This window comes from Erinaceus europaeus, chromosome 11, assembly GCF_950295315.1.
Source record: "Erinaceus europaeus chromosome 11, mEriEur2.1, whole genome shotgun sequence".
NCBI classification, from domain to species: domain Eukaryota; kingdom Metazoa; phylum Chordata; class Mammalia; order Eulipotyphla; family Erinaceidae; genus Erinaceus; species Erinaceus europaeus.
Window position 1 is genome coordinate 61,493,669 of NC_080172.1, and position 123,720 is coordinate 61,617,388.

Sequence of the window (123,720 nt, forward strand, 5' to 3'; positions counted from 1 at the left end):
CATGTAGCAATCACTGTAAGCCAGGATCTTCCAACCAAATTCAGTTTAATTAATTTTATGTTAAAGTTTAAACAAACTCAAGTTACTTAAAGAGTTAATACACATTAGTGACAATGCTTCTCAGAACATTTATAGTGCCAGACAAATGTCAAATTTGCTGTGGACCAATTTCCACAAAAACAGTTTACAGGGCATTTTGGTGGGCCCCCATAATGTCCTGGAACTTTTTCAGCTAAATACATAGATAATTTGCATTTCAATTTGGAGATGAAGAATTGTCACGTTAAATACTTATAAGGCTTTTACTTTAAATACTCAGCTACCTTAGCAAGTTAATTTTACCTTTATATTACCACATAAGAACTGTGTTGGTAGGGTGGAGGGTAGATAGCATAATGTTTATGCAAACAGACTCTCATGCCTGAGGCTCCAAAGTCCCAGGTTCAATCCTCCACACCACCATAAGCCAGAGCTGAACAGTGCTCTGGTAAAAAAAAAAAAAAAAAAACTGTGTTGGAAAAAACCCCCCCTTTTTTAACTTTGTCTGATAAGAATGTAGCTTCAAAGTTACATTTTTAACCTTAAAATTAAAGTTTCTCAGGTCATAAAACCAAACTTAAAACATACATATAATCATGTAGTCTATACTCTAACACACAAGAGGAGAAAACTTTTGTTACCAAGGCATAGTATCTTTTTGATATCTGGGGCTGATTGCTTAGGGGGAAATAATGGCTTTAACCAGTTAAGGCACAACTCAGCAATATATCTGGTCGAACACAAACTCAGATCTGCACTGTTTTGGCTGAGCCATTCTCACTCACACAGTTTTCAAGACAAAACGTTTCACATTCATACCAGGGTTTTTTCTTCCTTTCTTTCTTTCTTTTTTATTTGTCTTTTCTCTTTTGCTCAAACACTGACCAATAAGATATCTAGCCTCCAAGACTATCTTAATCTATTTGACTCTCATTTCAGCAGCTTTTCTTGCCACTGTCAGACAACAGCTCCAATAGGCCCCAAGGCCCCCGACCCATATTCATCCTTCTGTTTCTGACTTATTTCACTCAACATGATTTTTTCAAGGTCCATCCAAGATCGGCTGAAAACGGTGAAGTCACCATTTTTTACAGCTGAGTAGTATTCCATTGTGTATATATACCACAACTTGCTCAGCCACTCATCTGTTTTTTTATTTATTTATTTATTTATTTTTTAAGAAAGGATTAATTAACAAAACCATAGGGTAGGAGGGGTACAACTCCACACAATTCCCACTGCCCAATCTCCATATCCCACCCCCTCCCTAGTAGCTTTCCCATTCTCTAGCCCTCTGGGAGCATGGACCCAGGGTCATTGAGGGTTGCAGAAGGTAGAAGGTCTGGCTTCTGTAATTGCTTCCCCGCTGAACATGGGCATTGACTGGTCGGTCCATACTCCCAGTCTGTCTCTCTCTTTCCCTAGTAGGGTGGGTCTCTGGGGAAGCTGAACTCCAGGACACATTGGTGGGGTTTTCAATCCAGGGAAGCCTGCCTAGCATCCTGATGGCATCTGGAACCTGGTGACTGAAAAGAGAGTTAACATACAAAGCCAAACAAATTGTTGAGCAATCATGGACCCAAAGCTTGGAATAGTGGAGAGGAAGTAATAGGGAGGGTACTCACTGCAAACTCTAGTATACTTCTGCTTTCTTACTTTGGTGCCATACTCCAAACTCAGTCAATTTCTGCTTTGCGTTTCTACTTCTTTTTTTTTTTTTTTACATGCATAACATTCCCCAGATTCCCATTTAACAATACAACCCCCACTATGTCATTTATCATCCTTCATGGACCTGTATTCTCCCCACCCACCCACCCACCCCAGAGTCTTTTACTTTGGTGTAATACTCCAATTCCATTTCAGGTTCGACTTGTGTTTTCTTTTCTAATCTTGTTTTTCAACTTCGGCCTGAGAGTGAGATCATCCCATATTCATCCTTCTGTTTCTGACTTATTTCACTCAACATGATTTTTTCAAGGTCCATCCAAGATCGGCTGAAAACGGTGAAGTCACCATTTTTTACAGCTGAGTAGTATTCCATTGTGTATATATACCACAACTTGCTCAGCCACTCATCTGTTGTTGGACACCTGGGTTGTTTCCAGGTTTTGGCTATTATAAATTGTGCTGCCAAGGATATATGTGTACACAGATCTTTTTGGATGGATGTGTTGGGTGAGATTTTTTACTACTTTTATAAAATTCCCACCCCTGTGATTCCTGGCAAGAGGCAGCACAACTTCCAATACGGAAACTAAAACTGTTTTCAGCTAGAATACAAAACTGTATCCTAGGTTCAGCTTATCAGGAATAACCCCCACTCCATACCAGCTCTGCCTCAAAGCAAAGCCAAAAGCACACAGAAGTCTTCTATGTGGTCCAGGAGGTGGTGCAGTTGATAGGGCATTGGACTCTCAAGTGCAAGGTCCTGAGTTCAATCCCCGGCAGCACATGTACCAGGGTGATGCCTGGTTCTTTCTCTCTCCTCCTATGTTTCTCATTAATAAATAAATGAAATGTTTTTTTTTTAAAAAAAGAAGTCTTCTATGTCAATGGCTGCAAATGTCAAAAGAGCTCCTAGAGCATTTTCTAGCAGATATGCAGACTTCCCTCACATAGCATTCCTATGAAATTGGTCTGGAGTGAAGATCAGTTGTGCCTAGGCAGACAGCATAATGGTTATGCAAAAATACTTTCATTCCCCAGCACCACCATAAATCAGAGCTAAGCAGTGCGCTGGTTTCTGTCCTTCTCTCTCTCTCTCTCTCCCTCCCTCCCTTTCTCTCTCTGTTTCCCTCTTTCTGTCTCTCAGTTTCTCTCTCAATTTCCCTCTCTGTGTCTTCTTGCTGTATCATGCTTAAGATAAACAAAATATTTTTAAAATAAACTAAAAATGGGAGTCGGGTGGTAGCTCGGGTGGTAGTGCAGCAGGTTAAGCACACGTGGCGCAAAGCGCAGGGACCAGTGTAAGAATCCCAGTTCAAGCCCCCAGCTCCCTACCTGCAGGGAAGTTGCTTCACAGGCAGTGAAGCAGGTCTGCAGGTGTCTATCTTTCTCTCCCCCCCTCTGTCGTCCCCTCCTCTCTCTCCATTTCTCTCTGTCCTGTCCAACAACGATGACAACAATAATAACTACGACAATAAAACAACAAAGGCCACAAAAGGGAATAATTAAATAAAAATAAATAAATAAATAAATAAACTAAAAATGATAAATTATCATTCATCTATATAGAAAACACTTCAGCATTCCTTAACTCAAAAAGTAATGTACCAGATAGCACACAAAAGCCAACACTACACATACCAAAAGCAGGAAGGAGGTAGCAAATACATAGTGGGTTCCAGGAACAGTCTTGGCAGTGCCACTATCACTGCTCAGAGTGCAGTGCCTGGGTAATGACTCTCTAATAGCAAATTCTGAGTGTTATTTTCACTTTTGAATTTTCTTTTTTTTTTAATTTTTTATTTAAGAAAGGATTAGTGAACAAAAGCATAAGGTAGAAGGGGTACAACTCCACACAATTCTCAACACCCAATCCCCATAACCCACCCCCTCCCATGGTAGCTTTCCCATTCTCTATCCCTCTGGGACCATGGACCCAGGGTCGTTGAGGGTTGCAGAAGGTAGAAGGTCTGGCTTCTGTAATTGCTTCCCCGCTGAACATGGGCGTTGACTGGTCGGTCCATACCCCCAGTCTGCCTCTCTCTTTCCCTAGTAGGGTGTGACTCTGGGGAAGCTGAGTTCCAGGACACATTGGTGGGGTCTTCAATCCAGGGAAGCCTAGCCAGCATCCTGGTGGCATCTGGAACCTGGTGATTGAAAAGAGAGTTAACATATGAAGCCAAACAATTTGTTGAGCAATCATGGATCCCAAGCTTGGAATAGTGGAGAGGAAGTGTTAGGGAGGTACTCACTGCAAACTCTAGTGTAGTCCTGCTTTCAGGTATATATTTTGCAGTAGTTTATGGATACGTGTGCACATAAGCTCTCTCTCACAGAAACTGGTGTATATCTAGGTTATGGGACTTTGTTGGAAAGTGAACTACCTGAGATGAAATTAGAGTGTACTATTAAAGGAAAGGTCTCACCCGAGTAATGAAGCTGAAGGGTTGTCATTCCACACGTGAAGTCTCTGGATACATTCTGAGGTGAAGCATGTTGAGGTAGCAATCGTTGCTTTGGTAAGGTTGTGATCAGCAGATGCAATGTTATTTGGTTTGGATTGGGAGATGCATACGGGAAAGTGGGCCCTATCCAAGGGTTCCTGGACTGGGGGAAGTAGGGGCTCTATAGTGAAGATGTGAGGTTCCTGCTGTCTTAGGGTTCAAAAAGACAATCAATAGTTAATATTATCATGACATTATTTGTTAATTGGGTTAACTTTGAAAAGTCCCTTTGTTATGGTTTGCTGGACAGTACCCAGTATCTTGTATATAGCTGTGCTATTGGAAGCTTCTAATCTACTTGGTCTAGGCTTTTGAGAGAGTCCGCATATCAAATACGGATGTGGGGACAGAGGAACCCTTTTACATTGCTGGTGGGAATGTAAATTGGTACAGCCTCTGTGGAGAGCAGTCTGGAAAACTCTCAGAAGGCTAGACATGGACCTTCCATATGACCCAATAATTCCTCTCCTGGGGTTATACCCCAAGGACTCCATAACACCCAACCAAAAAGAGGTGTGTACTCCTATGTTCATAGCAGCACAATTCATAATAGCTAAAACCTGGAAGCAACCCAGGTGCCCAACATCAGATGAGTGGCTGAGAAAGCTGTGGTATATATACACAATGGAATACTATGCAGCTATCAAGAACAATGAACCCACCTTCTCTGACCCATCTTGGACAGAGCTAGAAGGAATTATGTTAAGTGAACTAAGTCAGAAAGATAAAGATGAGTATGGGATGATCCCACTCATCAACAGAAGCTGACTAAGAAGATCTGAAAGGGAAACTAAAAGCAGGACCTGATCAAATTGTAAGTAGGGCACCAAAGTAAAAACCCAGTGGTGAGGGGTAGGCATGTAGCTTTCTGGGCCAGTGGGGGGTGGGAGTGGGTGGGAGGGATGGGTCACAGTCCTTTGGTGGTGGGAATGGTGTTTATGTACACTCCTAGCAAAATGTAGATATATAAATCAGTAGCTAATTAATATGAGAGGGGGAAATCAATTGTATGTCTCAAAGTTTCTCAAAAGACAAACTGAATCTTTTTAATATATAGGCTGTGTACTTTTGAATTTTCATCATAAAAGCAAAAATCCTTTTTTAATTTCTTCAGTTGGCAAAAAATAGACACTAAGGTATTTATAAATGGTGCAACCCAAACTGAAAAGCAGGGATACCAGTATTTAAAAACTGCTGAGCAAGCTGCAGTACCTAGTGGGGAGGGCAGTGGCTGTAATGTCCTCACCAGACAAGTTCTGCAACTTGATTTTGAGCATTGTTCCTGACTGCACAGCTGTGAACCTGATTCTCCAGTCTTCCTAATGATTCTGCAGACAAAGTAATTGGTCTCAGATTAGATACATCTCTTCTACTCTGATGAAAAACATTTTATTCTCTTTTTTTAAAAGTTCTCTCCTTTCCATTACTGGAAGTCCTGTAGGATGGAAAGTTTCTAAATATATGGTTGCAAATGGGAAAATAGGGAGCAAAAATAGGAAATTCGTAGTCTTTCCATTTTTTGTTCTTGTGTTATTATTATTATTATTATTATTATTATTATTATTATTTGCACCAGGGCACTATGAATCCATTGCTCCTGGTGGCCCTATTTCCTTCTTCTTCTTTTTTTTTTTTTTTCTATCTTATCCCAAACAACAGAAAGAAATTGAGAGGGAGGGAGAGAGAGAGAGAGAAAAGAGAAGTAGTCTGGGAGATGGTGAAGTGGATAAAGCACTGGACGTTCAAATATGAGGCCTCAAGTTCAATCCCCCGCAGCACATGTACCCGAGTAATGTCTGGTTCTTTCTCTCCTTCTGTCTTTCTCACTAGTAAATAAATCAAAGAGAGAAAGAGAAACCTGCAGACCTGCTGCACCACTCATGAAGCGTTGCCCCCTGCAGGTAGAGATCAGGGGCTAGAACCTGGGTCCTTGAGCATGATAATGTGTCCACTTAACAGAGTGTACCACACCACCCAGGCCCCATGTGTGAATTTTTTTAAAATAAATTTGAGGGAATAAGACAGTGGTGTGCCCAGTACAGCACACAGGTTACAGTGCACAAAGACCTGAGTTCAAGCTCATAATCTCCACCCGCAGAGAGGTAGACCTCACAGTGAAGCAATGCTGCATGTGTCTCTTTCCCTCTCTAATTCCTCTTTCCCTCTCTAACTTCCCTTTCCCTCTCATTTTTTTCTGTCTCTATCCTAAAATAAATAAATTAAATAGTTATAAGATAAATCTGAGAGCATAAAGTATTAATACAAGTCAAAATAGTTCCATGAACAAATTACAGACCAACTTTATAACAATTACAACTAAACCAAGCTTTTTTATGAAAATAAAAATATATGGTTACTATTCAAACCAGAATTTGTTTCTATAGCTAGCAATTAAGTGTCATCAATAAAGTGCTGATAGGTGCAAAATTTAATAAATGACAGCTTCTGTCATATTTTTAGCCACTGACCTAACCCAAGATAATAATAGGATCCTCTGCTGGCAATCTTTGTAGCCTCACACTTTTTTTTGTTTATATAATTAAAATAAAAACAATTTAAATTATATTATTTAAACTTTGAGACAGACAGGAAATAGAAAAACAAATAAAACATTTCTCTTTTTTTATTTTTAGTTACTGGATAGACAGCCAGAAATTGAGAGGGAAGGGGGTGACAAAGAGGGAGAGACAGAGAGACACCTGCAACACTGCTTCACCACTTGCAAAGCATTCCCCCTGCAGGTGGGGACTGGGGGCTCGAACCTGGGTCCTGTGCACTGTAACATGTTCACTCAAACAGGTGCACCACCACCCAGACCTTTTCTAAAGATTTTATTTATTTATGAGAAAGACGGAGAGATTTATCACTGTGCCACCTCCTGGACCACAAAACATTTCTAAGTGGGCAAAGGAAATAGTTCAGTTGGCAGTGTTTAAAACTTGAGTGTCTATGTGATCCAGGAGGTGGTGTAGTAGTAAAGCTTTGGACTCTCAAGTATAAGGTCCCAGGTTTGATCCCCGGCAGCACATGTGCCAGAGTGTTGTCTGGTTCTCTCTCTCTCCTCCTATTTTTCTTAAAAATAAATAAAAATTTTTTAAAAGAATTTATTTATTTATTTATGAGAAAGATAGGAGAGAGAGAGAGAAAGAACTGGTACATGTGCTGCCGGGGATTTAACTCAGGACCTCATGCTTGAGAGTCTAGTGCCTTAGCCACTGCGCCACCTCCCAGACCACAATAAAATCATTTAAAATAAATAAATAAATAAATAACTTGAATGTCTGACGCTCCTGGCTCAATCCCCAGCACTGTTATGTGTCAATGTGATACCTTGGCTTCTCCATCTATCGCTTTCTTATGTAAAAATTCTATCTCATAGGAAATAAAACCTAAGGTACTGGGGGTCGGACTGTAGGGCAGCGGGTTAAGCGTACATGGTGCAAAGCTCAAGGACCTCCATAAGGATGTCGGTTCAATTTCCTGGCTCTTCACCTGTAGGGGTGTCACTTCACAAGTGGTGAAGCAGGTCTGTAGGTGTCTCTCTTTCTCTCCCCCTCTCTATCTTCTCCTACTCTCTCCATTTCTCTTTGTTCTATCCAACAACGATGACATCAACAACAACAATAATAACTACAACAACAATAAAACAACAAGGGCAATAAAAAAGTGGGGAAAAAAACTTGTTTGGGGGAGTCAGGCAGTAGTGCAGCAGGCTAAGCACACGTGGCGCGAAGCACAAGGACTGGCATAAGAACCCAGGTTGGAGACCTGGGCTCATCACCTGCAGGAGAGTCCCTTCACAGGCAGTGAAGCAGGTCTGCATGTGTCTATCTTTCTCTCCCCCTCTCTCTGTCTTCCTCTCCTCTCTCCATTTCTCTCTGTCCTGTCCAACAATGACGACATCAATAACAACAACAATAATTACAATAACAATAAAAAACAAGGACAATAAAAGGGAAAATAAATATAAATAAATATTTCTCTCTGTCCTACCCAACAACAACAACATCAGTGGCAACGATGGCAATAACATTAAGGACAACAACAAGGACAACAAAATGGGGGGGCGACCTCCAGGAGCAGTGGCTTCATGGTGCAGGCACTGAGGCCCAGCAATAACCCTGGAGGCAAAAAAAAAAAAAAAAACCCTCATAGATCGAAAGCAAACCCCTCTCATTTTCAGACTACCCAGATAACCAGGTTGTGGGCAGAAGGAAACCAAAGGTGTGGCAAGCGCAGGCCTCAGGCTCTGTGTCAGGACCGTTAATCCAGGGAACTTGTTGATGAAGGACACAGCATGCCAGGCTGCCACTGTGTAGGCACAGGCCACTTTTAACCACTAATGGAATCACAGAATTGGTTGAAGGCTAAATTTTACTGCTTGCATTTGGCCTAGAAAAACGTAAAGGAATCAATGGTATTAGAGAGGGATTGGTTCAGATTGCTAACCATAAGAACCAAGTCTTATGGAGGTGGGGGGGTATGGATGTTAATTAAGCCATAATAAAAGATGCTGATATTACACCAAAGCAAAGGATTTGGGGGGAGGGGAGGAGAGGAGTATAAGGGTGTAAGGGGCCAGGTGTATGAAGACAGAGAAGTACCTAAGTAAACACCTGTCCTGGGGAGATGAGAAATTGTACCTGTGTTTTCAATCACTATACTAACTATACTGCAAACTTTTATCCCCCATCCTCTATAAAATGATAAGGAAGAAGAAGGAGGAGGAGGAGGAAGAGAAATGCTTATCGCTAAGAGTAATATAGTAATATTCAGAAGTCAAGAAGCTGAATGAGGTCAAAGAGAAGTAAAAGAAAATGTTAAAATTCATGGTCCAGGAGGTGGCACAGTGGATAAAGCATTGGCCTCTCAAGCATGAGGTCCTGAGTTTTGTCCCCAGCAGGACACATAACAGAGTAATGTCTGGTTCTTTCTCTCCTACCTTTCTCATTAATATATAAAATATTTTTTACAAAGTTTAAAAAAACCTGGAGAGATTGAAACAAAGTATCAATCAAAGAGATATTAAGCTTTAATTGTCTTCAAGTTATTAAGTGAGTTAAAACAGAAGATAATAGACAAGCAGAAAGTGACAGTGATTCTATCTCACATACCTTAAGACAACTCTCAAAAAAACAGAAAATAGGGAGTCGGGCTGTAGCACAGTGGGTTAAGCGCATGTGGCGCAAAGCACAAGGACAGGCATAAGGATCCCGGTTCGAACCCCGGCTCCCCACTTGCAGGGGAGTCGCTTCACAGGCGGTGAAGCAGGTCTGCAGGTGTCTATCTTTCTCTCCTCCTCTCTGTCTTCCCCTCCTCTCTCCATTTCTCTCTGTCCTATCCAACAACGACGACAACAACAATAATAACTACAACAATAAAACAACAAGGGCAACAAAAGGGAATAAATAAATAAAATATATTAAAAAAAAAAAAAGAAAATAGCAAGTATTGGCAAGGATGTACAGAAAACAGACCCTTTATGAACTGTTGATAAAATATAAAAAATAAAATTAAAGGGTAAAGGGATAACATAGTGGATATGCAAAAGTTGTTCATGCTTGAGGCTCAGGCTTTGAGTACAATCCCCAGATTATATCAACACAAACCAGAGTTGGACATTGCTCTGGTTTAAAAAAAAAAATACAACAAAAAAAAGTTCAACTGTGGAAAATGGTTGCTAGTTCCTCCAAAAATAATAAATAAATAAATAAATAAATAAATAGAATTACTGTCAAAATAGCTTACTGGGATCGTGTGCTGCTTGCTTTGCCATGTGCACAACCCAAGTTCAAGCCTGGTCTCTACAGCTGTCGTTTTCGACGGGTTAGGTTGTTTTCACCGGGCTGGCTTCACGGGCGGGCAACAGACGACCAGGGACTCATGGCTGGGTTGTATGCAGTATCTCTTTATTCATGCAGGACACAGCACAATCTAAGAGGAGCTAAGCTGAACTCAAGGTAAAGTACTCTAAAACTCACAATGCTGTCTTTATATATACTTCCCAAGTAGGGTGGAAACAGGAAGTGACATAGAGAGGGTGGAGAGAAAAGTGACTGGTGAAAATCAGAGTGTGACAAAGAAGGGATCAGGGTGTGACAAGGAGGGGGGTGGAGCAAAAACATATCATGAAACTGGGGATTGAACCAATGCCCTGGAGGGAGGTGCTTGTTAACAGCGGTTATGTAAATAGAATGAAGTGGTTATGTAAATAGAATAGTGTTAAGCAGGGGGGATTTAAACCAAATGAAACAGAAGGGGTCTCATGCATACCAACATACAGCTTTGTAGGAAGATTTAGTGCTGTGATAGTTTTATATCTCTGACTCTTTCACACTTTCTATCTAACTAATGATAATGAATATAATTAATAAACAAAATAGAATTAACCATATGAGAGGAGGACCTAGTGGGGGTTGTATTGTTATGTGGAAATGTTATGCATGTACAAACTATTGTATTTCACTGTAAACCATTAATCCCCCAATAAAAAAAAAGTTTAAAAAAAAAAGAATTAACCATATGATTGAGTAATTCCACCTTTGGCTATACACTCTCCCAGACTGAAGACAGGAACACAACTATTCGTATTCATGTGTTTATTTGTTATAGCCAAGAGGTTTCATTCCTCAGTGTTCACAGAGGAATGAAAGATGAAGAAAATACAGTGTAGAAGACCAGGCTTTCAAAAAAAAAAAGGGGGGGGAGTAAAAATAAATGTTGACAGCACTGCTCAGTTCTGGTTTGTCGTGATGTGTCAGAGATTGAACCTGGGACATCAGAGCCTCAGAAATTAAAGGTTATTTGCATAATTATTATAAAAATTAGGGGCATGGGGAAGAGGGGTGGGGGTCTTCTACTAAGTTTACTACTACTAACACAGGGCAATCCTTGCCAGGGCAAACCATCCCACTGCCCAAACCAGTGCACTGCTTACAATAAGGAGACCAACTAGTTAGGCAACCCAGTAGTAATACCCCTTCAGTACCTGACTCTGGTAGATTAGAGTGATTGTGCCTCTGAGCCCTACTCTGGAACACCAGAGAGACAGTTGACAGTGACAGCTGGGTCACACAGATGCTCACCAAACTCGGGAAAATAGATACAATGGTGCAAATTTCAAGAAAGTAAACATCCAGGACAGGGAATGATAACAAAATGGTTATGCAAAGAGACTTTCATGCTTGAGACACTGAAGTCCCAGGTTCAGTTCCATGCACTGCCATAAGTCAGAGCTAAGCAGTGCTCTGGTGTGTGTGTGTGTGGGGGGGGGGTGTCTCAAATAGAAGGCACCATTGAGGGATACAATAAATGATTTGTATTATTCTGCTCATATGAAGCCCCTAAAGTAGTGAATTTCATAGTCAGAACATAGAGTAACGGTTGCCGAGGCACTGGGGAGATAAGAATTAAAAAGTGACTGTTGAGAGCCATGCAGTGGCGCACCTGGTTGAGCATACATGTTACAATGGCAAGGATTCATGTTCAAGCCCCTGGTCCCCACCTGCAAGGGGAAAGCTTCAAGATTGGTGAAGCAGTGCTGCAGGTGTCTCACTCCCTATTACCCACTTCCCATTCCATTTCTAGGCTGTTTCTATCCAATAAATAAATAAAGATAATAAAAAATTTTAAGTTATTTAGGGAGCCCCCGCCTCCCCACCTGCAGGGGAGTCGCTTCACAGGCGCTTCACAGGCCCCCCCCCCGTCTTCTCCTCCTCTCTCCACTTCTCTCTGTCCTATCCAACAACGACGTCATCAATAACAATAATAACTACAACAATGAAAAAACAAGGGCATCAAAAGGGAATAAGTAAATAAAGTTATTTAGGGAACAGGTGGTGATACACCTGGTTGAGCACACATATTACAACGCTCAAGGACCCGAGTTTAAGCCCCTAATTCCTACCTGAGAAGTTTCACAAGCAAAGAGGCAGTACTACAGGTGTTTTTCTATTTCCCTATCTCCTTCTCCCTTCTTGATCATTGTCTCTGACCAATAATAAAATATTCTTTCAAAAAGAAAGTTACTGTTTAATATGAAGTGATTTAAATATTTCTGTAGATCTACAGAGATAGTGGTTGCAGGACAGTATGTACGGCTTCAACACTTCTGGACTATACAAATCAGATACATTTTATATGTGTTGGCAGTTTTCAAATTGTTAAATAAAAACAAACAAAAATGACTATTCATATCAGCCAAAACCAGTAGGGAAAGGAGACACTTAATCCGCCCAGATCACCACGTTGTAGGGAATAGGAAACCAAGGGCGTGGCAAGGGCAGACCTCAGGCTCTGTGCCAGGGGCGTGGCAGCACGGAAGCTGCTGGTGAATGCCTTCACCAGCACGCCAGGCTGCCACTACGCAGACGCTGAAGTCAGAACGTCTTTTTACGTACCCGGAAGTGACGTAATACCATTAAGCCCGGTTCAAGACAGATCTGAGACTGGCAGAGCTTTGGTTCCGTTGCCGCTATGAGCTGCACGATAGAGAAGATCCTGACAGACGCTAAAACGCTGCTAGAAAGGCTTCGGGAGCACGATGCGGCCGCGGAGTCACTGGTGGACCAGTCGGCGGCGCTGCACCGGCGGGTGGCAGCTATGCGGGAGGCGGGCACCGCGCTCCCAGATCAGGTCGGGCAAAGGGTGGGGGCGGTACCCTCAGGTTTGAGATGTTTGGCAGGTTGTTGGAAACTCGGCCTCGAACTTACTCCAGGCGTCAGAGGGTGTCGGTGAGACTTATCTAATGGGTCGGGACTGAGAATGCTGATCTACGGCTGTTCTCCTGTTTACTGCGCGCTTAGTCTGTCTCTATTTGCCCAGTATCAAGAGGATGCATCCGATTTAAAGGACATATCCAAATACAAACCTCACATTCTGCTGTCCCAAGAGAACACACAGATTAGAGACTTGCAGCAGGAAAACAGAGGTTAGTCAGGCGTTTTTGTGTAGTTATGTTTTTTTCATATCCAATAAGATTTGAAAAGTTCTTGCAAAACTAGCCAACTGTTCACTAAAGTGCACATACTATACATATTTCCAGGTTAGAAGGGGTATCCTGTGCTGCCCCAGTAGCAATAAAATGTGTAACCTTGGGGGCCGAGCAGTGGCACACTCTTTATCATGGTATTGACCCGAGTTCAAACCTCTCCCCACCCACACACACCTACAAGGGGTAAACCACTAGCGGTTGAGCGTTGTTGCTGGTGTCCAGTCTCCTTTGTCTCTCCTTATGTCTGTCGCTCACCCTCTTTTTTTTTAAAGGGGGGTTTTTACATTTATCCTTTCCAAGGTCATCTGACTGGATATGTGTTTATAAATAGCTTAAAAAGTGCTTAGAAGAAGCTTATTTCTCTATTTACTTAAGCAAAGCTTTGATAGCAAAATATTTCATACCCTAAAGGACTTAAAATGAAATGTTTAAATGTCAGTTTTCCAGAGTTAAGATTGAAGAGGTTTGCTTGTTTTTTTTTTCTTTTATCTTTGTGAAAACTGTATTTTATCGTCAGATTATATAATCTTGGGTTTTTCACTGTTTTTTTCCTCATTGGAAGGATTAATGGTTTACAGTCAACATTCAATACAGTAGTTTGTACATGTGTAACAATTTTCAGTTTTCCTCATAACTATCAAGGTCCACCTCTGCCATCATATTCCAGGACCTGAACACCCCACCCCACCCCACCCTAGAGCCTTTTACTTTGGTACAAAACACCAACTAAATTTGCTCACTATATTATTGATAGTATATAGTATGAAAATCAGCTTAAAGAACACTTTTACATTTATAGTTATATTGTATTCTCATATCTTCATTTTCAAGGTAGACAAGCCAGATATTTATTTTATGATTCAGGTAAGAAATAGAATGGCTAGATGATTTGCTTAAAGTGTTATTAAGCTAGTAACTCACAGAGTTGATCTTATCCGTGTTTCTTTCTTTTTTTTTCTTTTAAACCAGAACACTGCTCAGCTCTGACTTATATGGTGGTATGGGGGAATTGAACCTCCGTGCCATAAGCATGAAAGTCTTTTGCATAACTATTACACAATTTTCCCCACCCATTCCTGCATTATTTCTACCAAACAATCCTATCTTTGCCTACAAAGTATTTTTTCTTTTTTTAAGCAACTTAAAAAAAATTTTTTTTAATTGTTTTATTTATTGGATAGAGACAGCCAGAAATCCAGAGGGAAGGGGGTGGTAGAGAGGGAGAGAGATATAGAGACCCAGCAGCACTGCTTTACCACTTGGAAAGCTTTTCCCCTGCAAGTGGGGACTGGGGCCTTGAATCTGGGTCCTTGTGTATTGTAACACGTGCACTCAACCAGGTGCACCATCACCCAGCCCCCAAAGTAATTTTCTCAAGGGAAGAAATAGTTTAGCCTTACAACACAGGATTTTCATTCCTAAGGTACAAAAGAGCTGAGCAGTATTGTGTTCACTCTCTCCCTCAAAGTAATATAATAGGTCTTGTATATTTAAGTTATTTTTCACACAAACTTCTTTCATTTTATTTATTTTTACTAATGAGAACTCTAGGAGGAGAGAGAGAAAGAACCAGATATAATTCTGGTACATGTGCTGCCAGGGATTTAACTCAGGACCTCATGCCTAAGAGTCTAGTTCCTTAGCCACTGTGCTACCTTCTGGATCACAACTTTTTTCATTTTTTATTAGTGATTTAATACTGATTTACAGAATTATGAGTTAACAGGAGTATGATTCCACACCTTCCCAACACCAGAGTTCTATGTCCCCATTCCCTCTATTGGAAACTGCAGAGTTCTTGCAAGCTCACAGCTACGGGTTGACATATATATATATCCCTTTTTTCCCCCCCGCCTATGATCCTGCCTTCTCTTCCTTTATAAGTCATACTACTTCTGAGTGTCCTTCCTTCCTTCCTTTTTTTTTTTTTTTTCCCCTCCTCTTCTCTTTCTGAGTCCTGATGGAATTGGAGTTCAGAGTCCTCTGCTCATCTTCCCCTAATATTTACCCCTTTGGGAGTATGGACCAAAATCCTTTATGGAGTGCAAAAGGTGGAAGCTGGCTTCTCTTAACTGCTTCTCCACTGGACATGAGCGTTAGAAGGTTGATGCAAACCCCAGCCTTTTTCTATCTTTCCCTAGTGTCACATAAACCTTAACCACCGAGTTTTTGGACTTAAGACATAAAGCAATGATGAACTTAAACTTTGGATCTCATAGAATGATGTAAAATTCCAACTGTAAAGAGTGGTTTTGGGAGCTGTCCTTCAGATATCACTGCCAAGTCTTTTTGTTTGTTTTTCTTTTTCTCTTCTTTCTTTTCTTTTCTTTTCTTTTTTTTTTTAATATATATAGAGCTATGGATTTCCTTGGAAGAACATCAGGATGCTTTGGAACTCATCATGAGCAAGTACCGAAGACAGATGTTACAGTTAATGGTTGCTAAAAAAGCAGTGGATGCTGAACCAGTTCTGAAAGCTCACCAGTCTCACTCTGCAGTAAGAAACTTTGATGAATATATTATGAACTGAATTAAAATTATCTTAGATTGTGCTTATTTTTTAAGAAAAGTCAACTTTTTTAAAGATTATATTTATTTATGAGAAAGATAGGAGAAGATAAAAAACTAGACATCATTCTGACACAGATGCTGCTGGGGATTAAACTCAGGACCTCATGCTTGAGAGTCCAATGCTTTACCCACTGCCACCTCCCAGACTGTATGTTTCTTTTTTTGTTTGTTATATTTGATATTAATTTTGCTATGACTTTTTTTTAAAGGCTAACAGAGTTGTTTTTATTTTTAATATTTTATTTATTTATGAGAAAGACAGGAGAAGAGAGAAAGAACCAGACATCACTCTGACACATGTGCTGCTGGGGATCGAACTCGGGACCTCATACTTCAGAGTCCAAAGCTTTACCACTCTGCCACCTCTCAGACCACTTGCCATGACTTTTTAAAGAGAATAAAATAAAGGGGTAGTGGCCCTGAAGATGGTACAGTGAATAAAGCATGAAGACCCAGGTTTTATCTCTGTCATCCCATGTTCTAGAGTCATGCTCTAGGTCTATCTCACTCTCATCAATAAATTGAATCTTTAAAAAAAAAAAAGTGTATTAGGTGCTGCTCTTTGTCGGGGGAGGGATAGAAATAAAAATTTTCCATGGTCTGGAAGGTGGTGCAGTGGTCATTAGACTCTCAAGCATGAGGTCCCAAGTTCAATCCCCGGCAGCACATGTGTCAGAATGATGTCTGGTTCTCTCTTTCTCTCTCCCCCTCCCTCCCTTCCCCCCTCCTACCCTTCACATTAATAAATAGGTAAAATATTTAAAAAAAAAAAAAAAAGGAAATACAATTCTTCCTTCCCTCCCCAAGATCTCTTTGTAAGATCTTAATGAATGAATGAGTGAGGCCTGCAGACTAGAACCAAAAATCTCTTTTGCTTTTTTTTTTTAACAAAAGCACTGCTTAACTCTGGTTTGTAGTGGTGCTGGAGACTGAACTTGGGACTTTGAAATCTCAAGCATGAAAGTCTTTTTGCATAACCATTATGTTATCAATCCTCTCCTCCAAGATATTAATGAAAGCTTTTTTCTTCTATTAGACAATATGCCAACTGAAAGTGAGCAGTAAATATTTGGTAAATTATTATTGAACATTTCACTAAGCTATAAGCCCTTTGGTTTTAAGGAACATGAATTTTCCTTTTTTTAAATTTCTTTATTGGGGAATTAATGTTTTACATTCAACAGTAAATACAGTAGTTTATACATGCATGAATTCTCCTTTTACACCTATCATAGTACATGGCATATGAGAGACAGCCAGAAAATTTACATTTTTTAAAGACTTTTTTTTTTAACCAGAGCACTACTCAGCTCTGGCTTATGGTAGTGCCGGGGATTGAACCTGGAACTTGACAAAGCCTCAGGCATGAAAGTCTGTTTGCATAACCATTATGTTATCTACCCCTCCCTAGAAAATTTACATTTAACTGAACTACATAGCATCATAGTATATTAGGAGAGAGACATGACTAATATAAACCATGTAGATATGAGGTTCTGTGCTTTAGTTATGCTTTAATATGGAATATCTAATACTCATCTTTATAGAAATCTTCCTAGTTACTGTATATTCATGTATACTGTATCATTTAATGCTATATTAAAAGATTTATACCTCACAGTGAAATATGTGATAAATTTCATCTTGTATACAGCTTATGACTTAAAAGTCGTAGGAAACTGGAAGAAAAAATAAACTATCGCCTATTATCTAGAGGAGAAAACTTGAAGTTTGAAGGAGACATAATTTAGCTCATGAAAAATTTGCTAAGACATATATCCAAAAATAGAAAGACAACAATGAGATTCACTCTGTGAGAATGTCATACATCAGAAAAGGTAGCAGCAACAAATGCTGGAGAGGTTGTGGGGGTCAAAGGAATCCTCTTGCACTGCTGGTGGGAATGTAAATGAGCCCCAGCCCTGGGGAGAGCAGTCTGAAGAACTCTCAGGAGGCTAGAAGTAGACCTACCCTATGATCCTGCAGTTCCTCTCCTGAGGATTTATCCTAAAGAACCAAACACAACCATGCAAAAAGATGTGTGTATACCTATGTTTATAGCATCACAATTTGTAGTAGCAAAACCTGGAAGCAACCCAGGTGTCCAACAACAGATGAGTAGCTGAACAAGTTGTGGTCTATGTACACAGTGGAATACTACTCAGCTATTAATAACAATGGATTCACCTTCCTCACCTCATCCTGGATGGAGCTTGAAGGTATCATGAGATCAGCCAGAAAGAGAAGAATGATTATGGGATGCTGTCAATCATAGAAGTTAAAAAATAAGAACAGAAGGGACAACACAAAGCAGAACTTGGACTGGAATGGTGTATTGCACCAAAGTAAAAGACTCTGGGTTGGCAGGGAGGGTTCAGGTCTTGGAACATGATGGCAGAGGAGGACCTAGTGGGGACTGAATTATTATGTGGAAAACTGGGAAATGTACAAACTATTGTATTTTATTGTTGACTATAAACCATTAATCCCCCATAAAGAAATAATAAATAAATTTTTAAAAATAGGACCAGAGAGATAGCATAGTGGTTTGTACAACAGACTCTCTTGCCTGAAATTTGGGAGTTTGAAAGTTCAATCCCAGCATTAAACATTGACCAGAACTAGGCAGTGCTCTAGCAAATAAATAAATGAATACTATACCTTGGAATACTTGGAATGTGGCACACTTCCTGTAAAAATATATTCAGAGTTAAGTTAAACATATTCATCTATTAAGAGAGTGAGACATTGTCCAACATCTAATGCCTGGTTAAGACTAAAATTTATCTTTAAAAAACAAGTTATAGGGCAGGGATAGATAGCATAATGGTTATGCAAAGAGCCTTCATGCTCCAAAGTCCCAGGTTCAATCCCCTGCACTACCATAAACCAGAGCTGAGCAGTGCTCTAGTAAAAAAAAAAAAATTATAGAGCTGACAAAATGGCTCATGTAGATAGTATGCAACTTTGCCATGTGCACAACCCAGGTTAAAGTCTGGCCCCCACCAAATTGGAGTAACTTTGGTGCCATGGTGTACCTCTCTCTCTCTTTCCCCCTCTCCCTCTATCTTTAAAAAAATTATGTGCTCATCACAAAGTACTTTTTTTTAAACTTCTTTTATTTCTTTTAAGTTTTTATTATCTTTGTTTGTTTACTGGATAGAGACAGCCAGACATTGAGAGGAAAGAGGGAGATAGGGAGAGAGACCGAGAGAAACCTGCAGCCCTACTTCACTACTTGTAAAGCTTTCCCCCTGCAGGTGGGGACTGGGGGCCTGGAACCCAGGTTCTTGCACATTGTAACGTGTGCTCAACCAGGTGCACCACCACCCGGCCCCCACAAAGTATTATGGCTTTTATTATGACTTTACCTCCAAGGACAAAAACTATAGTGAAACTTCAGTATAACCTCTATAGCATAAATTAAATGAACTAACATTATAAACAGAGTCTCATGAACTTTGTATCTTATTATCTTCACAGGAAATTGAAAGTCAGATTGACAGAATCTGTGAAATGGGGGAAGTAATGAGGAAAGCAGTCCAGGTGGATGATGACCAATTTTGTAAAATTCGGGAAAAACTAGCCCAGTTAGAGGTAAGATTGTTGCTATTTTAGGTTCACAGTATTTGGGGGAGTTTTCAAAGAGATTGAAAAGAATGCTGCTGCTATCCTGTTATTTATTTATTTATTTATTTATTTATTTATTATTAGATAGAGACAGAGAAGGAAGAGTGAGACAGACACCTGCAGCCCTGCTTCACCATTTGTGAAACTTTCCCCCTGCAGGTGGGGGCAAGAGGCTTGAACCCCCTGAGTCCTTGAGCACTATAATGTGTGCACTTAACCAGGTGCACCACTGTCTGGGCCCATCACTACAATGTATTAATGTTTACTGTATACTTTGTATGACTTAAAATTGAAACTTCATGACCTTTTTTAAGTCAGGAAATGTCATATGCAGCAATGAAAATGCAACTTTATATTACCTGGAAATTGAAAGATTATCATATAGAGTGGAAGGAACAGATGACTTGTAAACTAAGATTACTTATCTGCTATGAAAGGAAGTCAGATGTCTTAAAATTGATAATCAAAAAATAACAGCCCAAGCATGTTACTTAGAATTGTGAATCTAAACATGAAAAAAAACCTAAAGGTTATAAGTGGTTGCCTTTAAGGAATAGTAATAGACTTCTGCCTATTTGATAAACCTTATACTCCTGATTTTGTTAAAGCTATTTTCTTATATTTTGATCAAAGTTGGAGTGCATTACAAAAAAATAAGTAAAGTCTGCAGTATTAGTGTGCCTTAACAGCAGATGGTCTGAATGCTATTCACTATAAAGTGCCCCTTGAAAAATACCATAGAGAAATCAGAAAGGTTTCGGGGTCAAGTGGTGGCACACCTGGGTAAGCACACATGTTATCATGTGCCATGACCAGGGTTTGAGCTCCCACTTCACACCTGCGGGGGGGAGGCTTTATGAGCAATGACGCAAGTATTACAGGTATCTATCCATCTCTTTCCTTTATATCCCAGTCCCCCAGTTAATTTCTCTCTGTCCTATAAAATAAAGAATTAAAAAATCTTGAACTCTTAAAGTGGCTGGGTGGTGGCACACCCAATTGATTACACATTTATCATACTTGTTACCATGCACAAGGACCTGGATTCAAGCCTCTGACCCCACCACCTGCAGAGCAGAAGCTTCAAAGCAGTGAAGTAGTACTACTGCATAGGTTTAAAAAAAAAAAAAAAAGTGTGGTTCCTGCTTGGCCTATTTCTTACAAGCCTCCCACCCTTATATTTTGATAGGACAAACAGAAATTGAGATGAAGATATAGAGAGTGAGAAAAGTGGTCTAAGAGATGGCACAGTGGATAAAGCAGTGGACTCTCAAGCATGAAGTTCCAAGTTAATCCCTGGTAGCACATGTACCAGAGTGATGTCTGTTCCTTTCTCTCTCTCTCTCATCTTTCTCATTAATAAATAAATAAAGTATTTAAATAGAAAGAGAGAGAACTGTAGCACTGATTCACCATTTGTGGAATTTAACCCCTGCAGGTGGGAGCAAGGGTTTGAACCTGGCTCCTTGTGCATGGTAATGTGTGTGTGCTCAACCAGATGTGCTGCCTCTCATTGCCCCCTGCTTGGCCTATTGAAAAGAATGAAATTAGTATTTAAATCATATGATGTGGTATGTAAATACTAGGAGAGAGATACAAAGTATTGAGGAAAGTTTTGTGGGGGGTTTTGTTTGTTTTGGGTTTTTTTTTATTTATTTACTTACTATTGGACAGAGACAGAGAGAAATTGAAGGGGGAGATAGTGAGACACCTGCAGCCCTGCTTCACCACTTGTAAAGTTTTCCCCCTGCAGGTGGGGACCAGGGGCTTGAACCTGGGTCCTTGTGCACTATGATATGAGCACTTAACCAGGTACGCCACCACCTGGCCCCTTGTTTTTGTTTTTAACCAATGCATTGCTTAGCTCTGGCTACTAGTAGCACCAGGGATTGAACCTGGAAGCTCTTACATCAAGTTTTGTGTGCTACTGCTATACATCACCCCTGCACCTGAGAAAGTACTTAACATGGTGTAGTCACCATGGGTGGTTGTGGTTGTTGTTGTTGTTATTGGATAGAGACAGAGAATAATTGAGAGGAGAAGGAAAGAGACAGAGAGACACTTGCAGTCCTCTTCACCACTCATGAGAAGCTTTTCCTCCTGCAGGTGGGGACCAGGGGCTTGCACATAGGACCTTGTACACTGGCTGGCCCCCAGGGTTCATATTCTTGATGAAGCTAGAAAATGCTATGGCTAGCCAGAATTTCTTGCAGATAGAATAAGGATGCAGAATACAATTCTCCCTATCTGAAAAGCAAAGGGAGAAACAGTCCCAAGTAGGAATTAAAAGTGGGCTAAGACAGCCAGGCAGTGGCACCTCCAGTAGCACACATTACTGTGTGCAAGCACCCAAAGCAGTGCTGCAGTAAAGTAGCGCTGCAGCTCTATTGCACACTCTTCCCCCCACCCCCTTCTCTCTCAATTCCTCTCTACCTCTATCTGTAATAAATACATTTTTTTTAAGAGTTGGTTAAAATTATAGCAATGACTGTATCTATACTACCCCAGGTTTATCTCAGTTATGGAAATTGCCCTTCAGAAATGTAAGACAGATTTTACTTAATACTTTAAGTGAAAAAACCATGGGCTTGATGGGTTGTGGAAACAGCATAATGGTTATACAAAAGACATTCATGCCTGAGACACCAAAGGTTCCAGATACACTTTCCAGCACCACCCTAAGCCAACACTGAACAGTGAATGCTCTGAGTATCTATCTATCTATCTATCTATCTATCTATCTATCATCTATTTGTATCTTACTAAATAAAATAAATAATATGGAATTAATACCTGTGGTATCCTCATCCAAGTTTTCTGAATTTGGACAATCTTTGGACTTTTGTGAAACATAGAATCCTAATCTTAAAGATACTATCAATAGAAGCAATTATCTCCACCCTACATATTGTTATAACAAAAACCAGATACCTAAATGGTACCTGGCTACATGTTCAATAAGTAGTTCCTTCTCCCCTAACTATAGTACCCCCTAGTGCAGAAGGCTGAGCTGTTACAAATACTTTTAGAAATCTTAAAGACCCCCTGGCTCCCCACCTGCAGGGGAGTCACTTCACAAGCGGTGAAGCAGGTCTGCAGGTGTCTGTCTTTCTCTCCCCCTCTCTGTCTTCCCCTCCTCTCTCCATTTCTCTCTGTCCTACCTTACAATGACGACATCGATAACAACAACAATAATAACTACAACAACAATAAAAAAAAAGGGCAACAAAGGGGGAAAATAAATAAAAAAATAAAAATATATTTTAAAAAGAAATCTTAAAGACAGAATATATAATGTAAATAAAACTTTGGCCAAGTCCAACAGGAGTCATGGTATTGTGCAGTCTTTATTAGTCTTAATTAGAGGCCCTAATTGGGGGGTTGGATGGGGAGGGAGTTTGTTAAGCAGTACAGGAGATTTTATAGTGGGAAGAGCACTTGACTTGTGTGCCTGATGTCTTGAGTTCAAGCCCCAGCGTTTCATATGGCAGGTAATGTGCTGATCATCTCTCTCTCATTACTAAATAATTTGCTTGTTCATTAAACAAATATTTGAGTAGTATTTTAGGAAATTCACAGTTCATTTGGTACCTTAGAAATTTTAAAAATTAAAATAGCATGTTATCTGTTCCTGGTTCAAAACAACATGTTCTGGTACTATTTGACCGTCTAAATGCTTAAAACAAACATATAGCTTTCTCTCTGTTTTTTTTGTTTGTTTGTTTGTTTTCAGCTTGAAAATAAGGAACTTAGAGAATTATTGTCTATCAGCAGTGAATCTCTTCAGGCAAGGGAGGAAAACTGAGTGGATACTTCATCCCAAGCCTACAAATAACTTCTGAATAATTGCTGGAGGTTGTCCAGCAGGAACAATCAAGAAAGCAAGTTACTATCTTTTGAGTATTATGCATTCAATATCTTATCTCAGACCTGATTGTTAATTAAAGGTTCCCAGTAGATGTCTAGAATGCCCAGTCAAAATTGGCTAGCCACAAAACAGTATTTAGGTTTGTTAGTGAAAATAGACACTGAATATCATCATTCCTTCCTCTAAGAAACTACTTTTAAAATGATTTCTGGGACCTCAAACTTTGTATAAACCATTTTCAGTTCATTTTTGTGACTTTTCACATCTTGAAAGAACATCTTATGTAAGTCAACAATTGTTTTCTATAATAGATTGAAATTCTAAAATGTTTTCTTAAAAGACTTAGTTTTTTAAAATCCACTTGACATAAACTTAGCTTTTGTTTTTGGGGAGTGTTTTCTGTTTGTTTTTCCATTTGAAGAATGTAATGCAATTCCACAGAACTAGATAAGCAGCTTCTATGATTTGCAATGTCATTCACCTTCAATGAAATTTAAGTCTCTCTGGTGCTAAAAGTTGGCACTTTGTGGCCTTTACTCTGGATTTGAGAGAACCTACTGATAGTCCCAGTACATATACTTGAAAATAAATCATCTACTTTTTCTAGTGGTAGGGTATTCATCCTGATGTTAAAAGAATGCTGAAAAATTTGTCCTGTGTATGTGCACACACATACATACTCTTAGTTCAGATGCTAATGGTAGATTTTATTTATTTTTTTAGATACAAGTGGCCAATTTTCTCCTTTGTCCTAGTAGTAAGTCTTCAACTTCACCTACTTGAAGAGTATATACTAGGTTTATTCATGTCATAGTTCAGTGGTACTACATTCTGTTTATATATAACTCCTTTAAGTTTAAGAACCATCACTTACTTGGATGTCTTTCATTATTTAGCACTTGTGATTGGATTTCTTTGTAGAATCCATGTTTCAAAAGGAAACAAAGTTTTATCACCAAATGAGAATTACTATGTTCAGTACTATGTAGACAATAAAGCAGTTTTGCAATTCAAATGCTGAGTGGTCAATAAGGCTCATTCATCAACTCATTTATTCATGTCCCTTTACTCACATTTCAGATTTGCAAATCACTTCATGTTAGCACTCATTTCAGAGCACTATTATGTTATACTATTAACTTAGTTCTACCCCAAAATAATTGAAACAATGCTAACCCTATCTGTATGTTTCAATAACACCAAGCAACATACTACATGAGTTTTTTACTAGTGCTCTTTGAGATATAAAATTTCTTGAGGGGCTGGGAGATGATTCACCCAAAAGAGTGCACACTTCTCCGTGCACCCAATGTCAAGCTTGTGGCCACAGCCTGGGAGCATCCGACAATAGAGAAGCAGTGAAGCAGTGCTGTAATGTCATCTCTCTTTCTCTTCCTCACTGTCTCTTACCTTCTATCTTAAAAGAAGATTTAAATAATTGAAATCTTGGGTAGGTAACATAATGGTTATACAAACAGACTCTCATGCCTGAGGCTCCAAAGTCCCAGGTTCAGTCCCCTGTACCACCATAAGCTATATATATATATATATATATATTTTTTTTTTTTTTTTAAGATTTTGTTTATTAATGAGAAAGATAGGAGGAGAGGAAAAGAACCAGATATCACACTGGTGCATGTGCTGCTGAGGCTTGAACTCAGGACCTCATGCTTGAGAGTTCAGTGCTTTACCCATTGAGCCATCTCCCAGACCACAGCCAGAAATCTTTAACAATAATAATAAAACTATTTTTATACTATCATCAAGAGTTAACTGTACTTAAAAACAACAAAGTCTCTTCAAAATGTCCTAAAAACATCTGAACACACTAATACCACTTGTGGCCTACAGTGGTTTTAATGATTATGTATCATTTTAAAATTTGTCACATTTCTACTTAGAGTCTTACACTGGGGGGGGGGCCGGGAATCCCATCCTAAATGTGGGGCATTTTGATCTGATTTCCCAAGAGTAAACTTTTACCCTTATTATTTTCCTTGAATCACGGTCTGTAGGTGCTACCATTTGTCCGATATGTCCACTCAGGCCATAGGTACTCTACACCACTTGTCAGCTGCTATGCCAGTTTTCAGGGAAAATGAGAATCAAATGGCCCACTAAAGTAAACAAGATATTCCCTTTATCTGCCATATGTGTTTTAATTACATAGTTCTTTACATCTCAGATGTCAGGATAAACTTTTATATTAATTTTTTTCTCCAGGCAAATCAAAAGCAAAGTCCAAAGAAGACTAAGGATTCAAACTGCAGAACTGATACTAACAAAGGTGTTGGGGGGGCAACAAGGGAGAAGAGGATGCATTAGGTTCTGGTAGAGGGATATTGATGCTTCAGTAAGGGTGGGATAACACATTTTGGGTTGATGATAAATTATACATTTAGTGGTCCAGGAGGTGGTGCAGAGGATAAAGCACTAGACTCTCAAGCATGTAGGTCCTGATTTCAATCCCCAGTAGCACATATACCACAGCAATGTCTGGTTCTTTCTTTCCTCCTATCTTTCTCATTAATTAATAAATAATTTTTTTAATATTATGCATCTAAACACCTGTGGACATCTAATCTTTGACAAAAGTGCCCAGACTATTAAATAGGGAAAGATGAGTTTCTTCAACAAATGGTGTTGGAAAAAAATGGGTTGAAACATGCAGAAAAATGAAACTGAACCACTATATTTCACCAAACACAAAAGTAAACTCTTAAGTGGATCGAGGACCTGGATGTTAGACCAGAAACTATCAGATACTTAGAGAAAAGTACTGGCAGAACTCTTTTCCACATAAATTTTAAAGACATCTTCAGTGAAACAAATCCAATCACAAGACTAAGGCAAGTATAAACTTTCAGGACTGCATCAAATTTAAAAGCTTCTTGCACAACAATAGAAACCACTACCCAAACAAAGAGACCCTTCACAGAACGGGAGATCTTTACATGCCATACATCAGACAAGAATTTAATAGCCAAAATATGTAAAGAGCTTACCAAACTCAACAACAAGAAAACAACCCCATTCAAAAATGGGGAGAGGACATGGACAGAATATTCATCACAGAAGAGATCCAAAAGGCTGAGAAACACATGAAAAAAATGCTCTAAGTCTCTGATTGTCAGAGAAATGCAAATAAAGACAACAATGAGATATCACTTCACTCCTGTGAGAATGTCATACATCAGAAAGGTAGCAGCAACAAATGCTGGAGAGGGTGTGGGGTCAAAGGAACCCTCCTTCACTGCTGGTGGGAATGTAAATTGGTCCAACCTCTGTGGAGAGCAGTCTGGAGAACTCTCAGAAGGCTAGAAATCGACCTACCCTATGATCCTGCAATTCCTCTCCTGGAGATATATCCTAAAGAACCCAACACAACCATCCAAAAAGATTTGTATATACCTATGTTCTTAGCAGCACAATTTGTAATAGCCAAAACCTGGAAGCAACTCAGGTATCCAACAACAGATGAGTAGCTGAGAAAGTTGTGGTATATATACACAATGGAATACTACTCAGGTATTGAAAATGGTGATTTCACCTTCTTCACCCCATCTTGGATGGAGCTTGAAGGAATCATGTTATGTGAGATAAGTCAGAAACAGAAGGATGAATATGGGATGATCTCACTCTCAGGCAGATGTTGAACAACAAGATCAGAAGAGAAAACACAAGTAGAACCTGAACTAAAGTTAGTGTATTGCACCAAAGTAAAAGACTGGGATGGATGGGGCGGGGAGGGCAGAGTACAGGTCCTGGAAAAAGATGACAGAGGACCTAGTGGGGGTTGTATTGTTATATGGAAAACTGAGAAATGTTATGCATGTACAAACTATTCTATTTACTGTTAAATGTAAAAACATTAATCCCCCAGTAAAGAAATATAAAATAAAATAAGAGGGTCAGGCGTGAAACTGGACCTGGGTAAGGATTCCAGTTCGAGTCCCCGGCTCCCTACCTGCAGGAGGTCGCTTCACATGTGGTGAAGCAGGTCTGCAGGCATCTATCTTTCTCTCCCCCTCTGTCTTCCCCTCCTCTCTCCATTTCTCTCTGTCCTATTTGGCAGCAACAACATCAATAACAACAATAATAATATAACCATAGCAATGATTAAAACAACAAGGGCAACAAAAAAGGGAAATAAATAAAATATTTTTAAAAGAAATATAAAATTTTAAAAATTATGTATCTAAAATGGATATATTATGCAAATGACTTTCATACCTGAGGCTCAAAGGTCCCAGGTTAAATCCCCAGCACCATCATAAACCAGAGCTGAGCAGTACTCTGGAAAAAATAATTATAAATATAATAAAAATGGGGGGCTGGACTTGTAAATCAGGGTTACCTCAAAAACAGCAATGATTAATAAAGTAAAATAAATAGCTAAATGATTTTTTAAATGATTTTCTTTTTATAATTTTTGTATTACCTTTATTTATTTATTGGATAGAAACAGCCAGAAATTGGGAGGGAAGGGGGGAATTGAAAGGAAGAGAGAGACAGAGAGACACCTGCAGCACTGCTTTACCACTCGCAAAGCTTTCCCCCTGCAGGTGGGGACCAGGGACTCAAACCTGGGTCCTTGCACATTGTAACGTGCGCTCAACCAGGTGCTCCACTACCTGACCTGATTTATTTTTTATTTTATTTATTTTTTTTACCAGAGCATTGCTCGGCTCTCGCTTATGGTGGTGCAGGGCATGAACCTGGGACCTGGGAGCCTCAGGCATGAGAGTCTTTTTGCATAACCACTATGCTGTCTCCCCCACCAGCTAAATGATATTGTTAACATAAGGAAAATCCTGAACAGGGAGTCAGTACCCTTTGGTACTACACACCATTTAACATTGGTCAGTGAAAACTAGGGACCCTCTGTGCTTATGTAATTTTTTTTTAAAGATTTTATTTATGGGAGTCAGGAGGTAGCACAGCAGGTTAAGCGCATGTGGCAGAAAGCACAAGGACCACTATAGGGATCCCGGTTCGAATCCCCGGATTCCCACCTGCAGCAGTGTTGCTTCACAGGCAGTGAAGCAGGTCAGCAGGTGTCTTATCTTTCTCTCTCTCTCTCTGTCTTCCCCTCCACTCTTCATTTCTCTCTGTCCTATCCAACAATGACAACATCAATTACAACAACAATAATAACTACAACAATAATAAAAAAGGGCAACAAAAGGGAAAAAAATAAAAGATTTTATTTATTGAGGGCCAGGCGGTAGCAGACCAGGTTAAGCGCACAGAGTGCAAAGCACAAGGACAAGCATAAGGATCTCGGTTTGAGCCCCCGGCTCCCCACCTGCAGGGGATTCACTTCACAAGTGATGGAGCAGGTCTGCAGGTGTCTTTCTCTCCTCCTCTCTGTGTTCCCCTCCTCTCTTGATTTCTCTCTGCCCTATCCAACAACAGCAATAGAGAAAGGATGCTGCCAGGAGTAATGGAATTGTAGTGCAGGAACTGAGCCCCAGTGATAAACCTGGAAGCAGTATATATTATTGAGAGAGATAGGGAGACAGAATGAAAGAGAACTAGAGCATCATTCTAATACATGTGCTATTAGAGACTGAACTCGGGCCTTCATGATAGAAAGTCCACTGCTTTATCTTGTGCCACCTCCCAGATTATCCATGCATACTTAAGATGATAACCTCTGATGAATAGTCATCAGTAAATGACAATCACTGGGCATAAGTACTTATAGTAGTAATAGTGTAATAGACCTTGTGATTTTTCTATAAGGAATAGTTTTACTACCAGGACTGTTCCAATGTGAGGCATAGGTTGTATTAGACAGATGCCAGGAAGGGAAGTATACAGTTTCAAATTTGTTACCTCCTCCTTCAGCTTCCTCATTCCCCTGAAGGTCCTAATAAGCCTAACCTTACTGACCAAGGACATACATGTCAACCTGGAGCCTGAGCCAGAACCAGTACCATCTTGAGACTCTGACATTGCCCTTCAAGTATCTTCCCTCTGGGCTTGGAGAAATAAACCTGTTCTCCTGTCACCAGCCCTTTTCCACTCAGAAAGGCAAGAGCTTTCCTTAGTCAAGGGTCTCCCAACTAATAAATATACTCCAAGAACTGGGGATATAGAGCAGTAGTAGTATACAGGATTGGCATGCTAGTGTTGGAGAGTGGGGGCCACTGTCCTGGAAAGTCCACGCCATTGTTTCCATGAGGTCCAAGCGGGTTGACCCCCAACTCTCCCTTCAGGGCAAGGTTCCTGGGTCTGAGGGTTGGACCCCCGGACATAGATGCCTTTCTACACATGCCACCTTCCCCCTTTTCCTTCTTTATTTTTTTAAAATTTATTTTCCCTTTTGTTGACCTTGTTGTTTTATTGTTGTTGTAGTTGTTGTTGTTAGTGATATTGTCATTGTTGGATAGGACAGAGAGAAATAGAGGACGGGAAGACAGAGGGGGAGAGAATGACAGACACCTGCAGACCTGCTTCACCGCCTGTGAAGTGACTTCCCTGCAGGTGGGGAGCCAGGGGCTCAAATCGGGATCTTTACGCAGGTCCTTGCACTTGGCATCACCTGTGTTTAACCAGCTGCGCTACCGCCCAACTCCCCCCTTTTCCTTCTTTAATTAAAATCCATGTATTACTATATGCGGTTAACCTTAAAACTGCCAGCAAACATCCTGATTGCTCAGCTGCCTCCCTTTTTCCCCCCGGCTGCCCTAAAGTACATGCAGTCTACCTCCAGAAAAATGTACATTGTAAAGCTTGTGACCAAACCTTGTATGGTAACATTTTACTTGTAATCAAACAGTCTGTTAGTCAAAATGTGACTATGCATTGTGTTGCTCTATGTTTGGGTTAATGGTTACCCCAACCTTCCCTCCACCCCGAGTTATGGATATATTTACCTGCTTTTTCTTTCAATAAATGAGTTGTCCCACTGAGGCTTTCCCAGAGCTAACTTCCCTGTCTCTCTGCGTACTTTGCCCTCGACATGCACAGCTACCCCAGGTCTCCCAGAAGGCCGCTTTGACCCTTGCCTCAGCTGGCCAGGGGGGAGGGGGACCTAGAGCGAACCGGCATGCTAGAGGTCCCAGGTTTAATCCCTAGCAGTACCAATAGTCAGGGCTGAGCAGTGTTCTGGGGGAAAAAAACTGATCATAAATCAAAATTACTGTTTCTTTAATCCATTAGAAGCCAAAACAGAGGGTTCAGGTTCTGGAACATGATGGCAAAGGAGGACCTAGTGGGGAATGAATTGTTATGTGGAAAACTGAGAAATGTTACACATGTAAAAACTATTATATTTTACTGTCAACTGTTAACCATTAGTCCTCCAATAAAGAAACAGCAGGGGGGGGAGGTGGTGGTGCACCTGGTTGAGCGCACATGTTACAGTGCACGAAGACTTGGGTTCAAGCCCCCAGTCCTCACCTGCAGGGAGGAAACTTCATGAGGGGTGAAGCACTCAGGGCTGCAGGTGTCTCTATCTCCCTTTCCCCTCTCAATTTCTCTCTGTCTCTATCCAATGAAAAATTTTTTTTAAAAAAGGGGGTTGGGGATAGATAGCATAATGGTTATGCAAACAGATTTGATGCCTGAGACTCCAAAGTCCCAGGTTCAATCCCCCATACCACCATAAGCCAGAGTTGAACAGTATTCTGGTAACAAAAAAAAAAAAAGGAAAGGAAGGAAGGAAGAAAACCAAATATTTGCTGCTGCATTTATACATATTTAGATACTTAAGTTAAATGAAAAGTGATACTAATTATGGATCAAAGAGCTTGTGGTGAGGGCTTCACTATTTCTTTTTTTTTTTTAGATGTTATTTATTTATTCATGAAAAAGGAGAGAGAGAAAGAACCAGCCATCACTGTGGTACATGTGCTATTGGGGATTGAACTCAAGACCTCATGCTTGAAAGTCCAATGCTTTGTCCACTGTACCATCTCAAAGACCACTAATTTTTTAAACTTTTTTTTCCTTCTACTTTATTATTATTTTTAATTTCTTTATTGGGAAATTAATGTTTTATATTCAACAGTAAATATAATAGTTTGTACATGAATAACATTTCCCAGTTTTCCATATAACAATACAACCCCCCACTAGGTCCTCTGTTTAACTTTTTTTTTAATTTATTTATTTATGAGAAAGATAGGAGGAGAGAGAAAGAACCAGACATCACTCTGGCACATGTGCTGCCAGGGATCGAACTCGGGACCTCAAGCTTGAGAGTCCAAAGCTTTATCACTGCGCCACCTCCCGGACCACTAACTTTTTAAAAAATATTAATGTGAAGTGACTCCCCTGCAGGTGGGGAGCCGGGGGCTTGAACCAAGATCCTTACACAGGTCTTTGTGCTTTGCACCACCTGCTCTTAACCTGCTGCACTACCACCCGACTCCCTTAACTTTTTTTTTAACCAGAGCACTGGTCAGCTCTAGTTTATGGTGGTACAGAGGATTGAACCTGAGACTTTGAAGCCTCAGGTATGACAGTCTTTTTGCATAACCATTATGTTATCTACCTCACCCTTCACCAATTCTTCAAAGATGTATGTATATATTAGTAGAGGGAGAGAGAATCAATCAGGGCATCACTCTGGCACATGCAGTGCCAAGGATAGAACTTCATGCTTGAGAGTCTGACATTATATCTACACATCCCAGGCAGCCACTGCTTTTTAAGATAGAGAGAGGGAAAGACACCATAGCACTGAAACTCACAATAAAGCAGCAAAGGCTGGCAAATCAAAAACACCATCCAGGTGTGTTACTTTGTCAACTCTCAAATAGAAATTTTATTTATTTATTTATTTATTCCCTTTTGTTGCCCTTGTTATTTTATTGTTGTAGTTATTCTTGTCATTGTTGTTGGATAGGATAGAGAGAAATGGAGAGAGGAGGGGAAGACAGGGAGGAGGAAAAGGTAGACATCTGCAGACCTGCTTCACCGCCTGTCAAGGGACTCCCCTGCAGGTGGGGAGCCAGGGGCTTGAACCGGGATCCTTAAACCGGTCCGTGCACTACGCACCACTTGCGCTTAACCCGCTGCGCTACCGCAAGACTCCCCAAATAGAAATTTAATTAAGGGAGTTGGGCAGTAAGGCAGCAGGTTAAGCGCATGTGGCGCAAAGTGCAAGGACTGGCGGAAAGATGCAGGTTCGAGCCCCCAGCTCCCCACCTGCTGCACAGGCGGTGAAGCAGGTCTGCAGGTGTCTTGTCTTTCTCTCCCACTCTCTGTCTTCCCCTCCTCTCTCCATTTCTCTCTGTCCTATCTAACAACGACGGCATCAATAACAACAACAATAATAACTACAATAAAACAACAAGGGCAACAAAAGGGAAAATAAATATTATTTTTTAAAAAAAAAAACTCTTTAAAAAGAGAAATTTAATTAAATTTATTTATTTTATCAGACTACTTCTCAGTTCTGACTTATGGTAATACTGGGGAATGGTAATGCTGGGGATTGAATTTGGGCATGAGTCTTAGGCATGAAAGTCTTTAAATTTATTTTATTTCTGATAAGAGTGTCATGAGAGAGAAACCAGAGCATCACTTCTGGGAATTGAACCAGCAGTTTCTCCCATGCATGTATAATGACCAGTTGAACTATTGATACAGTCTCTAGTCACTATAGCTATATGGACTAAGGTCATTAGGGCAGATGTACATTCTGACCACCCTTCCTTTCCAAGGGTGTACTACCCACCCCCCCCCAGAAGCATCTTTTGTAAATCATCTTTATTTATATATTGGATAGAGACAGAAATCAAGAGGGAAAGGGGAGATAGAGAAGAAGAGAGACAGAGACACCTGTAGCACTGCTTCACCACTCTCAAAGCAAAAGCTTTCCATCTAGATAGGGACCAGTGGCTTGAACCAGGGCCCTTGTCACTCAACCAGGTGTGCTATCACTCAGCCATTCCTTTTATTTTATTTTATTTTTTTTACCAGAGCACAGCTAGGCTCTGGCTTATGGTGGTGCAGGGGATTGAAACTGGGACTTGATGGAGCCTCAGGCATGAGAATCTGTTTGCATAACCATTATGCTATTTACCCCCACCCAGCCATTCCTTTATTTTTATTTCATTGGATAGAGACAGAGAAATCAAGAAGGAAAGGGGAAATGCAGGGAAAGAAAAACACTGGTGGCACTGTTTCATCACTTGTGAAATTTCCTCCCTGCAGTTAGGGGATGTAGGCTTTAACTACCCTTTAATTAAACTTTCTGTAGCTTGAGAGGTAACAGAGCAATGCACTGGATTTACAAGTATGAGGTCTTAAGTTCAACCCCCAGCACGACATAATACCAGAATGATGTTCTCTCTCATTAATAAATAAAATTTAGTATTAAAGGAAACCCATAGGACTTTGCATAAAACAAATTAATTAATAAGTAAAAACAAACTTTGCTGAGGTAGTATGGGAGGTGGCACAGTGGATAGATAAAACACTGGGCTCTCAAGCATGAGGTCCTGAGTTCAATCCCTGGTAGCACATATACCAAAGTGATGTCTAGCTCTTTCTCTCTTCCTATATTTCTCATGAATAAATAAATAAAATATTGGGGGCCAGGCAGTGGCACATCGGGTTTAAGCACACATAGTACAAAGCACAATGACCTGCGCAAGGATACCCATTCAAGCCCCTGGCTCCCCACCTGAAGGGGGGTAGCTTCACAAATAGTGAAGCAGGTCTGCAAGTGTCTCTCTCTCTCCCTATCTTCCCCTCCCCTCTCAATTTTTCTCTGTCATACCCCCAAAACAGGAAAAAAAATAGCCACAGGAGTAGTGGATTTGTAGTGCCAGCACCTAGCCCCAGCAATAATCCTAGAGGCAAAATAAGTAAATAAAAATTTAAAAGGGGGGGCGGTAGCACAGCGGGTTAAGCGCACATGGGGTAATGAGCAAGGACCTGCATAAGGATCCCTGGTGCAAGACCCCAGCTCGCCATCTGGGAGGGGGGTCGCTTCAGAAGCGGTGAAGCAGATATGCAGGTGTCTATCTTTCTCTCCCCCCTCGTCTTCCCTTCCTCTCTCTATTTCTCTCTGTCCTATCCAACAACGACAGCAATGATGACAACAATAATAACAACAACGACGATAAATAACAAGGGCAACAAAAGGGGAAAGAAATATGGGAGTCGGGAGGTAGCAGCAGGTTAAGCGCACGTGGCACAAAGGTTAAGCACATGTGGTGCAAAGCACAATGGCCTTTGTAAGAATCCAAGTTTGAGCCCCGGCTCCCCACCTGCAGCAGGAGTCACTTCACAGTGGTGAAGCAGGTCTCTGATGTCTATTTTTCTCTACCCCTCTCGTCTTTCCCTCCTCTCTCCATGTCTCTCTGTCCTATCCAACAACAACAATAATTACAACAATAAAAAACAAGGGCAACAAAAGGAAATTAAAAAAAAAATTTTTAAAGAAAGAAAGAAATAGCCTCTAGGAGCAGTGGATTCATAGTGCAGTCACAGAATCCCAGTGATGACCCTAGATAAAAAAAAAAAAAAAAAAGATAATCTGGGGGCTGGACGGTAGAGCAGGTTAAGTTCACATGGCGCAAAGACCTGCACCAGGACCAGCGCAAGGATCCTGTTAGAGTTTCCGGCTTCCCACATGCAGGGGGGTCACTTCACAAGTAGTGAAGCAGGTCTGCAGGTGTCTCTCTTTCTCTCCTCCTCTCTGTCTTCCCCTTCTCTCTCAATTTCTCTCTGTCCTATTCAACAACAATAGCTATAATAACAATAACAACTACAAGGGCAACAAAATGGGAAAAAATGGCCTCCAAGAGCAGTGGATTCATAGTACAGGTACCGAGCCCCAGCAATAATCCTGGAGGCAAAAAAGAAAAAAAAAAAAAAAGGATAGTCTTTCTACTCTATGTACACTAATTTTCCTTACTCTAAATCACGCCAATATTCTTTTTTCCATTCATTAACAACATGTTTTCTATTCCTCATGGAAAGAAAAGGGTCTTTAGATGCTATGTGTAATGTTAGAAATCAAGGTTTTAGTTTTTTTTTTTATTAATAGAAATTATATTTATAGAATCTAGTAAGACGGGGGGAGGGTAGATAGCATAATGGTTGTGCAAACAGACTCTCATGCCTGAGGCTCCAAAGTCCCAGGTTCAGTCCCCCGAACCACCATAAGCCAAAGCTGAAAAGTGCTCTGGTTAAAAAAAAAAAAAAAAAAAAGAATCTAGTAAGACAAATATTTATTACAGCTCTGTTGCTGTGACATTTGAGCATGTGTACTCTTAACACCTAATTTGTTTAGTCCAGAGTCACATAACCTTACTACTAGTGCAAGAGTCCAGGGCAATTTCTCTATAAAATAAACTTAGAATATCTGATTTAATACTGGAAAATAGTGATTTAAATTTAAAAAACTGGAAAAAAGTAATTGTGGATTATTTAAAGACATGCTATCTCATCAGACTTTATGAAAATTTCCCCAACAGAATAAAAGTAGTATGAGAGCATGTATCAGCATTGGATCGACCTTCCCGTGGTGCATCTCGTGAGTACCCATTCATTGGGGAAACTGACGATCGTTCCTAGCCAACTGAATCCACATGGATCCCAGTCACTTTCAAAGCCAGCAACAAGCAGCTCCTGACAGCTTTCAAGCTGTTGGTCCTGCTCAAGTCCTCCAACTTAATGTTGAGGGGCTGTCCTTTGACAAACGCGTTCTTATTGGTCAATTGGCGATACAGCATCAGGCAGATGTTATCTGCCTACAAGAAACACATAGCAGTGGATGAAGCTGCTCGATTCACCATCAGTGGATTCGATTTAATATGCTATAATCTCCATCCTAAACACGGCCAAGCCATCTACGCCAAATCGTGTCTTGCAGACGTTTACCATACGGCCTCTTCGACCTTCTAAGACTCCATTACTATTGGAACTATTCAGCTCGTCAACGGATATAAGCCTCCCAGTGCCTCATAGGATAATGAGGTCCTGCCTAGCCCGAATCACCCAGCCGTTTACGTTGGAGACTTTAATAGTCATCACCAAGACTGGGGATATTCCTCCACTAGTGCTGACGGCTCCATCTTAGCCGACTGGGCTTCAGCAAATGACCTCTCCCTATTATACGATCCCACACAGCCAGGCTCTTTTCACAGTGCTAGTTGGAATAAAGACTCGTCACCCGACCTGTGCTGGATTAGCACAGTCAACGGCCAAGCCTTTCCCGCTACGAGACAAGTTCTCAAGATCTTCCCGCAGTCATCACCGCCCAGCTATCATCCACATTGGTCTCCAGCTCCCACTGATTCTGTGCTCGGAGAAACTAAGATGGAACTTTCGGAAAGCAAATTGGCGTCTGTTCAGTGATCTTACCAACAAATCTATTCCTGCAATTCCAATTAACTCTATCCCCTCTGAAGATTCCTACAGGCGCTTCCGCCAAGCCATCTTCAAAGCAGCTTCCCAAGCCATTCCTCGTGAGAGACGTGCTAACTATACGCCTTGTCTTGATGCTGAATGCGAGCAACTACTAAAGCAATATGATGAGTCGGGCGACCCAGATGTGGCTGACCATCTCATTGCCTCCCTGGATGCAGCACGCCAAGCCTGCTGGCAACAACTCACGGAAAGTCACCCACTCAAGTAGGAAGGCTTGGAAGCTTCTTCACAGACTGGGTGCCGGTAGCAAACCCCCTCAGTCTCCCATCCTCCCGTATCTCCAAACTCAGTGGCCAGTCACCTAACTCAAGTTGGACGTGCTAAGATCGACCCAGTCTGGAAAAGAGAAATTTCCCATGAGTGGTCATCCCACTTCCGTTTATCTTGTCCATCTCCAAAACTCTCTCCCTTTACACTGTCTGAACTGGAAGACGCTTTGAAGAGGGTTAAACCGGGAACAGCTGCTGGCTATGATAACATCACCCCAGAACTCATTCTTAACCTGGGTCCCGCGGCAAAGAAGTGGCTCGCTGCATTCCTGTCCCACATCTTGGAATCTGAGTCTATGCCCAAAGTTTGGCGTCGTGCAAAGATTATAGTGGTCTTGAAACCAAAGACCCAACACTGGCCGCCAGCTATAGACCAATTTCTCTCCTCTCCGTGTGTTACAAACTCCTTGAGAGGCTGCTTCTGTCACGTATTTTTCATCTTACAGAGAAATTCCTATCACCCGCCCAAGCTGGTTTCCGCCCAGGAAGATTACCTGCGAACAAGCCCTGGCCCTCTCAACTTACATTGAAAATGGATTCCAGAAGAATTTAAAGACGGGTGCTGTCTTTGTTGATCTCACAGCAGCCTATGACACGGTCTGGCACCGTGGTCTCCTAGTCAAGATCTCAAGATGCCTGCCTCCATGGGTGGCCAACACTATATTGTTTCTTCTCCAAAACAGAAGATTCCGGGTGCATCTGGGTGACAAGTCTAGCAGATGGAGACTTGTCTCAAGTGGCCTCCCCCTGGGCTCTGTTCTGGCTCCTACACTATTTAATATTTTCAGCTATTATGGCCTGGAGAATGCTTTCTTCCTCTCCTTCTCTTTCTTCCTCTGGTAAGCCAATAATGCATATATTGTTTCTTTTGAAGTCATCCCATAGGACTCTGTTGTTGTTTTCAGCATCTCTTAATCTCTTTTTGAGATCTCTTACTTCTTTTTTAGTTGTCTCTAATTCATCCTCAATCTTGCTAATTCTGTCTTCAGCCTCATTGATTCTATTCTCTCTGCCCTCTACTGCTTTCTGGAGTTCATCTATTTTGTTGCCCTGCTCTGATACTGTTTTAGCTTGTTCAGCTAGTTGCCTTCTTAGCTCAGCGATTTCAGCTTTCAGCTCTCTAATAACCATGAGATTATTAGAATTTTCTTCCATATTCTCATTTGTTGTTACTGCATTTCTGATTACAATTTTTTCAAATTCTTTACTCACTCCTGTTATTATTTCCTTAGCTAATGTTTGGATGTTGAACTCATTGTTTTGTGCTTCACCCTCTGGAGGACTTTTGCTGGACTCTTGTCCTGGTTCGAGTCTCCAATATTTTTTCTTGTTGTTTTAACCATTTTATATATTATGTTATGAGTTCCCTTTATCAGTACTTTTCAAATTATTGATCACTATTGCCTGGATTGACTTGTGTCTAAGTAATTTAATTAAAGGGTTTACCGTGGTGGAAGTTAACAGTTTTTTTTCAATCCCTGAGTTGAAGCTCAGTGAAGCCTCTTTTTTTTCTTCCCTGTAGGCTATGGATGCCTGAGGGCTTTTAAACTATCAATAGGCTTCTTAGCTTAATCACTGACTCCTAACCAAGAGTAAAGCAGGGTGTGACAGAGATAATCCAGTGGTTATGCAAAGAGACTTTCACAGCCCCTCAGCTATGCCAAGGAGGTATAGGTCTTCTCCTGAGTTTCCCGGTTAGATCTCTGTCCCCTGGTGTCCCTTCCTGTTGCTGCTCCAGATTCTGAGGGTAGTAGCAATGGAGACTCAGAGTTGCACTTAGTGAGTCTCTGGGGAGTCCTTTCCTCCCTTCAGCTGTCCCCTTGTTGTGAAGCAGACTGGAGGTGGTGTCTCCACTGATAAACTGTTGAACTGTTAGCAGTCACTTAATCTCTCCTTAGGCCCCTCTCTCCTCTCTGTCACCAGCCACGCGTGTTTGTACTCACGGGTGATTTTCTGGGTTCCTGTGGTCATTCTAGTCCTGTCTTGTTTCGGTCTGGGTGGTCTCTTTTGGTATTCCTAGTAGATCTGGGAGAGGAGAGGAGAAGAACACACTATTTAATATTTACATCAATGACCTCCCAGAAACTTCTTCAAGGAAGTTCATCTACGCCGATGACATCTGCTGTGCAACTCAGGCATCCAAGTTCGACATCCTTGAGGAAACACTCACGAAAGACATGTCTCTGATATCTGATTACTGTAAAAAATGGCGACTAATCCCTAGCACTGTAAAAACAGTATCATCTGTTTTCCATCTACACCATGCCTCGGCCTCGCGTGAGCTTAATGTGCAGCTTGGCAATATGAGAATCCGGCATGAAGCCCAGCCAGTCTATCTTGGCGTTACTCTCGATCGCACTTTGTCATTTCACGAACATCTCATAAAAACTGCAGCAAAGGTGGGCGCGAGGAATAACATCATTGCAAGACTGGCAGCTCCTCATGGGGCGCAAGCACTTCCACACTACGATCATCATCTCTGGCATTATGCTATTCCACTGCAGAATACTGTGCCCCAGTATGGTTCTGTAGCCCCCATGTCCACTTGGTCGATTCCAAATTATATTCCTCCATGAGGATAATTTCTGGAACCATCCGTTCCACCCCGGTTCCATGGCTGCCAGTTCTTAGCAACATCGCCCCACCAGATATTCGTCGGGATGCGGCATCATCTAAGTTCATTTCCCACGTCTATGCTCGACCGGACCTGCCAATATTCATGGATATCTTCGCCCACCCTGTCCAACGCTTGACGTCTCGTCACCCAATCTGGTCCCCTATGCCTACACTGAACTTCTCTGTTCCAGTCTCTTGGAAACAGAGCTGGCAGTCAGCTGAGGTAAAGAACAAACACCTCATCACAGACCCCTGCAAGCGTCAACCCGGCTTTGACCTAGCACGTTATGATTGGGCCCTCCTCAATCGCTATCGAACAGGCCATGGCCGGTGGGCCGCTATGTTCCATCGCTGGGGAGCCAGAGACAACCTGAACTGCCCCTGCGGCTCCAGACAGACTATGACCCACATAGTCAATGACTGCCACCTCTCCAGATTCAAAGGAGGTCTCGAAACTTTACATTAGGCTCAACCTGATGCTGTTGACTGGCTATGGAAGAAGGGCAAACGCTAGAAGAAGCAGTATATGAACAATTGCACTTTATTAAACCTCCCTTTATCTCTTTCAGACCCCTCAATAAGCCCCTAAAGGAGAGATTATTATTTTCATTTGACAGGAAAGAAAATAGTACTAAAGATTGCTGTAGGCTGGAGGGTAGATAGCATAATGATTATAAAAGTGACTCTCATGCCTGAGGCTCCAAAGCCCCAGGTTCAGTCTCCTGCACCACCATAAACCAGACCTGAACAGTGCTCTGGTTAAAAAAAAAAAAAAAATTGCTCAGTGAAGTCCCCATACACACACACACACACACACACACACACACACACACACACCTTACTTGGCATGTGATTAACTGACCCTTGCTTCTCTGCAATTTAATTGTCAGGCTCAGGTTCCTCTCCAGAATAATAATAGTTGCCCATATATCTAATCCAAAAATCAATAAAGAATGGCTTCTGGGGTCCCCGAAATAGAATAGAGTATGCACCTTTATTATACTTGAGGACCCAGGTTAGTGTCCTCAGCCACCACATGGGAGCACCATGCAAAGGGCAAGCTTCATCATCAGTGTAGTAGTGCTATGATGTTTCTCCTCTTTCAGCCTCTTTCTGGAAAAAAAAACATGCTGAGAATGGTTGAGTCAGGCAGACACAAAACCCCAGCAAAGTCCTAGCTGAAAAGAAAAAAAGAAAGAAAGCGGGTCAAGAAGACAGCATAATGGTTATATCAGAAGACTTTAATACCTGAAGCCTTGAAGTCTCCGGTTCAATCTTCTGCACCACCATAAGCCAGAGCTAAGCAGAGCTTAGAAAAGACAAGACAAGGCAAGGCAAGATAAAATAACTTTCCTGGGTATTGTTTCTGCGTAGTCCAAGGACTAAGAATAATTTTTCTGTGGTCCGGGAGGTGGCGCAGTGGATAAAGCATCAGACTTTCAAGCATGAGGTCCTGAGTTCAGTCCCCAGCAGCACATGTACCAGAGTGATGTCTGGCTCTTTCTCTCTCCTCCTATTTTTCTCATTAATAAATAATAAATAAAATATTTTTTTAAAAAGGATAATTTTTCTTTCTTTTAGGACTAAAAATGATTTTTAACATTTTTAAAAAATATTTATTCCCTTTTGTTGCTATTGTTGTAGTTATTATTGTTATTGATGTTATCATTGTTGGATAGGACAGAGAGAAATGGAGAGAGGAAGGGAAGACAGAGAGGGGGAGAGAAAGATAGACACCTGTAGACCTGCTTTACCACCTGTGAAGTAACACCTCTGCAGGTGGGGAGCCGGGGGCTCAAACCAGGATCCTTAGCCAGTCCTCGTGCTTTGCACCACGTGCGCTTAACCCAAGGCACTACCACCTAACTCCCAAATTTTTAACATTTTTAAAAATAGTTGGGAAAAAATCGAAAGGAGAATAACATCTCATGATATATGTATATCATGATATTTACATTTCAGTGTCTATCAAGTTCTGGTGCAAGACAGTCACACTCAGAACTCTAGGACTGTTCTCTTGCTACCATGGCAAAACTTGAGCCTGAAATTTTGACTTTAGGCTGTGGAGATAGCATAGTGGTTATACAAAAAAAAAAAAAGCTGTTCATCCTCGAGGCTCTGAGATTAAATTCCTAGATCCATCATAAGCCAGAGCTGAGCAGTGCTCTAGTAAAAATAATTAATAATAACAATAGTGAAAAAATTAGTAAGAAGCCAAGTGCTGGTGCATCTGGTAGAGTGTACATGTTACAATGTGCAAGGACCCAGGCTCAAGCTCCTGGTCTCCATCTCCAAGAGAGGAGCTTTGCAAGTGTTAAATCAGTGCTATAGGCATCTCCTTTTATACCTATAGCTCTATATCCCCCTTCTTTCTCGATTTCTCTCTGTCTCTATCCAAAATAAAGGATAGGGGTAGACAGCATACTGATTATGTAAAGAGAATCTCATGCCTGAGGCTCTGAAGTCCCAGGTTCAATCCCATGCACCATCATAAACCAGAGCTGAGTAGTGCTCTGGTTAAAAAAAAAAAAAGTCCAAATCAGGGAGTCGGGCGGTAGCGCAGGGATGTTAAGCACAGGTGGCTCAAAGCGTAAGGACTGGCGCCCCCGGGCTCCCCATCTGCAGGGGAATTGTTTCACAGGCGGTGAAGCAGGTCTGCAGGTGTCTATTTTTCTCTCCCCCTCTGAAGGGAGAGAAAAGGGAAAATAAAAAATAAATAAATAAATAAATAAAAAGATCTTTCCACCTGTTTTTGTTTTTGGTAGAACTTTGCTCAACTCTGGCTTATAATGAAGGGAAGGGAATTGAATCTGGAACTTCTGGTATCAAAGTCTTTTTGCATAACCATTATGCTAACTCTCCACACCCTCCACCTGTTTTCAGCCCAGTTTCACTCATACTACTTCCAAACTACCTCCTTGATGACTTTGCTAACCACAGATGTTTGCTTCACTTTCAGTAGCTCATAATTACAATTATTCATCTATACTTGTCCTAGTTCTAATTGCTGATTTAGTTACTCATTTATACTTGTTAGTAATACTAAATAGTGTCATAGGATCTATGAATTTCATCTTTGCACCCCTAATTCCTAGCATAGACAACTCTTAACCACTTGTTGAGTAAGTTAGATTGCTCAGTGATAGAGGGTGATAGAATGCAGGACTTCTATGCATGAAGTCCCTGAGTTTCACTCCTAACAACGTATGTGTTCTACCATTCTCCTGCTAAACTAAATGAAAAGATTATAACTTCCAGTGGAAAAAGCTGTCTTGGAGCTAGTCTATTATTCTCAGCTAAGTCTTAGTTTTGTTAACATTTATCCTAGAACATCATGATACTGTTGATATTCTCTGTTTTTGTTTTTTGGGTTTTTTTGGCCTCCTGGGTTATTGCTGGGGCTCCGTGTCTGCACTACAAACACACTGCTCCTGGAGGCCATTTTTCCATTTTATTGGGTAAGACAGAGAGAAGTTGAGAGAGGAGGGGAAGATAGAGAGGGAGAAAGGCAGACACCTGCAGACCTGCTTCACTGCTTGTGTAGTGACCCTTCAGCAGGTGGGAAACCAGGGGCTCGAACTGGGATCTTTGAGCTTAACCGGTGTGCTACTGCCCATCCCCCTGATATTCTCTTTAGAGCAAAAAATATTTCAAAGACTATCAGATGGAACAAAACAAAGGGGAAAAATAGGGGACTATAACTTGCATAGAGGGTATCCCTTAACTGATTGAATATGTAAGAGGCCTTTTGTGACCAACCCTGTAAAGAGAAGGCTAGCAAGCTTTTTATGGCCAAGCGAAAGGGTTATAAAGTCAACTTTAATGTTACTTATTTACCATTAATTAAAATTATGTATTGATTTGGATTTTTAAATTTATTTTATTTATTTATTCCTTTTTGTTGCCCTTGATGTTTCATTGTTGTAGTTATTATTGTTGTTGTTATTGATGTCGTTGTTGGATGGACAGACAGAAATGGAAAAAGGTCTGGTTTATGTTTGAGGCCCTCCTTTCCTTTTCTTTTCCTTTTTTTTTTTTTTTTTTTAAACCAGAGACTGTTCAACTCTAGTTTATGGCGGTGCAGGAGATTAAACCTAGAGACTTTGGAGTCTCAGGTTTAAGAGTCTCTTAAGAGTCAGTCATGCTATTTACCCCTACTCCCTATCTCCTCTTTTTTTTTTTTTTTTTACCAGAGCACTACTCAGCTCTGGTTTATGGAGGTAAAGGGGACTGAAGCTGAGACTTTAGAGCCTCAGGCATGAAGGCCTCCTTGCTTAACCATTATGCTATCTACCCCTGCCCCCACTCCCTATCTATCTCTCCCTTCCCTCTCAATTTCTGGCTGTCCTTATCCAAGAAATAAAGATAATAAAGAAACTGAAAACTTTTTTAAAAATTAAAAAAGGAAAAAGAAAGCCACACAGTGGATTTGCAGGGCCAGCAACAAGCCCCAAAGACAACCCTGGTGGCAATAAAACAAAAGAAAAACAACAGTGGGGGGGGGAGATAGTATAATGATTATGCAAGAGACTCTTATGCCTGAGGCTCCAAAGTCCCAGGTTCAAACCCCTGCACCACCATAAGTCAAAGCAAATCTGTTCTTGAAATGACAAAATCCATAGGCAAAAGAATGAGAAAACCACTGCTGGTGGACTCCCACCTCCACATTCCAGTACCCTGAGTGACAGACACTGATTGAAGCCAACCTGCTCTCTCACCTTTATTGTCAGCACCTTGATAGACTCTAACTAATCAGCTTGTGCTGTGCCCGGCTTGAAAACATATAAAGGCTGGATGCTGAGGTACAAGATTGTTCAGGTCTGGCAGGAATCAACCTGTAATCCATTAAAATCAAATAAACTTAACTTGGGCCGGGTGGTGGTACACCTGGTTGACTGCACATGTTACAATGCTCAAGGGCCGAGGTTTGAACCCCAGGCCCCACCTGCAGGGGAAAACTTCACAGAGTGGTGAAGCAGGTCTGCAGGTGTCTCTTTCTCTCTTGACATCTCCCCCTTCCCTCTCTATTTTTGACCGTCTCTATCCAATAAATAAAGATGATAAAAAGTAAAGATAAAATAATAATGAAAAGAAAATTAAAACAAATAATACCCCCCTGTCCTCCAAATGGCCTTGGTTTCATTCTTTAGTTACTTTTGAGCTATAACGCTGGAGAGCATTATTACGGAATTTTTCATAACACTGCAGTAAAAATAAAAGTGGGGGAGACAACTGCAGCACTGCTTCAACACTTGTAAAGCTTTCCCCCTATAGGTGGGGACTGGGGACTTGAACCTGGGTTCTTGCACATTGTAACGTGTGTACTCAACCAGGTGTGCCACTCCCAGCCCCCCTATCTCCCTCCTTTTTTTTTTTTTAATTGGATATGGCAGAGAGGAATTGAGAAGGGAGGGGAAATAGAGAAGGGGAGAGAAAGATATCTGTAGGGCATAGATAGCATAATACTTATACAAAAAGACTCCAAAGTCCCAGGTTCAATCTGTCACACCACCTTGAGCCAGAACTGATCAGTCAGTGCTCTGGTTAATAATAATAATAAATAACAAACAACAAAAAAGATACCTCCAGATCTACTTCACTGCTTGTGAAGCATCTCAGTTTACAGGCTGGGAGAAGGTGCTCAAACCCAGTTCCTTGCCCTTGGTAGTATGTGCACTTAGATGAGTATACCACCTCTTTTTTATTTATTTATTTTTTTTACTAGAGCACTGCTAAACTCTGGCTTATTGTGGTGTGGGGGACTGAACCTGGGACTTTGGAGCCTCAGGCATGAGAGTCTATTTGCATTATCATTATGCTATCTGCACCCCTCCCTCACTTTTTTTTTTTTTCCTAACCAGAGCATTGCTCAGCTCTGGTTTATGGTAGGGGAATGGAGGGAATGATGAAGGGTTGAATTTAGAGCTTTGGAGCCCAGGGGCCGGGTGGTGGTGCACCTGGTTGAACGTACATATTACAGTGAGCAAGGACCCAGTTTGGAGCTCCCACTCTCCACCTGCAGGAGGAAAGCTTCAGGAGTGGTGAAGAAGTGCTGCAGGTGTGTCTGTCCCCTTCCCTCTCAATTTCTGTTTGTCTCTATCCAATAAATAAAGATTAAAAAAAAAAACTTTATGGAGATTGGGCGGTGGGAATTGTGTGGAGTTGTACCCCTCCTACCCTATGGTTTTGTTAATTAATCCTTTCTTTAATAAAAAATTAAAAAAAAAAAACTTTAGAGCCTCAGGTAAGAGAGTCCCTTGCATAACTATTATGCTACCTACCCTGCCCTCCTTTTTTTAAAAAAAAAACTTTGTTTTTATGAGATAGAAAGATAGAGACTGAGACCATTATGCTATATCTTCCCACTCTTTTCACTATTCTTATAATTACAATAAATAAATAAATAAATAAATGGTGTCTCAAGAAGTGGCACAGTGGATAAAGCAATGGACTGTCAAGGTTGTAAATTTAATCCTGATATTGCATATGTCAGAATGATGACATGGTTCTCTGGACTCATATTTAAAATTTAATTTTTTTTTAATTTTAGGGGGCTGGGCGGTAGCGCAGTGGGTTAAGCGCACATGGCGCAAAGCGCAAGGACCGGATCCCAGTTGGAGCCCCCAGCTCCCCACCTGCATGGGGGTCGCTTCACAAGCGGTGAAGCAGGTCTGCAGGTGTCTTCCTCTCCTCTTTTCTGTCTTCCCCTCCTTTCTCGATTTCTCTGTCCCATCCAACAACAACAGCTATAACAACAATAACAACCACAACAAGGGCAACAAAATGGGAAAAATAGCCTGCAGGAGCAATGGATTCATAGTGCTAGCACCGAGCCCCAGTGATAACTCTGGAGGCAAAAATAAATAAAAAAAATAATAATTTAAGTAAAATATAGGAAATAAGATGTTTTTTTATATTTATTTTATTTATTTAGTCCCTTTTGTTGCCCTTGATGTTTCATTGTTGTTGTTATTGATGTCGCCGTTGTTGGATAGAACAGAGAGAAATGTAGAGAGGAAGGGAAGATAGAGAGGGGGGAGGAGAAAGACCGCCTGTGAAGCCACTCACCTTGCCAGGGTTCGAACCGGGATCCTTAAGCGGGTCCTTGCTCCTCTCATTGCGCATTGTGCCACGTCTGCTTAGCCAGCTGCGCTACTGCCCGACTTCTTTTTTTTTTTTTTTTTTTTAACCAGAGCACTGTTCAGCTCTAGTTTATGGTGGTGCAGGGGATTGAACCTGGGACTTTGGAACCTCAGGTGTGAGAAGAGTCTGTTTGCATAACCATTATGTAACCTCCACCCTAATGTTTCAAATAAATAAAACTTTAAAGATAAAAAGCAAGAACAAAATTAATATATATATATAATTTTTTTTTAATATAGGCAGAAAGTCAGAAAGAGTGAAAGAGACATCACCCAAGCTTCCTTCAATGCTCTGGGCGCAGGTTTAAATCTGGGTTCTGCCTATGGCAACAATGAAAGAGAGAGAAAAAAAATCTTTAAATGATTTGTTCTAAATTGGAGGTTATAAACTCAACAATGTGCACTTTTCTTTCAACTGCACTTATTTCAACGTGTGCTTATATTTGTTCTGTGATTATCTAGTGACGCTAGACTAGTTTCTAGTCTATTATCTAGTTTCTTTTTTTTTTTTTTAGGATTTTTTTTTTCCTTTTTTTTTACCAGATCACGGCTCAGCTCTGGCTTACTGTGGTGCTGGGGATTGAACCTGGGACTTCCAGAGCCTCAGGCACTAGTCTCTTTTGCATAATCATTGTGCTATCTTCCTCTCCCCCACATCCTCCCTTTTTTTTTTTTTTTTTTTTTTGAGATTTTATGTATTTATTTGTGAGAAAGGTAGAAAGAGAGAACCAGGCATCACTCTGGCACATGTGATGCTGGGATTGAACCGCAGAGATCTCATGCTTGAGGGTCCAGTGCTTTATCCACTGTGCCACTTCCTGGATCACTAGATTATAGGTTTCTAGAGGATAGATCCAGGCCCTTTGGTGGTTGTCTTGGTTATTGTTACTGCATGCCTCCTTTGAATGATATATTGGTGAAGCTCTGAAGAAATGTGTTGAAAGTGAAAACAAAGTGGGTTGGCAGAGTTCTCGGGTGCATGACTGGTCATTTTTATTTGGTACTGTTAAGTTTGAGAGTCAACAAATAGATAAAAAAAAAAAAAAAACTCTTCCCCAGAGAAGCCTGCTCTATTGTTTGTCAAGGGATCATCAGTGAACATTTGGTTGAATAGAATTAACCATTTTCTTCCTCGCCTTGGATTAATTTTGCCTGATTTCAACCTTTTCGTTACTGATTCAGCATCTTTGCTTACTTGTAAAAAAAAAAAAAATCTGTTAAGGTCAACTAAAAAAAAGTTTTGTTTTTTTTTTGTGGGCGGTGGTTGGGGGGCACAGTGCTGTTAGTGATTAGATGCCTCACCCTTCCTTGACTGTTGGAAGATAAGAAGAACTTCTGGAAGACAAAATCATTCAAGATTTCCAAATTACTTGGCAAAACACTTATTTTATACTGCTGGAATTTCTAGTCTAATAAGACAAGCAACAGAAAGAATGATTGCACTGTGAGGAGAAACTAGAATTCCGGGAGTTCTGGATAATCGCTGGGAAAAGAGAAATCCTTTATAATATGACAACCTGTGCTATACTTCCAAATTGTCTTCAAGGTTTATTTTGGTCCCGCCGCTCAGAGCAAAACCTGTCTGCAAAGATTAGAAACACGGAGTCACCAGTAACCCCGCCCCTTGCGTCCCAACCGAGTCAGTAAACACCTAGATTGCTAGCTGCGGCTCACTGGGGAGAATACATAAGGGAGCGAAACCACCATCTTGGTTATGGTTAAGCATGGCAGACTAATTGGCGTCATTCAGCTGATGTGCGCAAGCGTATTAGAGTAAGCTCTTCCCCCTCCTCCCTTCCTGTGCACGCGCTTGGAGTCCACAACTCTCGCGAGAGAAGCGAGATTTATTCCTACGTACCGGGCCGTGCTGCTTATGGCGGCGCTGGAGAGGGGGCGCTGAGCTGTTGGGGTGAGTACGACCTTAGGGTCCATCTAGGAGTAGCAAAAACACGGGCAAAGGGGGGGGCGAGAGGACCATTACTAACAGGAGCGACTTCTGACTCAAGGGGGTATTTCTGAAGCTTTAGGTAAGAAAGAGTTCGCCTTGAGTTCCAAACCCGGGCTTTTCCATTCGGCCCCCGTTCAACCGTCAGGGCCTCACGTCAGTCGGCAGAGGCGAAGCGAAGAGTTGAGGCCAAGGCGGCCGTGAATGGTGTTGGTGTTGGTGACTGAAGTGGGGGGGAGGGAGCGAAAAATGGAGGCTCCGACCGCAGCCAAGATGGAGACAGGGGTGCGGGGCTTGGGCGCAGGGGCTGCTGGGAACTGCAGTTTGGCCGCTTCCTCCTCTGCGGCTTGGCGGGTGAAACGGGAACTACAAGTCCCGGCGGGCGGGGCGAGGGGGGGTGGTGGCGCGGTCCTTTGTGTGAGGCTGCAAGAGCCAGAGCCAGAGCCAGAAGAGAGGGGCCTACTCTTGCTTTCTGGTCCCTGCGGTTTGTTAAATGTCACCTCCCTGGGGCTCTGCCTACTAGTACCAGAGCGCAGTGCGGCACAGGCACCTCCTTTTGTGTATGGGCTGACAGCCTGACTCCATCTAAATGTTTGGAGACCTTTCCCCGGTCACATCTGATAGAGTACCGCAGCAGAATTGTCTTCCTTTCATTTAACCATCTCACATCACCAACTCTCAGCTTTCCCGTCTTGCCTTCCGTTGGGCTTGAGAAAGTCTTAGGAGCTTGTGTCTCACCTGTTCTGAGGTTAGGGCGTGTGCAGTGAGAAGTCTGTGCAGTCCCTCCCTACCACCTCTTATTACGGATGCTAGAGTGTGGCTCACATTGTGCAATGAACGGTTTGGCTTCGTCATTCCGTAGAGTTGTTTAGAGCCCTGGCGGGACACACAAGTCACTGTTTTGTCAGTACAACGTCTTGGCACTACAGTTATTTTGCTTTAAGGATTTCTTTAGGAACACCCAGATAGCTACTCTTGCTTGACACACACCAGTGAGGCAGGTAGTTCTCAAGGGCAGTCTTCTATCTACAAACGCAAAAATCTGCTCGGCGAGGTAATTACCCTTGTTTTGCTCCTGAAACGAGTGAGAAAACCTGCTGCTGTTTTAAGTATTTGAGAGGCAGGGTGGAAGAGAAGTGAGGAAACTAAAAAGGCTCCGGGATAATTGAGACCATTTCCTTTAAGAGGCTTTATATCAGGGTAGTATGAACTGGTAGCTAACAGCCAGAGCTTACCTGTGTGCTAAATGTAAGTTCCAAATTATAGTCTGCTAATGTTATTCTGTACCAGTATGCAGTGGTGTACTACGTAGAGAAATAGTGTAATGGGTGGGGGTAGATAGCATAATGGTTATGCAAAGAGACTCTCAAGCCTGAGGCTCCGAAGTCCCAGGTTCAGTCCCCCGCAGCACCATAAGCCAGAGCTGTGCAGTGCTCTGGTGTTAATATTATTTTTTTTTCTGCAGGGTTATTGCTGGGGCTTGGTGCCGGCACTGCGAATCCACTGCTCTTGGAGGCTATTTTTTGCCCCCATTTTTGTTGCTCTTGTTGTTACTGATGCCATTGTTGTTGGATAGGACAAAGAGAAATGGAGAGAGGAGGAGAATAAAGAGGGGAAGAGATAGACACCTGCAGACCTGCTTCACCACTTGTGAAGCGAACCCCTGCAGGTGGGGAGCCTGGGGCTCGAACCTGGATCCTTATGCGGGTCTTTGCGCTGCACCACTTGCGCTTAACCCACTGCGCTGCTGCCCGACCCCCTGCTCTGGTGTTTTTATGTATTTTTCCTCTCTCTGCATCTCTCTCAAAAATAAAATAAAATACTTAAAAAAAAAGTAATACCTTGGTGTCCTTTTGATACTAAAATAATGGGCATACTTGGTGTGGATAAGGAAAGAATTCAGTTTGTATAGGCATATCTAAATTGTGAAAGTTAAACACTCACTTGTTTAAACACTTGTTTCTTTTAACTGCCTGCCTGAAATCATGAGATGGTGATAGTTTGAGTGGCTTTACAGCTGCTCTGGATGCTTACCATCTACATGAGTATTTTTAGCAGCTGAGTTGAAAAGTAAAGCATTTGAGGCAGAGAAGATAGGTTTCCTTTTTTTGTAAATAAGTTCTGACTTCACAAGTATGACCTTTAGAGAGTGCTTGAAATTCTGGTGAATTGCTAGTAGATTAAAAATGAGAGTGAAAGCTGACATGTAGTACCTCTTTATCTTAATCCTGTTTTTTCCCTGTCTTTAGACAAACTGAGCTAGGCTACCCAATATTTTGAGAAAGTTTTAAATTGTTTTATGCCAAACATAAAATTTAAGTGTACATTTCAGTGATAGTAATTCATTCACATGGCAGTATGGTAGTTGAATGTGGAAATGCCAAATTGACAGCTTTGTAAGGAGTCAAATTTTAGGACTATTAACAAAATTTAAAAACCTCTAAAATCTTTATTAAAACACAAGGAATTCCTTTGCTTTCTTTTTGAAGATTTTATTTTATTTTTTTATTTTTTTTTACCAGAGCACTGCTCAACTCTGGCTTATGGTGGTGGGGGATTGAACCTGGGACTTGAGAGCCTCAGGCATGAAAGTCTCTTTGCATAAGCATTATGCTATACCCCCACCCTTGAAGATTTTATTAACACAAGATATATAGATACAACATTTCTCTGGTACATGGAATGCTGACTATCAAATTTAAATGCTGTACTGCACTACTTTTCCTGACCCAATTTAGTTGCTTGCTTAGCTTTCTCTGTAGAAATAAAAGGAAGGTGGATACTTAGATGACTTTGTCCAAAGCTGTCTTTGGAAAGATATAAAGTGTTGATACTTTTAATAACAGAATTGCAGCTAGTAGAGTTAAAACTGGTTGGGGAGATAGTATAACATTTATGCAAACAAATTTCATGTCTGAGTCCCTGAGGTCTTAGCCAGGTCTAGTCACTGTCATTACCATAAACCAGAGCTGAATAGTGCTCTGGTTTAACAAAAATTACATATGTGTGATCTGGGAGGTGGCGCAGTGGCTAAGGCACTGGACTCTCAAGCATAAGGTCCTGAGTTTGACCTCTGGCAGCACATGTACCAGAGTGATGGCTGGTTCTTTCTCTCCTCCTATCTTTCTCATAAATAAATAAATTCTTTAAAAAATTACATACGTATATGATTTAAAAAAAATTATTAGCTAGGATGCTGTCTGATGAGGACTGTGGTAAGAATGAATTGCTTGCTTGAATCCCATAGTTTCTTGCTGTTAAGATCTTTCTTAGAGGGCTGGGGAGATAGCATAATGGTTATGAAAAAAACCTTTCTGGTCTGAGGCACCAAAGGTCCTGTGTCCAGTCCCCAGCACCACGATAAACCAGAGCTGAGCTCTGGTAAACAAAAATAAAAACAAGAACAAAAAAATTCTGACAGACACCAGGATTTTAAAGAATTACTTGTTTGAGGTGTTTCATTGCGGTACAGTTTTCATTAGGGATGCTGAACTGAATGTAGTATTCTGTAGACAATCTGCTCAAAGTCACGAAGGAGTAGTGATTTTATTTTTGAGAAACTTTTCTTAATATTTATTGGCTAGAGACAGTCAGAAATTGAGAAAGAATGGGGAGAGAGAGAGAGGAAGAGAGATACCTGCAGACCTGCTTCACTCAAAGCTTTCTTCCTACAGGTGGAGTCTGGGGGCTTGAACCTGGGTCCTTGCTCATTGTAGCATGTGTGTTCAATCAGGTGCACCAGCACCTGGTCCCCCCCTTTTAAAAAATATTTATTTCTTTTTGTTGCCCTGGTTGCTTTATTGTAGTTATTGTTATTGCTGTCATCACTGTTGGATAGGACAGAGAGAAATGCAAAGAGGGGAAGAAGGGGAGAGAAAGACACCTTCAGACCTGCTTCACTGCTTGTGAAGCGACTCCCCCTGCATGTGGAGAGGTGAGGTCCTTGCGCTTTGAGCCACCTGCTGCCCTACTTCCTGGGTCCCCTGCAGTTTCTTTTTCAGTGATTCTTAGAGCTTTCTATTTACAGTTGCTTTTAGGCTTGCCAATACTTTTTCCTTTTAGTGGTCTCATCAGTCTGTGTTACCTCCTCTAATATGTAGCCACTAGCCAGCCATGTGATTCTATTGTGTATACTTAAACAGTTCTGGATTGAAATGTTAAGTTGGTTTTCAAGGAATGAAAACCAAATTTTAACACCTGTTACCTATAGAAAATAGCACTTTGGGGCCGGGCTGTGGCACACCTGGTTGAGCGCACATGTTCCAATGTGCAAGGACCCAGGTTTGAGTCCCCTTCTCTGTCCCCACCTGCAGGGGGTAAGCTTTGTGATCGGTGAAGCTGTGCTGCAGATGTCTCTGTCTTCCTATTTCCCCCCTTCCCTCTTGATTTGACTCTTTCTATCCAATAAATAAGTAAAGATAGTTTTAAAAAAATAAAAAAAGAAAATAGCACTTTGGATATTTCTGGTTAAATAACTTAGTTTCACTTGGTTAATAGGTTTACTAGAAAATTTGAAACTACATAGGTAGTTTACATTGTATTTCTTCCTCGTTTCCCCCCTCCCTCCCATCCTTCCATCCTCCCTCTCTAACCAGAGCATGAGAGTCTCTTTGCATAACCATTATGCTCTCTTGCTCTGCATTGCATTTCTGTTGAGCAGCATTGGTTTACGCTCTCCTAAGTTTGTGTCTTGAAGGTTTTTTTCTTGAAGTATTTATTTCACTTTATACACTGATAGTAGTCTTTTAAAAAAAAACTTTAGTTTGGGAGTTGGGCAATAGCACAGCGAGTTAAGCGCAGGTGGCACAAAGCGCAAGGACTGGCATAAGGATCCCGGTTCAAAGCTCCCCAACTGCAGGGGAGTCGCTTCACAGGTGATGAAGCAGATCTACAGGTGTCTATCTTTCCCCCTCTGTCTTCTCCATTTCTCTTTGTCCTGTCCATCAACAACATCAATAATAACCACAACAGTAAAACAAGGGCAACAAAAGGGAATACATATTTAAAAAGAAAAAAAAGATTAAAAAATTAAAAACAAATAGTTCTAGAAACTTAACACTTGAGCACAATTGTTTTTATTTCATATGTAGTAGTATCATATGACTGTCAGTGCCTCCAGGGATCAAACGGAGTGGGAGGCTCAGATATGCCTGCCCTTTATTTTCTGAGCTGTTTCCCCAGCTTCCCAGCACAGTTATAACTACACAACATATACAAAAGCAAAACTATAATTTCAGCAGTTTGATTTCCTTTTATTCCCACTGAGCATGATTCAGCATAAATTGTCCTAAATTGGCAAATTAACAAAACTTTATTTTCCTTAGATCCTAAAATAAATTAATTAAAATCTGTTAAGCACTTCAGTTATACAGAATATAGAGATACTGTGTGCATTTGAATGTGTCTTGTTGATGCATTAAACACTAACTAGGAAGGGCCACCAAAACAGCTCACTTAGTGTGTTGCCTTGCTATGGGCATGACCAAGTTCCACTCCAGCCCCCACAGCTTCCTTAAACCTTTTGTGGTTCCTTTGTCTCTGTTTCTGAAAAGGGTAGCCTGGAATATTGAAGCTTGGGAGATAAGTAAAAATAAATAAAATAAATGAAAAAACTAGGAAGCCCAGTCAAGTATATTGCTTAGGTGAATCCATTACATAAGAAAGTTTGAGTTTGGTAGTAGGGGTAGATAGCATAATGGTTATGCAAACATACTGTCATGCCTGAGGCTTCAAAGTCAGGGGTTCAGTCCCCTGCACCACCATAAACCAGAGCTGATCAGTCCTTTTTTTTTTTTTTTTTAAAGAATGTTTCAGTTCCATGCTGCCTATTTGGGTCTTTACTTTTTTTTTTTTAATTTTTTTATTTATAAAAAGGAAACATTGCCAAAACCATAGGATAAGAGTGGTACAACTTCACACAATTCCCACCACCAGATCTCTATATCCCATCCTCTTCCCTGATAGCTTTCCTACTCTTTATCCCTCTGGGAGTATGGACCCAAGGTCATTGTGGGATGCAGAAGGTGGAAGGTCTGGTTTTTGTAATTGCTTCCCCGCTGAACATGGGTGTTGACAGGTTGATCCATACTCCAAGCCTGCCTCTCTCTTTCCCTAGTAGGGTGGATCTCTGGGGAAGCAGAGATCCAGGACATATTGGTGTGGTCTTCTTTCCAGGGAAGTCTGCTCGGCATCATGCTAACATCTGAAACCTGGAGGTTGGAAAGAGAGTTAACATACAAAGCCAAACAAATTGTTGACCAGTCATGGACCTAAAGGCTGGAATAGTGCAGATGAAGAGTGTGTGTGTGTGTGTGTGTGTGTGTGGGGGGGGGGAGATTCTCCGTTTTGTAGATAGCTAGCTAGTAGGCATATTTTAGAAGGGCCTGTGGCTATACTAGTGTTTTTTGTTTTTTGCCTGAGCCTGAAATCTGATATGCAGGTGGATCCTAATTATTGTCTGGGGAGATGATGTCATGGCTGGCAGGACCAGAAAGCTGGATCAGGGAAGAGAGTAGCTCCCAAATATGGGAAAGGTGTATAAATATTGTTGATTGCAAACCCCATCGATTTGATGTGATCTGGGATCCATATTCAGCTTAGGAACCTATGTGACCTCAGCATCCCTGTAGATTTGAGCTCACATTCTGTGGTCATAAGTCGGAACGTTCCAAGCTGCCCCAATATCAGGACCCATCTTCCTCAGGTGTAGCATAGAGTATGTTGTCCATCCTCCCTTTGGAGGATGGAACATTCTCTACCATTGTTGATCCAAGTTGAGAGCAAGGTCCTATGGGGGCTCACAAAGGGGTCTATTTTGTTGTTCCAGATAGAAATGACTGGTAACAATGGAGAGAGGGATTTATTTGAGGTCTAGGCCCATCGTGTCTGTTTGGGAATCTCAGGACTCCCCAATTAGGGATTAGGGCCCCAGCTGATGGGGGGGGTGTCCTTTACTTTTTACTATCTTTATTTTGAGAGGGATGGAGAGATAGAGGGAATGAGACAGAGAGGTTATTTGCAGCCCTTCTTCACTACTGGTGGAGCTTTTCCCCTGCAGGTGGAGACCAGGGACTTGAACTCAGGTCATTGTGCACAGTAACATGTTCGTTTGACCAGATGTGCTACTACTACCCCACTCCTTGGGTCTTTGCTTTTTTGTTTTGTTTATGGGAGGAGAGAAAAAACCAGAGCACCACTCTGGTATACGCAGTGCTGGGGATTGAGCTCTGGATCTCCTGTTAAGAGTTCAGTTACTCCACTTCAGCATATCAGTCCTTGCTCTTTTCAACAGGAAGTGAGTAGGTAGGAACACTTAAAAAGTGGTTCAGCTTTTCATGAATATTATTCACCATGGAGGGCTATACAAACTTTTAGGATAATTTGTCAGTGATAACCTAAGTAATGTGATATATTTCAGATGGATCAGTGACCACATAAATATGTTTGGGGTGTATGCGTGTTAGGCCTTTGAATTAATGCGAGGGTGGCAGAAAATAACAAAATAGGTGATAGTTTGTAGACAAGTGAAATACAGAGCAAATATTTGAATTACCAGTTCAAATCAAGGATTTAGCTTTATCCTAAAACATGACTTAATAGTTGATGATTAACTATTTCCTGGTGATAATTGTTTCCTTAGCAGGGGGCGAGTAATTGATTGCTTTGGAATCATAGAAACTCAGATCCATGTTTAAATTGTTCTGTTTTTGAAGATTTTATTTTTGAGAGAAAAAGGAAAATCAAGCATCACTCTTGTCTGTCACATATAATGCAAGGGATTGAACTTGGAACCTCATACTTCAGAGTTCAATGCTTTATTCACTGTGCTACATCTCTGACTGAGCCTTGGTTTATTAATAGGTACATGGAATTTCATGTGACTTTACAAATGCCTAGCTTAGGGGAGAGCAGCAAGGAATGTACTTAAGACTAGAAGGTTAAGGCAGAAGTTAATGATTCCAAGAGCACTTAGTCAGATTATTGAAAATACCACAGCGGTTACCTTTTGCCTTCATTATGTGTTGATTTGATTGAGAAATGTTTTTTTACAAGTATATCAAATCATTTTATTATAACACTTTAAATACATAGTTTTTTTAATTTTTAAAAATATTTATTTCCTTTTGTTGCCCTTGTTTTATTGTTGTAGTTATTATTGTTGTTATTGATGTTGTTGTTAAGACAGAGAGAAATGGAGAGAGGAGGGGAAGACGGGAGTGCAGGCTCACTCCTGGGTCTGCCTGTCTCCCTGGGCCATAGGGAGATGGACATCAAGAGCGGTCCCCACTTGAATACTTGAAATATTTCATTTTAAATCCACAATCTAGGGAGTTGAATGGTAGCGCAGCAGGTTAAGTGCAGGGAGAAATGTTTTTGAACAACCATAGTGATCCTGTAGTTGAAATGAGTGAAATATAATTTGACCACTCAAAGTTCATGATAGTTGATTTTGAGATTTAATTAATCTGAATAGGTATCATTAGTGCCCAACATGTATACTGTAATATTGCAGATTTCAGATTCTAGTGATAATTTTCTTTTTTAAATTTTTATTTTATGGAGGCTGGGAAGACAGCATAATGGTTACGCAAAAAGACTTTAATACCTTAGGCACCAAATGTCCTAGGTTCAATCCTCAGCACCTTCATAAGCCAGAGCTGAGCAGTGCTGTGGTTAAAAAAAAGAAAGAAAGAAAAAAAAGGGGAGTCGGGCTGTAGTGCAGCGGGCTAAGTGCAGGTGGCGCAAAGCACAAGGACCAGACTGGCATAAGGATCCCAGTTTGAAACCCGGCTCCCCACCTGCAGCGGAGTCGCTTCACAGGCGGTGAAGCAGGTCTGCAGGAGTCTATCTTTCTCTCCTCCTCTCTGTCTTCCCCTCCCTCTCTCCATTTCTCTCTGTCCTATCCAACAACAACAACAATAATAACTACAACAATAAAACAAGGGCAACAAAAGGGAATAAATAAATAAAATAAATATTAAAAATTTTTTTTAATATTAAAAAAAAGAAAGAAAAAGAAGAAAAATATATATCTAGAGCACTGTTCAGCTTTGGCTTATGATAGTGCAGAGGATTAAACCTGAGGCTTAGGAGCTTCAGGCATGAAACTATTTTGAATAACCATTGTACTATCTCCCCCACCTTTGGGAACTTTAAATGTTTATTTATTTCCTTTTGTTGACCTTGTTTTATTGTTGCAGTTATTATTGTTGATGTAGTTGTTGGATAGGACAGAGAGAAAGGGAGAGAGGAGGGGAAGACGGAGAGAAAGACACTTGCAGGCCTACTTCACCACTTGTGAAGCAACCCCCCTGCAGGTGGGGAGCTGGGGGCTTGAACCGGGATCCTTATTCCCTCCTTGCACTTTGCGCCACCTGTGCTTAACCTACCGCCTGACTCAATACTGTATTATTGAGTGACATAGTAAGCCATAGTGACATAGTAAGCTTTCCCCCTGCAGGTGGGGACTGAGGGCTTGAATGCACTGTAACGTGCTCAACCAGGTGTGTGAACATCCAGGGTCTTGCTTTCATATATTGACTGTTGTGGATATTGCAACTATGAAAGGAGGAATGCATCTAATCTTTCAAATAAATGTTTTCATGTCTTTTGGATAAATGTGTGTATTCCTGGGTTATAAGGTATTTCCAGTTGTACCTAAAGACTCTCCATACTGTTTGCCGTAGGACCTGCACCAGTTTTCATTCCTTCTCCCAACAGTGTATGAGAATTCTTTCTCTAAATCCTTGCCAACTCTTTAATTATTTATTTATTCCCTTTTGTTGCCCTTGTTGTTTTACTGTTGTAGTTATTGATGTCGTTGTTGGATAGGACAGAGAGAAATGGAGAGAGGAGGGGAAGACAGAGGGAGAGAGAGATACCTGCAGACCTGCTTCACCTCTTGTGAAGCGACTCCTCTGCAGGTGGGGATCCGGGGCTAGAACCAGGATCCATACACCGGTTGTTGCTGCGCTTTGCGCCACCTGTGCGCTTAACCTGCTGAGCTACTGCCCAACTCCCCCATGCCAACTCTTGTTATTTCTGCTTTTTTTTTTTTTTTTAAAGTATTCCCTTTTGTTGCCCCTGTTGTTTTATTGTTGTAGTTATTGTTGTTGGATAGGACAGAGAGAAATGGGGAGAGGAGGGGAAGACAGGGGGGGAGAGAAAGATAGACATCTGCAGACCTGCTTCACCGCTTGTGAAATGACTCCCTTGCAGGTGGGGAGCCAGGGGCTGGAACCGGGATCCTCACACTGATCCTTGTGCTTTGTGCCACATGCGCTTAAGCTGCTGCGCTGCCATCAGACTCCCTATTTCTGCTTTTTTGATGTAGGTGATTTTCTTTCAGGTATGAGTTAGATTTGACTACTATGTCAGATAGTAGTGTACAGGTGCACCAAGTCTGAATTTTCAAGAGAAGGACTAGGGAGATAGTAGCAGTAGGGCACAGAATTTACATGCTTGAGGATCCAGGTTCAGTCCCCATATGCCAGAGCTGAGTAGTTACCTGTCTGTTTCTTCAAAAATAAGTATGTGCGTGTGTGTGTGTGTGTGTGTGGGGGGAACATTGAAAATGCAGTTTCACTGCTTCAGTTCACCCATGATAGTAATGCATAGCACCTCACATGTGGTACAGGACTTGAATCTGGGCTGCCTGTATACATACCGTACCTAGTGAGCTCTTGGGCGATAAAGAAGGGAGCTGGAGGTTGCTCATCTGATAGAGCACAGTTTACTCTGTACCCCAGTCTGAGCTACTAGCCACCGTGCAAATGGAAAACTACCAGTGGTGGAGTGGTGCTGTGGTATTATATCTCTGTGTGTCTCCCTGTTTCTCACTTACTGGGAAGGAAAATAAACATTTAAAAAATTTATTTATTTATTTTCCCTTTTGTTGCCCTTGTTGTCTAACGTTGTAGTTATTGATAGTCATTAGATAGGACAGAGAGAAATTGAGAGAGGAGGGGAAGACAGAGGGGAAGAGAGATAGACACCTGCAGACCTGCTTCACCGCTTGTGAAGTGACTTCCCTGCAGATGGGGAGCCGGGGGCTTGAACGGGATCCTTATATGGGTCCTTGCGCTTTGCACGACGTGCGCTTAACCCACTGTGCCGCTGCACGACTCCCAGAAAGTAAACATTTCTTTGTTCCTCTTTTCTTGAGACAGAAAGTAGAAAGGCGGCAGAGAGTGAAAGAAACGACAGCACTGAAGCTTCTTTCAATGTAGTGGAAGCGAGACTCAAACCTTACAGTGTTGCTGGGTCACACATCCTCCTCTCCCCTCCCCTCCCCACCCCTCCCCTCCTTTCTTTTTATTTCTTCTCCAGTCCTGGGACTTGGTGTGCCAGCACTACAAATCTACCACTCCTTTCAGCCACCCCCCCTTCCATTTTATTAGATAGGACAGAGAGAAATTGAGAGAGGAGGGGTCAAGATAGAAGAAAAAGAGACGTCTGCAGATCTGCTTCACCACTTGTGAAGTGTTCAATCTGCAGGTGGGGAGCCGGGGACTCAAACCCTGATTCTTGAGTGGGTCATTGTACGTAGTACTATGTGTGCTTAACTGAATGTGCCACTGCCCACCCACCCTGCCCTCCCCCCCCCTTTTTTTTTTTAACCAGAACATTGCCTAGCTCTGGCTTATAGTATTGCTGGATATTAAACCTGGTACCTTTAGTACCTCAGACATGAAAGTTTGTTTATTTTACCAGAGCACTGCTCAGCTCTGGCTTATGGCGATGTGGGGGATTGAACCTGGGACTTGAGAGACTCAGGAATGAAAGCCTCTTTCCATAATCATTATGCTATACCTCCACCTGACATGAAAGGTTTTTTGCATAACCATTATGCTTTCTCCCCAGTCCCACACACTTCTGAGTGAACTATTTTGCTGTCCTAAGATTATTTCTTGATTGTATAGTCAAGACTTTATACTATTAATAGCAGCCTGGAGGTGACATAGTAGATTCAGTGTTGGAACTCACAAAGATGACTTCCTAGGTTTGATAACCAGCATCATATATTCTCTAGTTCTCTCTTTAAGTAAATAAAATCTTTTTAAAAAGACCAGTGGTTCAGGAGGTGGTACAGTGTACATAATATTGAATTTTCAAGTGTGAAGTTTTGAGTTCAAACCCTGGAAATGCATGTGCCAGAATAATGCTCTGGTCTCTCGCCCTCTGTCTCTTAAAGAATTTATTTAGTCATGAAAAAGGTAGGTAAGAAAGAACCAGACATCACTCTGATATATGTGTTGCCGGGAATCAAACTCAGACCTCGTGGTTGAGAATCCTTGCTTTATCCAATGTGCCACCTCCTTTACCACACACTCTCCTTTTATTTTATTATCTTTATTTATTGAATAGATAACCAGAAATTCAAATGCATGGGGGAAGATAGAGAGGGAGTGATGGATACCTGCACTCCCTGCTTTACCACTTGCAAAGCTTTCCCCCTGCAGGTGAGGACTGGGGTTCTTGCACATTGTAACATGTGCACCCAACCAAGTGTACCACCACCCGGCCCTGTTCTGGTTTTTCTTTCTCTAACTTTATTAAGTAATTTTTTTTAGATTATACATTACATTAAACATGGTTTTGATATTGTTCCTTTTATTAAATTTCAAAATTCTGCGACAACTTTATCACAGGTCCCCATTTGCTGCGTAACGCATCAGAGCTACACCCACAAAAGCAGCTAATAAAGCAAAATAGAAGGGAAATGTCTATAGAAGAGAAACAATTGAAATGAGGATAGATGGTAATAAATACGAAATATAAATAAAACCAGAGAATTGTGCTTGTTAGCTATAAAAATGGTATTTCACACTACTCATGTTAAGGATTTATGTGGAGAAAAGGTGGACTTGACTTTAAATGTACTGAGATAGTTTATTTGAAAAAAAAATCAAATAAGGTATTAGGTGATGTCAGAGTTGATGAAATAGTTTAGACTAGCCAAGTTCAATTCCTGTCACAGATTTGAGAAAATGTTATGGAGTAAGTCACATCATCTAAATTTCAGTTTCTCAAGAAAAATGAAAACTCAGTACTAGCTAATGCATGGCCATTTTTATGGTTATATCTAACATTCAATGACTAGTCATTTCAAATATAAAACGTTGTATCTGCCTTTTAAATTTCACTTCAGTCAATCTCCAGTAATGCAGACTACATATTTAAGACCAGTGTTTCTCAAATCTCTTGGGAAGCTTAACACACCTTCCCCTACACCGCCTATGCATAGCCGTCACTCAGTAATTTAGGTAGCCTAATGGGGTAGTGCCACTTCAGTAATGATTTCTGATTCCTCCCACTACTACTTCATACCCAAATCAGTATTTCTGCTGCAAATCAGTATTTCTTTCAATATATCTTTTGTATTAATCTTTTTGTCCTGATTAGCACCAGATTTTAGTCGCCTTATATTTAACACATCTGTCAGTTTTTTCCATTTTTTGATCACATAACATCAGATTTATTTCACCTCATTTACTTTAGCAACAGCATAAATGTGATTTGTGAATCATCCTCCATAGGATTTCAGGACTTAACACACTTTTCTTTAAGACTCAAGACTGTTTCATTATATATTGGAATGCTTGAGAGTTCAGTAGTCAGGTGTCTAGTTCTAGTCTCCGCGTCCTGCGCGGGAATGGTCTTGAGAGGAGGAACGAGAGCTGAGGGCTTAGGGAGGTCTTGTGCCAAAGACACAGCAAGTTTATTTGGTTTGAGGCATATATATACATATATACACATATACATTTTCTATCACCAGCTAAACAGCAGGCAAGTGGTTACATAAATGTAAGCAGCACCTGGTGTTTATGAACTTCTTCTATATGTTTTGGTTTATTCAGCAGCTAGCAAGCTAAGGTCAGATCAGAATCTTCTGCTAATGTTTGCAGACATAACTGGGGAAGTTGCGGGTTCAATCAAAGGCCATGGTATTCTTTCCCATGCTTTTTCTCCCTGCAGCCTTGTTTATTACCAAGGGCCTGATGGAGATTTGCTTTTTGATGGTCACCTACATCTAGTGGTACACTGTCTCCACATATCCATTCCATTTCATCCTAACTAATACCTCTGTTCTGCTCAGCTAGCCTATTGATTCTTTTGAAACAGGCAACACTGTTGCCATAGTCATTTGCACTTTTAAAACCTCACTAGATGCCAGGCAAAGGAAATTAATACATATTTCCCATTTTCCAGAATCTAGACTTGCTCTGACTTGACTTGTGTAATAGTTCATGTCTAGAATGTTTGTTTTCCTTAAAAAGATTAAAAATCTGCCAAGTGGGCTGGAGTGATGCCATAGTGGTTATGCAAAAGGTTTTGATGCCTGAGGCTCTGAGGTCCCAGGTTCAATTCCCAGCACCACTATAAATCAGAGCTGAGCAGTGCTGTGGTTTCTGTGTATCTCTTTCATTTGAAACAAATAAATGGTCTATTTTTGTGGCCCAGAAGGTGTCACAGTGGATAAAAACACTACATTAAAAAAATATTTATTTTCCCTTTGTTGCCCTTGTTGTTTTTCATTGTTGTTGTAGTTATTGTTGTGGTTGTTAGATGGGACAGAGGGAAATGGAAAGAGGAGGGAAAGAGAGAGGAGAGAAAGACACCTGCAGACCTGCTTCACCATCTGTGAAGGGACTCCCCTGCAGGTGGGGAACCAGGGGCTCAAACCCACTACGCTACCGCCTGACTCCTCACCCCCCATTTAAACAGCATTGTTTAGCTCTGGTTTATGGTTGGGGGGATTGAACCTGGGACTTCAGAGCCTCAAGTATTAGTCTCTTTGCAGTCTCTTTACATAGCCATTGTGCTTTCTACATCCATCCTTCTGTATTCTTTTCTCTCATTAATAGTTCTTAAAAATCTGCCTATTCAGTTTAATCTCTAATCCTATCTTTTAAACCTTCTCAAAATATATTCACTGTATTGCTGTGATGCATATACAGTGGTGAATGAATAGTGTTAGTATGTGACATAGGCACCCAGATACTAAGGCCGAACAGATTTTTGCAACTTTGTCCTATAGTCTCAATGTGTAATTCTCAGCAAGCTTATAAAGAAATTCAAGTTTTGATATAATTGGGGGTTTTATTTTTTAAAAAGTTATTAATATGAGAGAGAACAAGGACTTCACTCTGGCACATGTGGTGCTGGGGATCGAACTCAGGTCCTCATGCTTGAGAGTCCAGCACCCTACATCTGGTGCTACTTCCCAGGCTGCTCATCTTAATCAGTTTATTAATGTGAGGGGGGAGAGAGACAGCAAGAGCATCACTCTGGTACATGTGATATCAGGGATTGAGCTCTGGACCTCATGCTTTCTATAGTGCTTTATTCATTGGACCACCTCCTGGACCTAACTTTATGTTTTTAGTGTGTTATCAAAAGGGGTATCCACTAGCACTTGAGAGATTACCCAGATAACATTAAATTAGAATGTTTCTTGTTTTATTGCAATTACTTGATCATCGATTCCAAATTAATAAAATGAGCTTGTTCCTCCACCCACTGTCTGGCCCTCATCTTTTTATGTCACTTACTGTGCTCATTCTTTTTCTTTCCAGTATGAAGTGTAACAGAACAGACTTTACCACCTGAAACTGCTGCTTCAAGTTCAGATCAGGCAAGGAACAAACCTCGAAACAACCAACAAGACCAAAGAAGAGTACACTTAAGTTGAAGACACAACACTTGATCTGAAACAAGAAGTTTGTGCCTACTCAACAGCTTTGAAAGAGCACTTCCCAACGCTGCTAGTAGTCTTTGTTTTCTTCAGTGCTGTGCTGTGAGATTGCCCGGTGCAGCAGCAGTTGTATTCTTTATTAGCTTGATAGATCATTTTCTCTCGCTCTTTTTTTTTTTTTTAATACTAGCAACTTTCATCCTTTGAAACGTGTGCTGAAAAAGAATAATCAGCAAATACTACTGAAAGTGCAATATTTGATTATCACTGCGAGGTAGGTTTTTAGTCTTTTTCTTTTTACCACCACGGTTATTGCCAGCACTATGAAATTACACCCAGCAGCCACTTAATTCCCTTTATTTTATTTTATTTGACAGAGTGAGAAGAGTGGGAAGATAAAGCTAGACACCAGCAAGATCTGCTCTACCACTTGTAAAGTCCGCCCTATAGGTGGGAAGTGGGGGCTCGAACTCAGGTCCTTGCACATGGTAATGTGTGCACTTAAGTGGGTGCAAAGCCACCTGGCCTCGTTTTTAGTTCTATTAACAAGCATCAGCTTAAGATTTATTAATGAAGGGATGGTAGCCCACTGGGTTAAGCACACACAGTGTAAAGTGCAAGGAACTACGTAAGGATCCCAGTTCAAGCCCCTGGCTCCGCACCTGTGGGGCAGGTGGGGAGGTCGCTTCACAAGCGATGAAGCAGGTCTGCAGGTGTCTCTCTCCCCCTTTGTCTTCCCCATCTTCTCTTAGTTTCTCTCTGTCCTATACAACAACGGGGAAAAGATGGCCTCCAGGAACAGTGGATTCATAGTGTAGGCACATAGCCCCAGCAATAACCCTGGAGGGAAAAAATTTTTTACTAATGAAAGAGAAGCAGAGCATCACTCTGTCACATGCAATGTCAGGGATTGAACTTTACATCTCAAGCTTAAGAGTCTGGCACTTACTGACTACACCACCTCCTAGACCACTTAAATTTTTTTAAATTATCATTTTTTTGGATATATACAGAGACTGAGAGGGAAAGAGAAGATAGAAACCCGTAGCATTGCTTCACCACTCATGAAGCATCTCCCCCACAGGTAGGGGATGGGCTTGGATCTGCACATTGTAGCATGTACCCTTCACCGGGAGTGCCACAACCTGATCTTTAATTAATTTATTCCCCTTTTGTCCTTGTTGTTTTATTGGTGTAGTTGTTATTGGATAAGACAGAGAAATAGGAGAGGAGGGGGAGACGGGAAGAGAGAGACACCTGCAGACCTGCTTCACCACTTGTGAAGTGACTCCCCTGCAGGTGGGGAGCTGGGGGCTCGAACTGCTTTTGCTTTTTTTTTTTTTTTTTTTTTAACTTCCAAGCTTCTTATTGGGGCTCGGTGTCAGCACTGTGAATCCACTGCTCATGATTGCCATTTTTATCTATTTTGTTGGATAGGACAGATAAATTGAGAGAGAAGGGGTAGATAGGGAGAGAGAAACACAGATACCTGCAGACCTGCTTCACTACTTGTGAAGTAATTTCCCTACAGGTGAGGAGCCTGGGACTGGAACCAGGATCATTGCATTTTATACTGTGTGCACTTAACCCGATTCACCACCACCCAGCCCCCTGATCTTTTACCTTTTAAAAGACTTATTTTTTTGTTAATGGGAGAGAAGACCAGAATTTCACTCTAGGATATGGGGTGCCAGGGATTGAACTTGGAACCTTATGCTTGAGAGTCCAAGGCTTTATTCACTATGCCACTTCCTAGGCCCCAATTGTTTTTAATTGTAACCCACTTAATTCTCAATTGTTACTATATCAACAGTAGATTAATTTATTGTCAGACAGTAGACAGCATTTATTGTCCAAGTTGGGTTTTTTTTCCCCGCCTACAGATTCAATTATTTATGCCACCAGTTATCACCAAGGCTTGGTTCAGGACTCCACCATTGTTTCCTGGTTACTTTTTTTAAAAAAAAATTTTATGATTAAGTAGAGACAGAATTGAGGGGAGGGAGAGACAGACACCTGCAGCCTTGCTTCATTTATGAAGCTTTCCCCCTGCAGGTGGGGTCCAGGGGCTTGAAGCAGGGTGCTTGTGCACTGTGGTGTATACATTTAACCTGGTGTACCACCACCTTGCTCCCCCCACACTCCAATTGCTTTTTTGCCCCTTAATAGAATGTGTGAGAGAGAGAGGAGAGAAATCAGCATTGTTACACTGGTGAAGCTCCCCCCCGTGCACGATGACATGGGGGCTTAAACCTGGTTCCTTCCACATGTGTGCTTTACCATATGAGCCATCACTTGGACAACTTCACACAGGTTGATAGTAATATGTACTGCCATCTTTTGATCTGTTGCTCTCTTAAAAAGAACAACTCCGTCTACATTATTTAGATGGTAGGATTTCAGATAGTGTCCATTGTACTCCAGTAAGTAAGGTCTTCATGAATCTTTACAAAATTTTATTATTATTTTACCAGACTGCTCATCCTCTGGGTTTTAGTGGACTGGGGATTAAATCTGGAACCTATAACCTCAGGCAGAAAAGTATTTTTGCATAATTATGCTGTATCTTCCCTGTTCTAATCCTTAAGGTTTTGTATTTCAGAAAAGCTAGGATAGTGTTACTGTTTCAGATAACCAGATTTTGTGGGGAGGAGTAGTAGTTTAACTGTTAAAACACAGAATTTATATGCCTAAGGCTTCTAGTTCAATCTCTGGCACTACATGTGCTTGAGTGGTGCTCTGGCTTCTCCATAATGTTAATTAAATAATAAAATACGTAACAAAAGAGAGATAGGCTAGTGATTGTAAAAAGCTGTTAAGAGCAGTGAATTAGAGTATAAGGAAAACTAAGCTAGGTTAAAGCCAGAGAAAGAGGTAGACAATGATACAAGTAACAGGACTTGGTAACTAAATGAATGGGACAAGGAGGTTAGAGTAAGACTTTATCTCTTATCCCATTGTTGGAACAGGACGTCTTTGTTTGTATTAGGGAATTTCAGGTATGAGTATTTGTTGCAGTTAAAGTATAGCTTAGGAGGGGTTAAGCACACCAGGTTAAGTGCACATAGTGCAAAGCCAGGGTCTAGTTCAAGGATCTCTGTTTGAACCCCTGGCTTCACAAATTGTGAAGCAGGTCTGCAGGTGTTTATCTTTCTCTCCTCGCTCTGTCTTCCTCTCCTCTGTGGGTTTCTCTGTCTTATCTGACAACAATCAGGGAAAAAATGGCCACCAGGAGTAGTGAGTGGATTTGTAGTGTCAGCACCAAACCCAGCAATAACCCTAGAGGCCATATATATATACACATATACAAGAAATCTGTTGTGTTTATTGGATGGTAATCAGAAATTGAGAAAATAATGCTATTATGGTATGCCAGGTAGTGATTATTTGTAGGAGTTGGTATCATTTAAAATGGTTTTTCATCTGAAGTGTTCAGTTTTTATATTTTCTTTTGAAATCAGAGCACTGCTCAACTCTGGTTTATGGTGATAATCAGGAATTGAGTCTAGGGTGGGGCCTTGGAGTTGAGCAGTTCCCTGATTTAAAAAGGGGAGGAAAAAAGAAGTAAACAAAAGAAATTAAGTGGTCCGGGAGGTGGCACAGTGGCTAAGTCACTAGACTCTCAAGCATGAGGTCCTGAGTTCAATCCCCAGCAGCGCATGTACAAGAGAAACTCGGTGTAAGGATCCCGGTTCGAGCCCCTGGCTCCCCACCTTCAGGGGAGTCACTTCACGGGCAGTGAAGCACGTCTTCAGGTGTCTATCTTTCTCTCCCCCTCTGTTTTCCCCTCCTCTCTCCATTTCTCTCTGTCCTATCCAACAATGACGACAGCAATAATAACTACAACAATAAAACAAGGGCAACAGAAGGAAATAAATAAATAAAAAGAAATAAAAATAGGAAATTCCTAATTTGTTTTACAAAGCTTTCATAATTTCTGATGTAGTTAAGGCCTTTAAACAGATTAATAACCTTATCTTGTAGCAGAATGAGTCCTTAATTGAAAGTTACATTGATACCAGTTTAGCAAAATAGTTGTGTTCCAGAAACATTGTCACTCAGTTTTAAGATTATTACACCATTTTGTTTTTCTGAATATTCCTATCTTTATTTTTCGATTTAGCTATTTTGTTGGTTAGATAAGCACAGCTTTGTCTTTGAAGGATAAAGGATTGAACATTAAAACTTTCCTTAGTTTTATGAAAAATTTATTAATGGTGGGGAGAGCATACCAGAGCATCACTCTAAAATGTATGATTCTGGGAGTCGGCAGTAGTGCAGTGGTTTAAGCACACATGGCACAAAGCGCAAGGACTGGCATGAGTTTCCCTGTTCAAGCCCCCGGCTCCCCACCTGCAGGGGAGTCGCTTCACAAGCAGTGAAGCAGGTCTACAGGTACCTCTGTTTCTCTCCCTCTCTCTGTCTTCCCCTCCTCTCTTCATTTCTCTCTGTCCTATCCAACAATGACATCAATAACAACAACAATAATTATAACAATAAAACAAGGGCAACCAGCGAAATAAATATTAATTTTTTTTTTAAATCTCTAAAAAAAATGTGTGATTCTGAGGGTTGAACCCAGGGCCTTGTGTTTGAGTCCATTGTTTTACATACTGTGCCACTTCTGAAATTGAAATTATTTATGCAAAGTTTATTTTTTAAAGATTTATTTACTTACAAGCGAGGATAAAGAACCATCACACCACTCTGACATATTCAGTGCCAGGGCTGGAACTCAGTAACTCATGCTTGTCTGGTCCTGAGTTTTAACAACTAGGCCTACTCCCAGAGTGGGTGGTGTTTTTTTTGGTTTGGTTTGGTTTTCACTCTGTCCCTACGTAGTTCTGATTTATGGTTATGCTGGAGATTGGACCTGGGACCTTAGAGCCTCAAGCATGAAAGTCTTGCGTAATCATTTTGCTGTCTCTCCGACTAAGGCTTACTCATTTCAGTTTTTTGACATGAAGTTAACATAGAAGTACTTTTTGTTTAATAAGTATGTACAGTCAATATGTACATGCATATATAAGTTGCATGGTTATACTGTGGCTATTTCTTGGCATTACAAAACTTAGTAATATAAGTAAAGAGATCAAAGATGAAATATGTGGACAAAGGTTATCCAAAAGACTTTCATGGGAGTTGGGTGGAAGCGCAGTGGGTTAAGGGCAGGTGGCGCAAAGTACAAGGACTGGCGTAAGGATCCCAGTTCAAGCCTCCCAGCTCCCCATCTGCAGGGGAGTCGCTTCACAAGCAGTGAAGCAGGTCTGCAGGTACCTCTCTTTCTCTCCTCCCATCTTCCCCCTCCTCTCCCCATTTCTCTCTGTCCTATCCAACAACGACATCAGTAACAACAATAAGTACAATAAAAAAAAAAAAAAAAGGGCAACAAAGGAGAATAAAAATAAATAAAAGACTTTCATGCCTGAGGCTTTCAGGTTCACTCACCATCACCACCACAACCCAGAGCTGAGCAGTGCTTTGGTGTCTACCTATTTATCTCTTTAATTAAAATAAATAACTTTAAAAATAGAAGAAATGTGCAACATTGTAAAAATAGAAATAGAATAAACATAGCACCTTCACAAGTAAGTCTGTATACTTTATAAGTGTTTGCTTGTTTTTTTACAGATTTATTTATTTATGAACCAGAGTCCTTGCGCACTATAGAGTGTGCATTTAACCAGGTGTACCACCGCCTGGCCCCAAGATTTATTTATTTTTTACATGCATAACATTCCCCAGATTCCCATTTAACAATACAGCCCCCAATACGTCATTCATCATCTTTCATGGACCTGTATTCTCCCCACCAACCCACCCACCCCAGAGTCTTTTACTTTGGTGTAATACTCCAATTCCATTTCAGGTTCGACTTGTGTTTTCTTTTCTAATCTTGTTTTTTAACTTCGGCCTGAGAGTGAGATCATCCCATATTTATTAATGAGAGGGAACCGGCATCACTCTGGCACATGTGATATACCATGGATTGGATTCTGAATCTTATGGTCGAGATTCTAGTGCTGTGCTCACTGCTTCCCCCCTGGACCACTGCTATTACAAGTCTATAGTTTTGATTTTCTTGCCATGCAATCTTTTTTTTTTTTTTTTTTTTAATCTTTATTGGATAGACAGCCAGAAATCACACGGCCCTTATCATAGTTTTGATATTGATACTTTGACAGACATTTTAGGTATTATTACATGATCATGAGCCTTATTGTAGAGGCTAAAGAGCTGATAGAAGTGTCATCACTCATACTGTTAATACCTTCTAAGATTCTTTTTTTTCTTTCATTTTGCCAGACCACTGTTCAGCTCTGGTTATGGTGGTATGGGGGATTGAACCTCTGGGACATTGGAGCCTCAGGCATGAGAGTCTGCTTGAATAACCATTATGCTATCTACCCTCCACTCTCTTCTAAGATTCTTCTGTAGGAATCTTTGAAACACTTATTTGTGGGTATAGTTGAGTTACACTAACATTTCCACCCCCCCATTGCATTATCCTATTTTATTTATTTTACTTTTTTATGAGGGGGTTTTAATGATGTACATTACAGTTCACATGTGGGTGCATTTCCTTATCTCCCCATGATAGGTGTCTGCAAAACATTCTCACCCCCAATTTAGATCCTTTTCTACTATCGTGTACCCAAAACACCTCTCCTCCCCCTTCCATCCCTTTCTTTATCCTCAGAGTGTCCTTGCTTTGGTGTAGTTGTACTCTACTTTAGAAAGGTATGATTTAGACTGCTGAATACTGTTAAAAGCATTAATACTGTTAAGGTATTCAAAAGATACAACATCTGAATTGGCATACTCCACTCTCCAGAGTTCTAAAGATATTTTCCAAATTATAGCTATTAATTAGGGGGTATACAAGGACTTAGGAATTAACATTGTAGTTAGACTTTTTTTAGTTTGATTATTTTTTGTTGCCCTTGTTTTTTTATTGTTGTTGTAGTTGTTGCTGTTATTGATGTCGTTGTTGGATAGGACATAAAGAAATACAGAAAGGAGGGAAGATAGAGGGGGAGAGAAAGATAGACACCTGCAGACTTGCTTCACCGCCTGTGACCCGCTGCACTACCGCCTGACTCCCTAGTTTTATTTTTTTTTAATGTTAATCCTATGATTTCACTTAAAAAATTTTTTAACATTCCATTTTGTTGCCCCTTTTTTTTATTGTTGTAGTTATTATTGATGTCATTATTGTTGGATAGGACAGAGAAATGGAGAGAGGAGGGGAAGATGGGGAAGAAAAAGACACCTGCAGATCTGCTTCACCGCTTATGAAGCGACTCCCCTGCAGGTGGGGAGCCGGGGACTCGAACTAGGATCCTTACGCCAGTCCTTGCACTTTGTGCCACCTGTGCTTAACCTGCTGCGCTACCACCTGATTCCCAATCCTATAATTTCTATAGAAATTTTATTAGATGAATTATAATATTAAAAAAAATTTTTAGTCTATTTGTTGGATAGAGATAGTCAGAAATTGAGAGGGAAGGGGGAGATAGAGAGGGAGAGAGACAGAGAGACACCTGCAGCCCTGCTTCACCACTTGTGAAGCTTTCCCCCTGCAGGTGGGGACCAGGGGCTCAAACCTGGGTCCTTGTACGTTGTAATATGTGCGCTCAACCAGGTATGCCACCACCTGGCCCCAGATGAATTATATTTTGACCTAGTGATAGTTCCATAATGATATGTTGTCAAAGTGTGTTAAATTGTTACTGATCATAGTTTATAAAGATTGTACTATATTATCACAGCTATTTGAGATGGAGAACGCTTTTACTGTGTCATCAGATCCTCATCCCTCTCCTGCTGCCCCTACTTCACTTTCTTTACCTTTATCTTCAACATCTACCTCATCTTGGACTAAAAAACAAAAGAGGATCCCCACTTACCAGAGATCTGTAAGTCAAGGAAGTGGTTATCCCAGGTTTTTTTTTGTGTGTCATGTTAAAAGCATGAATGAGTTAACTGCTTAGATTGACTGAAATAGCCTGCAAACTAACTTTCTAACTTACCTAAACAACTCTTTCACCTTGAATCGAATCTTTTTTTAATACCCTGATACTTAATTTCTTTTGAAAATGGTGATTGGTGATGATAAGCATGTTCAAAGTTCCTAATCTTTTTAATTCTTTCTGTCTTTACTGGATAGAGGCAGCCACAAATCTAGAGGTAAGGGCTATGATAGGGAAGGAGAGAGACAGACACCTGCAACATTGCTACATCACTCACAAAACTTTCCCTCTGCAGGTGGGGACTGGGGGTTTGAACCCAAGTCCTTACACATTGTAACACATGCACTCAACCAGGTATGTTGCCACCTGGGTTATCTTAGGGCATAGTGACTGCACAGTTCCACCATTCATGGGAATCTTTTTTTTTTTCCCCTCACAGATATTTCTATAGCGCTGCTCTCTCACTTGTGATTATTTTCCACCTGTGCAAATGGGGGACTTGCAGGTTCTTGTACATGGTAATGTGTGCTCTACTGGATGAGCTCCTACTCAGCCCCATGAGTTTTTGTTTTAGAAAGATCAGAGCACTGCTCAGATCTGGCATACGTTGGAACTGGGGGGTTGAATCTGGGCCCTCTGGGAATCAATCTTGTGGCCTACCACTGTGCATATCACCTTGTGAGCTGTTAGAACTGGAGTATTTTAAGCTCTGTCCACAAATTCTCTGTCTGTTTTAACTAGGTCATTAGGTAATTTAAGATTTAAATCCTAATTTGGGTTGTACAAGTAGGCTTTTTCCTTTTTTTTTTTTTTTTCTACCAGAGCCCTGCTCAGCTCTTACAGTGGTGCAGGGGATTGAACCTGGGACTCTGGAGCCTCAGACATGAGAGTCTGTTTGCATAACCGTTATGCTGTCTACCCCTGTCCTACAAGTAGGCTTTTCTGGGATATTTTTGTAAAAGCTAAATGAATTAATGCATGCCAAATATTTATTTTGTATGAAGGAGAATTAACCATCTACAAATTTGATGGCTTTGATTTACATGCTTTGGCGACCCTACACATTATTTGGCTATTCCTCATTGGGTTTATCTTTCCATAATTTAGTTCTGTTTCTTTTTTATTTCTTTATTGGGGGATTAATGTTTTACAGTCGACAGTAAATACAATAGTTTGCACATACATAACATTTCTTATTTTTCCACATAACAGTACAACCCCCACTGGGTCATCTGCCATCCTGTTCCAGGACCTGAACTCTCCCTACCGACCCCAGCGTCTTTTACTTTGGTGCAATATCTACAATTTAGTTTTTAATTTTTTATATTTATTTTCCCTTTTGTTGCCCTTGTTTTTTATTGTTGTAGTTAAAATTGTTGTTGTTAATTGATGTCATCGTTGTTACAGGACAGAGAGAAATGGAGAGAGGATGGGAAGGCAGGGGAAGAGAAAGTAGACACCTGCAGACCTACTTCCCCACCTGTGAAGTGATTCCCCTGCAAGTGTCGGGGGTCTTGAACTGGGATCCTTATGCTGGTCCTTGCGCCTTGCATCACATGCACTTAACCCACTGCGCTACCGCCCGATTCCCCCACGATTTAGTTTTTGACCAGAAGATCTTAGCTCTGTCTATTGGTGGCAGCAAAGGTGGGGTTAAGCCTGGGAACGAGTGCATGCAAATCCTATGTACTACTGCTTCTCTGTCTCCTCAGTCCTATCTACTTCATGATTTTTTTTTTTTATCTGATAAACACATTAATTACAAAATTGCTTTTTTAAGTTAGGTTTTCAAATGAAAGCATCTAAAATTGTAAAGATGTTACTATTATAGTGAATCAATTACAGATTTATTTTATTATTATTTTTTAATATGGTACCAGGGCTAAAGCATTACTGAGCAGCCTCCTCGGTCCAGCTTTGTAATTTTCATTTAGAAAGACAGAAAGGATACCACATCACTACTATACAATTTGTGGAACATTCATCTGTCCTTGGTACTTCCTTGTGGTACCAGGTGTACACATATATATAGTATACAGCCAAGTGAGCTACCTCCCAGCCCTTTATACAATAGAAAAACGGGAGAGCAGGTGGGGCGGGAGAGACACACTACTTTTGTTCGGTGTGGGGCCAGGCTTGAATCTGGGTAGCACACATGGTAGAGTAGCACACTGAAGAAGCTATTTTGCCTGCCCTAGAACTCTTGGCTTGCCTTCAGTTAAAGGAGCTAAGCAGGTTTTTACTATTTTCAAACTTGAAACAAGTTACAGAGAAAGTTTCTTTTTGTTTAACACAAGATGCATGACTTATGAAATAAACAAACAGCTGTGAGATTTCTTAAGGAAGTCTTGATAATTTGGGTTTCTGCCTCTTAAATATTAGTTACTTTTTGTTCTGAGACTGTTGGTTTAGTAATTTAAAGTTAACATAAAGGTAACTTTTACATAATGTCTCTTAAAGTGAAAATTAAACTTAAAGTTCTGTTTGTCTAGTAAGTGAAAATTCTATCATAGTGGGAGAAGTTGCCAAAAAATAATCTAAATGATTCCCTCAGAAATGTTTTATTAGCTAAATTAGCATTTCAGTGATAAGGTCCATTCTCTTCCTATTACCTTTATTAACTATTTTACCTTTTTAGGTTAAAGATTTATAGCTCCATTGATGAGACCTAGTTTATGTTGTGATGGTCATGTACATGCAGATCTATATATATGCATATTTGTATATATTGAGTTCTTTTTCCTTTTAAAACAGATGAGCTTTGATCCAAACCTTCTCCACAACAATGGACACAATGGGTACCCCAATGGTACTTCAGCAGCACTGCGTGAAACTGGGGTTATTGAAAAACTGCTAACCTCTTATGGATTTATTCAGTGTTCAGAACGTCAAGCTAGACTTTTCTTCCACTGTTCACAGTATAATGGCAATCTGCAGGACTTAAAAGTAGGAGGTAATCTGTCAGTTCTCTTTTTTAAAAAAGTAACGACAAATTTCTCTTGAATATCAGTTTACTACTAGAATTTTGTCCTACAGCAGCCTGCAGAACTTAAATGTGTGAGAAATCTATTGTTTCACTTAGTGATTTAACAGTGTTTACAAAATTAAATAGTTCCAGAGGTATGACTCTATACCCCACCCACACATATGTGTCATAACATTCACCATAAAAATTCTGTAATTCCCCTCAAATGTTTTTAAATAGGTAACTTAAAAGATTGGTTATCCTCCTAATAATTATTTAGCTACATTTGAGATTTCAACAATATGCAATAAATAAACATCTTATTTATAGAGTGAGGCAGACAGTAGGAGAGATCTGCAAGTTTGTAAACTGTGCACCACTGTCTGAACCTGGACCCTTGTTCATGTTAATCTTCACTTACTACCCTCAACATTTTAGACTTTTAAATATTAGTTATCATTGTACCAGGTACTGTTTTAGTGTTTTGTTTTTTACCAGAGCACTGCTCAGCTCTGGCTTATAGTGGTGTGGGGGGAAACCTAGACCTTTAGAGCCTCAAACATGAGTGTCTTTACATAACCATTATGTTATCTACCCCCGCCCCTGTTTTAGTATTGTTGGAGAAAAATGTCACCAGCTTAGACTCAAAATTTATTATGGCTCTCGCCATAGAAATCACTTTCACATATTAAAATGTTTATCTCTTAAAGATCTGAAGTTACTCTCTTTTTAAAAAATTGTATTTGAAGGCAAAATTAGAGTAGTAGCAAATATGGAGTGCCAACTACTCTAAGCTCCATAAGAACATTATTTTTGTTTAGTCCTTATTTTAGAAAAGAGTAACTTCAAGTATAGGGCTTGAAAAAAGTTTATTATCTTATCTGATTTGTAATAAGTGTATGTCATGAAAATTAAAATAAGACCATCTTAGTCTAAAGTGGTGGGTTGTGAAACTGTATTTTGAAAAGCTTATTAGAACACAGATTTCTGAACTTTATCCTCAGAGTTTGTCTTTGAATAGGTCTGGAATGGGACCGAAGATTTCGAATTTCTTCTAAGCTCCCTGGTGATGTTGCTGCTTCTGGTCCAGAGACCACACTTTGAGAATCATTTGTCTAAGGCAACTCAAATGCTACATTAAGTTTAGCTTGAAAGTAAAATGCTGTTTTGCCAAAACTAGTCCAAACATAGCACTTTTTCTATTTTAGATGATGTTGAATTTGAAGTATCATCTGACCGGAGGACTGGGAAACCTATTGCTATTAAACTGGTGAAGATAAAGCAAGAAATCCTCCCCGAAGAACGAATTAATGGACAAGTTAGTGATTTTGCTGCTTTGTATCTTCTTAGGGCCCTGCATTTGCATATCTTTCACATTAGAAAAGGAATATTACCCTCATCTCCAAGTTTGCACGCAAGAGAGCTTTATAATATATAAAGACTATTTTAAAATTATATCAAAAGCACTGGCATTTCTTGACCTGGAATTTAAATGTGGTCAAGACTTAATTTGGGTTTTTCACATAGAACCGTAAGTCTACACTTACAGTCAGTTTATGTACTGTAAGTTTAAAACTTGGCAGCATGACATCCTCTTGTGGATCATACTAAAATGCATCCCTATGTATAGTATAGAGGATATTAAATTCAGTTTATATTGCACAGTGCTGCTCCTGAAATGATTAGCAATGGAAATTTTTTTTTTTTTTGACTGGTAGGTTGTGTGCGCTGTTCCTCACAACTTAGAGAGTAAATCTCCAGCTGCCCCGGGTCAGAGTCCAACAGGGAGTGTATGCTACGAACGTAATGGGGTAAACTTGTGTATTTTTCTTAAACCTTTGCCTGATCCACCGTGTGATCTATAATCGTACTTTAAAATTCAAAATAGAAAATGTAAGCTGCAGTTGATAAAATCAATTTAAAATTTTATTTCTAAGAGACTTTGAGTGCAGCATAATAAAAAAAAATTTTTTTTTTAATCCATGGGACTTCCAAGTGTCTTAGTTTGCCCAAGTGTGACCTTAGTTAGAACATTAAAGGTAAAATGCACCTTTTATTCACGGGGGGGGGGGGGGGGGAGGCCGCTATGGGCGGGGATCTTATTTCTGGTTCCTTTTAAACACTAACTCCATCTTTTTTGTTTGGAATACCTTATATAAAAATAGGATTTATTTATTTATTTTGAAATGTGACTACAGTCTCTGGGCAAATGATTCCACATGTGTAAGCTTTTTGAAGTTGGATTGCTGCTCAGCTGTGGACTCGCAGAAGTCATCAGCATCATGGAGGGGAAGTGTGTGTTTATATGAATAAAACAACTTGCCATAAAGCATTCAGTTTTAAGAAATTTGGCTTAACATCCAGGTTGAGGTATTTTAAGTAAGTAGTCAAAAGTATGCAGTAGTACACATCTTGCCAATGTAGTAATAATAACTTATTAATCCACAGGAAGTTTTTTATCTGACTTACACCCCTGAAGATGTTGAAGGGAATGTTCAGCTGGAAACCGGAGATAAAATTAACTTTGTAATTGATAACAATAAACAGTAAGTTATTTTTTCCCCATAAGTGATTAAACACTAAAACTTGATGAGAGTTAAAACCCTAACTTAAAACTTTTAGGATGTTTAACTTTTCATCAGGTAAGAATTTGAGTCTATTCTATGATGACCTTCTATAGGGTGTCAAAAATAGAAAAATTAAAATATGGTCAGAATTTGGAAGGAGATATACTAGAGGTCAGCGTAGATTTTTTCCAAAAGCAAGAGTGACGGAGATAGTTTTGAGAAAAAGATGTAAACTCATTAGGGAAGTGAGAATGAAAAGAATATTCTGTGTATAGAAATTATTTGGGGGAATATCCAAAAGTTTGGGATGATCAAATTACCTGAATCATGAGGGGTGAAGTTCAAGCTTTATTCTAAGAATTTTTGAAGTGTCTTAATTAATTTAATTAAAAGTAATTTTATTTTATTTTTTTCTTTTTTAAAGAATTTATTTATTTATTCATAGTAAAGATAGGAGGAGAGAAAGAACCAGCCATCACTCTGGTACATGTGCTGCCGGGTATCGAACTCGGGACTTCATGGTTGAGAATCCAATGCTTTATCCACTGTGCCACCTCCTGGACCACTTAAATGGAGTAATTTTAGATTATTGGGGGAAAATCAAGATATAGGAACTGTGCCCAGGAGACTAGAGAAGAGCTAGTCTATACCCAATGCTACAAGAGAATCTGATACAGATAGGACAAGGGCAGCTGGGTAGAGAAGTGAGATTGAAAAAAAATAATTTAAGTTTAGTATTTTACTTTGAAGTGGGAGAGATGTGTAAAGAAGTTAGAGAGTATTGGGAATATATCATTCACAACAAAAGTCTCAAAATGTGGGTAGAATTTTTATCTTTAAACCTTTCCTCTTTAAGATTATTGTCAGAATAAGATTGAGTTGTGAATATGGGTATTAGTTCCAGTTTGAAGACTTCAGTTTAATGGAGATTAGAAAAGAGAGGGCCTCACTTGGTAGTGTGCTTGCTGCTTTGCCATGTCCCAGGTTTGAGACCAGCCCCCACTGTAGTAAAGGAAGCTTTGGTGCTATGGGTTCTCTCATTTTCTGTCTTATCGTCTCTGCCTTTCAGTCTCTATGAGAGAGAGAAAATGAGAAAAATATGAGATTGGGCTTAAGTTTGAGAAGGGAACCAAGAAAGATGCTTTATTTTATACCAGAGGCACTGATCTACTGGTTTATAGTGGTTCTGGGGATTAAACCTGGGACCTCTGGTGCCTTAGGCATGAAAATCTTTGGCATAACTATTATATCTCTCCAGCCCAAGAAAAAGGCTTTATAAATCCTTGTATGAGTCATATACTTTTATCAAATACTTAGTTTTAGTTATTAATTCTCAAGACAACTTTGCTTGGTAAAATTTTATCAAATGCTTAGTTTATAGTTATTAATTCTCAAGACAACTGTGCCTGGTAAAATTCATTATAAAATAATGTGTGTTCTCCCCAGTTAACCTACCCTTAAGTTGTATAGCTTTTAAATAGACATTCAAACCTGCTTGCTCTAAAACCTTTTTACTTCCCTTACCTGCAGATTAGGGCTTTTACAATGTCCCTGTAAAATCCTTAAATAGAAAGCATGGTAGGGTTATATGTGATATGGAAATAAGGAAATTACATGGATCAGCAATTCTACATGCCATTTAAAAATCAAATAAGACTTACATTGATAACTGCTTGGGATAGAAACAATATAATAGAATGGTGTCTAATTCAAAAGATGAACATCATTTTTTAAAATGTAATTTTTCTTAGAATTCCTACATTCTATTAAAGGTGTACACTCAGGAAAAAAATGAAATAGCTACTAAATTTAGTACTTTACTAGGATTTCATCTCTATCCTGTATCTTTATTTGTTTATATTTTTCCTTACCACCAGGGTTATCTGTGGGGCTCAATGGCACACTTCTGGCAGTTTTTTTTTTTTTAATAGGACAGAAATTGAGTGGGGTGGGGGAGATAGAGACGTGCAGCCCTGCTTCACTGCTCCTGAAGCCTTCCTACAGGTGGGAATGAGGGTTTGCACCCAGCTCCTCTATGCTCAACTTCAACTGGTGTGTGTGTGTGTGTCTCTTAATGAATGGCCTTTCTAAAACTTTTTATCTTTAGTTACATTCAGTCTATAAGAGTAAAGCATGGTGTAGGGGAGAAGCTTCATGAGTAGTGAAGCAAAGCTTCAGGTATCTTAATTTCTCCCTCATTATCTCCTCCCCTCTTTTTTTTTTTTTAAATTTTATTTATTAATGAGAAAGAACCAGACATCACTCTGCTGGTACGTGTTTGCTGTCAAGGATTGAACTTGGGTCCTCATTCTTTAAAGTCCAACCCTTTATCCACTGTGCCTTGTCCCGGACCACTCCCCTTTCAATTTCCATCTGATGTAGCTAGTAAAAACAAAAGGTTATAGTGGCTGCTGGGAGTTGTGGATTTGTTATATAGGCACCAAGCCCCAGCAATAACTCTGGTGGCAAAAGAAAAAAAAAAAACAAACGAGTGTACAGAGTCTTATATTCATATAAAGACAAATATTTTTAGTCACCTAGAGAAAAGTTATGCCTGATTTAGGAGTTTGGGAAAAGGATCAGAAGTCATAAACTATAAATTTGTTATTGGTGATAACAGAACCCTCTAGGCTCCTGAAAGCAAGATAATTGTTTCTCTACACTCGGACCTAACCAAAATGAATGAATTTTCCACCCTTGTTTGATCCACCATCCTGTCTTATTATTCCTTTTTAGTACTGGTGCTGTGAGTGCTCGTAACATTATGCTGTTGAAAAAGAAACAAGCCCGCTGCCAGGGAGTAGTTTGTGCCATGAAGGTAAATGTCATAAAGTTTGATGCACAAGTATTTTCTTTGACAGGCTTAAATCTTGCATATTTTGTCTTCCTTATTGAAATGCCTGTTAACTTCAAAATTAATCTTATCCTTGGTTACTTTTTAATGGACCATTTAATAAATAATGATACACTTTTACATATGTTCCTTATAAGAGAGATGGGTGAGAGAACCAGAGCATCATACTGGCATGTGCTATGCTGGGGATCAAACTATGGGCCTCATACTTGAGAGTCCAATGCTTTACTGTGCAACCTCCTAGGCTGCAGCACTTGTGTAATTTTGGAAAAGACTCATTGATAACGAAATTGTAGTCATAACTGTGTACATTGAATTGTTCATATGTTCCTGTTATTCTTTGGTTTTTGTTGGATTTTAGGAGGCGTTTGGCTTTATTGAAAGAGGTGATGTTGTAAAAGAGATATTCTTTCACTATAGTGAATTTAAGGGTGACTTAGAAGCCTTACAGCCTGGAGATGATGTGGAATTCACAATCAAGGACAGAAATGTAAGATATTTGTCTGACTTGTTATTTGGTGTCCTTTAAAGATAAACAGTACATTACTTATATAAGAAGCTCTTGAAATTACAAAAATGTCATATTCTGATCCTAGGGTAAAGAAGTTGCAACAGATGTAAGACTATTGCCTCAAGGAACTGTCATTTTTGAAGATATCAGCATTGAACATTTTGAAGGAACTGTAACCAAAGTTATCCCAAAAGCATCCAGTAAAAGCCAGGTAAATAGTTTTTTTGGTTTTTGTTAGTCTTTTGCCTCATTAATAGAGTAAGCATACAGGAAGCTTACTCTTTTACTGTGTCCAGAATGTTAGAACAAATTATATTTCATTTGGCTGATTTAGTTAGCTATGTGGTAGAACAACTAAATATTTCTGGATAGGTTTTTTTTTTTTAATATGTTTATTTATTTTCCCTCTTGTTGCCCTTGTTTATCATTGCTGTTATTGCTGTCGTTGTTGGATAGGACAGAGAGAAATGGAGAGGGGGAGAGAAAGATAGACATGTGCAGACCTGCTTCACCGCCTGTGAAGGGACTCCCCTGCAGGTGGGGAGCTGGGGGCTCGAACCGGGATCCTTAAGCCAGTCCTTGAGCTTGTGCTACGTGTGCTTTATCTGCTGCGCTACACCCGACTCCCTGGATAGGTATTATTAAGCTGAATGAGAAACCCTTACTTCATGTACTTGAGTTTTTAACTGGATATGGATGAAAAGGGCATAGAAGGGAAAATGTTAATCAAATTGGAAAAGCTCTAGTGAGCTACAATTTGAGTATGTGCTTGTGGGGTGGGTCATGTGAGCTTAATATAATTGCTGAGGAAATGTGAAACAAAAGCTAATTCTTTTTCTTAAACCTGTCAATTATGCAACATTTCGATTTATGGCCCTATTTTGTGACCATAAAATATAGAGCTTTCAAATTGGATTTATGTTGTCATACCTTTTTTTCTTTCAGGGAAATGTTTGTAAAAATAACATGGGTTTGCTGTTTTCTTTTTTTTTTTTTTCTTGTTTATAATTGGGCAGAATGAGAACTCTCCACCTAAAATAGTTTTTTCCTTTCTCATTAGAGTGACCCATTGCCAGGACGAATCAAAGTTGACTTTGTGATCCCTAAAGAACTTCCTTTCGGAGACAAAGATACAAAATCTAAGGTGACCCTGCTGGAAGGTGACCATGTTAGGTTTAATATTTCAACAGACCGACGTGACAAATTAGAGCGAGCAACCAACATAGAAGTTCTATCAAATACATTTCAGTTCACTAATGAAGCCCGAGAAATGGTAAGTGTTGTAAATTAATACATGAGTATCTGTTGGAGGAAGTGGATATTGTTGACAGTGAAATTATATTAATTTATTTTCAATTTATATTTTACTTACTATAGAAACTGAGATGGAAAGGGAGAGACACACATAATTGGAGCGCTGCTTCATACCTCATGAAGTAGTCCTATGTCTTCGCGCATTCTTCCCCCTCTGCACAAATGGGGGGCTTAATGGGCTTGAACCTGAGTTCTTGCACATGGTAATGTGCACTCAACCAAGTGTGCTGCCACCTTGCCCCCGTAGGTAGAACATTTTTGCTTCCAGGGTTATCGCTTGGTGCCTGCACCACGAATCCACTGCTCCTGGTGACCATCTTTTTTTTTTTTTTTTTTTTTATTTTGGTGACCATCTTTTTTACATTTTTGTTGTCATTATTACATTGTTATTCAATAGGACAGAGAAATCGAGAGAGAAGGGGAGAGAAAGACACCTGCAGCCCTGCTTCACCACTTGTAAAGCCAAACCCCCCCCTTACAGGTGGGCGTTTGAACCAGGTTCCTTGCACTGGTCAGGCCCTCCTTGTGCTTCATGCCACGTGCGTTTAACCCAGTGTGCTACCACCCATCCTCTGGTAGAAAAAAAATTACAGGGAGTTGGGCAGTAGTGCAGCGGGTTAAGCACACATGGCACAAAGCGCAAGGAGTGGTGTGAGGATCCCGGTTGGAGCCCCCGGCTCCCCACCTGTAGGGGAGTCACTTCACAAGTGGTTAAGCAGGTCTACAGGTTTGTCTGTTTCTCTCTCCCCTCTGTCTTCTCTCTCCATTTTTCTCTGTCCTATCCAACAACAAAAACATCAATAATAACTGAAACAATTTAAAAAAAAAAGGGCAACAAAAGGGAATAAATAAATATTTCAAAAAATTAAAGACAGTTGTGTAGTTAACTTCCTTAAGGTAATAAAGAACAGACATTCCTAATCTTTCTGGTATTTATATCCAGCTCTGCCAATCCTCTTAAAATGGATACATAAAAGTTTTAGGATTATGGACAGAATGATATCTAAGGTCTTTTGAAATGTGATTTCTAGTTCATCTTTGTGTTAATTAGACTTTACCAAGTATCTATATGCTTATTAAACAATTAAGATGTATTTCTTTTGCTTATATGTAAACAAAAGTAGGAGTTTTATACTTTATGAAATTTCCTGCCTTTTTTTTATTGCCACCAGGGTTATCACTGGGCTTAGTTAAGCCTGCATCACAAATCCATTGCCTCTAGCTATTTTTTTTCTGTTTTTTTGTTTTCCCCTTTTATTTGAAAATACAGAAATTGAGAGAGATGAGGGATACAGGGAGAGGGAGAGACACTGTAGCACTATTCACCAGTCATGAAGGGCTTCCCCCTGCAGTTGGGGATCAGGAGCTTGAACCCAGATCCTTTAGCATCCTCAAATCCTTGCACTCTACCAGATGTGCCAGCATTGGACCCTTTAAGTAGGTGCTTGTCCAGGAATAGGGGATACCAAAATCATTTCCCAATCAAGTTTTACATTTTCACAAATTAACTTTCTCAAACGTAATTAATACTTAGTCCTCTCATAACATCTATAGTATATCACAGCATAATGTCAATGAAAATTTGAAGTTTTTTTGATGTCTAAACTTTGTCATTGGACTTGATTTTTATGCGTATAATATACTAGTGACTAAAAAATTCAGAACCCAAATGAGTAATTTAAAACAAAATTTAGGCTTCTCAGGTATGATCTGTTTTAATTTGCATTTCAGAATACATTAGGGAGTAACTTGATTGCCCTTGGGAATTTAACAAGGGACAGCTGGGGAAATGGCTAGTTGGAGCTTTTCATGCTTCAGACTTTGACATTAATCCCTACTGCATGTACTAGAGTTAGAGTAGTGCTTTGACTTATCTCCCTCTGTCCTGTCTACTTTGTTTGGAACACTAGTATGTAGTAAATAAAGTATTTTTCTAAAATTTTTAAAAATATTTATTTATTTTCCCTTTTGTTGTCCTTGTTTATTGTTGTAGTTGTTGATGTCATCATTGTTAGATAGGACAGAGAGAAATGGAGAGAGGAGGGGAAGACAGCAGGAGAGAAAGACAGACACTTGCAGTCCAGCTTCACCGCCTATGAAGTGACTCCCCTGCAGGTGGGAAGCCGGGGCCTTGAACCAGGATCCTTAGGCTGGTCCTTGTACTTCGTGCCACATGCGCTTAACCCGCTGTGTTACCACCTGACTTCCATAAAATAAATATCTTTAAGAAAATATTAGCAAGGAGCAGGAGAGAGAGCACAGATGTTTCTGCAATAGATTTTTGTGCCTGAGGTTTGGAGGTCCCAAATTCAATCCCTGGCAACACCGTAAAACCTGAGCTGAGCAGTGCCCTAGTCAGAACAACAACAAAAACAGAACAAAATTTAGCTGAGATTAAATGTCAGAATATTGTTGCTGTATTCAAAGCTGGTTTTAGCATATTCTTTTTTTTTTTTTTTTTTTTTTTTTTACCAGAGCACTGTTCAGCTCTGGCTTGTGATAGTGTGGTGAGGGGGATTAAGCCTAGGACCTCAGTGTTGCAGGCATGAGAGTCTCCTTGCCTAACCATTATGTTATCCTTCACTCCAGTGTGTGGTGTTTTTTTTTTTTTTTGGGGGGGCCTACAGATTTATTGCTGGGACTCGGTGCCTGCATTTTGAGTCCACTGCTCCTGGAGGCTATTTTTCCCTTTTGTTGCCCTTGTTGTTTGCTGTTGTTACTGCTGTCGTTGTTGGCTAGGACAGAGAGAAATTGAGAGAGGAGGGGAAGACAGAGAGGGAGAGAGAAAGACCTGCAAACCTGCTTCACCACCGGTGAAGTGACCCCCTTCAGATGGGGAGCTGGGGGCTTGAACCAGCATCCTTACACTGGTCCTTGTGCTTTGCACCATGTACACTTAACCTGCTGCGCCTCTACCCAGCCCCCCTCCAGTATAATCTTTATAATATACATACTTATGCAAAATCTTAAGGCAATTATGGTTGATAATTTTATTTCAGTAGAAAACTTAAGTGTGGCAGCAGTAGATAGCGTAATGACTATGCAAAGAGACTCTCATGCCTGAAGCTCCAAAATCCCATGTTTAATTCGCCATGCCACCTTAAAACCACAAACGAGCAGTGCTCTGGTTAAAATTACCAAGAGCTATAGTTTACTCTTTTTTTTTTTTTTAATATTTTATTTATTTACTAATGAGAAAGATAGGAGGAGAGAAAGAACCAGATAACACTCTGGTACATGTGCTGCTGGGGATTGAACTCTGGACCTCATACTTGAGAATCCAATGCTTTATCCATTGCGCCACCTCCCAGACCACTATAGTTTACTCTTGATAGAATGTCTTAGTAGAGCTGATAATTTAGTAAGGAGGGGAAAAAAAAGAGAGAATTTTCTGTGGTATACGTAGACTAGAGAGTTGTTTTTTGCTGTATGTGTTTCGAGCACTGGGCTGTAGTTGTAGTTTATTACAATTTTTCTTTCTGCAAGTTACATTATGTAGCTTGATTCTCATTTGAAATCCTAATTCCTGCCATTTATTTGGTGTGTAATTTAGACAAATTGCTTAACTCATCAACTACCTTATTTTACAAAACATAATGCTACTAAGATCACAGAATTGAGAATTAAATGTAATGTCATTTTAAAATAACCTTTTCTTCTGAATAATGTCCCTGGGCATCTCAAGACAGTTGGTTAGGGGTTAACATTTTATTTAATGAGCTATTACTAGGTTAGGAAGATACGGGCCCCAAACTTAACTTGATGCTTTCATACTTGGTATTTTCTTGATATTTCATAGCCTGTGAAAATATGTTTGAATTTCAGGGTGTTATTGCTGCCATGAGAGATGGTTTTGGATTCATAAAGTGTGTGGACCGTGATGCTCGTATGTTTTTTCACTTCAGTGAAATTCTAGATGGAAACCAGCTCCATATTGCAGATGAGGTCGAGTTTACTGTGGTTCCTGTAAGTAGTTTTTTAGAGAAGTATGAGAGGGTTAATTTTGTTTCCTTTTTCAGTTTAGAGGGTTAATTTTATGTTTCCTTTTTCAGTTTAAAGTTACTTTTGTTTATCATTTGTAGGATATGCTGTCTGCCCAAAGAAATCATGCTATTAGGATTAAAAAGCTTCCCAAGGGCACAGTTTCGTTCCACTCTCACTCAGATCATCGTTTCTTGGGTACTGTAGAAAAAGAAGCCACTTTTTCCAATCCTAAAACCACTAGCCCAAATAAAGGCAAAGAAAAGGTAAGTTTTGCATAATTAAAATATTTTTGTTGTTCCTTTGTTCACTGTTCCCAGGCTCCTGTTGCTTATTCTTATTGTGCTTAAAGAAAATCACTATCTATATGGTAATGTGCAGTTTAACATACCCCCACCCCACCCCCAAAGCCTTTGGTAGTAAGTTAATTAATCTAAGGCAAGGTTGTTTGCTTTTCAACAGTCACTTGGGCTGGATGATTCTCCCTTCATTAAGCCATATAGAATGTAAAATGATTCTATAAATAGAGTTCTGAAGCAGCATCTCAGTTGGCATGATCAGGGGTGGTTTCACAGTTGATACTTAGTTGTTGACTATAAATGAGGAAAGGTCCTTTTCAAGTAGAGGCACAGATGAGAAAAATTCCAGGGCTGCTGTAGAAAGTAAGTGTATGGTGGTACAGGAGGTGACACAGTGGATAAAGTATTGGATTCTCAAGCATGATGTCCAAGAATTCAGTCCCCGGCAGCACATGTACCACAGTGATGTATAGTGGTCTCTCTCCCTCTCTCCCTCTACCTCCCTTTCTCCCTCTTTCTCTCCTATCTTCATAAATAAATAAATAAATAAAATCTTTTAAAAAAAAAAGTATATGGTTTGACAAGGGATTCTTTTTTTCCCATTTTGAGGGGTTGGATTATGAGTATAGAAAATCCTTGGCATCATTTTCTACTGATTGTATAGCCTTGATTACATTGATTTTTACCACAGGTTTTCATAATTGTAATATACAAGAAAAAGTCTTTGAAGATTTTTTTTTTAATCGTACCATTAATTTTTTAACAAGATGTCTAACATACTAGTGCATTATAAATGCTTAGCAAATATTGTAGAAAAGTATTGTCCGGGCGATGATGCAGTGGATAAAGGTCTAGACTTTTCATCCATGAGGTTCCTGGTTCATTCCCCAGCAGCACATGTGCCAGAGTAATGTCTGGTTCTTTGCTTTCTCTCCTCTCTTTCTCATTAATAAATAAAATCTTTTTTTTTTTAAGTAATAAATGTGATGGAAAAGCAGAAGTGGATTGCTTTTGAATATGTAATAGTTAATAACTTCTATAGATTAGTTCAAAGGAATCAACGGGGTGATGGATGTGTGAACCCTCATATAGAGATGATAGTTGAAACCATAAAGACTGTGGTCTGGAAGGTGGCTCAGTGACTAAAGCATTGGACTCTCAAGCACGAGGTCCTGAGTTTGTTCCCTGGCAGCACATGTACCAGTGTGATGTCTGGTTCTTTCTCTCTCTCTCCTATCTTTCTCATGAGTAAATAAAGTCTTTAAAAAAAAATGAAGACTAATTTATGTGGTTGCTGTACAATACGTACAATACACTAATTTATATGGTTTCTGTATAATTGTTTGATTTCAAATATGACCCATAATTTCTTTTTTAAATATTTTATTTATTATTGGATAGAGACAGAAATTGGGAGGGGAGAGGGAAATAGAGATAGAGGGGGGAGAGAAACAGACCTGCTACAGCCCTGCTTCACTTGTGAAGCTTCCCCCCTGCAAGTGTGGACCAGGGGCTTGAACCCAGATCCTTGTGCACTGTAATGTGTGTGCATAACCAGATGTGCCACCCCAACCCCCCACAATTTTTTAGGTTTCTGAAGAACCAGTCTTTCTGGTGTTTGGGAATGATTTTACATATTATTGTGAAAATAGTTGGTATGTCTTGACTTCATGACCTACTTGATTATCAGAAACTGAATTTTGCTTGGTCTGTATTTGTAAACATTGGTGAATGTGTTTGGCATTATGTACAAAGCACAGAAAATTCAAGTTGGTAATACCAAAGCTGCTTGTCTACAGAATATCCACCTAGGTGGGTATGACCATATTGGTTTCTAATTAGATATAAGTACCGAATAGACATGTTACATACTTTGAGTAAGCTTTCCTCTAAGGCCATAAAATTTAGGCCAAGTTTGGGACTAAAGTACATAACTGTAGCTATGCCAATTCTTTGACTCAAAGATCTCTAGGAAGAATAGCTGCTTATTGCAATTTGTAGTTGTTTGATCTTTTCCATATAATCTTTTTTTCTTCTCTGTCTTTAGGAGGCTGAAGATGGTATTATTGCTTATGATGATTGTGGGGTGAAATTGACTATTGTTTATCAAGCCAAGGATGTGGAAGGATCTACTACTCCTCAAATAGGAGATAAGGCAAGAGAAATTCTGCTAATTTGAGAGAGGGTTAAAGATTATTTTAGGGACTAGGGAAATAGTATAGTGCTTATGCAAAAAGACTCATGCCAGAGGCTCTGAGCTCCCAGGTTCAGTCCCCAGCACTGCCATATATCAGAGCTGAGCAGTGCTCTGGTCAACAAAAACAAAACAAGCAAAAAAAAAAATTTGTCATTTTAAGCATAGTGGGAAATGGTTTTTCTTTGAGTTTCACAAATTTTGTGTTCTACTTAATATATGTTGGGAATTTTTTTTCTTCCTATTTGCAAAACTGATAATTTAGAATAGATGTAATAGAGATAGAGGGGGAAAGAAACAGACATGAAGCCCTGCTTCACCTGTAAAGCTTCCCCCCTGCAAATGCGGACCAGGGGCTTAAACCCAGATCCTTGTGCACTGTAATATATGCGCATAACCAGGTGTGCCATCCCAACCTCCCATAATTTCTTAGGTTTCTGTTTTTGTTTTTGTTGCTGCAAGGTTTTTTTTTTTGGGGGGAGGGTCATTTTGTGTGCCCCCCCCCCCCGTAGCGTGTTGAGTAATGAACCCAAGTCTTGATATGTGTGTGTGGGCCCCCCCCCCCAAATACTGTGCTGAGTAATGAACCGAAGTCTTGATACATACATAGTGTCAGTAAGCACCAAGCCACTTCCTGGTCAGAGTTTATTCCAAATCTTTAGTGAGTTAACACCAAAGCACCATTATACTCATTTTGAACCTTGCTGTTATACATGGTGCAAGAGATCTAAAGGGATGAGCTCTATTTGCAGACCAGTCTCTCATCCCTAATAAAACTTTTTGAGGAGTTAGTATTTAAGCATTGGGTAGATGATGCCTAGTCTCACTTAGCTAAGATAAAAATAATCCACAAGTAAAAAAAAGAACAGTCTTGGGACAGCAGATAGCATGATGATTATGGAAAAAAAAAGTCTCTCAAACATCAAAGTAAAACATTATCAAAGATTTTATATTGCTCACTTTTCTCATACTTAGTATTCTGGTTTAATGATAGTCCTCCTGTATGGAAAATTAATGCTCTGTAAGGGAAAATATACATTGAAAAATAAAGCTCAACCCTCTTAAAAAAACCAGAATTTTCAAAGGATAGTAGGATAGGAAATACTGTTGAGGAAAAATTGTAGGTAACAATTGAGCTTAGTGTGGAAATAACATGGTGTTAATATTAATAGCATCCTTACTTTTCACAGGTTGAATTTAGTATTAGTGACAAACAGAGGCCTGGCCAACAAGTTGCAATTTGTGTGCGACATTTAGGTCGTAATTCCAACTCCAAGAGGCTCTTGGGTTATGTAGCAACTCTAAAGGATAATTTTGGATTTATTGAAACAGCCAATCATGATAAGGAAATCTTTTTCCATTACAGGTGAGGATTACCTTTTAGGCAAGTTTGGACTCATTTAGGGTGGTATGATCATAGACAGGAATGCCTTTTCAGAGCTGATAGCAACTAACCATTCTTAAGTTTGTATTAGGTGGTTTATTTATTCTCACCACAGTTAATGCAGGGGCTCCATTCTACTGTTATGTAGGTAGAGGGAGTGATGTATATTATGTATGCCATGTATATATGTAGAGATGGGAAGGCACTTGAAGCATTGCTTTACCAGCATTTGAACTCTGCCTACACATATGTGGTGATTGTAATTTTTAACCCAAAGCTCTGTACTGCTAAAATATGGGCGATAGCTTTTTTTAAAATATTTTATTTATTCCCTTTTGTTGCCCTTGTTTTATTGTTGTAGTTATTATTGTCGTCGTTGGCTAGGACAGAGAGAAACGGAGAGAGGAGGGGAAGACAGAGAGGGGGAGAGAAAGATAGACACCTGCAGACCTGCTTCACCGCCTGTGAAGCGACTCCCCTGCAGGTGGGGAGCCGGGGTTCAAACCGGGATCCTTATGCCGGTCCTTGTGCTTTGCGCCACCTGTGCTTAACCCGCTGCACTACAGCCCGACTCCCGGGCGATAGCTTTAATGAAAGAATACTGATTTATATATTACTACCAGTGAATTGTACATTTGATAATACTTTATTTAAGAGCATGGGTTCTTAGAAGCCGACTTTTAGGTTTGAACCCATATTCTGCCACTCACTACTTTCATAACTTCTCTCAAATGAAAGTAGCCTTTTGTTACCTTAGGGGTGGATTTCCTTTTCATTACATGGTTACAGAAATTTAACTCAGTCTCACAGCCATCTCTGCTAGTAAGTGTGATGAAGACTGGGTGCACAGAATATTGTTCCACCATCCATAGATAGATTTCTGAATTGAATTCTTTCTTGCTCTTCTGTGATACTAGGGATCAAACTCAGGATATTGTGCATTCATGGCAGGTATCCTACTATTGAGCCACACCCCCCACCCCAGTTTCATTATCCTGAAGATGGCAATAATGGTGCCTCTTCATATAGGGTATTTTTGAGGGTGTAGTGAGTTACTATAAAGTGTTTTAGGGGTATTCTACATATATAAGCACCATGAGTGTTTTATTATATAAGAGATAAAAACTACTTGCTACTATTGATGTTTGTAGTAATTACTTTCTTATTTATAATGCAATTTTCTTTCCCTCTAGTGAATTCTCTGGTGATATTGATAGCCTGGAACTGGGGGACATGGTTGAGTATAGCTTGTCCAAAGGCAAAGGCAACAAAGTCAGTGCTGAAAAAGTGAACAAAACACACTCAGGTAATGAATTGTGACTTCTATTTATTTCACTCTGCTTTGGATGAGAAGTAAAGAACTGGGTGTGAGAAAACCCCATTTTTCTACAGCAAAGACTTAAGCTGTGATCCCCAGAACAACAGCAACATGTGACATCTCACTAAAAATACAATTTCTCTCACACTACTCAGACCAACTGAAACTGGCTGGGGAAAAATGAGTCTAAATTTGAAATAGAATGATATAAAGAATTGTTCCTGTCTAGTATCTGGGACTTCTAAAAGAACTGCAACTTATTTTAACTTATTTTTGAAGACGTTTACATAAAATTCCCAGGTAGCTCTTTGTTGTGTTGACACCAAGAGAAATAATCAAGAAAATTGGCTTACTGTATTGTAAGCCATCAAGCCCCCAAGGAAATGGGATTTCCCCCCCACCAATTGAGAATGTCACTCAGTGGTAGAGTACACACTTACTTAGCTTCTTTTTTTTAAAAATTTTTTAATATTTTATTTATTCCCTTTTGTTGCCCTTGTTGTTTTATTGTTGTAGTTATTATTGTTGTCGTTGTTGGATAGGACAGAGAAATGGAGAGAGGAGGGGAAGACAGAGAGGAGGAGAGAAAGATAGACACCTGCAGACCTGCTTCACCACCTGTGAAACGACTCCCCCTGCAGGTGGGGAGCCGGGGTTCGAACCGGGATCCTTATGCCTGTCCTTGTGCTTTGCGCCACCTGCGCTTAACCCGCTGCACTACAGCCCGACTCCCACACACTTAGCTTCTATGCAAACCCTGTGTTTGATCCTCAGTACCATTAGTCCAATAAATAAGTGCTTGTGTTGTAGATACTAAAACTAGGGTAGTGGAGAAATCAGAAAAGTTTTCAGCCTTGAGTTTATTTTTTTAATGAACATTACAGGTAAAGATGAATTACATTTTGCATATTGTTTATTTAAAGAGCAGTGCAGATTATTAGCATTAAATATATTAGAGACATAAAAGTATCACTCAAGGTGATACTGGTTCACCTAAGAAAGATGAAAGTAGAGGGGGCTGGGCGATAGCGCAGCAGGTTAAGCACATGTGGCACAAAGTACAAGGATAGGCATAAAGATCCCGGTTCAAGCCCTCCCCCTCACCTCCCCACTTGCAGGGAGGTTGCTTCACAAGTGGTGAAGTCGTTCTGCAAGTGCTTATCTTTCTCTCCCCCTCTGTCTTCCCCTCCTCTCAGTTTCTCTTCTGTCCTATCCAGCAATGACAGTAATAACGATAATAGTAACAACAACGATAAACAACAAGAAATTGAGAGGGGAGGGGAAGATAGGGAAAGAGAGAGAGAGACAGACACCTGCCGCCCTGCTTTACTACTTACAAAGCTTTCCCCCTGTAGGTGGGGACCAGGGACTTGTACCTGGGTCCTTGCTCACTATAATGTGCATGCTTAACCAGGTGCACCACCACCTGGCCCCTCCAATACTAATTTATTGAGGAAACATTGACTTACAGGATTTCTATTATCACAAATGCTTTTGTTTTGTAGTGAATGGCATTACTGAGGAAGCTGATCCTACCATCTACTCTGGTAAAGTCATTCGCCCTTTGAGGAGTGTTGATCCAACACAGACTGAGTATCAAGGAATGATTGAAATCGTGGAGGAAGGTAATAAATAGCATCCCGTTTGTACTTGAAACTTGCTTTCCCTTCAGATTATTGTACTGTTTTTCAGATTCCTTAAAAAGCAAATTAAGAGGGAGTCGGGTGGTAGTGCAGCAAGTTAAGCACACGTGATGCAAAAGCACAAGGTCTGGCATAAGGATCCCAGTTCCAGCCCTTGGCTCCCGCTCCCCACCTGCAGGGTAGTTGCTTCACAAGTGGTGAAGCAGGTCTGCAGGTGTCTGTTATTCTCTCTCGCTCTCTGTCTTCCCTTCCTCTCTCCATTTCTCTCTGTCCTATCCAACAACATCAATAACAACAATAAATCAACAAGGACAACAAAAGGGAATAAATAATTATTTAAAAAAAAAGTAAATTAGGAAAATGTCATACAAGTGGGTGGGGGAGGAAATAGCATAATGGTTATATAAAAAGACTCATGCCTGAGGCTTCAGTGTCTCAGGTTCAATCCCCCACACCACCATAAACCAGAGCTGAGCAGTGCTCTGGTTTAAAGAAAAAAAAGTTTTAATGTCATATATACAAACACCTGTTCAGTTTTTGTTTCTTTTAATTGATGTGACAGAAGACCTGTGCATCACTCTGGCACATGTGATGCCAGGTATCAAACCCGAGACCTATTTTATTTGATAGTCCCAGTGGTCTAGCTATTGGGCTATCTCCCTAGCCACTTGCTTGGTTTTTGTTCATATGTCCCTTGGAAATGAAATTGACATGGATTTATATCATGAACAAATGATTGCTATTTGAACATCTGACTGACATCTATTGAAATATTGGAAACTCTCACACTAAATGTCAAGCGTGATACTATTGACTGGGTTTAATACATCTTTATAGTTTTATTCACTATATTGCTAACACTTGATTTTAGTACCCACTCAGTTTTATAGTTTTGCTTCCTGTAAAAGTTCACTAATACCTATTCCTTAATATGTATAGTTTTTATAGGATTTCAGGCCAAAACTTGCCCCTTTTTTGTTCCAGAATTATCCCTAGGGCTTGGTGCTTGCATTGCAAATCCACTGCTCCTGTTGGCCATTTTCCACCCCGTTTTATTGGATAGGACAGAAAGTGGGGCAGGGTAGAGAGGGAGAAAGAGACACCAGTAGACCTGCTTCACTTGAAGTGTACCCCTGCACGTGGGGAACCGAAGGCCCCAACCGGAACTCTTGAGTGGGTCATTGTGCATAGTAGCATGTGCACGTAACCTGGTGCCCCACTGCTCAGCCCCCAAAACTTGTCTTTTTCTTATTAACTCCCTTAAGTTCTGGAACCACCCTTTCTCAGCAAGTACCACCACAGAGATCAACTTTATGGATGGCGTAAGTTTGCACTAGAAATGATAGAAGGGCTCAAAACTACTGTAAAGAGAGATAGGATTGATAAATTTGAAAATTTCAGCTGGGGTTGGGTGGGTGGTAGCACACTGGTTTAAGAACACATAGTACAAAGCACAAGGGTCCCAGTTCGAGCCTCTGGCTCCCCACCTGCAGGTGGGTTGATTCAAAAGTGGTGAAGCGCAAGTCTCCAGGTCTCTAATCTTTCTTTCCCCTTCTGTCTTCCCCTCATCTCTCTATTTCTCTCCTGTCCCAACAATAACAATAAGAAAGGGTAAAGATGGCTACTGGGAGCAGTGGGTTTGTGGTGCAGGCACCGAGCTTCACCAATATCCCTCTAGGCAAAATAAAGAGAAAATTTCAACTAAAGACAATAACTTGTCTAAAAAAAATAAAATTGCTCATCTTGGAGTCACAGAGGCCACAAGTGGGGTAGAGGGGGCCAAGTGGTAGTGCAGTGGGTTAAACACACATGGCGTAAAGTGTAAGGACTGACTGAAGGATCCTGGTTCCAGTCCCCCAGCTCCCCACCTGCAGGGGGTCCCTTCACAAGCGGTGAAGCAGGAATGCAAGTGTCTTTTTTTCCCCCCGTCTTCCCCTCTTTTTTTGATTTTTCTCTGTCCTATCTAGCAACAAAAATGGGGTGAATGGCCTCTAGGAGCAGTGGATTCGTAGTGCAGGCACTGAGTCCCAGCAATAACCTTGGAGGCAAAAAAAGGGGAGGGGGTAGAACAGGTCACTTGAGAGATGAAGACTAGGCCAGAACATAGCTGACTTTGAAGGATTAATTCCTTTGAATTCCACCACTTCCTTAGAATTCTTGGCACTTGGGGAAACATTGACACTATTGTGTCTTTGTTATTCTATCTGAAATAAAAGAATAACAGTTGGTCTAGGCATTGAGCAAGTTGTTGGCTCTGGAAAAAGGTATCAACTTTGATAAGTCCCTTTGTTGCATGTAGTCCATAGGAACTTTACTAAAAACCACTACTCAAGTCTTTTAAACAAATTTCATGGTGACACCAGCCACCTAAATGAAAGTCCACAGGGGTTTGGCTAATAATTTCTAACTACCCAGGCCTTGCCTTTTCTTAAGTAGCATGAGGATTTTACTTCCTTTGTATTCCTAACCCCCAATCTGCTTATTCCTCCACCCACACCTTCTCACCAGGGTATGAATCCAGGGGATCTGTCATGGCACAGTAGTTCACCTGTGCAACCACTCTGGGTTCATTTCTTTCCCCTTCCACCCATTCTTTTAGAAATGGTATCCCGGGAGTCGGGTGGTAGCCGGGTGGTAGTGCAGCGGGTTAAGTGCATGTGGCACAAAGTGCAAGGACCAGCGTAACGATTCCAGTTCGAGCCCCTGGCTCCTCACCTGCAGAGGAGTCACTTTACAGGCGGTGAAGCAGGTCTGCAGGTGTCTTATCTTTCTCTCCCCTTCTGTCTTTCCCTCCTCTCTCCATTTCTCTCTGTCCTATCCAGCAATGACAACATCAATAATATCTACAGCAATAAAAAAAGCCAACAAAAGAGAATAAATAAAATAAATATTAAAGAAATGGAAAGATACCATAGCATCAACCCACAGTCTATGGAAAACTGCCTTTGCGTGCTTCCCCCACAGGGAAAAAAATTAGAGACATAACATTTAGTGCATATACTCATTAGGCCCATCAGCAGGACTGTTGTGAAATAGTATCTTAGCCTTTATACCCATTTCCCCTTACAGGAGATATGAAAGGTGAAGTCTATCCATTTGGCATAGTTGGTATGGCCAACAAAGGGGATTGCCTGCAGAAAGGGGAGAGTGTCAAGTTTCAGTTATGTGTCCTGGGCCAAAATGCACAGACTATGGCTTACAATATCACACCCCTGCGTAGGGCCACAGTAGAGTGTGTGAAAGATCAGGTAAGTAGTAGTATCTCTGGGTCTTAATTTGATCCTTTTGTAAAATAGTAGCCAATATCTTGGGTTTTTTTTTTTTCCCACAGCCATGGGGGGTGGGGAGGGACAGTTTTTTTTTTAACTTTACCTGCTTTTCAATTATATTTGGTTATCTAAAAATTAAGGAAAATATGTATAAAAGAAAGTAAGGGGGGTTGGGTAGTGGCGTACCTGGTTGAGCACACATTACAATGCACAGGGACCCAGATTTGGACACACCCCCATTCCCACCTGCAGGGGCTAAGCTTTGCAAGTGGTGAAGCAGTGCTATGGGTGTGTCTCTGTTTCCCTATCACTCCCTTCCCTCTCATTTTCTAGCTGTCTCTATCCTATAAATAAAGATTAAAACATTAAAAAAGAAAAAAAAGGAAGACAATAGCAAACATTGCATAAGGAAAATAAGTTTGGAGTGAGATTTACAAAATAGAGATTTTTACACTTTACACCAGAGCTTATTTTGCAGATAAGAGAAAGTGATGAAAATATGTAGAAGGTTAAGGTCAAATAAGCTTAAGTAATCAATTCCTGGTGCTAAAATATCTGGGAAATTACTGAATTTTCATAGATTACTAAACAGCAGTATTACAGTGAATTTAATGGTATGACTTACTGCGGTGCTATAATTCAACCTAATGCTGGGAGAAATGAAAATATCAATAGTATATAAGCAACCTAATTTTGCTTTTACTTTAAAAATTCATTTTTTTTAAATATGAAGGTATTAGATTCTCAGGCAGAGAGATGGGACACACTGCATGTTTTTTTTTTACCTTTTTTTTTAAAGAATTTATTTATGGAGGAGAGAGAGTAAGAAACATATCTCTCTGGTATGTGTGTGCTGCCGGGGAAGCAGTGTTTATTATGCCAGCAGAACCAGCCAGTCAAAAAACTGGACCCTGAGCATAACTTTCCTATAGTAACTCATAGCAACAAACTTAGCACACAACTTTTTCTTTTGTGTATATATAGAGAGTACAGCTTGTTTGAGTAATTAGCAGTCTTGGGCAGAAGTAGATTTTTTTATTATTAGGGGATTAATGGTTTACAGTGGACAGTAAAATAAAATAGTTTGGATAATCGGGCGCAGCAGGTTAAGTGCACATGGTGCAAAGTGCAAGGAACGTAGTAGTAAGGATCTGGGTTCAAGCCCCGGCTCCCCACCTGCAGGGAGTTGCTTCACAGGTGGTGAAGCAGGTCTGCAGGTGTCTTCTCTCCCCCCTCTGTCTTCCCCTCCTCTCTCCACTTCTCTGGATGACATCAGTAACAACAAAAATAAAAAACAAGGGCAACAAAAGGGAAAATAAATATAAAAATACAATAGTTTGTACATGTGACATTTCCCAGTTTTCTACATAATACAGCCCCCATTAGGTCTTCCTCTGCCATCATGTTTCAGGACTTAAAACACACACACACACACACACACACACACACACACACACACACACACACACACACACACACACACACACACACACACACACACACACACCCCAGTCTTTTACTTTGGTACAGTACACCAACTATAGTTCCATGTGCTGCTTAGTGTAGATGTAGCAGATTCTAAGACTACCAACCAAAGCCACTTTAATTACAGCTGTGGAAAGCCCTATTTATGCTGAGAGGTGGGGGGAAGATGGCCACCAACTGCATTTTTCTGTAAGAAATCAGCCCTTGCTTTCTTCAGTAAAAGCAACCTGTTATTTCAGTCAGCCAATGATGAATGGCAGGGATTTCAGAATTATTTTTTTTCCCATTCTGACAAGTTTTGCAGCCTCATCTGCTATGTTACAACACAGTTTTAACTAGAATGTCAGCATAAATACCTTGTTTTATAAATCTGAGTTAAGGTCAAGTACTAGTCTTCATTGTAGGATGTGCCCATTTAACTACTTTTTCTCCCCCCTACAGTTTGGCTTCATTAACTATGAAGTAGGAGATAGCAAGAAGCTCTTTTTTCATGTAAAAGAAGTTCAGGATGGCATTGAGCTACAGGCAGGAGATGAGGTGGAGTTCTCCGTGATTCTTAATCAGCGCACTGGCAAGTGCAGCGCCTGTAATGTTTGGCGAGTCTGGTGAGTTCTTGTTAGATCGATTAGTCTCTCAAGCTAAATCTATTTTTTATAGTGAAATAGTATTTAGCAAGACTTGAGCTTCCTATCCCTTACAGTAAGTTTTCCAAAATCTGACTTCTTATTTTGACTTTACAATGACTTAAAAAGTGATGTAAATCCAATCTGAAACCATAACAAAGCAAATTTGGGGAAGTAATTTTCCATTTGATTGAGATCAGTTTTGACCTGATTGCTTTATTATTATTATTATTATTATCTTTATTTATTGGCTAGAGATTGTCAGAAATGGATAGGGGAGAAAGAGACACCTGCAATCCTGCTTCACTACTCATGAAGCTTTCCCCTTGCAGATGGGGACCGGGGGCTTGAACCAGGGTCCTTGAGCACTGTAACGTGTGTTCAATCAGGTGCGCCACCACCTGGCCCCAATTGAGATCTTTTTTTTTTTTTTTTTTTTTTTTTTTTTTTTTTTTTTGCCACTTTCTGGTTATTTCTTGTTGCTCCCTATGCCTCTCTTAAATCTGTCTTCACATCTAAATTTGTCTTTTTGTGAAACACTAAAGCATTTAACTGGATACTTACTATAAAGATTGTGTAGTCCTCAATCTTAAGGGACTCTGTTCATGCTTTTCTCTCAAGTCATTTTTAGATCTTTACACTGCTTTAAATTAGCATTTTATAGCTTAGAAGTTTGGTAGAGGGAGTCGGGCTGTAGCACAGAGGGTTAAGCGCAGGTGGCGCAAAGCACAAGGACCGGCATAAGGATCCTGGTTCGAACCCCGGCTCCCCACCTGCAGGAGAGTCGCTTCACAGGCGGTGAAGCAGGTCTGCAGGTGTCTCTCTTTCTCTCCTCCTCTCTGTCTTCCCCTCCTCTCTCCATTTCTCTCTGTCCTATCCAACAACGACAACAACAATAATAACTACAACAATAAAAAACAACAAGGGCAACAAAAGAGAATAAATAAATAAAATAAATATTAAAAAAAAATTAAAAAAAAAAAAAGAAGTTTGGTAGAATATGTGTACATGGTTTTTCAGTGGTTTTTTTTTTTTGTTTGTTTGGTGTGTGTGTGTGTATTTTGTTGTTGTACCTGAGTTGAATACATAGCAAAGAAACACTATCCAAGTGAGCTATTTGCCTGCCCTGTATTCTTAATGTCAATAACATTGTTCCATGTGAGACATTGGATGTCTCTGGGAACATTTCTTTATAATTCATATCTGCTACTTTGTAGAAGTAGTAATTGGTTACATACTATTCTGGACTGTTTATGCTGCACACAACAGTAAACCTTGTGTAAGGAAAATGAAAAATTAAAACTTGTCTATCTTGTCTTGCTAACTGGCTCGATGAGATAAGAGGCCCCTTCATTAACAGTCATTTTGAGTATTTAGATAGAAGACAAAATCTTCTAAGTACTCATCGCGTACACACACACCCCCAAGTGTTATCTTTCTCACAACTTATCTTTCTCACAACTTGATACGTTACAGCGAGGGCCCCAAGGCTGTTGCAGCTCCACGACCTGATAGGTTGGTCAATCGTTTGAAGAACATTACCCTGGATGATGCCAGTGCTCCTCGCCTAATGGTTCTTCGTCAGCCAAGGGGACCAGATAACTCAATGGTATGGGGAACATATATGGTTTGGAAGGACTGAGTCCAGAATAGCTCAGCTCAATTGAGCCTTATATTTTTCTATATAGTGGTTCCTATATAGTAGCACATTCCTTGGTTTTGTTTCTTTAAACAGTGTAGCTGATGGATGAGAAGGGCTTACTCTAGGAAAGAACTGGTAGTTACAAGTCATGGCATTTTGGGATGTTGGATATACCAATTGTAAGACCTGTATCATTAACTGCAGTTTTTTTCCCCCACAGGGTTTTGGTGCAGAAAGAAAGATCCGTCAAGCTGGTGTCATTGACTAACCACGTCCACAAAGCACATCATTAATCCACTATGATCAAGTTGGGGGGATTCTGGTGAAGGGTTCTGAATATCTCCCTCTCATCCCTCCCCAAATCTGGAAAACTTATTCTATTGAACTATTACACCAGTTTTAACACCTTCCTCGTGTTATGTTTTAAAAAAATAAATAAATTTAAGAAAACCATTTTAAAATTATGCACAGTTGCAGCCTGGAGAACTTAAGGTGGCGCCTTATAGTATCAATTTTAGGAGCTTTATTTGGTGCATTTAACGCAACTGATAATTGCAAGATCCACTTCGCCTGTATAAGTGAGAAATACAGACTGTTAACTTGTTGGCCCTATGAAATTCTGCACTTGATATTTAGTTATATACTCTACTCATTACTTTTGGCAAGGTGTTTTGCTAAACTCAGTTGCATTCTTCTCCTTTCCTGTTTATTATGCTTTAATTCTGAGGACCATATGAGAGTAGAATATATTACCTTTTAAAAATTATAAAAATTTATATAGGCAAACCATTTCCTTAAGTTAATGGCCAAATGTTAAAAGTTATTTTTCATATCATTTATAATCTTGTCACAATCCACTTAACGAAGTTTGGTTAGGTTTCAGTGAAAATTATCTTCCAGAGTAGTTTTTTTTTTTTTTTCTCCCTAGGATGGGGATGGGGGTAACTTTACTACAATTAGTATATATGGTGCAGAATTTCATACAAATGAAGTGTGCCAGCAGTGTGATAATTTAAAGCATATTTAAACAAAGGACGAATGCACAAACTTGCTGCTTAAATCACTGCAGCTTCTAGGACCCAGTTTCTTTTACTGATTTCAAAACAAAAATAAAAAGTTGTGCCTGAAATGAATCTTGTTTTTTTTTTAAATATATATACATATATATGTATATATATATACACATATATACACATATATATACATATATATATATATATATATAGTAGCCACCTGGTTCCTGTGTCGGGTAAAAAACAGGCACTTGACCCTTGGTGTAGCTTCTGTTATATTACAGGAATTGATTGATCTGATTTCTGGCCCTCATCTTGAATTGACCACATAATAGGGTCCCTGGTCAGTGGACTGAAGGCTTTGTCCGAAGTGACAAGGGTCAGCTCAGGGGATGTGGGGGAAGGCACTTTTATCTTCCCTGTTGTCATTTGAGGTTTTGATCTTCTCTGGGTAAAGAGGCCGTTTATTCTTTGTAAACATACAACATCTTTGCTTTCTCCAGTTTTCTGTTAATGGCGAAAGAATGGAAGCGAATAAAGTTTTACTGATTTTTGAGACACAAGCACCTAGCACTTTTAATTATTGCAACGTCCTGTGTGGGAGGGGTTGATCTGGGTGCGGCTTTCCACGTGACTGGGTCTGGATGAGCCCACGTGGCCAGGGCGGGGACTGGCGCCTGAGGCGCAGAGTGATTACGTAGCGGGCGGGGCCGGAAGTGCCGCTCCCTGGTGGGGGCTGTTCATGGCGGTTCTAGGGTCCCGAGCATTTTTCCTGATTTTCGACCTAAATCCAGTTAAAGTGGAGATACCAAAGTTTGAGGTAAGTCTTTGGCAAGATTAGCATTCGTATTTTGGACATGGTGTCGTCTCTTTGTTTCCACTAATCGAGTGGAACCCGAAAGCTGTAGACAAAGGTTCTGGGCGGGGGTTCCTTTGAAAGGGGAGGTGGGTGGATTTCGAGACTGGCGGGACAGTGGAAACGCCGCCGGTCCGCCGCCGCCCCCCCCCCCCCAACTGAGAAGACTTAAAATGAAAAGGGAGATATTTACCTTAGACTTGAGGGCGGGGTCCAAGCTTTTGAAAAATAGTGAAAAAAAGACTGAATTCTGAGGTCTCGGAAGCCTGCAGCTATTTCCTGCATCGCTGAATCTGAGAATTAAGCGGAGGTTTTCGTTTATGGAACTGGCACATTTCAAACTAGTTTTCTTTATTATTGACTAGAAAGCTTTGAAATAGTGCAGATGGGGCTCACCAATTAACCCTAATTGCTTTCTCACAGGTTCTTGCTGGTGTGAAATGACTGAGTACAAACTGGTGGTGGTTGGAGCAGGTGGTGTTGGGAAAAGCGCACTTACAATCCAACTAATCCAGAACCACTTTGTAGATGAATATGATCCCACCATAGAGGTGAGGCCTGGTGGTAATCCGCTGACTCCTACCTCTTCACTTTTTGCCCACTCCATTGGACTGTTTAGCTAAATAAATAGGGGAGTAGGTAAAGTTATTTTGGTATTGTGTTAAGTAATAAGTAAAACTGCTTGTTCATTTTTATTAGCTGGGACGAAATTTTTTTAGAAGTTTACAATTTTCTTTAAGAAGTTTACAAGTCTTAACTCCTTGAAACGCACTATTGGACTTACTTTATAAAAATTTATTCCCTTTTGCTGCCCTTGTTTTATTGTAGTTATTGATGTCGTTGTTGGATAGGACAGAGAGAAATGGAGAGAGGAAGGGAAGATAGAGGGAGAGAAAGATAACACCGCTTGTGAAGCTACTCCTCTGCAGGTGGGGGAGCCAGGGCCTCGAACCGGGATTCTTTTGATGGCCTTTGCACTTTGCACCTTGTGCGCTTAACCCGCTGCGCTACACCCGACTCTCTTAGTTACTTTACATGACAGTTCTATTAAAATAGGCCAGGTTATAGGTAGAAATAATTAGAATAATAGGATGAAGATAAAGGATTCAGAGCTGGCTGTTCTGCAGTTTTCATTTCTCAGCTAGTTGAAAATTTGAATCCCTATGCCTACAATTTTAGCCCCTGTTTTCAGTTTACTTAGTTATATTAGACAGATCACTTAGTCTTTGGGCTCATTAACAAACTTCTGCCTGCCACACAAAATTGTCATGTTAATTTTTTGCAAATGAGTATTTTCATTTTCATGTAGATTGGCTTCAACAGGTGGCATCTAAGGACCTTTAAAATTTTTGTAATTTTTTCAAAATGTCTAATACTAGAGATAATAGTTTTTCAATCTACACTCGGTCTCTCCAACCCCAACCCTGCCATAGAAACCCCCCCCCCCCCCCCCCCCCCCCGCACCTCTCAGCTCTGGCTTGTGGTGGGGATTGATTGAATCTGGGACTTCAGAGCCTCAGGCATGAGTCTCTGCATAGCCAACATGCTGTCTACCCCACCCGCCATCGATTCTTTAATGCTCCTTAAGCTATTATTAAAAGTTGATTGTTAATCCTTTTTTTTTTTTGGGAAAAATCTGTTCGGCATAGCACTGTTGGTATTAAAAGTTAGAGACTTTAATATCTTTCAGTTATGTTTATTAAGGTGTAATTTTACATACAGCAAAACTTTTTAGGCCTATAATGCAACTACTTTTTAAATACTTGAGCTTAACAGAAAAAAAAAAAAAAACCTTAAGGGACTGGGGAGATTGCATAATAGTTGTGCTCTGAAGTCACTGGCTCAATCCCCCATACCACCATAAGCCAAAATTGTACACTTTTCTGATAAAGTGAAAGTTTAAAAAAGCTTAAATACCTATAACACAGATAAAAATACAGACTGTTTCCAGTGTCCCAGGGAGTTTCCCTATGTCTTTTTCCAGCTAAGCCCCGTACCCCACCACTTCTGACTTGTCATAAATTTGCTTAAAATCTGTTTTTATGATTTTGTTTGTTCCTGAGACCACTCATACACAGAATCATATTTGATGTTTCAAGGAAGCTTTGATGACCTGAATTTCATATCAATTTGAAATAGCGTATTACAGTCCCACAGTGAAGTCAGTTATAGGATTAATCTGCTTAATTATAGAAAACTAGGTCAGGGGAGACGGGCGGTAGCGCAGTGGGTTAAGTGCACGTGATGCAAAGAGTTAATGGACCGGCGTAAGGATCCTGGTTTGGGCCCCCACCTGCAGGGGAGTCGCTTCACAGGCGATGAAGCAGGTCAGTAGGTGTCTTTCCTCCTGTCTTTCCCTCCTCTCTCCATTTCTCTCTGTCTTATCCAACAACGACATCAAGAACAACTACAGCAATAAAACAAGGGCAACAAAAGGGAATAAATAAATATTTTTAAAAAATAAAATTAGGTCAGGTTCTGTTTCTCTAGCTGGATCTCTGCTAAATGTGATAATTTTTTTTTGTTTTCTACCGAATTCTCAGAACACAAGTATCAAAATACCAGTAAAATGTTTGTTGCCTTAAGTTGGCTGTGGAAATAGCTCAGCTGGTCAAACATGGAACTCCATTGTCTGAGATTCCTGGTTTGATACTAGCAGTACATGTATGAAATAGTGCGTAAGCTCTCCTTCCTCCAACCCCCCCCCTCATATGAAGCTCTGCCTCATCTGAAATAAAACTTATAAAAATAATCTAAAAATTGCCTTACATCAAAATTGAAGGTTTTTCTTTCTTTTTGAAAGTGAATTTTTTAAAGATTTAAAGAGGAAGAACCAAAATATCACTCTGATACATACAGTATTGAGGATTGAACTCAGAACCTCATGCGTGAGGGTCCAATGTTATATCCACCACCTTAACTCCTAGGCCAGTTGAGGGTTATTTTTATATGGTATGTCTTTCTGAGAAATTGACTAGCATAACAAAATTTTATGTTTAGATTAAGTAAAAATTGGGAGTCAGGCGGTAGCACAGTGGGTTAAGTGCAAAGCACAAGGGCCAGCATAAGGATCCTGGTTCGAGGCCCAGCTTCCCACCTGCAGGGAATTGCTTTACAATTGGTGAAGCAGGTCTGCAGGTGTCTGTCTTTTTCTTACCCTCTCTGGTTTTTCCTCCTCTTCATTTCTCTCTGTCCTATCCAATGACGACATAACAATAATAACTACAACAATAAAATGGGCAACAAAAGGGAATAAAATTAATTAGCCTACAGGTTCATTTTAGGAATTTTATTCAAGAATATTTTTCTAAATTATGATCTTTCATAATGAGAAAAATATTGTGGTATAGCCACTGAAATAAGGAAGTATATGTTTAGTCACACAAAAGCACTGTATGTAGGACTACGTATAAGTGGTGGAAGTACGTAAAGGATTTTGAGTGTGCATTTAAACACGAAGAACAGCCCACTTTATTTCCTAGTTAAATAAACTGGAAAGCTAATCTAATCTCACTGTTAGAGAGCTGTCTTTTGAATTTCCATGTTATCTTTCCTTATATATGTATATTCAGTTTGTGACTAAGTATTTCTAAGAACAAGTCAAAGAGACAGAAATGGACTTGTTATAGATCTTATATAACTGGCAATAACGTTGCATTCTCGCATTTAATAAAAATGGATTCTCCTCTCCCACCCTGCTTCTGCTTGATTACCCTCCCCAGGATTCTTACCGTAAACAGGTGGTTATAGATGGTGAAACCTGTCTGTTGGACATACTGGATACAGCTGGACAAGAAGAATACAGTGCCATGAGAGACCAATACATGAGAACAGGCGAAGGGTTCCTTTGTGTATTTGCCATCAATAATAGCAAATCATTTGCAGATATTAACCTCTACAGGTACTATGGAAGTATTGTTTTTCTGAAAAGATAACTTTAAATATGTCCTGAAGTTTTGTGGGGAGATGAAGATACCATACTGAGGAGAGTACAGTCTTTTAATTATGAATAATGTTGGTTTGGGGTTGAACACTGAAAAACTGGAATGAAAACATATATTTAACATTGGAATTGATTTCATATAATGGTTTAGAATAGGTGATAATATGTAAATGAAGGTTTTTAATGGGAATAATTTAGAACTAGAAATAATGTTTTGGAAGAACAAATTTCTGAGAGGAAAATATGTCTGAGAAACATTCTTCTGTAAGAGAAGATGATAGGGAAAAATAAATGGAAGAAAAGAAAAAAAACATAAAGATGATCTTCCTCTATAGATAAGGTTTCAATTTGATTAGACCATAAAAAAAATTCTAGTACAGCATTCTTATTTTGCAGAGTCACATATAGAGTTCACTGTGAAAAACATGGTGCTTACCTGAGGTGAGGGTATAGAGGTGTTTAATTTGACTATGTAAATGGCACTACAACTTCATTTTGGTGCCAAAGTTCATTTTTTTGGATAACCCATTTAATAGAAGTAAATGCGCTTATATAATCCTAGGGCTGAAATTATATAGAGTACCACTGTGCCGTATGGTAGGCATAAACTGTATATGAAATAAATCTTAAGAAAAGAGTGTGGATCAACCTGCCAATGCCCATGTTCAGTGGGGAAGCAATTACAGAAGCCAGACCTTCAACCTTCTGCACCACATAATGACCCTGGGTCCATACTCCCAGAGGGATAAAGAATAGGGAAGCTATTGGGGAGGGCGATGGGATAAATAAAATTAAGAAAAAAGTGGGTGGGTGGGGAGAATACAGGTCCATGAAAAATGATGAATGACATAGTGGGGGTTGTATTGTTAAATGGGAATCTGGGGAATGTTATGCATGTAAAAAAAAAAAAAAGAAGAAGAAGTAGAAACGCAAAGCAGAAATTGACTGAGTTTGGAGTATGGCACCAAAGTAAGAAAGCAGAAGTATACTAGAGTTTGCAGTGAGTACCTCCCTAATACTTCCTCTCCACTTTTCCAAGCTTTGGGTCCATGATTGCTCAACAATTTGTTTGGCTTTGTATGTTAACTCTCTTTTCAGTCACCAGGTTCCAGGTGTCATCAGGATGCCGGCCAGGCTTCCCTGGATTGAAGACCCCACCAATGTGTCCTGGAGCTCTGCTTCCCCAGAGACCCACCCTACTAGGGAAAGAGAGAGGCAGACTGGGAGTATGGACCGACCAGTCAACGCCCATGTTCAGCGGGGAAGCAATTACAGAAGCCAGACCTTCTACCTTCTGCAACCCACAATGACCCTGGGTCCATGCTCCCAGAGGGATAGAGAATGGGAAAGCTATCGGGGGAGGAGGTGGGATATGGAGATTGGGTGGTGGGAATTGTGTGGAGTTGTACCCCTCCTACCCTATGGTTTTGTTAATTAATCCTTTCTTAAATTAAAAAAAAAAAAAAAAGAATAAAGCATTTCCATGGTTACATTAGCAAGTAAACTTTTCATTTATTCAAGAACTGCATGTTCTTGAAGCTTTATCACTGCTCCACCTCCCGGACCACCTATAATTCTTTTTTTTTAAAAAGTTCTTTTTTTTAAAATTTTATTTATTTATTCCTTTTGTTGCCCTTGTTGTTTTGTTGTAGTTATTATTGATGTCATTGTTGTTGGATAGGACAGAAAGAAATGGAGAGAGGAGGGGAAGACAGAGGGGGAGAGAAAGACAGACACCTGCAGACCTGCTTCACCGCCTATGAAGTGACTCTCCTGCAGGTGGGGAGCCGGGGGCTCGAACCGGGATCCTTCCGCTGGTCCTTGTGCTTAGCGCCACCTGCGCTTAACCCGCTGCACTACCACCCGACTCCCCCTATAATTCTTTTTTAAAGATGTATACTATGGTCTGGAGGTGGCTTGAGGTTCTGAGCTCAATCCCTGACAGCACATGTACCAGAGTGATGTCTGGTTCTTTCTCTACTATCTTTCTCATGAATAAATTCTCAAAATAAAAAATATGGACACTAGCCAAATGGAGAAGTAGCCTATTTAGAGGCAGTGAGCTCTTTTTTTTTTTTTTTAACCTCAGACTTATATAGATTGCAGTGTTGAGTTGCCAGTTAAATCCAAGGCCACGTGTGTCAAGATAAAGTAATTGTTCAGGTCCATGTGGTGGTGCAACTAGTTGAGCACACATGTTATTGTGTGCAAGGCACAGAGTTCAAGCTCCTGGTCCCCACCTTGGAGGGCAAAGCTTTGCAGGTGGTGAAAAACTACAGCAGGTGTCTCTCTATCATCCTCTCTCCTACTTCCCTCTCAGTTTCTGGCTGTCTCTATCCAATAAATAGATAATAAAAAGAACTTTTTTAAAAAAAAAAAAAAAAAAAACTTTATTTCTACAAAAAAAAAAGTGACCTGGCAGTTGACTTTCCTGCAGCTGCTGCATCTCTAGCCTTAAAATGAGAAATCTATTAAAGTGTACGTGTGTGGGGGGGGTGAAGTTCACTATTAGGAGCTAAAAATGACTAAATTTTGCTAGACTTAATTTCCTTTTAATTTTTATTTATAAAATGGAAATATTGATAAGACCATAGGATAAGAAGGGTACAATTCCACATAGTTCCCACTACCAGACTCCATATCCAATCCCCTCCCTTGAAAGCATTCCTATTCTTTATCCCTCTGGGAGTATGGGCCCAGGGTCATTATGGGGTGCAGAAGGTTGAAGGTCTGGCTTCTGTAATTAATTCCCCGCTGAACATGAGTGTTGGCAGGTCAATCCATACTCCCAGCCTGTCTTTCTTTTGCCCTAGTGGGACAGGCGTCTGAGGAGTCAGGACTCCAGGACACATTAGTGGGGTTGTCTGTCCAGGGAAGTCAGGTTGGCTTCATGGTAGCATCTAGAACATAGTGGCTGAAAAAGAGTGAAGGTGGGAGTGAGGCGGTAGCGCAGTGGGTTAAGCACAGGTGGCGTGAAGCAAGGACCGGCTTAAGGATCCCGGTTCGAGCCCCTGGCTCCCCACCTGCAGGGGAGTCACTTCACAAGCGGTGAAGAAGGTGTCTTATCTTTCTCTGCCCTCTCTGTCTTCCCCTTCTCTCTCCATTTCTCTCTGTCCTATCCAACAACAATGATGTCAATAACAACAATAATAATAACAATAAAACAAGAGCAACAAAAGGGAATAAAATAAAAACTTAAAAGAAAAAAAGAGTGAAGGTATAAAGCAGAGCAATTTGTTGGGCTAAACTTAATTTTTATCCTAGCTTTTTATTTTTTCCTAAAAGCTTGTTCTTGTGTTGATACTGTATTTCTTTTTTTAGGGAACAGATTAAGCGAGTAAAAGACTCAGATGATGTACCTATGGTGCTAGTAGGAAATAAGTGTGACTTGCCAACAAGAACAGTTGACACGAAACAAGCCCATGAACTGGCCAAGAGCTATGGGATTCCATTCATTGAAACCTCAGCTAAGACCAGACAGGTATAGTAACACTTGACACCTGGCAAGCATTTGTGTTTGATTGTCTCTTTATTAGAAGTCTGATCTACAGTCTTTGTTAGTGATTTTTAATAGTGTTCTATTAATATAGTCAGTTACCACATGGCAGCTGTTTTGTCAAGGGTGTACCACATAAAAACAGTGGCCACCAAATTTCTATGTCCTAGCAGTGTCATAGTGGTCAAAAAGTATTTCATGCTGACAGTAGCCTCTTAGACTTTAATGCTTAACTTTAATTTTGTTTATATTATATTTGGTCCCTAAGCGTAAGAAATCAGTACAACATGTCATAAAGGTTTGTGGCCTAGGAGCAACAGGCTATATACCATATAGACCAAGTATGTAGTAGGCCTACTATCAGTTTAAGCACACTGCATGCTTGTACAGTGACAAAGCTGCCCAACAACACATTTCTTATGACATACAGCCATAGTTAAACAATACATGGCTATTTATTTAATCTTGAATTTTAACCTAAATGAATATACTAATATTCTGACAGAATTTTTCACTTTTTTTTTTTTTTGCTAGTAGCATTTTAACATGGGAAAGCACTTGTAAAATGCTTTTGTGGTTTTTTTTTTATTATATTTATTTATTACTGCATGGAGACAGACACCTCAGCCCTGCTTTACTACTCATGAAGCTTTCCTCCTGCAGGTGAGGACTGGGGGCTCAAACCCGAGTCCTTGAGCACTACAGTATGCGCACCCAACCAGGTGTGCCACCACCTGGCCCCACTTTAAAGTATTTTAACCCTTGATTATAATTACTTTGACCAAACACAAAAGTAAATTCCAAATGTATCAGGGACTTGGATGTTAGACCAGAAACTATCAAATACTTGGGAAAATATTGGCAGAAATCATATATATATATATATTTTTTTTTTTTCCCCTCCAGGCTTATTGCTGGGGCTCGGTGCCAGCAGTAAGGATCCACTGCTCCTGGAGGCTATTTTTCCCATTTCGTTGCCCTTGTTGTGGTTATTGTTGTTATAGGTGGTGTTGTTGGACAGGACAGAGAGAAATCAGAGAGAGGATGGGATGGGAAGACAGAGAGGAGGAGAGAAAGAGACCTGTAGACCTGCTTCACCTCTTGTAAAGCGACCCCCCTGCAGATAAGGAGCCCCGGGGCTCAAACCCAGATCCTTAAGCTCTTTGCACCATGTGCACTCATCTTGCTGCACTACTGCCCAGCCCCCCTCCATAAAATTTTAAAGGTATCTTCAATGATACCCAATTACAAAGACGACTAAAAATAAGCCAATGGGACTACATCAAATTAAAAAGCTTCTGCACAGCAAAAGAAGCCACCACCCAAACAAAGAGACCCCACACAGAATGAGAGATTTTATATATATATATATTCCCTTTTGTTGTCCTTATTTCCTGTTGTTGTTGTTGTTATTGATGTCATTGTTCTTGACACCATTGTGTCACACATGGGTGGCCAGGCAGTAGTGCACCAGTTAAGCGTGCATAGTAGGAAGCACAAGGACCAGCACAAGGATCCGGGTTGGAGCCCCCAGCTCCCCACATGCAGGGGTTCACTTTGCAAATGTTGAAGCAGGTCTGCAGGTGTCTGTCGTTCCCCCTTCTCTGTCTTCTCATCCCCTCTCAATTTCTCTCTGTCCTATCCAACAAAAAAAAAAATGGAAAAAATGGCTATCAGGAGCAGTGGATTTGTAGTGTACTGAGCCCCAGCAATAACCCTGGAGCAAAAAAAAAAAAACCAAACTATTGCATTTTACTGGTGAATATAAATCATTAATCCCCCAGTAAAGAAATAAAATAAAATAAATTTAGAAACATCAATCCTGGGAGTCGGGCTGTAGCGCAGCAGGTTAAGTGCAGGTGGCGCAAAGCACAAGGACCGGCATAAGGATCCTGGTTCGAACCCCAGCTCCCCACCTGCAGGGGAGTTGCTTCACAGGCGGTGAAGCAGGTCTGCAGGTGTCTATCTTTCTCTTCCCCTCATCTCTCCATTTCTTTCTGTCCTATCCAACAACGACAAAAACAATAATAACTACAACAATAAAACAACAAGGGCAACAAAAGGGAATAAATAAATAAAATAAATATTAAAAAAAAAAAAAGAAACATCAGTCCTTTGTCCATCAGCACCACTCTTCAGGGTTTGAACCTCATTTCCAAATCTCCACCCTCCCCTGCAGTGGACTTTTCAAATCTTGCTCTACCTGTGCCACATTACCTGCTTTCTTTTGCTTAAATGTTTTAGTAGAATACTACATTTAGTATCTTTTTATATGTATGTATTCTAATTATAACTCAACTGGGTGCACCACTGCATGGCCCTTAATTCAGTGTCTTCTTAAAATGCATGCATATAACTATATCTATATCTGTATTTTTTTTTTGTAGTCCAAGTCTTATTGTGCTTTTATATTTTTATTTTCTCTTTTACAGGAGCACTATTCAGCTCTAGCTTATGGTGGTGCAGGGGGATTGAACATGGGACTTTGGAATCTCAGGCATGAGTCTCTTTGCATAACCATTATGCTATCTACCCCTACCCTTTATTCTTAATTTTTGAACTTACTTTTATTAGCAGTTTAATAATTAGAGATTTAAATATACACAAAACTTAAATAAGAGGAATTAGAGCTTGGATTGCGTCTGTTAGGCTTTACTTATCCTTTTTTTTATTTTTGAGAGAGATACAGACAAAGAGAAACACTGAGAGGAACACCAGAGCACTGTTCAGCTCTGGCTTATGGTGGTGTGGGTAATTAAACCTGGGATTTTGGAGCATCAGGCGTGAGAGTCTTTTTTTGCCAGTCCTTGTGCTTTGTGCCACATGCACTTAACCCGCTGCGCTACTGCCCAGCCCCTTGTTAGTCTTTTTGCATAACCATTATGCTATCTCCCCTACCCTATCCTTTTCTTTTTAAGGAAGTTTATTATTCAACAAGGGCAACAAAAAGGGGGATAAATAAATAAATAAATAAATAAATAAATAAATAAAAGAAAGTTTACTATTTTACATCATTCTTGTCATGGGATAATTTATCCTTTTTTCTCAAAATTTTGTAGGGTGTTGAAGATGCCTTTTACACACTGGTAAGAGAGATACGTCAGTACAGAATGAAAAAACTCAACAGCAGTGATGATGGCACACAAGGCTGTATGGGTTTGCCCTGTGTGGTCATGTAACGAGGTAAGAATGTAGTTTCTTGACATAAATGTTATTTGTCAGTAAGCAGTTTAGAGGTGTGTCACTTTATTACTAGTGATTTATCATTAGTTTGCAGAATTCCAAGGTTTCATAGGTCGTTTCACACATATATGTATATGTGTGTATATACAGTTCAGTGCACCCACCATCTACCTCCTTGCAAGTTTCTACCTCCTACCAAGTTCCTACCTCTTCCCTTTCCTCTAATTACCACTATATATATATATACATGTATATATATATATATATATATATATATATATCCTTATAGGGATTTGAGGGATCATCACTTCAAAACGAGGTGATAATGACATGTGTACGTTCTTTTCTTATAGATACTTAGTTCTTCAAAAGAGAGCCACTGTCACGGTAAGACAAATTTGGAAAAAGAATATATTAGTCCTGTTCACTTCTTAACCTTGTTTTCCATGTGCTAGCCACTTACACAGATTCTCTTTTTATTTCAGCTGCACTGATACCCTGGTCCTGACTTTCCTGGAGGAGAAGTATTCTTGTAGCTAATATCTTCAGTTTCATAAAAGAAAATCTGGTTACTTCCACATCTCCGAGTAGATCAGTACAATATTCTTTGTTTGAGAAGTTCTCTGAATAACTACCTCCTCACTTGCTTGTCTGACCAGAGAAATGAACCTCTTGTTACACCCCAGTATTTGTCCATTCTAGTTTCTCCTCGACATAAACACCTGCCACCCCCAGAAAACCAAACCATACACATAAATTTTATAGAAAGTAATGTCTTGTATTCTTTATTAACAACTGCTAGTGATTACTGGAACTAAATTTGTTTTGGGAGACTTAAGTTACTATTTCACTGTTACTGTTTGGTTTGTTAGCTGGCATCTACTCTGTACTCAGAAATATGAAAGTGAATACTGGTTTTTGAGTCTTAGTCTTCTGGACTTTCATGTAGTCATAGCCACTTTTCACAATGAAGTGCCTTTTTCTTAAAAATGGTTTTTAGACTTCTTTGTAATAGTCCAATGGAATAGGTGTCTCAGAACCATTATACATGGAAATGAATGTTTGAAATATTTTTATGACCTGTCTTTGAGGGAATGATATGCCAGTGTGAAAGCAGATGCTTTTTTTTTTTTTTAATGCCTGCTGAAGTTGGTTTTCTAGATAACTGTTTTGGATCTCTCCCAGGAGGAAGATAATACTAGAAACAATTATTAGTAGTTTTACTTAATTCTAAACTAATCTCTTTTTAAAAAATCAGTTACCACTTACAATATGTATGTAGTGACCCCACCCCAATAATCTAATGCCCAGTGAATATTAATTTGCATGAAATTTGGGTCACATCAGAAAACTGTACATTTTCAGATGTTCCAAATTGTAATGGTTATGATTTCTTTACAGGCCTCGAGTATATAAACAGATACATTGTCACTGCTTGTGATACCTTAAATTATGTGTATAATTCTTCTTAACCTTTCACTCTGCCTTCCATCCCTCACCCTACAGTGATGGTGTTGCTAAAGGAGCAACATCATATAGTCTTAAAAACTTGAATAAGCCAATGACATCACAGAGAAGTGTTTTCTCATATTCTTTATTGAACCAGTACCTTGAGCTAGTAGTTTTGATGGATGCATGATATTAGTCCTGCAAGAACAAATCAGCACAAATTCTTTACCATGACGGGAAAAACATAGTATCCTGAAAAGGATGAGTTAGTAATGTTTATAAATAAAGTATTTAGTTATGTGGAAACTAAATTAAGCCAATATTTTTTCTCATGTTTTTGAGAGTGAGATTGCCTCATGAAAAAATTTTCTTTTCTTATGGTTCTATCATAGATTTAAAGCAGAATGTTAGTTTGTGCATACCAGCTAACAAAAACTCGCAAGTTTGTTCAGAACAAGTCGTCTTCAGTTAGAAATTACTGTTTTAGAATGGAAGGGAAAATGTGACTATTATGCGTTCTTATTTGCTGATAATATCCTGGTAGTGCACTTAGGAAAAATAGACTTGGATAACAAGTTCCAAGATGGAACTTTCCTTTCTGGTTCCCTAATATGTATATATACTTATTGATGTTCTCTTTCTTCTTCTTTCTTTTTTTTTTTTTGCCTCCAGGGTTATTACTGGGGCTTAGTCCCTGTACTATGATTCCACTGTTCATATAGCCATTTATTTGATTTTTTTTTTTTATAAGACAGAAATTAAGGGAGGGAAAGATAGAGAAAAAAAATAGACACCTGTAGACTGCTTCACTGCTTGTGAAGCGACCCACCTGTAGGTGGGGCACAGGGGGCTCAAACCAGGATCCTTGTGTTGGTTCTTACACTTCATATTATGTGCATTTAATCCAGTGCGCCACTGGCCAACCCCTTCCTTAATTTTTCTCTACTAAGCAAATTTTATAATCCCTTGAAATGGATTAAAAAATAGGGAGAATCATATAGCTGTGCCCAGAGTATAGTAAACAGACAGTTGTGCTCCTAGTGTCAACTGTAAACAAAAAAGGTCAACTGCTTTTTTCTGCTCCTTTTAGAAAATTATAATTTTCCTGAGGGTAAGACTTTGCACTTCAGTTGTCATCTTAGTGTTCTTTCTTTTCCTCCTACTGATATGACTTAACTGTGTGACCCTTTCTAAAGTCAAATGGGAGGAAAGATTCATATTGGGTTCTTGTGCCCATTAACCCTTCTATGATGTACCTAATTTTTTTTTTCAAATATATCCTAGGCACATTTATATCTAACTGGGACCAAAATTCACACTTGAAACTGTACTTTTAATAGCTTCTTAATAGTGATACTTAGGTATGAATTTTGGCAGAAGGGAGTTACCTGCTTACAGTTAAGTACCAAATAACTAGTTCTTACATTACAAAGTATGGCTTTTAATTATGTTTGTGGTTGCTGAAAACAGTTCTAGTTTACCTCAAAATCTGAAAGTCTTTCCCAAGTTAAGTGCCTAGCCAGCTGTCATAAGTTATATACTATATTACTTTGTTGTTCCTTAAATGTTAGCTTTCAGGGTGTGAAAATAAGATGTGTCTAAAAGCTACCATGCCTAATGTGTAAATTAATCTGTTGAGTGTTGTATTAGCCCTAGCAGCTTACTATAAAATGTTACTTGGTAATACAGTATCATAGTTATTTTTCACTTTACGAGCATAATTGGAGTCTATGTATTTTAGTAGGTACCATGTTTAGTCTTTCATCATCCTTTAAACTGCTGTGAATTTTTTGTCTTGACTTGAAAACAAGGATAAAGAAACACGTTAGAGATTTTTTTTCCATTCCAGAATTTAGAAATATAATCATATTTTGCAGTTATGAATTCTTAAAGCTGGCAGCTATGTCCAAGAATTTAAAAAAAGGTGCATTCTTGCTTCTTGTATAAGAAGTAAAGATAATTAGAGAAATTATTTAATTTGGTTGGTTTCTACAAGCAAGGAACTATAAGTGTACATTATTCATCTTTTCTGTTTCTTTAAACAGTCTTAAGTGCCACAGTTATTTTAAAGTATTTTCTACAAGAATTGTTTTAGAAATTATCGGCGATGTAGATATATTTCAAAATGTAAATGGTGGTTTGTTAAGAGCCTGAGTACTGACCTAGTTTGCATCTGTACAAGTTATGCTCTGGAGAGGACAGAGGATATTAAAAAAGTTGTCTGACATATTTCTGTGCTATCATATACAGATAAAAATATCAATTGTGCAATTCTGTTTTAACTGGAACTATTTGACTTCCTGGGCCCTAAGTGAAGTTTTAAGGTTGATATTTTAAGTTGATTATTTTATTGTAAATTAATCCATCCTGGATTTTTTTTTAATTTGGTAGACTTTTTGTTAATGTTTTAAAAAAATAAAAACTGGAAGTTCTTTGCTCTGTCATTCTTTTTTCTGTTGAAATGCCTTTACTAAGTAATTTCAAATGTAAATGTTAAATTTGGATAATGTTGGAAGATCTGAGTTACTTTATCTCAATTTAAAATACTTAAGATTTTACCCACTTTAAATTCTGAAGGTGATTCATAGCCATGATTCTTAACCATATGTCAGTCTCACACATTAATATAAAATGTTTAAAACTGCAAATAAGAGATACTTTTTTACCTGTTTTTACATTAATAGTTTATCAAGCCTTTAAGACATTTTTTAATTTAACTTAAATTTTCAAATTATAAAATAAAAAATATCAAGACCATAGGATAAGGGGTACAATTCCACACAGTCCCCACTACGAGAGTTCTGTATCCCTCCCCTCCCTTGGAAGCTTTCCTATTCTTTATCCCTCTGGGAGTATGGACCCAAGGTCATTATGGGGTGCAGAGGGTGGAATGTCTGCCTTCTATAATTGCTTCTCTGCTGAACATGGGTATTGGCAGGTCAGTCCATACTCTCAGCTTGTTTCTATCTTTCCTTAGTGGGGAAGGGCTCTGGTGAGATGGTTTCCAGGGTACACTGGTAAGTTCATCTGTCCAGGGAAGTCAGGTTGGTGTCATGGTAGCATCCGGAACTTGGTGGCTGAAAAAGCATTAAGATATGAAACAGAACAAATTGTTTAATAACCAGGAACTTAAAGGTAAGAATATAGCAGATAAGATTTGGGGGTCTCCACTTTGGAAGAAGCTATGAAGTCTATATTCCAAGGTGCCCATGACTACTAATTTTTGCCTGAGCCCAGCAGCTAACATGCAGGTGAACCAAAGGTATTTTCTGGGGAGATGGTGTCAGAATTGGAAATAGGACTAGAAAGCTGGATCAGGGAAGAGTAAATTCCAAATATGGGGAATATAAATACCATTAACTGTTAACAAACCCCATGGATTTAATCGGGCCCATATTCACAAGAGGAGCCTGTGCAACCTCTGTATCCCTGTATGTCTGAACTTTCATCTGGTCATAGCTAGGAACATTCTAGGCTGAAGCTCTTGGTTTGGTCCATAATGACATGTTCCAAAGTAATGCTGTGGCCCCTCTCACCCTCTTCTCTTTTTCTCTCATAAATAACCTAATGTAAAACTGTTTAAAAGTTGTAAAAGCATCAGTCCAAGAGTCAAGAGAACATGGATTCCAATTGTGACTTTATTCTGAGTTTCTCTAAAAAAAATAAACTAGGGCAGCTTAGACTTCTCAACTCTATATGGTGATATAGAATAATTTTTTTCTTTACTATCAGAACACTGCTCAGCTCTGGTAAATGATGGTGCAGGGATTGAACCTAAGACTTTGGAGCCTCAGGCATGAGACTCTTTGCATAACCCTTATGCTATCTACCCCTACCTGAAGAATAATTTCTAACCAAGTTTTTTTTTATCCACCTAATGCTATAGTACTGCAATTATACTGTCCTTTGTTTATGCTGCCAAAACTTTTTATGAGAAAGGGGAACCAAGGAACAGGGGTAGATAGCATAATGGTTATGCAAAGAGACTCATGCCTGAGGCTCCAAAGGCCCAGGGTCAATCCCCTGCACCACTGCACCACCATAAGCCAGAGCTGAGTAGTCTGGTAAAAACATAAATGAATAAATAATAGTTGGCTGATGAGACTAAAATATTTTCTTCAAAAATGTATTTATTTGACTGAAACAGCTTAATGATTTTATAAAAGATTCTTGCCTGAGACTCAGGTTCCAAATTCAATCCCTAGCACCACTACAAGTCAGAGCTGAGTAGTTTTCTCATATTTCTATTATTAAAATAACAATGTATTAAAATTTATTCATTAATGACAGGAGGGCGGAACCAGAGCATCACTCTGGTATATGTGATATCTGGAATTGAACTTTGGACCTCATGCTTGAGAGTCCTATGCTTCAATCATGGCACCACTTTTTTTTTTTTTTTGATAGAATGGAGAAATTTAGAGGGAAAGGGGATAGAAAGACAGACACCTGCAGCACTGCTTCACCACTTGTGAAGCCTACCCCCTGAAGTGGGGACTAGGGGGTTGAACTCAAGTCTGTATGCAATGTAATGTCTGCAGTTAACCAGGTGTGCCACCACCCATCCCTTACACAGCACCACTTTCCAGGCCACATGAGACAATTTCTAAATAGTTTAATTGTAAAAATTTATGAAAAATGGAAATTTTGGACTAGTATATAAAGAGTCCCCTCTTCATCTGTCCCCTCTTAGTATGTCTTATGTAAAAGATTTTGTTGCACTAATAACCAACCAATCCTGAAAAGTGACAAAAGGGAAAGAATACTTCCTTGCTTTGATGACAGTTACTTAGAGTATAAATATTTTCAACAAAATGAAAACACAGAGGAACAAATAAATGTTTTAAGAACTTGTTTGGGGAGTCGGGCGGTAGCGCAGCAGGCTAAGCGCAAGTGGCGCAAAGCACAAGGACCAGCTTAAGGATCCCAGTTCGAACCCCGGCTCCCCACCTGCAGGGGAGTCGCTTCACCGCCTGTGAAGCAGGTCTGCAGGTGTCTGTCTTTCTCTCCTCCTCTCTGTCTTCCCCTCCCTCTCTCCATTTCTCTCTGTCCTATCCAACAACGACGACAACAATAATAACTACAACAATAAAACAACAAGGGCAACAAAAGGGAATAAATAAATAAAATAAAAATAAGAACTTGTTTGTTTGGAGTGTGAGGGCCTCCCTCCTGTGCTTCTCTGTGTTAAGGTTTCTATTCTCATAACAAGCATATTCAAGGTCACACTGAGAGGCCATCATAGTTGCATGAGCTACTTGATATCTATAAATACATGTGAGGGGGTCAAGAGGTACTAGTGATCATTTTGCAAACTGCTTAAAAGGCATTTCAGAGAAGGTTCAGTGCCATGACTTGAGAGCACAGAATCAGTGCCCAGTAACCAGATGGGAAGGTTATACTTTCAAAATATCTGGGTAGCAAACTGTCCTATACCTTGGTTAGATTAGGGAGCGGGGCACAGAACTTTGGTGGTAGGAAAAGCATGGAATTATACTCACATTACCTTAGAATCTTGTAAATCAGTATTAAATCACTTTTTTTAAAGTGGGGGCGGAGAGTAGATAGCGTAATGGTTATGTAAACAGACTTTCATACCTGAGGCTTCAAAGTACCAGGTTTTAAGCTCCCACACCACTGTAAGCCAGAGCTGAACAGTGCTCTGAGAAAATAAAAATGGAACTAGGGTGGTCTGGGAGGTGGCACAATGGATAAAGCACTTGACTCTCAAGCGTGAGGTCCTGAGTGAAAGCTCTGGCAGAACATGTCCCAGAGTTATGTCTGGTTCTTTCTCTCTCTCCTCCTATCTTTCTCATCAATCAATAAATAAAATCTTTAAAAAAAAAATGGAACTAGTGAATTGTGCAGCTCAAAGTGCTCCAGACTCATGCCTGAGGCCTCAGAGGTTCCAGATTTGATGTTCAGCACCACTATAAGAGCTGAGCTCTAGTTTCTTATCAAAAGTAGATGTTTTTTAATTTTTAAAAATCTTTATTACTGGATAGAGAGAGATTGAGAGGGGTGGGTAAGTAGACAAAGACACCTGTAACCCTGCTTCACCACTCATGAAGCTTTCCTCCTGTAGGTGGGGGTGAGGGGCTTGAACCCAGATCCTTGTGCACTGCAATGTGTACACTTACCCAGGTGCTCCATTGCCTGGCCCTTGTAAGTCTTTAAAAATAAATAAATACCCTGAATGACCTGGAAGATGGTGCAGTAGATAAAGCATTGCACTTGCAAGCATGAGGTCCAGAGTTTGATCCTGGCATCACATATGCCAGAATGGTGCTCTCCGTCTCTCTCAAAGAAAACCTAAACTTTAGCAACACTAGTCTTACAGTGGTAAAAGAAACATGAAAAAACTCAGTCATGAGCTCGATGTAGACCCCAATGAATCACTATTTTTTTTAAAAAGCTGTTTTTTTTTTTTTAAGACCTTTGGTGTCAGGAATGGTGTTGAGATATATATATATCAAGCAAACAAAAAATTTTTCATTAATGAGAAAAGAGAAGAGAGAGCCGAAGTATTACTCTGGCATATGCACTACAAGGTGTGAAACTCAGGACCTCATACTTGAGGGTCCAACACCTCCTCCTTGACTGAACTAGTTACTCTTATGTGAAGGCTTTAATGCATATTTTACATCATATTTACACCAAAATAGTTTCTCTGCTAGGCTACTGGAGGTAGAGAACATGTTATTTTTCAACCTAAAAGAATGAACTCAGCCTCCTCTTAAAACTGGTGTTAAGTGTCATCAATATGTAGTCACTATAAGGTGAACAAAGCATAGCACCTGTGATATTGAGAGTTAAAGTGACTGTAAGTGTTTCTAAAGATAGAGGCAGCTACATGCCTAGTGGGGAGGGACAGGGAGAGCACATGGCTAGAACTGAGCAGTTGTCTACTAGAGTCTTTAGGTGCAGGAAACTGAAATATTATCCAAGTTAGGGAAAGTAATCTAAAATGACTGATGTGGGAAGTAAATGATAAAATTGGCACCAATACTCTGTAAACAGAGCTTGAGATTTGTGTTATACATGCTATTTAAATCTGAAAGAAAAGTTGAACATTATTTTAAAACATCTTGGTATTCTCCACATTTACAATTCAACTAAGAAGCAACATCTGATACATACATATTTTTCTCAACAAAATGAAGCTTAAGGATATCTTAAAAGTTTGATCACAAAATCTTGAAAGTTTCTGTTTTGACTGTGAATTTGAGGTGTCTGACATTTAGTATTAATGTCCAAAATGAAACTCTAGTATGGCATATGAACTGAAATTGCCAAAGCCTGGCCTCCTGTCTCCCCATCATTCTGTATGTATATGTGTATGTAAATGTATGTGGTGCAACATTTCCTACCAGATTCCACTGTGAGGCGCAGCCACATACCCTAACAAAATATACTGTGGTTAACTGGAATAATTCAACTTTCCTTATGACCATCCTTCCTAATCCAAAAAACTTTGGCAGGTTTTTTTTTTTTTAAGATTTTGTTTATTTATTAATGAGGAAGATAGGAGGAGAGAGAAAGAACCAGACATCACTCCTGCACATGTGCTGCCAGGAATCAAACTCAGGACCGCATGCTTGAGAGTCAAAAGCTTTACCACTGTCCCACCTCCTAGACCATGGCAGGTTTTTATAAGACACCTGTTATATGGCAAGGCATTGTGCTATTCTGTGCACATAATAATGAACCAGAGAGACTTTTGGTACCTTATTCATCTTTTATGTTCTATTGAGAAGATATTTTTTAAATTTCTTTTTTTTAAGATTTAATTTATTTATTAATGAGAAAGACAGGAGGAGAGAGAGAAAGAACCAGACATCACTCTGCTACATGTGCTGCCAGGGATTGAACTCAGGACCTCACACTTGAGAGTCCAATGCTTTATCCACTGTGCCACCTCGCAGACTTTTTTAAAATTTCTTTATAGAGGGATTAATGTTTTGCATTCGACAGTAAATACAATAGTTTGTACATGCATCACATCTCTCAGTTTTCCACATAACAATACAACCCCCACTAGGTCCTCTGTCATCCTTTTTGGACCTGTATTCTTCCCCCACCCACCCTAGAGTCTTTTACTTTGGTGCAATACACCAATTCCAGTTCAGGTTCTACTTGTGTTTTCTCTTCCGATCTTGTTTTTCAACTTCTGTCTGAGAGTGATATCATCCAATATTCATCCTTCTGATTCTGACTTATTTCACTTAACATGATTTGAGAAGAGATTTCCTTTTAAGATTTTGCTTATTAGTGAGAAAGATAGGAGGAGAGAGAGAGACAGACATCACTCTGCTACTGAGAGTTCAATGCCCTATCCACTGTACCACCTCACAGACCACTAGGAGAGATCTCTAAAACAAAATTTCTTAGTTTTATTTTGATTATTACTTCAAAGGAAGACATTATTTACTTGGAGACATAACTTGCTTAGCCTCTGTGTGACTACATTCTTGTCATTGCTCAGTGTCACTTCTCTTCTTATTTTTCTGAGAATACTCAAAGCTACTCAAGAGGCCCAGAAGCTGTCTCATGCTTCATTGCCACCAGGGCTTCTCCTTTTAAAGTAAAGCCTCTGTAGAAACAGAAACTATACGTTGCTTCCAAATTTCAAACTACCCTTCCATGGCACTTTGCATTTAGTCCTCACAACCACCTTGTAAAATAGGAAGCGTCTCTTTTTCATGGAGTAGAAAGGTACTTAATTAAAAAAAAAAGTAAGTATTACAGTTAGAGTATAGATTTGACTCTGAATGAGAAAAACATCACACACATATTAATACAGTTAGCTAAAGAGAAAATGAAACCCCCTAAAAATGATGTATGTAATCCAGATTTAAACTCAGGTCTGATGGTTTTAGATTGATTGATTGATTGATTTAGACTAGCTAGTAGTTTTCAAACCATGCTGTTAGAAAGCCTTGTAGTATCATAAATGAAACTTAAAATCTGAGTGGGTGAGGCTCTGCTCTTCCTCTTCAACCATAGCAGTTTCACTTCCATCTGTCTTTCATTTTAGCCTTCCACTGAGATTTAGTTTGAAATTTTCTTCTAAACAGTTTTAATTTCCACTTTCCAACCTCTATACCCTTTGTATTTATTTTTACTTGCTTGTTTTACTACAGCACTGCTCAACTCTGACTTATGGTGGTGGTGCGGATGCAGGGAGGATAGAACCTGGGACTTTGAAGCCTCAGGCCTGAGAGTTTCTTTGCATAACAATTTTGCTATCTACCAGTCTGAAAATTTCAAAAGAAAAATTTATTTATTTTTTAAAGTTTATTCATGAGAAAGAATGAAACAGTAGCTACCGCTGTTCACTACTACATGACCACACAGCATATATTTTCTTCCAACAGAAACAGTACACTATTGAAACTGAGGTAGTTTTTAATTTG

The 123,720-nt window shown here is 40.0% G+C and overlaps 3 protein-coding genes and 1 long non-coding RNA gene across 9 annotated transcripts; 3 read left to right on the plus strand and 1 right to left on the minus strand.

Moving 5' to 3' along the window:
* The first annotated feature begins 12,620 nt into the window (after positions 1-12,620).
* On the plus strand, positions 12,621-24,287 carry SIKE1 (suppressor of IKBKE 1). Its single transcript, XM_007535583.3, has 5 exons — positions 12,621-12,845; positions 13,035-13,140; positions 15,558-15,700; positions 19,258-19,371; positions 23,138-24,287. The coding sequence occupies exons 1-5, from the start codon at positions 12,687-12,689 to the stop codon at positions 23,207-23,209; spliced, it is 594 nt and encodes a 197-aa protein (XP_007535645.1). The 5' UTR covers positions 12,621-12,686; the 3' UTR covers positions 23,210-24,287.
* Positions 24,288-40,558: 16,271 nt separating this feature from the next.
* On the minus strand, positions 40,559-47,022 carry LOC132541231 (uncharacterized). 2 transcript variants are annotated; one of them, XR_009552399.1, is made up of 3 exons: positions 46,974-47,022; positions 44,277-44,393; positions 40,559-40,671 (listed from the first exon to the last, which is right to left on the minus strand). It is a non-coding gene; the product is annotated as an uncharacterized LOC132541231 (long non-coding RNA). The 2 variants fall into 2 exon arrangements; XR_009552398.1 differs by having other exon boundaries at positions 40,559-40,732.
* Positions 47,023-48,452: 1,430 nt separating this feature from the next.
* CSDE1 (cold shock domain containing E1) lies at positions 48,453-101,940 on the plus strand. Of its 4 annotated transcripts, XM_016193637.2 has the most exons (21): positions 48,453-48,609; positions 64,224-64,616; positions 72,115-72,261; positions 75,070-75,268; positions 76,489-76,598; positions 76,999-77,091; positions 77,729-77,826; positions 80,584-80,665; positions 81,063-81,191; positions 81,298-81,423; positions 82,273-82,485; positions 86,352-86,492; positions 86,609-86,773; positions 88,854-88,961; positions 90,191-90,366; positions 91,578-91,690; positions 93,208-93,327; positions 96,415-96,593; positions 98,541-98,704; positions 100,199-100,331; positions 100,585-101,940. In XM_016193637.2, the coding sequence occupies exons 3-21, from the start codon at positions 72,124-72,126 to the stop codon at positions 100,630-100,632; spliced, it is 2,535 nt and encodes an 844-aa protein (XP_016049123.1). In that variant the 5' UTR covers positions 48,453-48,609; positions 64,224-64,616; positions 72,115-72,123; the 3' UTR covers positions 100,633-101,940. The 4 variants fall into 4 exon arrangements, with proteins under 4 accessions (XP_016049123.1, XP_016049124.1, XP_016049125.1 ...); XM_016193638.2 differs by lacking the exon at positions 76,999-77,091; XM_016193639.2 differs by lacking the exon at positions 72,115-72,261.
* Positions 101,941-102,063: 123 nt separating this feature from the next.
* Positions 102,064-116,748, plus strand: NRAS (NRAS proto-oncogene, GTPase). 2 transcript variants are annotated; one of them, XM_016193635.2, is made up of 7 exons: positions 102,064-102,197; positions 102,657-102,784; positions 105,956-106,134; positions 109,498-109,657; positions 112,732-112,855; positions 113,209-113,242; positions 113,341-116,748. In XM_016193635.2, the coding sequence occupies exons 2-5, from the start codon at positions 102,674-102,676 to the stop codon at positions 112,849-112,851; spliced, it is 570 nt and encodes a 189-aa protein (XP_016049121.2). In that variant the 5' UTR covers positions 102,064-102,197; positions 102,657-102,673; the 3' UTR covers positions 112,852-112,855; positions 113,209-113,242; positions 113,341-116,748. The 2 variants fall into 2 exon arrangements, with proteins under 2 accessions (XP_016049121.2, XP_007535652.2); XM_007535590.3 differs by lacking the exon at positions 113,209-113,242.
* The last annotated feature ends 6,972 nt before the right edge of the window (positions 116,749-123,720 follow it).

Coding starts and splice junctions, on each gene's coding strand:
- CSDE1 (XM_016193637.2), top strand. CDS start 72,124: ATGGAGAACGCTTTTACTGTGTCATCAGATCCTCATCCCTCTCCTGCT. Junction 90,367..91,577: donor GAAATCTTTTTCCATTACAG/GTGAGGATTACC, acceptor CTTTCCCTCTAG/TGAATTCTCTGGTGATATTG. Junction 98,705..100,198: donor TGTAATGTTTGGCGAGTCTG/GTGAGTTCTTGT, acceptor GATACGTTACAG/CGAGGGCCCCAAGGCTGTTG.
- SIKE1 (XM_007535583.3), top strand. CDS start 12,687: ATGAGCTGCACGATAGAGAAGATCCTGACAGACGCTAAAACGCTGCTA. Junction 12,846..13,034: donor GCACCGCGCTCCCAGATCAG/GTCGGGCAAAGG, acceptor CTATTTGCCCAG/TATCAAGAGGATGCATCCGA. Junction 13,141..15,557: donor CTTGCAGCAGGAAAACAGAG/GTTAGTCAGGCG, acceptor TAATATATATAG/AGCTATGGATTTCCTTGGAA.
- NRAS (XM_016193635.2), top strand. CDS start 102,674: ATGACTGAGTACAAACTGGTGGTGGTTGGAGCAGGTGGTGTTGGGAAA. Junction 102,785..105,955: donor AATATGATCCCACCATAGAG/GTGAGGCCTGGT, acceptor TACCCTCCCCAG/GATTCTTACCGTAAACAGGT. Junction 106,135..109,497: donor GCAGATATTAACCTCTACAG/GTACTATGGAAG, acceptor TTCTTTTTTTAG/GGAACAGATTAAGCGAGTAA.